General features: G+C 39.9%; 3 protein-coding genes across 4 annotated transcripts; 1 reads left to right on the forward strand and 2 right to left on the reverse strand.

The window, feature by feature from the left end:
- Positions 1-11,143: 11,143 nt before the first annotated feature.
- Positions 11,144-24,482, reverse strand: LOC128356941 (dystroglycan 1-like). Its single transcript, XM_053317130.1, has 3 exons — positions 24,235-24,482; positions 16,252-16,817; positions 11,144-15,030 (listed from the first exon to the last, which is right to left on the reverse strand). The coding sequence occupies exons 2-3, from the start codon at positions 16,672-16,674 to the stop codon at positions 12,721-12,723; spliced, it is 2,733 nt and encodes a 910-aa protein (XP_053173105.1). The 5' UTR covers positions 16,675-16,817; positions 24,235-24,482; the 3' UTR covers positions 11,144-12,720.
- Positions 24,483-37,640: 13,158 nt separating this feature from the next.
- Positions 37,641-72,594, forward strand: pcbp4 (poly(rC) binding protein 4). Of its 2 annotated transcripts, none has more exons than XM_053317138.1 (14): positions 37,641-37,940; positions 49,615-49,804; positions 50,183-50,206; positions 51,594-51,626; positions 53,327-53,443; positions 57,824-57,955; positions 59,692-59,820; positions 61,017-61,091; positions 62,800-62,871; positions 66,597-66,638; positions 66,731-66,806; positions 67,266-67,315; positions 70,682-70,851; positions 71,692-72,594. In XM_053317138.1, exons 2-14 carry the CDS (start codon positions 49,697-49,699, stop codon positions 72,035-72,037), a joined length of 1,374 nt encoding a protein of 457 aa, XP_053173113.1. In that variant the 5' UTR covers positions 37,641-37,940; positions 49,615-49,696; the 3' UTR covers positions 72,038-72,594. The 2 variants fall into 2 exon arrangements, with proteins under 2 accessions (XP_053173113.1, XP_053173115.1); XM_053317140.1 differs by having other exon boundaries at positions 49,620-49,804.
- Positions 72,595-77,706: 5,112 nt separating this feature from the next.
- Positions 77,707-110,210, reverse strand: dock3 (dedicator of cytokinesis 3). Its single transcript, XM_053317976.1, has 51 exons — positions 110,196-110,210; positions 108,642-108,818; positions 107,040-107,188; positions 105,756-105,840; positions 104,361-104,402; positions 102,881-103,035; positions 102,655-102,736; positions 102,497-102,557; positions 102,240-102,387; positions 101,048-101,136; positions 99,211-99,336; positions 98,130-98,254; positions 97,818-97,980; positions 97,563-97,669; positions 96,206-96,377; positions 96,014-96,111; positions 95,499-95,582; positions 95,298-95,398; positions 95,104-95,185; positions 94,657-94,827; positions 93,779-93,971; positions 93,453-93,580; positions 93,104-93,250; positions 92,899-92,997; positions 92,695-92,789; positions 92,422-92,497; positions 92,173-92,273; positions 92,025-92,083; positions 91,738-91,886; positions 91,504-91,589; positions 91,363-91,389; positions 91,156-91,251; positions 90,991-91,051; positions 90,778-90,871; positions 88,114-88,262; positions 85,560-85,646; positions 85,195-85,299; positions 84,717-84,858; positions 84,176-84,342; positions 82,808-82,894; positions 82,403-82,582; positions 82,207-82,290; positions 81,977-82,093; positions 81,696-81,835; positions 80,698-80,833; positions 80,390-80,471; positions 80,015-80,130; positions 79,671-79,755; positions 79,464-79,586; positions 79,173-79,255; positions 77,707-78,360 (listed from the first exon to the last, which is right to left on the reverse strand). The coding sequence occupies exons 1-51, from the start codon at positions 110,208-110,210 to the stop codon at positions 77,746-77,748; spliced, it is 6,141 nt and encodes a 2,046-aa protein (XP_053173951.1). The 3' UTR covers positions 77,707-77,745.
- Positions 110,211-112,604: the final 2,394 nt, after the last annotated feature.

The following is a 112,604-nucleotide window of genomic DNA, read 5'->3' on the forward strand; positions in this document are numbered from 1 at the left end:
CCAATGTATGTCTGTTCTATTTGATGTAAACAAACAAAAAAAGAGAAATAAATTCTGAAAATGACAATGAGCTTCAGCATCCTTCTGCGGTTTGTTTTCTTTATCAGAACTGGACTTCATTAAATTGCAGAATATGGCTTTAATCTGTTGTTGAATTGACAACCCCCCCCCCCCCCCCCACCCTTGTATCTGCAAGCATGTTTGTTTTATATAGTTTCGTACTGGGTATATTATGCCTAATTATAGTGTGGGAAACAAGCAATCATGCAAGTATGTGGTGATGTCTGTCAAATTATGAACATGTAATAAAATAATTTTGTTATCTTTTATACAATGAAACCAGACAGCATAGTTATTTCTGTACATGAGTCTGTTTGTGTGACTGGTTGTGTTTGTGTTTCAGAGCAAGAGAGCATATCTCATGTTTAAACTGATGTATGAATAAGTACCATTAATCACTGTGTTGTTTATGGGTCTCTGTAAACTGATGGAAATGTCATGCGCTCGTTTTACTGTCTCACCCCATGACAGGGCACATTAGCGAGCTTGCCGAGCTGTGCCGCCATGCAGAAGAGATGAGACCCTGCGAGAGGAGAGAATGTCCACTAGCCGACTCTTTTACTCACCCTTTGCTCTTTCTGTCTCATCCGTTGTTTCTCTCTCACTATTGCTCCTTCCAAGTCTCACCGCTGATCCCCCTACATGAATAATATAACATGTCAGATCAATTTGTCCTGCTGATGACCAAATCTTTACGAGCTAACCACTCTTTATTCCTGCTCCTGCCCGCAAGCATAATGTTACTATTTTCATTATTGATTATTATATAAAAACATGAATAGGCCATGCATGAGAGACTTCTGTTTCTTCACATGTTAGGTGTCTCCCTCTAGGGTGTTACATAGCCAAATGATATATGGCCAAGAGATGCTGATACCTCTGTTTTTGTCTGTGTGTGAGAGAGAGAGGGAATGAAAGAGAGGGAATGAGGTCCTTACCCACACAGGTTTGCCGTTGTTTCTCTTTCCATTTGTCTGGCATCTCTCTTAGCTCCTGTGGGACCAGATGGTCTTTACTTTTCATACATACAGTCTGTCATTTTTTGTTGAACACAGCCAAGAAAAATCCCACTTATGCCCAATTAAGACTAGACTCTCCCCCACCAAATTAATTGCCTGTGTCAGGGTCTGTGTATGAGAGGGGCTGAACAGAATAGATCTGCAGCTCAGCAAAAAAGGAGAGAAACAGTGAATAGCACGAGCAATAGCATCTTGGATGGTGATATGCAGCAAATAGAAAAAAGAAAAGAGAGGCAATGTTTGAAATGCAGGAATCATTTCAAAATCTGAACAAGGTGTGTTTGGGAATGGGTTTTTACCTGCTTCATAGTGAGAGGTATGTTCTCCATCTCCAAACTCTCAAGGCTCCTGCGTCACAGCCCACCTGCTCTGCATGCATCTGTTCTGTAGGCAGTAGTTTCCTGGGAGAATCAGGAGGGGGAGACATCAAAGGGAGGAAACTAATCATGGTGGACTGAGAGCAAGGCACACTCCACCACAAGGACTTAAATGTTTCAAACTCTTAGGACTGTCAGTTGAAGAATATAATGTGTGGAACACTTAAAGTTGAAGAGATTTTATAGACTCCTTAAATGTACACTGTGGTGGGCTCGCCACCGGTTCTGACTATTAAGAGCTGTCTAGATGGTTACAAATTGGGTCATGTCTGCATGACCCAATTTGGATGACAAGGTGACGCCACATTTCAGTGCATGCCTCATGTGACATGTAGAGAAGTCACAGCACCAAAGGCTCAGGCGTTCTTTAGTCTGAGTTTTCATGTCACTTTGGTCCAGCATCGCCTTTGAGGAAAGCCTTCCTTATCTTGTCAGAACTCCTGATGCGCTCTTTCACAGACAATTTACTGATGCTGGGTCTAGATTAGCTCTGTTTCATGGCTCCTGGGCCCTGGGCTCTCCTATCTCTCCATAAACGTCCAATTATCCAACTCCAGCCAGAGTGAAACCTTATCTCCTTCCCGTCAGTGACCAACCAAGGCCTGATATAGCATAGGGTGGATAAAGACACTCTTCTTTTTTTGCCCCCACTGCATCTTGTACTCTAAACCTCCTTATGATGCTTGCTGTTTCCCAGCATCTTCCTCGTCCTTGCCTTTCTGGAGAAATCAGGCCAGTACTGTTATCGCATGCACATAAGATTTTATAATTAGTGGTACAGTAAGATAGCCATTGGACAGACATGAATCACTTCACCCTCGTGTCCTCAGAGGCACTAATTACCCTCCACATGAAGATTACCAGTGAATTTTGTGAACATGCGCTGCAGTTGAAATGCTGTGTTTGTTTTTCTACGAGCGATCCAAGAAACAGATACAGCTTTTCTTTTAGTGAATAAATTTGTCTAGGGTCCACAGAGCTACTTTTTGCCTTGCTTAGACTGCATGGTGTGTGTGTATGTATGTCTCTCTCTGTGTGTGTGTGTGTGTGAGAGAGAGAGAGAGAGAGAGAAAGAGAGAGAGAGAGAGAGAGAGCGTACTGCATTTTTAATCAGCGGAAGAGACCAGGCATCATTCTCATCACATTAGTGTCTCCTGGTATTTATTCCTCTCTCTCTCTCTCACCACTTTTACTCCTGGGGGGAGTTGGGTGGGTGGAGAGAATACATCTGAAATTTGCTCATTTGACAGTCGTTAGAGATATGGATTCTGACAGTACACAATTAGCTCAGTCACCTCCTTTATCTTCACTCATGTTTGGCTGGGGGATTTAGTACGTGTTGCCTCCACTGTAATGACTGTTATACCTCTCTCGCTGCCTCCCTCTCTGTCTCTGTCTCTTTCTCTGTCTTCTCCTCCTATCTCATTGATATCAAAACTTCTAATTCCATCTTTCAACCCAGTTAATGATTATATGAAAATTACATATCTGACTTCATGGATTTAATTGACTACTGTGTTATTAAGATGGCTGAGTGAGACGAATGCTCTTCAGAAATCGCAGCTGAGTAGGTACACTAATCTGCCGCTTTCCCCCAATTTCCCCTGTCAGAAAAATACATTCTACAGAGAAAAGTAGTAGAGTGCTGGCATACATCTCATGAATATGTTGCATTCTTGGCATGTTTTCACTACATGAAAAATGCAGCTCAATTTTAGAATCTGGTAGCCTACTTGTAGAAAATAAAGTAGTACATTTTTAACACCGAATTACAGTACAGGTTCACAGTAGATGAAAAAGCCAACCACATTTAAACTAGATCATCTGTGGCTTAAACAGGAGTTGACAAAGATAAGTGCTGGCTGGCAGTGAAATTTAAGAGAGCTCAGCCCTTGATTTCATGGAGCACAACACAAACAAAGTATTTCCACATCCCACACAGATCACTGTTATTTCAAAGAAAAGTAAATTCCCAAAGAGAAACAAAATACTGAAATGGAAATGATTAGTTGGGAAAGTGTGACATAAATCATAAATTCTGAAATTAAATAAATAATCCAGAATTCCACTTTCTTCTTAAAAATTGATCCTAATTCAGGCACATAAATCCTTCATATGAATCCACCTCTAAAGGCTTAAAAGATATGAGTCTTGCTTTAGGCATTTGTGCAGGAACTGTAAAGTCAAATGATTATAAATCAGTTTAAATTGTGAATTATAGTCTTACCTCGCAAACTACATCGCAAAAGATTGTGTGTCTCATTTTTCAGTTGGCGGTGGAGTGTGTAGCGCTCTCCATTTGATTAAACTCTACCCAAAGGCTGCATCAATTATGTATTTTCACAATGGAGTTAATGGACTGCAATAACAGTTGAAGATGACTTGACTAAATTTCCACATGACATGGCAAGAAAAATCTCACTTTGGTAATGTAACACCCTTGAAGAGCTTGTCTGAAATGATAAAATATCAGGTCTGCAGCTGGAGTTTTAAATAAAATCATATTTTCTTTTGTTATCCTCTCTGTTAACCAGTAAAGCATTATGTCCTCTGACAGATCTGTCTAATATGCAACACACGTCTCTGCCTCGCACAAGGCACTGTACATCCTTCAAAATACCTGTGTGGGGTTCATGTGTGCACTGAATGCATATGTGTTTTTGTGAATATGTCAGCTTGCAATCCATCCACCTTATGATTGCAGCCTCTATAACTCTGGTCTCTGGGGTTTCCATCCCATGAGTGGACCTTTGCAGAGAACAGAAGGGGCCCGCCAAGCCCCGACTATACAGTCACTGACCCATCTGGTCATCGGGACAGCAGGGAGCATGCAGGATGCAAAGACCAAAGCTCTGCACAGACATCCTGTGCTAACATGAGACTGGCAGATCACACAATGCCTGTAAAAGGTAGAAATGGTATACCGCAACCACATACTGAGCAATCCTCATGTTTTATTTTGAGATGTTGTGTGTTATCTAGACTGCACATAACGACACAGGGCAAAGAGCTTCCATTTAAACTACTGAGAAGAATGTGCCACATGGTGCGTAAAGCAACAGTGATCCTGCTGTCTTTGGAGCAAAAACTACATGTTGATTCAGCTGCGATCTCTGTATGTCTGGCAGAGGATGGTTCAACATGACATCACAGAGCAGGGGGATTTTGACCTGACCTCCGTGCTGCTGCTGCTTCTCCTCTACACTCAAATGCACAGCCATGTAAATGTTTTCTAATAATCTCTCACATGACAAGTGTCTGCCACTGCCCTGGGCCCTTGCCGGAAGCAAGCCCTCAGCTTAAAATGCTGCTCACACCATTAACGCCAGTGCAAGCAGCCAGTACAAGGCAGCGTCTGTCATGTTTTCTACCCTGCTTGGTTATGAAACCCTCCCCAACTCCTTAGCTTTGTCATGCCTCTTAAAATCCACAGCATCTGAGGCGCAAACGAGTTCCTTCCATGACTGAAGACGAGGATTTCCATCCTCTGGAATGAATCCAATTTATGAGATAAGAACCAAAATGCAATTAGTCTACACTTTCTAAATCTGTGACTGAATTGTGGAGTCTCACACTTGTTCTAACTTATCTCACTTTCTAATTATGAGTGTGACTTATAAGAGTGCCAACACATTTTATTATCAAGGGGAATTAACTGAGGATCACTTCTTTGCTGATGCTGTGTTTAATAAATAGCAAACATTAGCAATACCTTTATAGATTTACGTGTAGCATTACGTTTTTAATTAATGGATTTAAATAAACTCTAATATCATATAATAGGATCTTGTAGCCTGTACACACAGCATCTGATAAATGATAAGTGCAGTTTTGTATTTTGTTTACCACAGCTTAAGGCTACTTGTTATTTGTCTGCAAAAGATATGTTGATCTCATGCAAAGGTTATTAATCATTGCCTTTACAATGGTGTGATGCTACTGCCATCTACTGATGCTGCAGAGATCTGTGTCTTTCTCTCAGTTTGCTTACATGCCTCAGAGCTGTGCATTCTCACTACTCTGTCTCAAAATGTAAGATCTGCACAACCCATGCCGACAGATGACAAAATGGACAACTGAATAGACTTCCTGTTCCGCGCTTAGGGCAAGCAAGACAGCATTGTGTCAGCATTGCAGAGTACTCAAATGAACTTACTTCATTATTTCACTAGATGGCGCTGCAAGCATTGTTGGTGGGAAGATGAGAGGCAGTCTGAGATGAGGTGAGGACTTCATTTCATCATGGTGATTTCAAATGCTTGCAATAGAACATACAATAAACAAATACACCTGCATCGGTTTTTGTCAACAAGGAAATTGAAGCATTACATTAAAACCCTGGACACTGACACTTATTTAACCACCACAACTAATGTTAACCCCAAAATTTACCCTCATCTTAATCTAAAATGTAATTCTTTTTTGCAGTTAAATGTGAACAGGTACAATTGTCCATACAATGTGGTTAATACAAATGTACATCATCATACATTACCACACTTACAATACCACCACCAGACCTGCTGTGCATATTTAAAAATCTAGTTAGTTAGATTAGTTGATTAATCGACAAGTCAGTTGAAAGAAAATGAATAGGCAACTATTTTAAAACATCAATTATTCAGAACAATTATTTTTCATGAAAAAACAAACGTTTTTTTGGTTGCAGCTTTTAAATATTCAGATTTTCTTTTTTATCTTTCTCGTTAATTATGTATCGTTAGGTTTTGATAAGTAAGTCAAAACAAGCAAACTGAAGACATCACAGTGAGCTCTGAGAAATAATCAGTAGATCATTCGATAATGAAAATAATAATTAGTTGCAGCCCAGTTAATTAGATCTAATAATGTGTTATTGTTTCTCAACCCTGAAGCCCACCTTTCACAAGGTTGATTAAACACACTTCAAATAATCAGTGCATTATTAAGAGTAGCTTTCTGGCCAGCTAATTAGTGCAAGGTAGTTTCCTCTCTCAATAAAAAATAATTTAGACAATGTTTCACTGTGACTGGTTCATTACTCGTTCATTATAGTTACACACAAACTTTTATGACACTGATGGTTAATTGGTTGATTAATGTTGAGATGCTATTTAAGCTACTCAGTGAATGAATTTGAATTATTATTATTATTTTTTTGCCTTTGGCTTACTGAGGTTGATTAACAGAACAGCACCACACACACCACACATTAACCTGAAAAATGTCACATTCTTTAGGATTGCATTAGTAAAAGATCATGGAAGTAGCCAAGGTGATGTCGCCCTACAATTTTGAAGCCTCCAGTTTCCATTTTGATCATCACCATCTTGGATTTTTGGAGCCAGAAATGACTAAAGGCTAGCTGCAAGCTTAGTTAGCACAGTTCATTTACAGTCTATGGTTAACTTCGATAATGCTGCTGCTAATTTTCGCTGGCAAAAGTCACACTATTAAAACCATTAAAACCAAAATGTACCAAAAAAAGCAATTTGGAAGTGACACCTAAGAGGGTCGCTGAGTATTACTTTTTTAGGCGACCAAAATGATACAATTTCTTTCACTCTGCTACATAAACATGTTTACTTATGCAATAAAGTTGAACATTTTAACATTGAGGTCTATGGGGATGGACTCAATCTTGGAGCCAGCTTCAAGTGTCCATCTGAGGAGCAGTTTTTGGCACTTCCATGTTGGCTTTATTTCAGCCCAAGGAAACTATAAAAGTTTAAGTTTAAATAGTTTTCTTGTTACAGCTCCAGCAGTTGCCACTTGATATTGTAATATTTTCTATTGCCTTTGAACATAAAGAAATCATTTCGAGTAGGATTTCTATGGCAACAATAAAATAGCTCATTATACAAAATTAAGCTTCCAGCGATGGTACCTCTCATTTATTTTCTGTATCTGATTATGTCTTTGACCTATGTACATAAACAGCAAGTACTGTACTCTAAGTACATTTAAATGTACTTTCACTTTATTTAAGTATTTAATGCCATACTTCTACTTTAACACAATTCATAGGGAAATATTGCACCTCATTTGAGAGCTATTGTTATTGCAGCTTTACACATAATGTGAGTAGTGTAAAAAATATGATGCATTACAGATTAAACTACCCAATAATATTTACAGTAATTAAAAATGACCTTTACTCTCCACCAGCAAAAACACTGCTCAGAAATTAATGCAACTAATATAACAAGTAGTTTTACTATTGATACTTTAAGTACACTTTACTGTAGTATTTTGTTGATAATAGTCTTTTTACCTTTTTATAGATTTCATTTAACTATCAAAATCTGAAATGATATATATACTTAGTACTTCCTTGACAATTATTCCTCATCGTTAGGCTTTTATTATTAATTTTGTTGTTGTTGTTGTTGTTATTATTAGCACCAACGTGTTTCCAGCCTCATGAGAAACAGAGTGCCTTTCTTGAGCTTTGGGCATCTAATGATGCCGTGGTGCTGCCCACCATCATAGCCTTCTGCTATTTCCAATGCTGAGTCGCAGATCACCTTACTGCCTCCTCGAGCACTTGGGTGCATACAAAGACTGATTAGTTTTTTTCTTTTTTAATCAAGAGAAAAGTTTGTGTCAATAATACTGTGCAGCAGAAATAATTACCCTCCTGTTTGCAATGAGAGTTTGGCCTGGCACTGCTATGGGCCTAATTAGAATTTGGTATGACCCCAGGAATTAAATATGCGCTTACAAAACAGCGGTTTTGATTAGTGATCTGCCAGTGTTTGAAATAACAAAGATACAGCAGGTGATGCATCAACACTAAATATGGATAGATATGTAGAAATCTGTGCAGCAATTTCAACCAATTATGAAGGAAATCATTTGAGTTCATCTGTATTTTTTCAAGCACGTTTTCCCCCCAGACATTGACAGTGATGATAAAGGTGCAATGGATGAGATGTGTGGTTCTGTGAGTAGGGCTGCAAAGCATCCACAACAGCAGGTTTTCAAGTGCACTGCATTAAACACATCAATGGCTGAAAGGTCTGTTCCTCCTAAAGGTTTTCATGAGGTTATACATTTTTCATCACATACATTAACTTTCATTCCCAATGCATTATTAATGAGATAGTGTGTGTGTGTGTGTGTGTGTTGGGGGGATAGATTGGCAGGGTATAAAATAGCCTCAACTCCATATTTTGATACAACCTCATTATCTACGACTGACCACTATTATTGATTATCTCAACTCCATTTGTAGATTCATAGTACTCAACTGCTGCAGTAGCAATTAAATGATACCACATGGAGAGTATTAATAGACAGGATATGTCTACATAAAGTAGATGTGCATTGAGAAAAGTACAGTAGGTTGTGTACTTCTGCAGAGAATCGTTACTATGTTTCAAGTCCTATGCAGCCTGTGAAGTTTAGACATTACATAAACTTTCTATTAACAAAGTCCAATTTGAAAAATACTTAAAAAGGTACAGAGTGTTAAACACTTACAGGAAGACATAACAACCTTAAATTAAGTTTGTGTGTATTTTTTCCCTCTTCTCCCAACATAAACCACACAGACCTGCTGTCAACTGCCAGAATAGCAAAATCTTAAAATGCAGCTTCTGTCTCTCAGTGGCCAGAAACATCTTCAGGGACATGTTGTGTCTGTCTCTGTGAGCCAAAGGTGTCAAACAGAAGCTGCCAGAGGCCATCCGTCCTGCAGCTGTTACTGGCTGTTATGTGTTTTTCAGGAACTCCAGAAAATATAATGGCATGAATCAGATAGTCTGCAGCCTTTTTAATGACAACCACCTGGCAGACAAAGATCATACAGTATTTTGTGCAAAAAGGAATAGTAAGTAAAAGTAATCTTCCATCTGTTTAAATTGATAAGCCAAAAGTTATGTGTGAATTGGCTGCATTTTTGAAGAATGATTCTACCTCCTTTTCATCATTTATGTTGCCCTACATCCCTGCCAGTTACCATTGTTTTGTTATTATTTTATTATTTTGTTGCACTCCGCACCATGTAGACATGGTCTCAAGCCTGTAAAAACCTTGAATTGTGTCTTGTTTAAGCAACAAGGGGTGAAATGTCAGCATTCTGTATATTTCTCTGCAGCATTTGCTGAATTTGATCTCACAGTCAGTGTTTGCAGGAAGCAGAGCTTTTAAGTTCGGTATCACTGATAGCTTTTGTAGATGAGTTAGTCGCCCACAGTTAGATTGTTGGTAGCTAATTGATAAATGATTGCAACATTTAATTTGCAACATAACTCACATTATTACCAATTATGTGTTATAATATCTAAGACTAGTAAGACCGAGCAAATGAGAGCAGGGCAGATAACAACTACAGCATTGACAATCAAGAAATGAAAGATTTTGTTTCTCAGATTAATGGACATAGCATATTTTACATAACGCCTTAGAATTGTATGCACAATGAGGTTATAGGTCTTCACCTCATTGCAATACATCATGTTTTAGAAAATCAGTCTGGATATGATCAGTGATTTTGTGGGAGCTGAAAAGGTACAAAACTAAGAACTTGATTAATTAATGATAAAGCACTACTCACCAACATTATTAAAATTACATCAAAAAGCTTTCAGTTAAAGAATTTCGTTTAAGGCAAGAACAAATCAAAATGCCATGTATTTCAATTTGTACTGAAAATGTACATTTGTCAAGGCAGCGTGGGTCTGCAACGTGTCACCAACCAATGAAACTGTTTTTGACCTCTTTTCGAATAAGCCATCATAACACAAGCTCTACACTGAAGATTTTGAGAGCAGATATTAGTCATCGTTATTGATATTTCTCCATGAGATGTAGGAGCAGAGAGCCAAAAAAAGATTAACTGCCCACCTAAATGCCACAGAAAAGGAGCACTTCTCTTAAAATATCACACTGTCTCACCGGGGCTGCCCGCTGTGTATTTGGTTTATTGCAACAAAGAGTGTGTGGCTCACGCTATAAACAAAACCAGCCAACCGTTGGAGGCTATTTCTATAAACTCTGTGGAGAACGTGACAACACACTGTAAAGCAACGCTACAAAATGCCACAGGTTCTATGTAACAGTGTCATGCACTGTAGATTCACACATTTGATGATTAATAAATTTGAAAAGCAATGTGGATTAAGACTTTCAAGCTTGTTTATCAAACCTTCAAAATACTAACCATAATATATTTCACGCTTTGCACTGAACTCTAAAAATGGAGTAAAAAGGTATACATCTGCTGATTACGGTCTTGATTTTTCTATAAAATATCAGATACCATTGAAAAATGCCTGTCCAAAACCTAAGGCGATGTCTTCAAATGTCTTGTTTTGTATGACCAATAGTCCCAAATCCCTAAAATATTTAATATACACTCATTTAAAGCACACAAAACAGCAAATCTTTACATTTGAGAAACTGGAACCAGAAAATATTTTTGTTTAAGGACTTAAATGATTATTCAACCATCACAATAGCTCCCAAATAAATTTCTGTCAATTGACTGACAATTATTCAAATAATTGTTGTAGCACTAATCAATGCCAATAATCATGTAAAGATGGCACAATTTTCTTATATAATGATTATATTTTCATCATCATTTTCGTCTTCTAAAACTCTAGAAAACATACTGGAAGAACCAAAACCCAGTTCCAACTTCCAAAAGAAAAAAAAAAAGAAAAAAGAAAAAACACCATTAAAAAGAGACTTTACACCATCTTTGAGGCTTTACAAATAGTATTACATTTTATTAATATATTTTCATAAAACAAGTTTAAGACTGTATCAAAAACTCAGTAAAAACATTAGATTTTTAACCATTTTTTCTTATGGTGATATCAGGTATGAAATGTACATAATTCACATATTGTAGTGGTTTCTTTGTTGCCCATCATACTGAGATAATGCATTATTATTTTTTGTGATGGGTAGGTAAACGTTCTTTTGTACCCTCGCAAACTATAAAGTTGTTGTTTTTTCATGATTGTGACCATAAATCTAGACATACAATTAAAAAATAAAATTATTTCCCACTCTGGCCCTCCCTTTTCCCTACTAGGTTTACTGATAAAACACTAACATTATGGAGTTCTTTAATTTCACAGGCACACAATTATGTACATCCCCATGTCCCCATGCCTCATTTGAACTGACAACAGGCAGTGCACTAAACATAACAGTGCAACTCTGAGCCCCCCTCCCACCCCTCACACTAACAAAACCAACTGAATATAAGACAGTGGATCCACCTCATTGACTATGTTGCAATTCTCATCCTGCTGTGAACCACAGCATACCACTGGCCTCTTCTTTACGGTTGTAGCAACCGCACAAAATTTGCCTTGTGACCGCTGTCATTACCTTGGCAACAGCTAATCCAGTCATCTCATAGGCAGGTTCAGTGGCACACATGTTTAAAAGAAAAAAAGAAAAGAAGCCATTATTTGTTTTGTAACTTAATTAGGCTACATCTACAACAGGCGTGATCAGTGTAATGTCCTTTGTGATCAAGTACCAGAGGAATCTCAGTTATGTGGCAAGTTCAAGGATACAAAAAGAATATTTTTTTTCCTTCATACTGGACTACCACCTACTGCGTTCAATTCTGTGCAAGACACATAGTGCAAGGTTTAACAAGAATTTGCATAAGTGCAAGGTTTGCATGTTATTGTCAAGAGGGAGCAAAGCATAGAAGAGAACAGGAAAAGATCTAATAAAACAAACAGATTTCTTTGTAAATAAAGTGTTTCATGCTTTCAGTTTGGCTTTTTCTATTTCATTCCCCTCTAGAAATAACAGGTGCAAAATCTTAGTAAACCTAGCCAAAAGACAGATAAGAGTGATATGGAACTCAAAGATTAAGATTGTGAGGGAGAGCCTCAAGTCTGTTGTCATGGTGACATCTACTTAAAGGCCCCGTGGGCGTCAGTCTTTCCTGCGTCTTTATTATTTTCTATACAATAGAAATAGTACGTCATTGAAGATACAACTGACTCTTCTTGGCAAAAAAAGACAAATAAGAATATGCAAGAAGTCAAAAGCAGATCTGAAGGACAACAATTACAAAAAAAAAAAAAAAAAGAGTGCTGGAACTGTTCCCCGTCCATTTGCCCTGTGCCAGTAGTAGAATTGATACAGTGTCTTATCCGTGATGGTCAAATATATGAGTATGGTTGCCTGCTCCTCTACAAAGTCAAAGCCATTTCATTGAACACATGTAAAATTACTCCTGTAGTAGTTTTCAACAAGCATCCCTACATTGCACCTGCTTTCCAAACTGAAAGCACCAGTGAGCGTTAGGGAGGCACATAAGGAGGTGGTGACCTGTATGAGGTCATGTTCTTAGGGCGAGAGCCTTTGCCCTCTATGGGGACAGTAAATGGTGGTGGGGGCTGGTAAGGAGGGGCATTAGGATCATCATCTTGATAAACAGAATACTCCTCCAGCAGATCCTGGTTGAGCAGGGTACTGTGGGGGCCTGCCATGTTAGGGTACTCTGGAGGGGGAAGAGGGGGCTTTTCCTCCTGAAGGATAAGAGGGATGCTGGAGGACGGGGGTGACTTGGAATCATCCAACTCATCTGCAAATATAATGGGGACTCCTTTCTTGATGAAAGTGGCCTGCTCCTCTATGGTCATCTTCCCTTTACGCTTCTTACGGTAACACACCATAGCAATGATCCCTGCTATTAGCAGCAAGGCTGCTACCACCACAGCAGGGATGACTGTGTGTAAGTACACATCATCCTTGGTCCTGCGCCCTGTGCCAGGTGAAGGTGTAACAGTAGGAAGAACAGGCTCTGGCACCTCTCCTGGTGGAATGAAGGTATAGCTTTGACATTTATTTGTGCCACGAATGGATATATTAATAGGTTTGAATTCAGGCTCCATGGCTTTGATGAAAGCCAGTTTAGGCGTGCCTTGGGGGTCAGAGATCTTGTTGCTGAGCATTGTGATCTGGTCCTTTGGACAAGGACTCTGCTGGAGACTGTTATTGGTCCATTCTACCACTATAGAGCCCCTAGTGATGCTTCTTAGGGTTACTGTGCTGCTGTTTCTATCACCAAGGGCATAAGCCAATTTTTTGGTCAAAAGAATCTTTTTATGGACATCATTGCTTAAAGATTTAGGGTCACCATGGAAACGAGCAGCAAATACAACTGATGGTTTGTCATTATTCGACCAGCGGTTGACACGAACCTCAAATGCATCCATGATGCTCCTCCCACCCTTATCAGTGGCTAACATGAAGTACTCATGTTTCCCCTCGTGCTGCTCCTCTGGGAGTCCGTACAACAGCTGGATGGTGCTGTTGAACTGAATCCAAGATGTTTCACTCACTGCTTCTTTGGGGGTCTGCTTCAAAGTCAAACGTAGCTTGTCAGTCGTACCATCCTCTTTGTCAAAGAATGTATCAGGAGGAATCTTAACCTCGAAGTACGTGCCAACCCATGCATTCACCTGATCAATAGCATTTCGGATCTCTGGGTTTTTATTCACGTCTGGAGCCAAAGAGAGAGGAGTGGTGCGTTTGGGTGGTTTAGCTGTGGTTGACTTCGGTTCCCGGGGAGCTGGGGTGGAGGATTTGGGTTTCTTGGGTTTCCTTGTGGCAGAGGGTTTGGGCCTTTTGGTGGTGCTTGGTGGTGTTGGAGAAGCAGTGGCCTCCACAAATGTAGGTCGAGTCATGGTAGGCTGGATGGGGATGGTGCTGGTAGTTCCTAGCACCCTGGTAGGTTGGGGAGGTCCAAAGACAGGTGTGTGGGCTATCTGATCTCTGACCCTCATAGTGGGCTTCACTGGAAGAGGCAAAGGGCCTCGGACAGGGGGTGCAGAGATGTCTGTTGCTGGTGCAATGGAGGGTGAAGTTGGGGTGGGAATAACACGTACAGGGGGCTCTGGGTGAGTAGTTGGAGGAAGCAGGGAGGGCACTGGAGTAGGAGTATTGTACAATTGCCGTCTGACCCGTTTCACTCCATGGGGCTTTTTGTTGACAATGTGCCACCCAACCACAGGGTATCCCAGCCTGGCTGACATGGTCCCATCCTTGGCTGAAGATTGGACGCTGCTAATGTCAGGAATACTACTCTGGTCGAGAGCACATCCAAGTTTCCATGACAGTAGGGCCCCATTTTCCACCACCTTCTTGGCATTGCCTGGCCCCGCCATGAAAGCAGACATGTCAAATAAGCGGTTGTTGACAACAGGGACCACCCTCATGTGCTCTAATGGCACATGTGAGAATTTTCTCATAATGCCCAGTAAGTTGACCCTCTGTTCAGCAACCATCTTTGTCAAGTCAGCATCCAGTATGACTGTGAGGACAGTGACAGTGTCCTCAGAGCCACAGGTGAAAGGTTGGAGGCCGCTGATATCCGACTGTAGGGTGAGTAGGGCTGGTTCAGTGTCTGCCCGCTCTTCTGGGTATACCTCAATAGAAAAGACCGTGCTGGGAAACACTTGGCTGCCAGTCTTCTCAATTATCTCCTCTCCAGACACCAAGATATGATACACACCTTTATCCTGCTCCAGGGCTAAGCCTCTCAGAATGCAGCTATCTTTGTCCCAATATAGCCAGGAGGGTAAAGTGTTCTTTCCCATCTCAGTGAGCTACAGAAGGAAATACAGAACATTAATATTTAATACCATAAGGATACTTCTGAGATATAAGTAGAGTACAAAAAGGCAAACTCATTAGGTATTTCATTAAATAAATCAAAAATAATAACAAATGAGCATGAAACATTTCCAGGACCTAAGTGATATCTAAAAATCACTAAGTATGTATAGGAGCAGTAGCAGTTGTGAAGTTGCAACCAGGAGATTTGGGGTATTCTATTTTGAGAAACTACTTCAACAGTGAATGAATGATCAAATGATCATTCGTCTTTAATTATCTGGTTTAAAATTGAAGTTGCACAAGAAACCGTAACCTTTATAAAACCACTGAAAAACAGGAACCAGAAAAACAAACACAGACCTAGAGTAAAAAACAGAATAGCTTTGACTATCTCTCTAAACCCCATCCCACCCACTCCAATTTCCATTCAGTTTATCAAATCTTGCCAAATATGAACAGGAAGCAGAGTGAGCTTCTATTCATAATAACTATGTGAGTCATCAATCTTCATTGTGAGTTATTACTGTATGATAGGATATCATTCTGCATCCCAACTTGGGCCAATAATAATCTCATCTCATTCATAAGTCTGACTGGAACAAATTGCACCATAGTCAGCTTCAATCAGCAGTTGAAAACTGTTCAAAACTGAAGGATAAATACAATATATTATGTATGTGTACTGAGACAGAACAAATACTTTGGTCAAAGTGGCCACTGTAGTTCCCACTGGTGAAAAAGACTAAAAAAAATAAGAATTAGTTGTTTGAGTAAATATTTTTACAACATTTACAACAGCACACATCTTTAGGTATACCCATTTTTAATTGTTTTCACATTCCTAAACATCTATTACACATTTGTAAATTATAGCTAGGGCAATGATGTTTTCAGTTCAGTTTAGTACACAATTCTGTACACCTAAACATCCTGGTTAAAGAGGAAATGTTTCCTGAGACAGTCTAAGGTGAACCTTTAGTCGTGTACTCACATGATGGACTGAGTGAGGTCCGTGCAAACAAATAAAATGTCTCAGAAGTGCTATTCTCATTGAGTGCTTAATGAGAATAGCATTAATTAAATATCTTTATTCAAGATAAAATAACTTGCAATATAAATAATACTACCAACACTTTTATATTATGTTATGACGGACTACATGGCAAACATTTCCCACATAAAATTTTCAGATTTATGTTTAGTGTACTTACATAAACATTACAGCTTGCATTGGCAGGTCCTGGTGGAACCTTCAGCTGAAACACCTGACCCACGATTGCAGAGGAATCAGGGATGCCAGTGTGCACACCCCCACTCTTTGCAGAGGAATCTGCGATAGCTGTAGGTGGCCCTTCACCAACTGAGGATGCAGCAGCCTGGAGCTCAGAGAGTACAGAGGACTGCATGGATGCCTCTAGTTCCACAGAAATAATCTCCACCAGTGTCTCTTGCTGTTCTGGTGCAGCACCGCGGGCCATGGTCACCAGAAGCCCTATTACCAGGGAGATAGTCCTGCTCGAAAGAAGCCTGCTCCTCCCAGCATTCCCACAGCTCATGTCTCTCCGTTTATAGTGCATAGCAAGAGGCCTTTGGGCTGCCCAAAAGATGTCTATGAACAACTGAAGAGGCCACATGCACTGAAATCAGTCTGATGATATGCTTGTGGGTCAGATTTGCTAGTTATTGGCTATGCTCACAGACGGTGCTTTTTCTTTGTAGTCCCCTGTGATCCATATAGGAGATCTTTGGCAGCCTGTTAGACAGCCATGTCAGGCAGCTACAAGAGGAAAAAAAACAAAAAGAACAAACATGAGCATGACAAAGTGACAAATAGAAAAAAGCATCAGTGCAAACATACAAGTCGTATTACTGCTGAGCAAAAAGCTCCTGCTAGTACAAAGTCATAACACTCTGAGCTCCCCACCCCAATACTAACAACATAGTTTGTATATTACATACTAAAACTGCATAAAATGAATTTAACAGTGCAGCGCCAACGTTTTAAAGACCTGATACTGCAACTTTTTCTGTGTCTAAATTTAATCCTTATTTACTAGAGTACACTTTACTGTCTGCCATTTTATTTGAGTGTCCAAATGTATGTACATTTATGTACAATCTGCTAGCAATCCCACAATGCAATCTACCACATTTATATAAATGAAAATAAATAAGATGGGCGACACAACACACGTCAATGTAAATGTCCAAAAATCCAATTTACTGTTCACAGTACAGTAAACTATTGAGTGTCTATTACATAGGGACTGATAAATGAGTGAAAGAGGGAGTTATTTCACACAGTGTTTGTCTCCCACCATAATTTATAACTGAGGCAATATTTAGAATAAATCAAAGTAGGAAGACCAGCTAAAAACACTCATCTCAAAGACGTATGCAATTTTATCAATGTTGAGATAAATATAGTCTACGACTACTGAAATAAAGTGTGATGAAGTTTTATGGTTATTTGTGCCAGAATCCATTATACACTTGTAGTTTCACAGTAATAAACATCATTAAAAAAGGACATGTTGATCTCCCACTGATCTTCACTTCTCTGTCATGGCATTTTCAGTAATAGCGAATCTCATGAGATGCATTTGTGTCAAAGGTTGTTTGTCTTGGTTGTAAGTTTTAATTAGGTGCCCTGGGGGTTGGGAATTATGAGTCTCTATTGTGCTGACCCAGCCAACCCCAATCCTGTAGCACTCAGAAACAGGCAGAGGAGGGTCAGCCAGTTGCCTGGAATCCTAATGTCTGACTGGCACAAGATTATGACGTCAACTTGTACGCCTCGAAATATTGCCTGTTTCAAACTCCTCCAAATCACAAAGGAGGAGACTTCTTACAGGAGGGTCTAATTAAAATATATGTAATTCATAGCCTCTTAGCTTAGAATCTACACCATGAAATCAATCGATCCGCCTTAAAATATTTTATTCTGTTTAAACTAACGCCTGCAATATCTATATGAATCATAAGAAGTTAGAGGTTTAACGCCACGTAAATTTCATCCCAAACTGTCACGGTATGAATGTTACGGTTCGCTGCATGCAGTCGGACAAAAGAATATGCTCCATGATCCAAACAATTACTGTCACAATAGTTTAAAAATCCACTTAGTCCAACGTGCGGAACAATTATTCTAGGGCACAAGTTCTACCTGGAACCTTCTGGCAGCACGCAACTTATAGCATGCTAATGGGTGTATGCTAGCCAGCTTAGCCAAGGTAGTCTGGCTACCCTGGTTACCCTGTAGTGTTGCTGCTATCAGAATGACTAATGACGAGATGATACCACCACGTATCCCCTTCCCACTCCCCTCTTTGTCATGGTCGTCTTTCAACTCCACCTTTGAGTAAAGCCGTTCAGAATAACAAGGATTACTGACGTGGTCAGACAGCACAATGTAAGAACCCGTTCTGAGAGAGAAAAATGCAGTTTAAAAGTATAAATGTAAAAGATGTGGTTTGGTCCCTGTGACTATTTTTTTTCTTGAACCTAACCTTTATTTAATTAGGAAGCCCCTTGAGATTGAAATCTCTTTTCCGAGGGAGACCCGACCATGACAGCACTTATTCTGAAAAAAAAACCTATAAAAACTATTAAAAGCCACTATATTATGGTCCAATGTCACATAACATGAGAGATATCTCAACAAATTAAATTAAATGTGAAGAATGAACACTCTTATGCGTCAAATAGGGCTGGGCAATATATTGAAATGATACCAATATCGTGATATGAGACTAGATATCGTCTTAGATTTTGGATATCTTAATATCACAATATGTCATCAGAGTCGTCTTTTCCTGGTTTTAAAGCTGCATTATAGTAAAATATATTATTTTATGAACTTCACAGATTGTTCTAGCTGTTCTTTTATGTACCTTTTACCCACTTTGTCATTATATCCACATTACTGATGATTATTTATCAAACATTTCATAGTGTAAATATTTTGTGAAAGCATCAACAGCCAACTCTACAATATTGTTGCAATATGGATAGAGGTATTTGGTCTAAAATATTGTGATATTTGATTTTGTCCATATTTCCCAGCTCTAGCGTCAAATATAATTTCCATTTTTGTATATTCTGGGTCACATTAGAGGAAACTATCACATTTCAGACTAAAAAAGTATTTTTATCTCTCAGATGTAAAAGTGGGTCAAATTTGACCCTGAACAGGTGTTTAAGGTTTAAATAAATACAGGTCAAATTTGTACATTTGTGTATACAAAAATGTGTATCAGCTGCACAAAAATTTAAAAATATGTCCATTTTTGTATACTGTGGGTCACATTAGCAAAAGTCTAGCTAAAAGAAATCTCAAAAAAAAAAAAAAAAAAAAAGATTAGACAGACAATTGGTTACATTTTGTTTAAATCTTGAAAAAACAACATTAAGCAGATTTACCATCTAAATCCAAATCCTGACAATAACATCTGACATTCAAAACATCTGGTTTGCATCTGTTTTTTAAGAAACTTTCATCAACTCATCTGAAAACATTAGGACACAATTTATTACATTTGTATTTACTTTTAGTTCCCATTGTCGGAAAGTTTTTTTTTTTTTTGGTTTACTATTTAATATGGCTTGTTTGAAATTCATGTAGTTAAAAAAGGTGGCTGATAAAACTGTTGGCCAACTGTATTTTCTATGCTGGGTGGTCCTGAAAGATTTTCAGCGGTGAACACTGTTGCAGGTAGGATCCGGTTCTCTGTGGGGAGCGACAGGAACAGTTGGAAACCCTGCAGATGCTGTGCAGACCTCTATTCTGAAGCTCAGACAGGTGTCAAAGATAAAAAGCTGAAATAAAATTGATCAAAATGTCCCTAAACCTTTAAACATAATACCAGAGTGTCAGTGCCCATATCATCTTACATAATCCTTTCAAAAAGATTTCAAAGACATCAGTCGTGGCAATTTTGTCCAACGAGGCTTAAATTTACTGGACTGACAAAAACAGCTCTGAACAACATACCCTGCAGCGGCTGCGTGGTGACTATAATTTCTATAAACCCAAAGCTGAAACATATTGAAAAGATTGGCCATTTTATTCTTATTTTACCAAGGATAAGTATGCCTTTGTATAGGTGTTCTGCACTACTATGAATCGGGCAGTTTAAATAATCGCAAACCTTTTTGACGAATAAATATTCAGCCTTCGATTAACCTGTCAAACTCCTACCCGACAAAATTCAAACAAAGAAGACAAAACTTTGGTTTATATGGATTCAAGTATGATCCCTCTCCTCCACTCCTTTTTACAACAGCTACACACATTCTTCCAATCTGACCATATAACTGTAATGATCCAAAATCTCTTTACTGGTACTCGAGATAGGTCAAATCATTGCTGTTGCATTTAAAGATCTATGATTCATCGTCAGACAAAACCTCCATATAAAAAGGCGGCTTCAAGAGTCAGTAAATTATTTACTATTAGTGGCTAAAACACACAAAACAGAAAACAACTGAAACCATATTGAGTTATCTATGTATAGGACTTTCTGTGTATATGAGGCATTATTATTTACTGCTGTGCCATGGCAGTAACAGAGTGCAGTGTTTCTGGCACAGATGTACACTGTTATGACTAGACTGCCAGCTGGGAAAACTATAACATACAATTGGTTCACATCCACAGAGCTCCTGTTACCCTCCAGCATCCTGAATGCACAGTAAATTGAAATGCTGGATGGACGTTACGAAAAGAAAACATATTTCAAGCATAAAAAAAGGCACACAAAGTCAATCTGGTACATGAGTGAAAAAACATAGTGACAGACTGCTTATCAGTTCTGCTAACTTGACACTCCTACTTGCAAATACACAGACAACTGAGTCATATCCCACCTAACCCATAACATGCACCTTTATCTGGGATTTTTATCTACTGAGTCAGTTGAGTGAGATTTGCTCCCCATGACAGCCACTCCTCCTCTTTCTACCACAGACTGTATAAAAGAAATGGACGTAACATCCGTGACGTCACCCATTGGTTTGTGGACTGCTGCTCGGAAGCCAATAGTTTCAAATCTGGGCAGTGCCATCGAAAATTTTAGGTGCATGCTGGGAAAAATAAAAACACGGATTCTACGAATATGGGTATGAGGCGGGGCCATGGGCGGAGCAATGGGCAGAGCGGGGATGTTGCGATAGGTTGCGAGGGCTGGATCGCAAGGACATTAGGCAATCAATCTGTCAATCACAATGTAGCCACGCCCTAATGCATACCCTGCTTTATCAAATATAAAATCAGGGAGGCCAAAATTTCACAAATGAACATTATACTGTATTGAAAGCTTTAAACTAGCGATTGACACACAAACGTTTACTGAGGTTAGAAATCAAGTGAGAAGTTGGTGAATTCTCCATTGACTTGTAATGAGACGGAAGTCCTTTTGATACCAAAACGGTCGCCCCCTGGTGGCCTTTTGCTAGAAAGCAGTTCTACGTTACTTCCGCGTTGGCCTCATTTCAGAGGACCGGAACTCCCCGCCTGCTTTCTACACACCCTGTGGCTCGAGACAAAAAGCACTAATAGACTTAAAGGCACAAGGCCATGCAAGGATACAGGATCTTCAAAAGACCTAAAAAAAAAAGCAAACTGAGTATGAAGACAAAAACTTATTGCTTGAATAATCTATCCATTTGTGTTTTAATGTAAAACACAAACATTAACATGAAAATAGGTTTTGCCCATAGGCTCAACTTAATTCAGAATGAACACTTACACCTCACCTCAGGCTGTTGCAACACACACAAGAAAAAAAAAAGCAACATCTGAGCATCAAAGTGAGCTCTCCACAATGTGGCCTAGATTCTACCATGATCTCATTTCACAGCGTGTGAGTAATTCAAAAACCCGATTCAAACAACATCTCATTAAGAAATGTAAAACGTTTTAATATGTTGATTTGCAGTCTTCTAACATGGCATTCAAAGGAACAACAAAAGCAATATTAATATAATCCATAATAGTTAAGTGATTGAGATCAGTAAACCTCAACATTTGAAGAAAAGGTCAAAATTTAAAACATGGTTTAAGAAAAGATTAGCAATAGATTAAGCAATATTACCTGTAGTTGAGAGAATTGGCCTTTATATGCTTTGAGTATAGCATGAATAATTTTTACTGTGCCTATAAAATGGTCTAAGAATAGAGCACACATTCGAAGTCTAGTTTAAGAAAAACAAAACCTGCCTTAATCACATTTCACATTCCTCATAGAGGGGATAATTATTCCTTGTTGTTATCCTCCTGACAATTTCTTTACAACAGCATTGGGGCTCAGTTATATAGCACCCTTGCTTGAATATGTAAGAAATACAAGCCCCAGTGCTAAAATAAAGGTTTAAAAAGTGTTACTAACAGGGGGCTGATAATAATACATGGTGTGCATTTTCCAGCTGTGTATACACCAAAACTCGAAACCTCAATTGAAACCTCACTTTCTAGGACAAAACCCTTTTTATTGATCGTCAACAGTACAATGACACAGACCTTAAGTGTGGGAGATTTCTGCCCATTTCACTGAGGTCTGCACTACTGTGGAAGAGGGAGGCAGTTTACAACCATAGTACCCATGCTGTCTGTAATGCTGTCTGTAGTTGAACAGTAGTTAAATCTTGAAAACCATCAAAAATAATTAGGGCACCGATGCACAGTGGCACTCAGGGCCAATTGAATTGACGTACCACATCCAGCAGCCTCTCCATAGTGCATGAGCTGAATAACAAACATATCCACAAGACAAGCTTGCTTTGCAATTGGATGTCTTCCCTTGTGTTGCCCCTCGTATACTATTCAAATAAAAGTAATGAAATATGTGGAGCAAAAAACACAAACTTGTGAACCTGGCATGTTGACCTGATACTGTAGCAACTCGTTTAAAACGCTACAGGAAAACTGGACTACTGTCAAAACCCGGTGCTGGAAGTCAACAAATCACTTCTGTGTATATTTTTATGAACATTTGGTGTAATTTATATCCTGGAGGAAAGGTAAAGTTCGAAGTGTTAAACAATGGTAACGCCAAATCTCAGTAAAGCTCTCCAACAAGTGACACTACAATATGTGAAAATTAGCTGCTGTTGTGATGTATTGTGATGATTTTCACAACCTAACAAGCTAACGATTTATTACTGCTAGCAACACATGTTTAAGTCTTTATATTGCAGTATTTGACACACACCACATGATATTAAAGCAAAGCTACTGGACCTGCTGTAACATTTAAAACAAAAATGCTTTGGAAAATCCACGCTACCTAACACTAATTTAGGCTAAATCCAGCCCTTCCCAAATAATGCCCCTAACCATTACACGGTGGTTTGATGGAAGCAGATGTCGCTTTGTTGCTTTATAAAAAAAACAAAACAAACATCGGTATTGTAATTACAACCATGATGAATAGGATTATCATGAATTTGTGCCAGCCTTTCAGCCCCTATCTTTTAGCTAGCTGGGTGACTAAAACCCCCAGTTAGCATCCGGGCCCGTTTTCAGCTGTGCATGAGGCCTTTTTTTAAATAAACGATATAACGCCACCTTACAACCTTGATAAATCATTTAGCAGCCCACAGTAGATTAACTCTATCTTTATGGTGAGGGGGTATTATTTCTTGGCATTGCGTTTAATATGTTAAAACTACTAATCCTATACAAATATATATAATAAGAGTGCTACCCCGAGCATCTGCCCGTCGCTAGCGCAGAGATGCACCTGTTTTATTCTAGGCGAGCGGCTGCTGCTGCTGCTTGGACAAGCACCACACAACTACCCGTCTCTCTCTATTACCGCTAACGCCAGCTAATCCCGGCAGCATTACTAATACTGTAAATAAAATTTAAAAAAGCTCGCTTCTTGGTGGGTATCCTACAGCAGCGCTACGTGAGCTAATTTACCCCCCCATCACTTTCAAAGTCGACTGGACGGAGCGATGATAGCCGCCGAGTGTGGCTAACTATAACAAGCTAACACCGAAAGAGAGAGAGAAGATGGGGAGAGAGAGAGAGATAGAGAGTGAGTATGCTGATGGCAAACATAGCTTGGTTACCTGTCCTGTCAGGGGACGGGTGCCCGTGCTAATGCTGTTAATGAGCCGAGTAAGCAGGGTAGCGTTTTTTAAGGACGCTACAGGCTAAGACAGCGACACAAGCCAAAACTCAAACTGACCTTGTTAGCGAGCTAACGTTAGCTAACTCGCGCCGTAATGTCTCCTCTTCCACCCGGAGAGCGCCGCGGAGTCTTCTCAAATGCCATTAAACATGCGCTCACCCCTTAACGCCACAGATATGTAGTTGGTAGGGTGTGTGCACAGTGAAGGCAACAGATATATCTCTCCAGTTTGGTCAGTGTACAGATAGTTCTCTCCTCTGTATCATAATTATGTCGGTAACTAACTACTCCTCCCTTGCTGCCTCTGTCCTCCTCGCAGACAGGTCTACAGGTTGAGGCCAGTCGTGTGTGTTTGTGTGTGTGCACCAGTATGACTCCGCCTCCGCCTTTGATTTGGAGACGTGCAGGTGAAACGATGCACTGGTGCACACACTTACATTAGGCTGCGTAAATGCAGTGTGTTGATGGCTGCGTTTAAATCACTTCGCAAGTTATAAAGCGCTGTATTTGATGATCATGATCACGCATCCCCACGCATTTTATTCCAACCTGAGCGAGGCAATTACTTATTCTTGAGCTGACTGTCATGATGATAATTAGTGAAGTGAAAGGTGGGAGCTGGGGTGGCTTTATTCTGCAAAGTTAATACACAGTGAATATTACTGTTCAGTGTGTCTACTTGTCTTCAGGCTCCTACAGCTTACTAGAAGGCTGCATAATAGCTTTGGGATAAACATTCAACACCATTTATTAGTTGTGAATAGTAAAGAGTAATACTTTGTAGGATTATACTTTGCAACATTTTTAGACCTTGAAATCATTGGCATCATATATTCATTTTAAGGATGTAAAGATGTTCAGACTACATTTCTCTTAACACTTTGATAATGAAAAAGCTGCCACAGTTTACTTTGATTTATGCAGGACACAGTGTTGGTCTTATAATCATATTCCGGGGATAAGACAAATAGATAGAAAAAAATGCGTAACATTTAATAGCTTTGCTTCCTCCTCCTGTGACTTTGCTTAGCAACTATCAGCCAACAGTCAAGGCCAGGGCCTTCAGGGCTTTGTCTTCTGTCTTGCATGAAGATAACTTACATGGGAAAAATTCAACTAATTAGTTCTATTTGCTACAACATGTAGTACAAAGACTTACAGACATAATCATAACTTATCACAGCTGAAAATTGAAAGCTTGAACCTAAAAGTTAGATCTACTGTATGTATTGGTCCTTTCATCACATCTGAAATTACTTTACAGAGAACTGGCTTATCTTGATGACAATTTAAAAAAAACACACAGGATAGAATGATGAAATATTATGCAACAAAGAGGATTCAACTAAACATAATAGACACAATAATATTTTGGAATGACATAAATGGCGAAAAGTTATTCCATAAATTAACCGTATAGCCTTTTTGCATCAACGAGGACAGCGAAATGTGAGTGTAATGTGTCCCTTTAAACACCAATTCTTTGACCAGCACTTATCACAGTGGCTTTTCCCTTTTTAAGTACTAACTGTTAAATACATCCTGAAGGGATGTCTCTGTGCTTTATATCATCTCCCACAGGGTTTATTGTAAGAGCAAAATAGTGAAATATATTAATCATAAATAGTGGAAGAAGTAGTCTGTTCAGATCCTTTAATAAAAGTATCAATATAGCGATGTAAAAAATACTCCATTACAAGTAAAAGTCCTGCATGGAAAATCCTACTTAAATAAAAGTTGAGCAGCAAAATGTATAACAGTAAAAGTACTCATTTATATTTTAATTTAAAAATATGGCATAATTTTATTATTAATACTGAAGCATCAGTGTTAGAGCAGCATGTTACTGTTGTAGCTAATGGAGGTGGAACTAGTTTGACCAACTTTATACACAGTTAGCTAGTTTAGTCCAGTGGTTCTCAATCTGGGGGTCAGGCCCCTCCAAAATGGTCACAAGATAAATCTGAGGAGTCGTGAGATGATTAATGTGAGAGGAAAGAAGAAAAAACAAAGTTTTGATACACAAATGTGTTTTCTGGTTTGGACTTTTCTCTGAACCTTTATTGAAATCAAACAACGTCTAGAGGAAAAACGCAATATTTGATTGCGCTGTTATCAACTCATAGACATCTGACATGTGACCCAGACTACACACGGCTACACACAGACATCAAAAACCACAAAGGCTGTAAACCACCAGTTTAATCTTTAACAATGTGTTGTATTTTACAAGCTTATCATATTATCAGTTGTGTTAAATCTTCATTTGAAAATTAACTAAAGCAGGCAAAATAAATGTGGTGGAGTAGAAGTAGTCGCATGAATATGGAAATACTCAAAGTACAAGTACCTCAAAACTATACTTATATACATGAGTAAATGTACTTGGTTACTTTCCAACGCTGGTTGTAAAGCAAACACGTTTATGGCTGCTCCTGTTTTCTTCAGAAAAAGGTAGAGTCATTTAGGGTCTAAAGGTTGAATTTGTTCAAAGAGGGGTGTTGAAATGATTAACAACTGCCACATGTTTTGTTTGTGCAAAAACAAAGAGGTGAAAAATGGCGCCAATGTTTGCACAATCTGATCTTCAAAACACGTCCACATCCTTCCAAAAAAAGATTTTTAAAAGTCTTTATTGATTTTGTTATCTATACACAGAACGTCATGGGTGAAAATCAAAGGAAGCAAACATCAGCTGGATGAGGGAAACTGTGGGAATGTCATTGACAAGGTATGTAGGGCAGGTTAGTACAAAAGGTTATCATACAACCATGTTGCACACAGTTTGCAACAATGTGCATTTGCATCAATGCATTCAGTCTCAGAAAAACACTTGACTGCTGAGTGAAGACATTTGAGTCACAAGATGCCAGCATGTGGTTGTTAAATGATTTAAAAGATCAAGGATGAAGTGTTGTGTTGTCATGTTAAATGTTAATCGTTAAGATATATAGTATGTAGTCATTGTCTGGTCCCTTTTCAAAATCAAAACACATATTAGATCCACTGGGGGGAAAAAACCAACAACTCACAAATGTCTTTTAATACCGTTGCTATTTGTTGATTAAGCAGCCATTGAAATTAAATACTGTTTGACATCTCTTATGAAACTTTATTACTGTTATCTACATACAGTGCAACAGTCATTATTGGTCTTGAAAGAAGTTGCTAGATATGTGGAGCAACCCTTCAAACCACTTCCTGATTTACAGCATTCTGTATTGCAAAAGATTCCTTGAGATTACTTTTCCTCACCTTGACGACTTCTTACTTTCCCCTTTGAAGGTGGAACAAATGCACACAAAGAAGGTGATGTTTCTTTGTTGAGATCTCTGTGAGCTCATGAATGAGAGGTTATATTATCCTGCATTATTATCGGTTTAAATAGGGCACAAGCTCTATTGGGAACAATACTTGAAAGAGGAGGGACAAGTTTATAAAAAGAGTAACAACTCTTAGACTGACAGCCAGCATTGAGGAAGAGGCAAGCAGCACACTACGAAATTTCAAATGAAGCCACAGTCACAGTTGTCATTACGCTGCCAAATAAAACATAGTGGAAATGGCCATTCTTATCATTTACTTTGCTAGCAAATGATTAGATGTCTTTTATTCCACAGAAAATATGTGTGTGAAATGTGTGGTACCATTTATGTGATGCCATCATCATACATTATAAACTGTGTGAATATCTCTTAGCAAAAAGTGACTTGATGTTCATGGCAGCAACGAAAGCACCATCATATACTAATAAAACCCTTTGGCGAGCATGATTAGGATTTTAAGATAGAGAAACAGAGCCTGTCTGTAATAGTTCACAGACCTGTCAATCATCTGAATCCCCCTGACTCTTTGCTCACCCCTGCAAGGCGACAGCATGAAAAGCAGAGCACACACGTAGCATCTGTATGTAGACTTGAGAGAATAAATTGAATATGAGAATTAACATTCTTTTCATAGTAAATATGCACAAGTAATGACATTACTTCATGTATCACATCCAGACTTCTGATAATCTTTTTCTAATCATGTTATATCTTAATTGTCTCTAAATCTAATGAATATATCACCAGTACAGGCATAACATGCAAATTGCATCAATGTCAGTGGAAAAGAAAACATGCATTGTCTAGCAGCTGGTGTTGGCTTTCAATCTATTGTTTACACTTGAAGTATAATATGGATGAGGGATTTCCTTTGCAAATGTATCACCGTGCTTTCAATTTGCCAAAACACACAAACACAAAAACACCTGCAGGTCCACTAGACCATGATAGCCCCACCACACGGGGGCTTTCATGTGATTGCACATATCAATCTGACTCTCGATGTGTGAGCACAGAGCTAGAAAGAGAGCGGATTAGGAATCAGCTGACTCCCCACATTTTCTTCCAAGTGACTTATTAGAAGGGTTATTCTGAGTGGACTGTTGGACCGCTGAGAGGGTTGGCTGAGTAGCGAGACCCTCAATGGAGCCAATCTCCCCTCTCTCACAATCGTAGATTACTTTAGACAGCCCTTCTCGGCTTTACTTAATAACAAACGGAAAGACCCTTTGTACTTTTTATATGTTGTGTTCACAGATTTCTCTTTCACCTTCACGGTTTTTCTTTTTGTCACAATAATGATTTAGAATATCTGCACCATACTACAATACTACACTACTACACCATACTACAATAATTTGCAGGAATGTTTCAGGAACACATTTACCTGTTAAAAAGTTTTGTTTTTGGTTTGCAGTGGGTGTCTGCCTGCTTGCTCCGTTACTTGTTTTGTTGAGATGACAATAGAACAGGAAGAAGGAGGATTTCCTTTCAGCGCAGCGCCTAGACTAGAGCACTATTCCTGTTTGTGCCTGCCCCAGGTTATCTGTTCTCAGTGCTCAGCACAAATAAGGTTTTTCAAGAGGTACCATCATCACTCGTGTATGTTTACACTAAGGTGGATTGTTAGAAAACCCTTACCCAGTGAAAGCATCCTCTTTATGGAAAACGGAATTGCAAATTGGGATTTGTTGTTTCATCTTGTCATATTTACATGTATTTCAGTGTAAATTAATCACAACCGAGTCTTGCAAGAGGCAAGTTAGCAGATAATTTGGAAATTGCACTGCATAATTAATCCACCATCAGAGACTCAGATGGCAATTACAGGCGAATGGTCATTAGCAGTTCTGTATGTTGGACCAGACTCCTCCATTACAGGGTAAACGGCTCTTGAAGAGACCTCTTACTAAATGGAAATCTGAGGAAAAGCCCCTAATGGCCTCTGTGACTGGGGTAATAGTTTTGTTATCGGAGACAAACAGGCCTAATGACTCTGAAACACATCAAGAGGACATCAGCAAATTTAGAAATCAGCGAATGCAATGGCCACAAGATGACCTCAATAAAGAGCAGTAATCACATCAAAACCCGTTGACTGAATACTCCTTCAATAGCCCCTAAATGTGTTTTGCAACACTTAAGCAGTTACCTGAAATACCATTAACCCAATCTAGCAGTGCTTTAGCATGATTACACAGTATTAAGTTTGAAACCTTTTGCACATTATGATACCATATTCACCAACAAGTTCTCATTAACTCCTTATTTTGTGACTATTAGCAGTTCACCTGTTTGATATCTAAAGTGATCAATCACAATCAAACAGGTAAACCTATTTTGTTTGGTGAAATTACCATTGAAGGAATCAATGATTGTCAGCATTAAAATGATAGACTATGAAGTGATGTGAACTAAATATCCTCCTTTTTTATTTCATACAGTCCCTCAACCTTGGATGTGAGACTTATCTAAAGTATGTGGCCTACATACAGTATCTTAGAGAGTCAAGTCCCTCTACGGAGTGACAAGCCTTTGCGGTGTAACCTGACTCCGTGTCCTCTCCTGTTACCCCTATAGTCCAGATAATCATCACCTTGCTGTGTTTTCCATCCTTGGCGGGCTAAGAGATTTATTAACTAGCAAGATCATGTAAGGTCCCAGGAATGTGCTCCAGTTTTGTCCATTGGACCTGACGGTGACTGGCACTCACACTTAACGTGGCAGGCAGCTCTGTCTCAGTAAGTCTGTGTGGCTGGCAAGTGTGTGGAGCTGTACTAGTGCTTTAATATCTGGCTGGGGCCCTGGGTTTGGGGAGGATGAAAATGGGTAGAAGGCGCAGAGAGAACCCGACGTCAGGTCCCAGGTGTGCACTTAACACTACCTATCAATTCCGGCCTGGGATGAGGGACACTACAAGCCAGATCAAATCATGACTCAGAGCTTGAGGATGCATTTCAAGCCTGTCTTATTGCCTGGCTAGTCACATGGTAACAGCACAGACTGTGATGAAATGAGTCAACGGCTACGGGAATCACACCCACACATCCATCCAGGTGATATGTGGGAAAGTGTGAATTGAATTTAGACTCTGGGGTGTATCACTCGTAATCCCATGTTGCAGTCATATATATGATAAGAGCCGTCTAGGAGAAAAAAAAACAAACAGCGTTCAAGGAGAAGGAATGGCAGCATCTGAGGCTGCCTATTATGTGGCTCCCCATATCCACCCACTGCTTGGTCCAAGGCTGTCTGTGCTGCTTAGCTCTTGCACAGGGACTCTCTGTGATACAGCAGAGCTCTCAGCGCAGGGAGTGTGGTGCTGATGCCAAAGTCCTGTTATCCAAATCCGTCGGCACTGTCTCATTTAACAGATAAGAGGCTAATCTACAGGGTGGGCAAGAGATAGACCTACAAATACAAGGCCTCTCTTGTCGCCTGTGCGCCATTCTCCACATTCCTGGAATGTGCATAGGCATGTGCAGACAAACAAAACCTTGAGGATCTTTTTCCGTTATCCCCTCAGGCTCAAGTGAGGGGAAGACATACTCTTTTTCAAAGAAAATCACATTGTATCTGTAGAACAATTTATCTGAATGAATAGTGTTAATATGTCCGTGTGTCAATGGACTTCATGCTTTTTCTCTGCAATATGGTAGGGGGAAAAATACAGAGAAAAACATAGTTCCAATCAGTATCGCAATGCTGGTGTAAATACATTTGTATTCTAAGTTAATCAGTGACCAAAACAAACATTTTTGTGTTGTGTATTTACAGTATGGTCGGAGGCATACATTAAAGACTCCTTGAAGCTCTGACTTGCTGGAAAATAATTTATGCAACCAATGTTTCCTCCATTATCAACATAGTCAGTTTGCTTTTGAGCAATATTCTTTAATCCCCATTCAGGCTGTGTATTGTTTGAAATGTTTTAATACAATTGCTTATACAATACCTGAGTTTCAGTACCATGGTACTGAAACTCGTAAAACTACTGTTATACTGTACTATTGCAATAGTACAGTATAACAATACTTTTTTCAACACCTTATTTAAATAAATGAGTGGGTTTTTTTCTACAAACCCATATTTATCTGAACAAAAAAAGTTCTTCTGTTCTCAGGGACTACCTGATCAAACAACAAGTAAACAAGTCTCAAATCAGCACTCTTTACTTTCAGTTGGTACCAAAAAGAAGAGAATAAAAAGGAATTTGCACTTTGATACCCAGCCCTAATCCCTGCTTCAGCTGTTCAGTTGCCAACAGCATAATATTGTGGCTAAGCTAGTTCACTTCCAGGGTGAATGAATGCAACTGAATGGGTGCACACTGCACAGTTAAACACAGCACTGGACAGAAAAGGGTTAAAACAGACGGATAAACAATAGTTTCAATAATTAAAGCCCAGGGCACAGAAACAGGCAACCAGAAACAGCCACAAATTGGCACACAAACCAGCTCTCTTATAGAATGTCCTTTTGTTGGCTGCTGACGTACAAAAGCTTTGGCTTTCATTCTTCATGTCAGGCCTATATTTGCAGGAATAAAGGCCTGACGTGGGCCAATGTGTTTGTTACATGTTCTCAAGTTAAGGAGAAGCTCAGCAGTCATTGTTGGGCTGTGGATCTGATCATTTTAGCATATTCCTTTCACTATTACTGCACCATGTGTTCTACTAAGTTTCATGACTTATCTGAGTTACAACAAAACTTCTGAATAGTTAGTGTTGCCACAGTATTGTGGTATTTGTAACAGTATTGTGCTGCAGCACAGATATCATTACCTGTTTCTCCAACTCTGTGCACTTTCAAGATCAAAAGCTGTTTGAAGGTGCTCTTCATACCTGATGCATGAGAGTCAGAAGATAGCCGTGTCTCTGAAGTTACAGTCAAGAGCTTTGACAGGTTTCCAGGAAAGGATGTTATCATTACGTTATGTTAAAGGATATGGTTGGCAATTTTCTTTATTTTTCTTATTGTCAACCAATCTCATGTGCAGAGACATACCAAAAATGATTCAGTCCTTTTTACAAGTATTGTGTGTAGCCTGATATATCTTTTTCCTCTGTGCCATAGACCACTGTTAAAAACACATAAATGATTCACAACGCTGCACATGTTCAACCAGAAGATTATGGCCATGTTAGTTTTCTTAGAAATGACTTCAATGACTAACAATAATTAACAAATTGTGCTACATATCACAACCTCCTTGACTGTGTACTATTTCTCAAATTGTTTGGTTGGGCTCTGCTGATTTGTTAGCAATAAGAAAAATACAGAAAACTGCCAGCCTCATCTTTTCAAGGCTGAGTGAAGATTCAAGAGTTACAGCACAAAATGTGCTCCATATTTTGTCTACAGCAATCACATATTCTGCTGTTGCTTTAATAAAGCAGAATTAAAAAGAATACTTTCTCTTTGCATTTCCATTTCTATTTCTGCAGTTTTAAGTTTTCATTCCCTCCTTCCGCAGCCCTTTGAAATCAATGCCAGAACTTCCCACACTTTCAACCATACTTATCTGATCAAGTTCCTGCCTAAAGGCCGTTTCCCACCACAACACTAGAAACCATATAGTCATAATATTGCCTACATTGCATATTTGTGCACCTGTGGATGACACAGTATCCTTTGGCCTGTTCCAGACATAGCCTAGAGGAACATTTCCTTTCACATCTGCCATGATCTCATCTTTGCTTTTTTTAAAACAGACATTGAATTAGGGCTCACATGACCCAGGGCCGAAGCTGTCATCAATCAAATCAACATTAAACCAGTTACACATGCGGTTTTGCTACATGATCATAAAAATGGAGAGCAAGCATGAAATCTCTTCTTTAAAAGTGGTTCAATTAAAACTGGAACACGGATTTGAACAAAGCTAAATGTATCTGGTTGCAATAAGGAGACTCATTATTATTAAATGCCATAATGATCTGTATCTTAAACTATGGAGGGTGATACAGGACATCGCAGTGCTTTTAAAGCTCTATCTCAAAGTTTAAATGAAATGGTATCATATGTAATGTTCAGTTAAGATTCCTGTTTTAAATCTGAGGACAAAGGATGTCTCACCACTACACTCACTCCAATGTTATCGTGTGTATTAGTTAGTGTGTCATTTGTAGGGTTCAGAGACATAAAGCACTAAAACTATTAATGACAAGGTGTGGTATTTATTAAGGAGCAATGTCTATTGGATTAGACTGGTTATATGTCTCTGGTTGCTGGTGCCATACAATTTCATCATTGTAGAAATATGTTTTCTGCATTTTCAGAGTGCAGAGAGTTATAGATACACTTTTACACTGTGCCCATGAGTCTTGAGAGAGCAAGCTTTATTCAAGTACATACTGATGATAGCTGAGAGGTGAGAGTACATTTTAGAGGTCGTTTGCTGGGATTTGACCTTTGACCTTACTGCCTCTTTAACCAGTAGGCCATTATTGCTCCTTAGACATCAGATGATGTAAGGGCTTAAGTAGATTGATTTTCATATTTTTACTCAATCTTAAGTTCTATTGAATTACTGGGCTGTTTCCAGACAAAAGAACAGAGAATTGTAGTGAGGAGGTAAACAAATTTTAGATGTGAAGCAAATTGTTGAGATCACTCTTCCTCTCTAAAATACAATATCAGTTCAATACTACATTACTCGACAGATCAATGTAACAACTGAAGTGTTGATAAGTAAGATAAAATAACAGGCCAATTACACAAATAAATCATGATAGAAAACTTGAAATACTAGGATGAATATCAGATAGCTTTATTAAATAGTGATTTTAGCTTTGATTCATGTATCACAAAGACAACCAATAGTGCCTTTAATCACCTGAAACAGCACCCTGTGGATCTGAGGGACACTTATCACTGGACTTTTTTTTAAAGCTGATTTAAGATTTACCTGCTTTAACCTTGTATCTTGTAGAACTGTCACTTAACTTCTCTTATTTCATTTGATCTTCATTTTCTTGCTTGTTCTTTGTCTCTCACATACATTTGTTCTGCTGCCGTATATTTTATTACTTTTTCCTCATTGCATCTACTGTTGTATTTTAATTTAGTTTTTTTCTCTGTTTGTATGTCCCGCATAATGTAAGGTTGATTAAATGAAATAGAAACCGTGGGTGAAAATCATCTCTTACTTGATGACATTTATACAAAATAAACCGAAATATGGAATCACACAGCACCTTGTTGTTCTCAGATTTTTTTCCCTTTAAGTACATACAAAACAGAAAAACACTTGACAAACATAATCCGTGTTCGGTAAGCTATTCAATACTAAATCTCCTATTAGTATTCCAACTCCAATCCAGACCAATGTCTCCTTTGCCTCCATTGTACAAATTAATACACTTGCTTCAAAGGAAAGCCATACATCTTCAAAGGAGGATATATGGAAATGTGCTTTCCAATATGCATCGCCATTCTGCATCTAAATGCAAATCTTTGTCACAGTGGTACACACTGTATAGGTGTTCACCGTGCATGTGTTTGTGTATGCATTTTATTTGTGGAGCCCTTTCATTCTTTAAACAGGTACAGCGGACACTGACACACCTGTAGCTTCTGTAGTCTTATCATGTAAATTATAAAGGGAGTTATTTTCAAGTTCGCAGAATAAATCTCTTTTATGTTTGATATGTAAACATCAAAAAAAGGAATGCCAAACCATTGCTCCTTGCTTAAGAGTGAATCAAAGACGACTGGAGCTTTCAAGAAGATCAAGCTACTGCAGTAGTTACTTTAATGAAAGGCGAACCTATACTGTGGACTCTGGCATGTGAAGACAAAAAGAGAATATCTTCCGCCCTTCCCCCATATGTCTTCAATCACCATTTGTCAGGAAAAGGCTAAGAGTTTCCATAAAATTCAATGCGGAGAATGTTGGTGAAGACATGTTTGTTTGTGCATGAGAATACTGGAGAGAAGAAGAGAGACATTCCATGGCTGAGTAATTGTCGTTGTTACCCTGGTGTCATCTCTTGTTGTTTCAGTGCCATTTAGTATGAGAGGTATTTGTTAAGCTTGAATGCTCCCAGACAAGCAGGGATGTAATGCATTGTGTTTGAGACAACTAATGGGGGTCTGATTTTAGCAAGCAATGTTTTTTGTGAATTTGACATCGCAATCTAATTTCCAGTCCTGTTATATTTTTGAAAAATTAGGATGTTACAGTGAAAACACATGGAAGCAACTCAGGCTTCAACCAAATCCAATTACAAATTAACTGAATCAGAATGTACAGTATATCAACAGTGTATGATCCAGTCACCGAAAAGTGAGTCCAAACCATAAAATTATACCAAAATTATATTCTAATTTGTGAATGTTTGTGAATTTGTGCCTCTCTAGCAGAGTCAACACATACACTCACACACACACACACACACATCGCAGGGAGAAATTTGTCTGCTTGTAGCTTGATGTAGTTCAGATCTGACAGTGTTTATTATATCCCTGCATTGTATGTGGCAAGTATATCAATTCAATCACAATTCCTTCTCTCAGATGATGGCTGTGTAATATCCACCAGTGCACCTTAGCTTTTTTTAAAGCTACATCACCATGAGTGATGGCTAGCAACAGTCAGACCCACACACCCCTAGTGGTGGTGGGTTTTCTGCTCAATAAGGCACCCTGTCTCTACAAGAGGCATTTGAAATCACACAGCACCTCCTACTGTTTGAGAAACAACATCTCAGTCTGTTACTGGACCAAATGGACCACAAAGATGTTGAGTGAGGCTTTTATACAGTTAACTGCTCGACTCATAGGTTACTATTTTATAGAAATTGTTATAAAGTTGCCTATGCGTGGGTGAAAGACGAAACAGTCTTCTACTGCTTGCTTCAAAGTTATGATTCCCTGTGAAAAGATTGAAGACATACATTACATACATTTCATTTCCTAAGCAACCATTTAAGTGTTTAAAATGTGCTGAAAGCTAGTAGCACACATTTGGGAAATAACCTTTAAAAACAGCGTGAAGGTATCTGCTATAAATCTCTACTTTGTTGCCCACTGCTGGTTTTATTTACCCTCATTAACCTCGCTGCTCTATTTAGTCCCAATCAACATAAAATGTCACCATCAGACACAAAACAAAACAAAATGTAACTGCTCATAGAGACAGTTGTAAAAAAGCCAAGCTGTGATGAGTCTTTTATTTTTCTCTAAACACAAATATGAGTTCACATTTATCCCCTTTTCATTCTTCTGAGAAGCAATTAAGACAATCTGGGAAATAGATAGAGATGTAAAGCTACAATTGTTCCCTCCTTCACACAGGAGCAGTGAGATCACTTAACAGTAGATTTGCTTCAGTGTCTTCAAATGAATGAGTCCTTTCATCAAGTGAAAATGCATCATACTGTAGCTACATTTTACATGTAGCAAAAGAAAAACACTAACTAAAGAAACCTTGACTTTTAGATATAATACGTAATATTATACTTTAAAATCCTGAGTCCTTGCACAGGATAAGCAGGCATAGGAAATTGATGAATGGATGATGAATAGTTTTACTGCTTGAATATGCTCTTTTTGAAGTTGAATAACAAAACAGTTGCAATAGCCAGTTAAATACACTAGATGGTGCCGGATTACTGAAAACATGCTCACCAAAAACTTCAAAGGAAAACACAAGAGCATTTGCGCAACCAACTTTGATCAGGCTAATCAATTATAATATGAACGTATGATATTTTCCCATCACTTTAAATGTTGGTTTTATTATATCAACAGCTCATGCATGTGTGTCTGTATTATAGGCCTATAGCCTGAAAACAAAGACTGTAAAAAACAGTTTGTCAAAGGCGAGCTATTTGACTCTTTCAGCGTTGAATTGATAAGGTTTTCATGAATATAGATGGGATTGAAACTTCTCCAAGGCACTTTGAATGTCGCGAAAGCATCCACGAATAACTGAAACATAGAAATGCCGCAAATGTTTTGAACAATCTGGTTAATTCGGAAAATGTAATTTCCCCTGCCAGGATTTTTAACGTTGCGATGCGACGCACAGGGAGAAGCGCCCTGCGCTCCCGGTAGAGGTCCTGTGGGGACAGGAGTATCACACTACACACCGGCCGAGGCGGATATACATATTGGAGGTTTGAGGGCAGCTGCTGAATTGAGGCAAAGGATTTTTTACCCAGAGAGCACTCGGCTCTCTCCCACGGGCTGCCTCGGTTAATGGTGATCAGGGTGAACGGGGTGGTCGCCGCCTGCATCTCTCTCTGTGTGTGTCTCTCCCCTCCTCAGCGCACAGGCGCCCTGCGCTCCAGTCTGCTGACACACCGGGAGGACAGTCCGCACTACACGTCCGTGTCATTGGACTCTATGTGGATACAAATCCCGAGCAACACAGATCCATGGGGATACTTTAGAGGGAACTGCAGCCTACGACCTTTTACATGAGAACACGTAAGTGACTAAAGATTATTTGAGAAAGGCATATTTTTGAACAGCATGTTCCCAATTCTCCAACTTGAAACAGCTCTTATAATAGATGAAATTCTCGACCACCATCATATTTCATGTATATTATTAGTCGAATTACATCAAACAAATTGCCGCATATTCGAATATAGCCTATAAACTCTTCTTAATGAGCAACCAACGAAATGAAGCCATCCTTTTAAGTGATTTAAATGATAAATTACTACTCTCTGCTGTGTTTTCACTTGGATGCGTTCATATGAGTACAGGATGAAATCCAGATCCACGCATGGAGCTGAATTAATGAAGCCATAAACTGACTGGGCTGTTAAATCCGGCATATGGCAGAAAGTCGCCAGATGAGCAGGGGACACAGTAAGACTGAGGACACAATTGGTCTCTTGTGTGTTGACGGTTTTATGATAATGAAAGTGGAGCCCCTTGGCCAGGCCAGTCCTGAACACAAAGATCATTCTCTACAAGTTCGGTACTGTGGGCGCTCGCTTGGTGCTGAGGCAGCGAGTGTGTGTGACAGCACCATTATTCACCAAGATGCATAATTGCATTAGTCTTACACTGGATAGGAAAACTGTCTTGATAAGCTGACACAAAGAAAAACAAAACTCGCTGCAGATGTGGTTTGGTTGCACATGTTTTCCTAATTTTTAATTCTAATAAATATAAAGATCTCTGGTTACATTTGGCAAAATTGTAGGTTTAGTTTAGTTGTAGTACATTATTACAGTAAGGCATCCTTAAAAGGCTGCTTTGTTTATGTGTCCTCCTGGTCACACAGTTTACAGATGTTTCTAGTCTGTGTGCCAGACACAATTCACAGCCAGTAAATATTATTACTATATAATATACTGTCATTATAATGTATATTGTCAATTAGCATAGAGGGCACAAACAGGCTTGTCAACATCTTAATTAAACAGCGTAATTAATTACAATAGGATTCAGTACAAATAGCTGTAATGAAAATCTGTCATGTGTTCGGTTACCATTTCATTAACACTCACATTTTTGCATGTTTTAGCCTAAATTTGGTCCTTTTAGCACAAGAGGCCCCCGATCATAATCAGACTCTTCTGTAAAATAGAATCAATAGAGCAGCATCTGGAAGCTGGGCTGATTGATTCAGGAAATCATAGTCCTTGCTGCCTGGAGATGCTCATGAATCTTGCATGTGTCCCTTCAGTGTGTATCTGCTCAAACAAAAGTGGAGAGAGAAATAGGGCACAATTGAAAAATTGGACATCACTTGGGGTGGGACTGTAAGCATTTTGTGGGAGAATTCATTTGGATGTAATGTGTTGTATGACTCTTTGCTTTTGTGTTTAGCTATTTTTACTAAAGAAATAGGAGCACGCGATTCAGATTTATCTTCCCAAGCACATAACAGAGATCAATAAGGAATAGAAATGTCGTATGTATGTGTGGTGAATGGGGCGTCTGCTTAGGTGCAAGTGTACACTATTTATTCCTGATAAAAGGAACAGCACATACAATTTGGCTGATGTGAGAGGCACACATATCTTTTAGAGTGACTCCAGGGAAACAAAGACAGACCATCATGTAATGCTGACTCTCTGTCCAAATGCAATTCCTTAATGCACTTTGAGAGTTGGAGATCTAATAAGAAGTGGAAGAGCATCTTCAATAATGAAACCCCACCTGCATCTGTGCTGCAGAGTGAGGGCTGGGGCCGAGAGGCTTCATAAATAACAGAAGACAGACCTGACACGTGCTGCTCCAATGTCTGGGAACTGCCAATAATCCCCCTCATCTACTAAGATGCTGTTCTTGCACACTGAGGGGTTGGGGTTGTGGTGGTGGGGGGACACCTTGCTTAGTTTTAGTTTGTAGTCATCAAATAAATGCAGCCCAGTGCAGCAGCTTTACTCTGTAACAGCCCTTCAGAGAGAGATGGGGGTTATTCAATCACCTTTTACTGACGAGGGGGATACAAGAGGAGCTTTCCTGCATAATTTAGCCATTTAACAACACAGGGGAGGAGAATTGCTTCAGCTGCTGAAGCATATTGAATTGTATGCAGATTTCTTTTTTTACTCCCTTAATTTCTTAACTTAATATCAAGTTAGTCCTTAATTGTTTCTGTATGAAGACTACAAATCTGTAATAACTCGTAATGCTTTTGGACCATGCATTTCATGAGACAAATCCGTATCATCATCTTCACTCAGGCATTAATTTAAGTGTTGTAATCACAGGAGCGTTATTGTGATACAAATTAATTTCCTCTCCAATATTTGAGTTAAGTCCCCTGCAGCAATTAACCTGCATTTGTGTAATTAACCTGTGCTTGTCACTATCTAATAACTACACTATTGAGGCTCAGCTCCCTACTTTTTCTAGCTTTGTTGACTGAAATAGATTTTTGCTATGTGTTCATTATCTCAATGTTTTACCATGAAATGGGTTATCTTGTGCTAAAAAGGCATGAAATCCAGTCACATGAAAACCTATTGATTTGCAATCTGCCAACCTCCATGTAAACAAACAGTGTGTATTCCTTTGTTATGGACCATCTTGTTCTGCTATGAAGAGAGTTTTTCTTTTGAAACAGAATGTGACCCTCACTGCTGTTCTTAAGACTGACCCGGTGGCTGACAGAGCCGCAGGCTGTCCCTGCCATGAAAAGATAGCACTGTGTTGAGCCCCAGCGATTGACCCAGCAAGCCTCATGACTGTCCTGTTTTGTCTCGCAACAAGTCTCATGAGCATGATTTATTTAGTTCAGAAGTTACCCTCAAAGAGCAGCTTTCATGTTGTCTATACTGCTAAGAAAATGACTCAATAAATAAGGATAGGTGTATGCTAAGTGTACAACTCCTGTGAGTAAGTACTGTATATCAGGTGAATAAGCTAAAAGACTGTCTTCGTGACAGTAATCCGCTTCTCTCTACAGTACACTAAATGGAGGTTTTCTTTCAATTGGCCATCTGCATCAGTGTGTGTGTGTCTTTTTGTGTTGCGACCAAGAAGGAGAGAAGCTTTTTATCCCCCCTTCAGCTGCCGAGTGCCTGAAATATTTAACAGGGACTGCACTATTTTTGGGTTTGTGCTCAGTTTGTTGTCGAGCTTATGTAATATCAACGTGCATGGCGCTGTTGTATACCCAACGATACACCATCGACTCGGCTAACTTAAGCGTAGCGATGCCGTAAACAGTATGATTTTGCTGCCATACTGCACAGCACTATCCAGGATACTATACAGCTGAGATTTATGATTAAATCGGAGCAAGGACTCCTGCACCATCTGTGCACTGACGAATTTAACTGCCTTTTTTATACAGTGTCTTGTACCTCAAGGAAGCAGGGCCAGTCCATGTCGTCTCAGGTTACTTGTTTCTCTGAGATATCGATCAACTCTTCTCTCTTCCTCCCAAATGTCCCCATCGCTCCTTCTTTCTCTCTCAATTTGTCTCCCTTCTCTTTTTGCTCTCCTCTCCTCTCCTTTCCGAGGTGTCAGATTCTCTGACTCATGCCCTGGTGTGGAGGATAGGAGGAAAGCAGGGATGAAAGAGAAGAAAGGAAAGTCATTTTGCAGATACAGAGAGTGACCTTCATCCAGTAAGAGGGATGGGATAAAAGCTGGAGTTAATACCCTGCCAAAGTATATTCTCCACCATGCCAAAAAACCATTCAGAATGATATATGGTTCTAATAGAAGCTCTCTAATAAAAAGAAGTGTGCCATTGTAAGTCAAGGCAAGGCAAATTACCAGAAAATTCCAGTGTTGAATCCAGAGGGATAAACACTCTGGAGAAGTCAAACTGCATAATCAAATGAAAACAGCACTGCAGCACATGACATCCAAACCCAGTTAAAGATTTACTTAAATTTAAGAGATCTACAATATGAAACTGTTTCTTCCTTTACCGATTAGTTTTCAGCTGAGATAAGGAGCGCTAAATGACAAGAGTACAGTATATCAGCCTGGGCCATGCTGTCCCCATGCTAACTAAAGCCAGCATAAATAAAGGCTCAGACGGTGCCACTGTGTGTCTGGAACCAGCAGGGAGATAGGAATTGACAGCCCAGAAACACGGCCCTATAAGGTTCATTATCTGTATGTTTGTGTTGTTTTATCTCCACTGGCAATAATGAGAAGGAGGAAGAAACTCGGGTTCACCTAATGAGGAGATGGGATCCTTTGCGGGAACAACTGCATCAACACTTGATCAATGTATGTAGCCATGCTCTTTCAAGGATATATGCTTATAAATAACCATAGACCCGGAACAAACTAAATACTGTGCTAGCCTGACAGTCGTTGAAAATGGACTGCCATAATGGTGTGTCAATTATGCTGCTGTTGCGTTAGCTATTGGATTCACTCATAATTATGCAGATTCTGCCACAAAGGCTGATCTGTGTCTTAGCTGCGTAGACAGATTGACATGATTGTAAGTTGCCGTGACAAGAAAAAGCCCTGAAAGTATCGATTACGCCACTTTAAGATATGACAGACTTTGCAAATGCGATCGTTTCTGGTGTCAATAATTCATACAAATTGTATAGCTCCTGAACTGTCAGCACATTGCTCAAATAGGAGAATGACAGTAACCATAATGTGGGGAAATAATAGGCTTTTGTGTCTAGATAAGAGACTTTTAGTCCTGAATAAAATGTGTTAGGGAAGGGGGGTGTGGGTGGAGGGGAATATTATGATATTTTGTTAGGAGTAGGAAGCTCATTTAATAACAGAACTGACAGTGCTCCAAATTTGTAAAATCAGACAGAAAAAGCTCTACCCACACATTGTTATTGTAAAGGATGCGTGTAATATTCTACATCAGTCATTTTGGATGAGAAACTTTTCAGCAGAGTGGTTTACACTATCTGAAAAAATATTGTGTAATTTTATTCACTCTTTAAAACGCTGCAGATTATAGATCAAAAAAAGGCAGCCTTAGGTTAATCTTATCAGCGTTGGGCCACATTTAGGCACAGGGGCTGCAGCGAACACGGCTGTTGGCTTCCTCTCTGCTGCAGAAGAGCCGAACTGGCTCCAGGAGCAGCAGGCAGCCTGGGGGTCTGATAACCCTCTCTGGGGCCTTGCAGTTGACAGGCGGCTCGCACTGCCGGCTGACATGGCTATGCTTTAACACCAGATGAAGCCAGGGGCTGATAGGAGAGGACAGTCCCCTTTGCGCCAAGGGCTGACCCCTCCCATTATATGTGACAGAGCTAAGACAGACATGCTGAGAGATGAAACACTGCTCTTTAATTTCAAGCCTCTCCTGTTTCACAGTTAAAGCCTTTCTACTTCTGCCTATTTTTTCTCTCTTATCTCAGTGGGAATTGTGAAAGTTCAGCCATGGTGAAGGAACCTTTTCATACTCACATCAAGTGCCTTTAAATCTTAAAGTTGTGAGGTTTTTCTTGTAATAGAACTATAAGATTCATGGACATTGAACATAAATGAGCCTAGTTTACTGTCAGTACATCTGATAGAGCTAATAATTTGATAGTGGACATAAGATATAGTTTCTGTAAGTCTGAGAGGACATTTAAAGAATGCTTCATTTGCACAATATTTTTTGCATGTACAGTTTTCTCTCCACAGCTTGGCTTATAAAGCAATATTACAGTACAGATGAATCTCGGCATAAATGGTGGCTGTGATATGTAAAGCTAATCCAAACATGCAGCCCCTATCTGAATATTTCATTAACATGAAACTGAGTTCATTTAATCAAGGACCATTTGCATAGAGTCATAATTCTGCAACAATTTCAGTTGTTTTAATATGCAGTCGTTTGCTCTGTTAGTTTACCACCTTCCGCTATTTACAACCATACACATTCCCTTCAGTAGAGTCATTCATTGTCAAAGCCTCCAATTGCTAGTGAGGTTTCCTTATATATATGTGTTCTTGTTCTTGTGTGGATGCGTGAACATGTTTGTTCCCTGAGGATCTCATTTAAGTTTGAAAGAGACAACTCTGAGTGACTGACCGCCCCAGATGAGGAGCATAGAGTACTTGTTTTCTTTACCCTATTGTACCGTTTGTGCTTTATTGTCTTGTTCATCATCATTGTCATCTCAGGAGATGATGCTCTCATTGTGTCATCCCATGCACTCAAACATGGAAGTAGTTTGAGTTTGTTTGTGACAGCTCCAGAAAAGTCCTCTTGTGAAACTTCTCAGATCAAAGGCTGTCCGCTCTTGTGTTTCAATCGGACAATTTCTGTGTGTGAATTGTTGGCTCCTTTCATCCCAGCAGCTGTATGAAGGTGTGTGCGCTTTGTTTTAGTGTAGACAGACCTGGGAATGTGTGTGTGTGTGTGTGTTGTGTGTGGGGGGGTTGTGTGAGCATGTGTGTGAATGGTCTCTCACCTCCCACCCTCACCATGCGCGTGTACACACGTTGACACCCTCTCACTTACTGCTACGTATGTGCCCGCCTGGGAGTCATCCTATCCTCTCTGCCTCCGTATGTTTATTGAGCAGACACTCAATCCCCTTGACCCCCTGTATGTACTGTATGCAGAGGGGAACCCTGTTTCCATCTTTCACCATGGAGACCTGGCATGTCCTCATTTCTTCTTCATTTCGCCTAAGCCGGCCCAGAGCCGTCTGTTTGCCGGTTGTGCGAGGGACGTGTTTGTGTCAGAACAGGTGTCCATTCCTCTAGACAAGAGGGTTGTACAACTTCCTTTTCATCTTGGCAGTCTCTGTGGAATGGATGCTCCTGAAAACATGGCAAGAAAAAAAATGTTGCTGGCGGCTGTCAAGGGCTGTATGCTGGTTGCTTTTATCCATGACATCTTTGAAGTAGGCATCATAGAAACTGGACCAAAAACACTTCTAGACTCTTCATAGCTTTACCTTAAAGGATAAATCCAGGTTATTAGATGTTCTGGTAATAAATCACCTGGCCTTAGTTTCACAATTTCTACAATTATAACATTGTAAATTTCATATCTTACAGTATATAGGTTGTGATATTAGTGAGGTTCATATACTGTAATAGTTGTATGTATATTTTGATATTTTGTATTACTTTAGATATCATTAGATATTAGATATTAGATATGATTTCTTTTTTTGGCCTGCTGACCTCTTGCCAATTTTTAGTGCTCCAGTTTATTGTGGCTGTTGCATGTACTCTGACATGTTTGTTTTGGTCATCTTTCTTCTTGTTCTATTTATGGTTTATGGTGGCTGGCAAACTATGAACCGAAGCATTGCTGACTTCAACTGCTAAAGTGTGTCTTTGTTGCCTTTGCTTTCCCTCAGATCTATTGTTTAGACCGTGTTGTATGGGAACACAAATATGACGGCACTCAGGCCACTTAACAAAAATATGCTCTAGTGGCCAAAACAGAAGTTAATAGTGTATAAAATCATGTAATAGTGTATAATACACAATAGAACTGCAAGTCAATAGTGGACAGGTCTGAAATGTAACTTACAGTATTGTTTGAATAAGATTCATCTGCTCTAGTGTTGAAATAAACCCTCACCTCATAGACTTGAACTGCTAAACTGGCTTTATTCACAAGAAAGTTGGAATTTAGTATATTTCAAAAACTGTCAATGTGAGCAAAGTAAGTGGTCATGGTGTATTTTATTTCTCTCTCTTTCTATTTTTCTGTACTTTGTTTTTATTTTTGTTTTTGTATTATTAGTGAGGGGGTTTTGTTTTTAGTTGTATGTTTTAATGTTTCCATGTTTTTACTATTATTGGGTTTTGTTTTTATTTTTAAATTGCATGTTTTTTATTTCCAATTCTTACTGTTAAATGTTTGTTTTATGTAAAACACATTGAGTTGCCGTTGTGTATGAAATGCGATATATAAATAAAGCCTTGAAATCTGGGAGCTCAGTGGCATCCCTTAAAGCAAGCAAGACAAGACAAGATGCACAAACAGTCAGTATTGTAGATTGTTGACAGATCATAGCAATTTCTTTGTTGAGTGCAATGTCATAACTGATAGGAATGATAACCAAATGACTAATTCTGTAATAATTCAAAATGAGCCTTTTGTCTCATATTTTTTCAGCTTAGTTGTGACAGACATGTCCTTTATGGACATTTGCTTTTACGTCAGTCATTTGGTTACACAAAGTCATGCTTAATTCAGTATAAAGATGAATACAAGCACTGACTCATAACAGAAGCTGCTGTTACTGGATTCAGCGAGGCAAAGCAGGACCAAGGTTACACAGTCACAGTCAGTGACAGAGGAACAGGACAGCGGATGGGCTCATGGTGCGACTGTATATTGGCAGCCTGGCGCTGCAGTCTGCACTTTGCTAATTCCCTGTTCTGAGTTACCAGGTCTAATTTAGAACAGAGGGGCTCTGTTCATCATGGAACGCTGCTGCTTGGGATTCTGGAAATGAGGAGTTCAGAGGCTCACCGCCCTCACACAGACACAGAGCACATGCCTTGTTATCAACCCACAGAGCTGCACATAATGATCCCTCCAACCATTAGCTCCTAATGCAATAAAGCACTAACATTTTAGCCATGCCCTTCAGTGCCTAAACATAATGAAGTTAGTCCATGGGTTGCACAAATGTGCTCTGTGATAACATGTGTTCAGGATGCATCGATCTAAGCTTAAATTCATGATTACTTGGCCTGACAGCAAGCAAAATGTTCCATTTTTTGTTTATCTCCAGTCAACCCCCTGGGCTTTGTTTGGTATTTATGGAAATTGTGTGGAGATGGGCTTTTAACTGATCATTTTGTAAGTCAATCCAATGAGCATTTCCATAACAAAAAAGCAGAGGTGCAGTCTAATCCAGCAAAATGACACTTTGCCTCACTTACTACCCCATTTTCACAGACTGGCATGTCAGGGTGTGCCACGGACATGAAGGAAATACATAGCACGTACAGGCAGTCAAGTTCTGTGACATCTTAAGAAGGATATGCGCGAGCATTTGAATGTGTCTTTGTAAGCATCGAGTGCATAAATAAATCAGTGAGGCAGCGGTGGCCTTGTGCACTAAGCAAAAACAATAAACCTGCCTGCAAAAAGTCTCTCAGGATGTTGGATCTCATCTAAAATAATACCCATTTATTAAACATAATCTGCTCCAATAGTTCACCAAATCTACATCCAACATGCAGATTTATGAAAGACACACAAATGTCAGGCATTGTCAGTGAGACTGCAGCAGTAGACTTGTATACATTACCACTGTAGGCTGGTTGGAATGCACTTGGCGGACAAACAAAGAAGAGGGGAAAAATTTTTATTGCGTTGTTACTGAGTATGGACCATAATCCTTTATGATAAAGAGTGAAATAGCAGGAAATGGGAAATACTGACCTGATGATCTAGAGTCAGTGAGGTGGAGAATCTGAAGCTCTTAGTATTTCTAGTTATGTGTTTCTAATGTCTCAGAATGACTCCACTCAACAAAACTAAGATCTTTTAAAATTATATTTAATTTCAGGCATTATTAGCTGATTTGTGGTTGTTTCAGACATGCTGTTTAATTAAAAAACGGTATTACTGTTGGTGAAAAATCCTCCCAAGATCAAATGAAGACATCTGGTCCTTTTCAAAGAAGAACCAAGTTTACAGGAATGTTCCTTAATAAATCCAAACATTCATCTTTGAAATTAGTGGGAGAAATATTTACTATTTAATAGCATGTCTCCCCTTTTCCATGAGTGGATCCAGAGCAGAGTTATTATTACATACATGTCATTAAGTCATGAACAGTATTTAAGAGCTAAAATTAGGCAAAACGTCGAACTCGTTTGTGTGTGACTGTTACACACAATTTTATTTTGAAAGTCCTGTCAGCAGCAGCCTGAACAGAGACACACAGACAGGTGAGCCTTAGCCTCTAAAGTAAGCTCTGATGTCATAGTGAAAGATCTAGTCATAAGTTTGGTATTTGAATCAAAAAATAATACAAATAGAGGTTTTTGAGATGATTTAAAGCATCACTGTGGCTCTGTAATGAGAATCTCAGGTGATGCTTTTATAACATTACTGCAGGTAGTTACAGAACAGCACAATGCCCACAGATTTCTTTACATTAATTGTGACAGTCTATGATTTGTTATTTTTAAATGTTAATTAGTTTTATCTCAGATTTATGGTTAAGTAGTCCATCAATAAAAGAAATTGGAAAAAAAAATCATGTTACAAGTCCAGTTTCAGGCAAGTCAGTAAATGCATATTCAATAAAGTAAACATTTTGCAGAGTCAGGCTATTTATGTGTGAATGTGTGTGAGCACATGTGCCCATGAAAGACAAGAGTGATAGAGAGCAGGCACACACACACACACACACACATACACACAATTATTTTGGCTGTCTGACAAAGAATGTCCCTGCCAAAGTTAAAACCAAGCCCACGCTCTTGGTTTTCAGTGATAGCAAAGTGGTTCTCTTTGAGCTCTGGGCTTTTCAGATTTCACTGTGGATTTCTGAGATATTTTTACGAGGATTTCTTACCCTTCTGTCATTTTATAGACGGACTGATTAATCAATTAATAGAAAAAAAATCAGCAAAGTAATCGTTAAGGGAAAATAATTGTTAGTTTCAGCCTAATGGAAAGAATTCTGAGTGTTTGTCTTAATTCTGGAAATGTAAGTGTCATTGCCTTTTCATTCTGCTAATCATGCTGCATCTCAAACCCACTTATTTATCCATCAAATTGTCCAAACTGACAAATGTAAGGAAATATAACTCAAGAGGAAACATAAGTGATTGTGAACTAATTATACACATTATGCCGAGCTTGCGTGCAGCCAGGTGACTCGCACATTAATCATCATGTGCCGTGTGTCACATAACTGACATGCTGGTAGCTGCTGCCACATTGTCATTCTGAGATCAGTACAGATGCTTCTCATTTGTTATCTGTGTATAAATTCTGCTCTGTCTCAGGACGCTGTTTTGTTGTTTTTTTCTGTGGCTGATTGTGATGGAGATAAAACCATGTCCCCAAAGAAACTCCAAACATATTCAATTTCATGAAAACTGTTTCGAATTGGATTTGATTAACTTTACGTGAATCTCATGCCACGCTCGTATGACAGGATTCTTTTTGTCTATCCAATTTCAAAAATCACTCATCTCGCTGTGAGAGAAACTGCTGGTCAGCTAATGAAGACGCAGATAGTGTATTAGTCATCGACGGCCACCGGCAGTCTGTTAGGACCCCAAAGCTCCAAAGAGATGTAACAACACTGACACTGCTCGTCAAAATTCTGCACACATAATGGTCTTCATTATGACTTTGTTATGAATCACCATCAACATTACAGAAACACAAGCTAATGAAAATAGTCCTCATAGAGATGTCCTCCATTTATCGGAATGCTTTTGATCTAAGGGAATTATCATTCAGTCAACAATGTTCTTAGATACAGTGAAATTATTCAGTTTATGAGAAATGAATAAGAACATGGCCATTACATTTAATAGTGGCACATAATGTTCAGTGAATAATGATACTGAATTAATGTTTCTTGTCGAGAATGTTAAATGTGTGTTTGTGTGTAAGCCTTTAAACACTACATCTTTGGGTGCAAGCAATTGTATTTGTGAGCACATATTGATATGTTTATGACATGAAGTGTTGCATATTTTAGAGCTTTCAGTTATAATTTATTTTAACTTCAGTCCCTCTGTTCTCTCTCAGAGCAGCACTGAAGGACCTTGGAGAGCCAGAGAACAAGTGCTGGCCTTCGTTTGACTGTGTGACCAGCGGATGAGCCTTGTTCATGCGTCTCCCTGCGTGTCACTCCCACATAACTATGAACTGTGAGCAGGACTTTGTAGAAGGGGGCTTGGGAGTGACCCTCACATTACGACTGCTCATGCATGGAAAGGTACAAACCGTCTGCTCACATTGTTTATAAATGACTGTGTATGCTGCACAAAAGTACTCAATGTCCCAGTGCCTCATTTTATACCTGAATTATAGATTTCAAGTATTAACCTTTTTACCTCTTTTAAACTTTAATATATTATAGTTGTATGCATCTTTTTGTCATGTGTTTGTTGTGTGTAAGGAGAGCAGCAAAGGAAGAATTTCATTGCATTGTCTGAACCTCTGTGTTTTTACCATGCATATATGACAATAAACTTCTTGAATCTTGAATCTTGAATTGATAAACAATTAAATGTCACTAAAAGGATGTTTTTGCCTTTTAAAAAAAAAGTATTCATATTAACATTTATCTCCTTATTTTATCTCTGTATTTTAGGAGGTTGGCAGCATCATAGGAAAGGTGAGATTACTATTTTGATTATGCTATACAAACTTCTGCATGTATAAAGGTTTTAATCTTGAAAGAAAATGTCCTTCATCAGATGAGGTAGATGTTTTGAAATGCTATGCCTGTGTCTAATCTTATGTAAATCTATAGTTATTTTCCATCATGCTTAGTCAAAAACCTTATTGACGCCTTCTATTTGGATTCATAATAGGCCTTTGTGGAATAATTTTCCTCTCCATCTTGATTCTGTTTTGAAGTCAACACAGAACACAAAGCCCTCTAAATAAATAATTGTTTTTCTGAATATCCCCATCCTAAATGTAATTGCCTTAAACCAACCCTCTTAAGACCTCACACCCACCCCCCCACCCCCCCTAATGCAGCACAGTAATCCATCAAACAAAAACATTAGTGCATTGACTGCAAGCCTCCTGTTGAAACTGAGCTCCAAAGACATATTGCTGTTGGCCCCTTGTGGGCACTTTTAATGTCTGTTAGGAAGGGCATGGCTGCACTATGTTGCTTCAAGAACTCCTGCTTTAATGCCTTGTAATACAACACCTACATAGGACGTCAATAGAAGGAGGAAGAGGGACAAAAAGAAAAGAAATTAATGCAGAAATAGAAAAGAAAGCTGTCACCATGGATGCTGCGATGTGTTGCAGAAACCAAAACATATCAGAGAAAATAGAGAATGAGAAGGAAGGGAGAGGAAGGGAGACATGAGTTTGGTGCATACTGTGCAGCTCCACAGAGCGAGGCACTTGATCTGCAATACTTGGACTAATAACTTGTCATTCCACCCTACAAGCCTTTTTTCTTTTTTCTGGAAAACATCTCTTAGAAGACTGACACCAGAGTCACAATAGGCTGCAAATAATGTGTTTCCTACAATGTAACATAAAAATAGCATTGGAGGATGATACTGTTTTTGATACTCTTGTAAGAAAATGGTTATCAGTGGATGCATGAAGGTGTGAAACAGAGGTATAACAGCTTGGATGGACTTCAGCCAAAAGAAAACACGGAGAGGAGAAGAAGCAATCTAAAAACCAGCAGAGGATGTGCTGCTATGTGAAGTCTGACAATGTGTTTTTATCCCTGGCAGTATGTCTTCAGAAAAGCTGCATATACAGACATTACTGCAGGTGCACGTACCCTTTAGACAGTCAGATGTGTTCGATTTCATTTTGAGACAGTATGCGGAGGACACCACCACCACCGCGATACATTTCATATTGAAACTCTAGCTGAAATTTGTTCTGCTAAATTCCAGTCAGGCTTACATGGTTTGAAATAGCAAGTTCCATTTAAAGGTTGAGGACGCTGTGATGTAAGTATTTTTCAAACCAAGCACATTTGACTCACTTTAAAGCTGTCCTTATTTTCTCTTTTACAGAAAGGAGAGACTGTGAAACGAATACGAGAAGAGGTACAGTGTCCACGATTTAGAGCTTAAAACCGCAACGTATGCATGAACGTCAGCATGTTTCACTCTTCGCTATGTTTGATTATATTATGCGTTTTCGAATGGTTGGTTGTGTGTGTGCATGCCTCCCATAAAGCAGAAACAAGCACGTTGTTCCCTGTTTCTCTTTTGTTTTTGTTTTTTTGAGCTGACCACATCTCATCATTTTTTATTTTCTGCCCTCTTTGTCTGTGACCACAAGTAGCTACATCTCCAGACCAGAGAAAACATAATTCAATCTCAGAGGGCCTCTAACGCTGGTCAGGCTTTCTTGTATGTATTAATAATAAAGCACAGTGCTCTCTGGCTGTTTGGGAGCTTTGAGTCTGAAAAACGTACAGAGCAGGTCTATTGTCCGAATTGCCTTTTGGGCAATAACGGCACCTTTTCAATTTAAATCCACTCTCTCCATCATTCACTGTCTGTCCTCTAGCTGGCTGCTCACACACCATTTCGCCTTCTCTTTCTTTTCATGTTTAAAACAGCTTCCTTTTTCCTCTGTTTGCACCTCCATTCCCTCTTTATAAATCTCAAGGGTGCAGCTGAACTAATGCCGCTTGGTTAACTCTTTGTATTAGAAAGTAATTAGGCTGTCACTGTGATTCTTTCTCTTGCTGCTAAGGTTTTATGTTTTACTTTATGAGGCAGAAGGATAAACAGAGGAATAGTGGGGTCATGGGACAATGCTACCCCACAGAGCTGCTGGATAAACCACTCACCCATGGTAGTCATCCAACCATTCATCCAGCCAGCCCACTAGTTTTGTCCTTTGTTACTTCCTAACTATATGAGCCTCATCCTGTCAGTCCCTCCCCAGGCTGCACAGCCACAGTGGGAGCGTGACTCACTGGAGTGACTGGAGAAAATATCCCAGAGGTCAGAGCGCTGTCCTGTCTCTGCTCATGTGACTTCAACTCAGAGAAATACAAGGACACAAAATGGAGTGAGATGGGGGCAGGAGATTTATCATCTGAGGGCAACGCCTCGAAGAGAAACTTTATTAGATTGTCAGTCTGTCAAACAGAGATGTGCTGTATAGCTGTTAGTGTCACCTCCTTTGCCTCATGTCACTTGACTTTCATACCCCTGGGTGTGCTGCACTGCATGTCTGTGGCCACTTTAAATCCCTTTGTCAGTTTGAAAACTAACAACATGCGTATTAAAGGAATAGTTACATATTTTTGAAAACACGCTTTCTTTTTTGTCAAGAGTTAGACAGAAGGTAGATATAACTCACATGTCTGTACATTAAATTAATTCATTTAAACTACTGTATAGTCACAGTAGCAGTTAGTCAGTTTAGCTCAGCATGAAGACTGGCTCTGTTGAAAGGTAAAAAAAAAAAGAAAGAAAGAAAATCCACCTACTAGCACCTCCAAGAAGTCAATGCTCCTGACCTAGAAATTGTCCAGATAACTTTTCTGGAAAAACTCAAATTGTCATTTTTATACTATGTTTTTTTTGTACAGATTAAACAATGATTGAGCCTCACTGTTTCTGGTAGGAGGATTTTTGTTACTGTAAGACAGAGCACAGCTAGCTGTCTGCCCCTGTTTCCAGTAAATGCTAAGCTAAGCTAACCAGCTTCTAACCGGCTGTTGGTTAGTGCTTCATATTTCTTTGATGTTGACCTTTAAGTGACCCACTGACCTCTATTCTCACAGAGCACCGCTCGAGTCAACATCTCAGAGGGCTCTTGTCCAGAGAGGATAATCACCATCACTGGCTCCACAGACAGCGTCTTCAGAGCCTTCACTATGATCACATACAAACTGGAGGAGGTAACTATAATGCACAGCCATCTTGATTCATCTCATTCAAGTGAATGGGAAGGTGTGTTCAAATGTTTGACTGGTACTGTACAAGTGAAACCAGCACATGATAAATTTTTTCCAAACAACCAACAACTTTTAAGTTAGTTTTTTATAGAGAACTCTGATCTGGGTGCAATCAGCTATATGTAGAACGCTTTTTGAAGTTGTCTGGGAGAGGTGAAAAAAATGCAAAAAGCTATTTCATCATTCCACAAGAAATCATTTCCTGAGTTTCATCCCAACAGTACCACTAATGTGCTTTTATCGCTATCGATTGTACTCTAAAATGAAGTGATGGAAGCAATAAATATAGCCGTACTTTGTGGCATTTGATGTGCCTTCAGATAAGTTTATACTGCAGATTAAATATTTCTGATAAATTGATGTGGCTGCTGATGCAAACCATTTTGACTTCTTAAAGAAGAACAGTGTGATCTGTGTTGTACAGAAAATTGCTCGTTCTCGTTTGTTATTTGTTGGGCCATTTTACATAAATGCTTTTAAAATTTTACTTGGCAACACTATCTGGAGAAAGAGTTTACCCCATGAAGATGCTAATTTGTACCTAGTAATGAGAAGAATTTGTTTATCTTCTAATGAGTTAAAGATGACAGGTTCCTCATGCTATTAATCCCCATGGTGACTGTCCATCACTGCACTAATTAATATGGTGGAATCAGAGCTGTCTTCGCTGATTTAGCATCACAGCAGACTCCAGCAAGGAAACAGGTGCTCCCTGCTCAGGTCGGCAGCCCTCAGTAAACACGCACTAGCTGGGAGCACAGTGCAGTATTCATTAAAGATCTTCTACACTCACCTCTTTTCAACCCTGTGTTCATGCTGAAACTCCTGAGTTTCCATGGTAACACGTTGGCTGACCCACTGTGCACCTCTTCTACCATAGTTGAGTTATTGTATGTCTGACACCTTTAATTAAAAGCAAATGGGAATAATCTGCTTTTTGGCCACTGACTATCAGACTTGATGTTTCCGTCACAATAGTTTATGATCACACAGGAGCACAGACTCACTCAACAGTGTGTGTGGTGTGTGTCCTAACCCTAACCCCAACTGCTGTCCTCTGAGGGCCAAAAGACACATTTATCCAAGTAAAGTGATTTAAAAATAGGAAGAAAAAAACACCTCACCATCATCACAGTATCAAACAGTATTCTAATAACACACGATATGCACTACAGTATCATACATGTTTTTCTTAGGTGTTATAACACAGCATGCATAAAAGCCACATAATCTTTAAGCATTGGAGTTTTTATCCCACCTGCAACACAATATGCTTTGGGGATTAAGCCCACCGACTCTTTGTGTGAGCAGTGCTTGCGTAACGCGCTGTCTTATTTCTGCCAATTCGCTTTGAGAGTCTCTTAATGCGAGGATGGCACCGGGAAGTATCAGAACGTTCACAGTTGTTAAGATGTGGTTCATATTTTTAGATCAAATCAAGAAAATGACGCCCAGAGTCTTGTGATTGTACAGATGAGCTGCGTGCTCCTTTTCTAATGAGACAAGACGTCAGAGAGCCCTATCTGCCTTGCTAAATATAGACACGGAACAGAGTAGCATAAGAGCCATATCAGGATATGCTTTTCAATCTTTAAGTTCATAGTTACTGGAAACATAATGTTTTCCTTTCATAAGTAAAATCCATTAAGGTTACACATCCACACTGTCCAATCTTAAGTCAGACTCTTGCTGATTTTATTGCAAAATGGCCTCAACACAACCCACTGAGAAGCAAGCAGCATGCTTTGCATTCTGTCAAACATTTGTTGTGGGTTGAACTCTGATGGGAAGGGAGACAGCGGTGCGTATTTACATTTCAAAGGTTCACAGAGACACACTGTTCATTAATTAAAAGCTCAATCTCCACCCACAGCAGAAGAGAGACAGGATGTTTGCTACCTGCACTGTAAAACTATTAATCAAATCGACATGGTTGATGGCTCCAAATATTATCATACGGAAAACGCTGAAAGTGGATACTGAAACATGCTTTGCACACATTCTTTTTGGGCTGTTATTATCTTGTGAAACTTTGGGTGTACATGTATACATTTTAACTGTAGATGTAAATGGAGTTGTAAACAAACACGGCCGTGTTGGACTTACTAAAACCAGCGTTTTTTGCTCTCAAGTACAACTTTTCATCACAAAACTTCGAAGGTAAGACAGAATATCTGTTAGTCGCTGTAAATAAGTGGTTGTTTACCTTTGTATTCTTTGACTGCTGGTTCACTGAGTTTTTAGCGCAATAATAGTGGTACTGTTGAACTCGCCAGGGTCTTAGCTTTCATATGAGATGCTATTTGTTTGTGTACCATGAAGTATCAAAACGGTAGCAATGGAAATGTGGAGAGTGGGTTGACTTTCTGACGCTATTCGGATTTTGATATTTGATCATTAACCTCTTAACGCACGCTGTTCCGTTCACGGGACGGGACGGATGTTAGGAGGTAGCCACACGGTCTTCTGAATGTTTTAAACACCAACCCTTAAACATATGTACTCATGCCGTACATTGTTGTAAAGCTTAGATTGTTCTGATTCATTCAAGACCACTCACGACTTATATGGTTGCTCACAGCCGTAATAGTATTACCGATTAGCTCGGCTAGCCACTCAGCTAAGTGAGAAAAGCTATAATGCCTACATACCTTCAAAGTCTTCCCTTTATCCACAACGATCATCTTATGACTCAGGACTTTCTGTACAGCTCGCCAAGTATCCATTCTTGTGAAATATGAAATCCGTTTTCATAAAACCGGAATATTTTCCTCAATATGTCCATGTATTTAGTCCAACACGTAATGTAATAACACAAATAACAAACCATATAGGGTCTGTTTACGTCATTTCCTGACCTGCGCGTCCATCTCAGAGTACACGTGACTAGATGTTTACGACCGTGAGCCTCTTCTGCTTCTGACGACACCACACACAAGCCAATCGGTGTTTAGGATCAGGCAGTACATGCAGAGACATTGCTGCTACTCCCACTGGCGTTACAATGTAATGTACCTCGGCGGTTTCAAGCATCAAGTCAGTTACAGCGAGGGTATGTTCGCTTCCTGTTTTCAAAATAAAAGCACCAACTCTATCGTTATGGTTTTCTTAATAATAAAAGGCAACGGGTGTTTTATTTTGTGAAAATGACCGGAAGTGCGTTACTCGCTACGGCTAACTTGAGTGGCTCCGAATTCGCAGGAACAAAACTTTAAGCAGATGTTATTTGGACAAATTAGCGTCACATTGTGGATCTAAAGGGCTACTTTCTCGCCTAAAAAGGTTAGACATGTGGATAAAGTGGTATATTTACAGAGTTAGAGCTAAAATAAAATCCGGCACCGGACCTGGCAACCCGACTGCTGGAATTACTTTTTGGTTGTTACGACTACGATCTCGAGACATTAGATGGCGTTGTTCTGCTCATTCTACATATTCTACCTTTAAATACTATTATGAAAAGACATATTCCATTTAAATCTGTTCGTTTGGTTCTATTCAAAATATTTTGAGAAGTAAAGCCCAAGGTGACGAGGCTCAGGTGGTACAGTGGGAAGGACATGTGGACATTGTGTTCTGCCTCGGTTTCTTGCCGCAGAGTGAAAAGCTCAAAGCACAACTTGCACAGCACCGGTGGTGCAATTAACGTTTCCCCTTTCATGTAGCATTCAGCAGTCCATATAAATGATTAAACAGTCTTTCCAGAATGCACGCTGGACTGGACTCCATACAGTACATGCTGTCCAGACTCCTGTAGGTTTATCTCTATGCACATATAGAAACATACAGATACAGAGGCAGAGGGTATACATGCAGATGGTCTATGCACTCTTTGCCCCCCATCCATATCTACATCTGCCACTTATACTGTGGAACCCATTGCCTTTTCCTGCTGTTGGGTTGATGTAGTACAGACTGGGCTTGGCTGTGTTGTAATTGGATGGGCCAAAATCATGAGTGCCTGCTTTGGCTTTGACTGTTGGCTCATCAAGGGATGGCATAATTGGGGGGTGGGGGGGTAATTTTACTTAGTTTTTATGTTTGATTTGACACATCCAGTATTCAAAACATTTAGCCAAGTTAATTAATGAGAAAGTGTTTGATGAAACTGAAAATGAAAATTTGTTTAGTTAAAGCTGGATCTCCGATTCAATGCCCATACAGGGCTAATTGATGGAGTTAATACTCTCAAGTGACTTATCTCTCCCTCCTTTTCCACCTTGACCCCTGGTGTCTGATCTTTTCCTCTGGGGGTGCCTCTCTCTCTATTTTGTGTTTCCTTTTGACTCTCACCACATTTTCTTTGCCCATATCTCCCTCCAGGACCTCACTGCACTGGTGGCCAATGGCACCATCAGCTTCAAGCCACCAGTCACCCTGCGGCTGGTCATCCCTGCCAGCCAGTGTGGCTCTCTCATCGGCAAAGGAGGGGCCAAGATAAAGGAGATCAGAGAGGTGAGCAGCCAGAACACAAATCTACTCCATCCTCCCTGTCCTCGTTGCACAGGCTGGTCATACATAGAAATATGAAGAGAACAAATCTGCTCCTGGAAATGAGGAGAAAGGCTGCAGCTGGAAGAGAGAGATATTTAATTCTCCACAATGCTGCTGTTTCTACCCTGGTGTGTACAGTAATTGCTCTGATACATTCTAGGTGTATACTAGATGTTTTTATTCAGAATCACTACAATTATAGTTCAAGTATAATATAGTTCCAGCTGGAAAGCCAGTGATCAAGTTTGTATACAGCAAGAAAATGGCATGAAATAATGAATGTATGAATAATTTGTCCAAAAAAACAGAAAAGGAACAAATATGCAAAGACAAGCATTATGAGTATGTCAGTTTTGTGAATAGAAATATAACTTTACCAACTTCACAATTTACGAAGTATGCAACATTTTAGACAACAGGACTAGGAGTCTTGCTCTGTGAGGCTGCACAGCCTTGTTTTAAGCTAAATGCTATTGTTTGCTAATAACTTCATGCCAATCCATCCAATAGCTGCTAAAATATGTCAGTCTTGACAAAAGTGGTGTACTGACTGTCACACTGAGATTGTGACTAAAAATATACACAAATCATTCAACATTTTCGATTAAAAAAACAATGGTTGTTACATATCATTTTATATGCACTTAGGTTGGCACATGGCTAGAATTGAATTTAGCCCATTGAGTCAGGAAATTAGTGAGACAATTCTGTCCAGATAGATCACTTTACACAACATACAGTATGACTCAGCAGTGGCAATGTTCAAGGGGAAAACTCATGATGACATTTTAGGCCCAGTTGAAACATTAGGATTAAATTTATCTGATCTCTTGCCAGAGACGTCAGACACTTTAACTTTAGCTCTGTACTGCTCTACAAATAGAGTCTCTGTCCCATTGCCATTTTAGCCCTTTACCTTCACCAGCAATGGCATCCAGTTGATTTTCTGAGGTCAGACAGGTCATTAGCTACAGATTAAAGGGGATCTGTCATGCTCATCCTTAATTTAAGTCATATAATATTAAAAGTTAGAAGTACTCAAGTAATGAGGTAAGTGTATGTAGTAGCTCTGGTAGTAAAGTGAGAAATTTGTTTCACTCACTTCACAACAAAAGTCTCCCATTATTTAGTAATTTAAAAGCTTTTATATTTAAGCTGTAACACAGAAAAAGTTGGGTTTGCATCAGCAGTAACTTAACACAACTCTAATACATAAAGCTAGTCAATCAGAACAGAGTGGGCTTATAGGGAAGGGTGCCTTAAAGAGACAGCAGCTACAACAGCCTGTTAAAAGACAGACATTGAACATAAATGATGAATAAAGGTTATAATTTAAGATATTTATCATACATAAAATCTAAGATAAATAAATAATAAATTAGTTTATTGAGCTGCAAATTATGAAAAACTACTCTAGTGGAGTCCAAAAACAAAAATATAGAGCTCATGAGTATTTATGTTTAAACTTACACTTGCCTGCATACATGCTTTATTTGGGATGTATCAGGTAAACCATACGATCTTCTGATTAATTACTTCATTTATCTCTAATCTGACAGGACATGATGTTAAACTTTAAGGTCAGCAAAACCAGGAGGGGGGCACGGAAAGAAGGCATAGCAGAGTAATCACAACTTGTGTTATCATCAGAATCACACTGATCTTTTTTCTTTTTCTTAAAACCCTATTATTTTCAGAGCACCGGAGCTCAGATACAGGTGGCAGGAGATTTGCTGCCTAACTCTACTGAGCGAGGGGTGACGATATCTGGGAATCAGGATTCTGTAATCCAGTGTGTCAAGCTCATCTGCACAGTAATCTTGGAGGTAGGAAGTGAACTATTCCTGTCTTTACTGTACCTAGCCGACATTTTGTCAGAGCTCTTCTGCCACAGCTACACAAAGGAAATAACTGGCATTGATATGCATGTTTTCATTTCACCAGTATATGTAGTTATTGTCTTTTCCACTTCAGCAGAAGTTATTGCATTATTAGTAGGTTGCCTTAGTCTTCTTTGTTTGACAGTGACAGTGTTGCCTGGAAGTTGACTAGATTCAGAGTGTTGCTGAACATCTAGAACATGTGAAATACCAAGAAATGATGCAGTTTCTTTATTCTTTGGACCTTATATATTGTAATCTGCCAGACAAGACATTGGATAGAGTCAAAAGGTGCATCTCAAAGGTCAAAGCTCAGTATTGTTGGAGAGGACAGTAAGCTGCTAACAGAAAACAAACTGGCCTGCAGCGAAATCTGTCCACCTTTAGACAACAGCTCTCTTGAGAAAACTGAGGAGGAGATGAGAGAAAAACAACCGCAAGCACAGTTTCTCCCTGTGTGTTCATGGAAGTGCACAAGTCCTTTTTGTTTTAGCATTGCAGCTGGACCTGACTGACTAATTGCTAGTTTGATCCAGTTTTCCAGGGCTTTCTTCAAAGCAAGTTTCATTAGGATTCTGTACCAGCGGCTTCTTGCTTTTGGCTCCAAGATTTAAATTATGCAAAGCTATACAAAGAATTTGCTGTGACTGCTCCCGCAGAAAAGATGCTCTACATTTTAAACCCAAAAAACAGTATCCCCAACACTGCAGTTATTTGATAAGATATACAGTGTCATGTACACTGCATAAGCTCCTTTACTTACTGGTGTTTGAAGAATTTTATCTCCCTGTCAGTGGATGCTCCATTTATCCAGAGGGCAAACCACTGCAGAGCCCAGAGCCCAGATGCAAACTCAAGCACAGAGCTATTATCCACAAAGAGCTCTCACTACACTACTTCAATTATTCAATGAATTACTAATATCATCAAAAGAAAAACAAGGGAGGGAATAATGTCAGTGTCACTAGCAGTTTAGAACATCATTAACAGTTACTGTATGATAATGTACCAGAGAGTTCAATGCCTTTTGCTCTTAGGGCTGCACTCGTTGACAGAAATGCTATGTAGAGATTATTCACGTTTGTGTGGGATTTTTCTATTTTGCAACCTCTGAACCCTCGTCCTGTTTTTTGAATCCTAAGTCTCCTCCAAAGGGTGCCACCATCCCTTATCGACCGAGCCCCTCACCAGCTGCCCTCCTAATCGCAGGAAACCAGGTGAGAGAGTGGGATTTTACCAGACAAGAGTGCTTCTCAAACTGTGGGGTGAACCCCCTTCTAGGAGCATGCTGGCTTAATTTACAGGGGATTAGAGTTAGACTTGGGGGGGGGGGGTGGAAATGTGGATTTTGAATGAGCGGAAGTTGAATAAATCTGTTTGATGTAGGAACAATAAAAGTGCTTTCAAGCTAGCGAAGCTATCACAGTTCAGATTAACAGTGAGATTAATTCAAACAGTAAAACCTAATGTTGAGCGCAAGATGAAAAGATTTTTAGTGGAGAGAATAGATAAATGTAGAATATTCACTGGTGATTTCGCTGAAATTTACGCCTTTAGTGTAATTTAATTCAAAGAGCAAAGTTTAATTTGTATATTTCATTAACACAACATAATCTGATGTAAAGGTGAAAGGAAATGTGCCGTTCATGGTTTTGTTTGGTTTCGTCTAATTTTGTTACTAATTTCCTATATACTGTTACTATTATTAAAAATGACATGGGCATAGAGAACATAAAAACAGTTTAGTCATCTGATAATCCCAATTTCCCAGTTTACATTACTGCCAGTTTACTAGACTATTTTGACCATCTTGATGCTTCTTTATTCGTATTAAGTCCATAGCCAGTCCAATATTTTTGTGTTTCCATACAAAATAATATGTTCATATTTCATTATAAAATAGGAAAATGTCATTTCTGACTACTACTCTGATTACTTAGAAATACAGCCCCAACTTGAAATTTTTTTTTTATTATTGTACAGCAGACAAAGTGTTTTTTTCATCCAGACAGTTAGAAGAAATAGTCTTTGAGGATTCTGGGAATACCTTCAGAACAGTGATACATGTTGTTAAATGACCTTCTGGGTTTTTCAGTGATTGGCAGGTAGAGTTTATCTGCTGGAGAATCAGATGTTCTCAACTGTGATAACGACAAGACATGAGAAGCACAAACTGGGACCAGGCTCACCCAAGACTTGTGTGCAGGCTCCTTGGTGGGGGAAAGGGTGTGTGTGTGTGTGTGTGTGTGTGTGTGTGAGGGTTGGTTGACTGGCTGTGTATAGATGTTGCTGTTCGGCAAGGGACAGATATCCACCCTCCCATGGAGCAAGTCACAAGATTAGCAAGTGAGACTGGAGACCTGCCGTCTCCTCTGGCTACAGCAGCAACCAGATATTCTGCATAGCTGTCAGCAGTTGTGACACAGTTTGTGTTGCCTCAGACTCTGGTCAATTTGTGGAATGGCTTTGTGTTTTTGATATTCCTCATAATAAGCTATCAAATTAAACCCGGGGCGAGGTTCTGGTCACCAGGACATGGCTATAATGAAGGCTGCACAGTGATAAAGGATGTTTGTATAATTTGTCAGAGGAGAAAATGAAGTGAAGTGGGAAAGGGTCTGCGGATGAGTCATAGCCTATAAGCCTGTTAGGTGTGTTAAAGTGTCAGAAATGCTGCCTCGAGAACTCAACTCAGACCAAATTTAATGTGTAGCAAAAGCCCAAGAAAAAAATGACATTGGACATTTTCACTCAGTATTGGAGTCAAATTTACTGTGAAAGGTTTCAACTAGCTGGTGTATATTTGCTCTCGCTAATCATTCTTCCCAATGCAAAAATAATGACTGTCTTTGAATGTCTGAACTTTGAAGATATGTTAGTAATGAGGTACATATTTCCATTTCTGTGCTTTGCTGTGTGTTGTAGGTGTTTGAGGCATCCGAATATGCACCCCACCCTATGTACTCAGTTGCCCAGGGTGGCTTGGACCTCCAGCAGGTAGGGATCATCTTAACAGGAGAATCATTCACATGAATATAAACATGTCTCTTAAATTCAGCTCATATATTTTTCAAATGTTGCACAAGGATATGAGCGATGGTTGAGCGCAGGGGTTATGTGTGGTATGTCCAAATTTACACAGTCCATCATCTGGCATGAGGCATTAAAAACAACAGCTGAACCTAAGCTGCAGCTATTGTTCCAGGCTGTCATAAGAGCTATAACCCCTCCTGAAACATGATACCATCACACACCATACAGCCACAGCTCCTCTGCCGTCTCTTTTTTAGTCCTGCCTCACTCTGCACCAGAAACATTTTAGCTTTAGGATTATTCCTCCCATGACAGCAATAGCAGATACTGTCACAATGGCAAATCAATTTTAGGGGCAAAAAAGAACATTTAATTTAGGGTAATGAAGTATAAAGAGTTAACGATTGAGATCACTCATGGTGTAAATGACAGGATTATTGCTACTAAATTTTGGTGTTTTTTTTGCTTTGCTGTATAAACACAGCTCTAATGTACTGATGCATTTTAAGGGGCGAGATCTCTTCTCCAGTTTATGACCATATAGGATGGACTGGTAATGGTAGCCAGACTGCTGGCGTCAGTCAGAATTGAGTTAAGCTAAGTGCTGTCTGGTCTGACCATAACTATAATGAGGGAGGGCTGCACAGACACCACCCTCACTAATTACAGGACGGAGTGAGGTGCTGCATATAGATAGAAAGATAGATAAGTTGAGTATCAGCATGTGGAGAGACAAAAGGGTGTTAACATATGTGAGCGTGCATTATTTAAGACAATGGGGGGGGGGGGGGGGGAGAGGGAGATACTGCAGGTAGAGATGAGGATGATGTGAGAAATTAAAATAAATGAGAAATAAAATAGAAAAGACATAAAATTAAAGACTTGGCCTTGCATAAGTAAAATATTAAAGGTCAGTTTGGGTTTAAAGCATTGCTCTTACTCTTTCAAAATGTAATGATGGCAAATATTTCAAAAGGTACAGTAGCATTCCTTGGAAAGCAGAGTGTATATACTGTGATTTTTGGACTCAACCCCTGGACATGAAAGATGCGTGTGTGTGTGTTCTGCACACTGATTATATGTTAGTATTTAACATAAATAAATCCTAACCATGTTAGATCAGCAGCCTCCACACTCAAATTTACACTGCTGCATGCCAACAGGCACAGAAAATGTTTTGCAGCACAAAAAAGGAACTAAGAAAAATTAAGAGATATATACTGTAGTGCTTACTCAGTTTTACATGCAGCAAGCCCAGGAAACCTTAAGGTGTTTTTGAAGATAAAAAGGTCTGGATCTATTTGCAAGTAATAAATGCTAAAAAAAAATCCCAAAAATATTTTCACTCACATGTAGTATCATGGTATCAATCCATGCAGATAGTTCTGCCTTTATTTGCTCTGGTTTTTATATATTTGAGCTTCGAAGTACACTTCTCCAGTCCTCAAACATCTCATCACTTTCCAAGACTGTGTCCACTGCCATCCTTCCTAAACTCATGTGGAGCCATCTTTTCACTTCAACATCTTCATAGCTGCCCTCCCCTCCTCCTTGCCAATCCACTGCACTTCCTGATTCACTATACCCACATCAGCTAACCCTCTCTCTCTCTTTCTCTCTCTCTCTCTCTCTCTCTCTCTCTCTCTCTCTCTCTCTCCAGTCAGCTTTTCACTACCACCCAGTGCCTTGTCTTAACTCCTCCCTGAACTCCACCCAACTGTCTTCCTTCTTCAGCTTCCACCATTTGATCTTTGACTCTGCCTTCATCCTTTTCCTCTTCTTGGTCTTCAAAGTCATTCTATAGACCAGCATCTAACACTACCTAGCTACGTTGTCCCCTGCCAACACTTTGCAGTTTCCAATCTCTGTCAGATTGCACCTCTTGTATAATACATAGTCCACCTGTGTGCACCTTCCTCTACTCTTAATCACAACCCTGTGCTCCTTGCTCTTCTTGAAATACATATTCAGCCATCTTGCAAAATCCACCACAATCTGTCCTTCCACATTCCTCTCCTTTACACCATACCTGTCCATCACCTCCTCATCATGTCTTTTCCCTTCACTAACATGCCCATTGACATCTGCTCCAATTAACCCTCTCTCCTCTTTGGGTACACTCTCCACCATTTCATCCAACTCACTACAGAATTCTTCTTTCTTTTCCATCTCACACCCAACATTCACCATCACACCTTTCATTCCCAGCTTCACACTTATCACTCTATCCAACACTCTTTTTTACCTCCAACCCACTGTGGACACACTTTTCCTTCAGGATTACTCCCACCCCATTTCTCCTCCATCATCACCATGGTAGAACCGTTTAAACCCAGCTCTAATGCTCATGGCTTAAGTCCACCTCCACCTGGTCTCTTGCATATACAGTATATTTACCTTCCTTCTCTCCATCATATCAACCAGCTCTCTCCCATTACCAATTATAGTGCCGACATAGAAAGTTCTGACTCTCACCTCCACACTCCTACTCTTCCTCCTCTCCTGCTGCCTCCTGACATGCCTTTTCCCTCTTTTTCTCCCTTTCCCAGCAGTAGCATTTTGTCCACTGGCAAGTTACTGGTCATCAGCACTGGTGGTAACCCAGGCCTCAACCAATCCAATATAGAAAACTGATTTGTGATCCACATACATGATTTGGCACAGGTTTAATGCCTGATGCCCTTCCTTACACAGCCCTCCCCATTTATCATTTGGGACCAGCACTAAGAATGCGCTGGCATGTGCATCCCCAGTGGCTGGGTTCCCAGCTGTAAAACATAATTAATTAAAATAGATTTTCATTTGCTCCATATATGTGATTGGTGTTGGCAGCACTTTTTTACTCCGCACTACCCCTCACAAATCTCATATAATGTATTTGGATTTCTGCTACTGGAGTTTTACAGTTTCTCTAACAGTTTGTTATAAAAACCCCACATAAGAAACATATGGTCTATGAATGACTGTATGTCAAACAAATGAGTGTTTGCTCAAGCACAGCCCATGTAACATATGAAACATACATATAACCCATATTTTATTACTTTCATCAATTATGCATGCCCAGTTTATGGCAAAGGGAAGGCTTACCACTTCAGTACACTTCGACATATTTGGTTTCAATATGGTGCAAAGGAAAAAAAGGACAATTAGTGGATTTTTCAATTCTTTTTTTTTATTTCTATGTATACATAATTGGAGTCTGATAGTATAGCTGATGCCAATATAACACAAATCCAACAGCCACATGTATTTTGTATCAACAAAATAGTCCCCATAAAAACAGTCATATTGAGGTCACTGTGTCTGGACAGAAATGTTCCAGCTGAATTTTTTATATATCATTTTTAATGGTGTGAGACTGCAAAATTGAATTCACCTCCACTCCATTGGGTGGAGGCAGAAATCTCAGAGACGGATATTTCAAAACCTCTACAAATAAAGCCAAAACTATTAGTATCATTTCTGGATAAGGCAAGAGACAAGTTAGAAAATATATTTTTCCTGTTCAACGGCTCTCTTCTGTACAGGCATAAAGTTCAGAACTTAACTATAAACATGCATTTCACTTATACTGAAAATAGGCATGTATTGACAGTGAAGCACTTCCATTAAGAGGCTGCAGATTTATTGCCAGTGTGTGAAGTTTTATTGCTGTAATTTACCTAATGCAGGATGCTCTCTTTCAGGCCTACACTTTGCAAAACCAATATGGCATTCCACACTCAGAGGTACGTCCATTTATGGAAATAATTTAATATAACATGAGCAGATCTCAGGGTTTAGTGCATACTGCATCACAATCTTCCTCTCTGCATTTCAGCTGGCCAAGCTACATCAGCTGTCAATGCAGCAAGGCCTGAGTCCAATTGCCCAGCCTGCTTCGACTATCATGCCTGGTATGTACAGTGTAACAGTAATTACACAAGTACACAATTTCCGTTAAATAAAATCAGCAGCTTGTAGAGTCTTGTGTTTGCATCGCTCCTCCATCTGTAACTTGTCAGATTTTCAACCTGCCATTAGTCGTGATAGGTATAGTCTGGATGTCATTAGCTGCACTGATTATGTGCTTGTGTCAGAGCAGAAGGAGGAGAAGAGGCTTTACAGCTCTCATATCTCCCAGTCTGAGCGAAAAACTATTATGTGAAATGATATGTTCAGCAGAGTTAGAGAACTCGGAGAAAGAAAAGAATGAGGGCCATGTTAAACATCAGTCCATTAAAATGGAAATTGTATTAATGCTTTACTATAGCTTGCAGCTCTATACTGAAAGGGCTATTCCAGCAGGTGAATGAATGCTAAAATGTCTGATGTGTCAATTATATTCTGTTGATGCCTGTGTTCTCTTTCATCAGGGATGGACTCAAACTCTCAGACATCTCAGGAGCTGCTTATTCCCAATGATGTAAGTAGAGGCAACTCATAACTTCTTATTCTTTATGTTGTTCGAATTTTCCCATCTGAACAGCAAGAAAAACAACAGGAAGTCAGTACTCGTCTCACATGTACACAGCTCCGGAGCAGGTGACTTTAGATGTGGTAGCTCCAACAGCAAAGACGTCTGGTGTAACTTCAAAAGAGATGGGAGATATGTTGGCAACTTACTAATTATCCTCATTATTCTAACCTCAGACTAACCCAAGGTTAAAGGGATTTTCAGCTGATATGGATCCTTTCGCATTATTGTCTGGGCTGCAGTTGCAGTGTCTTAGAGTGACTCCCGTGAGTGCGCAGTAAATCCTCTCATGTTCCCTGACCTACTTAGACACTGTCTGCTGTCAAAACAGCCAATAAGGAAAGAGACAAAGATCCTTTCCCTCTTCACTTAGCTTCTGCGAGGGTTTGATGAAATGTCTCTCCAATCTCAGTGTAGAAATCACAATGCTGAGATTCTCCTTTCAGTTGATCACTTTAGTAATGGGCTTTGATGGTTTCGTCAGAGAACTTTTGGCTGTGAGCTCTGGTTATTAATGGTAGTAATTAGCTTATTTTTGAATCTCATTTAAACAAAAAAAGAGAGAAAGAGAGCTAATTTCTAAAGTAAAATTCGTAATGAAGCCATTTATAAATTACAATCTCATTTTCAGCTTTTATATCTAGTACCACGGTCATTCAAAAGAATTAAATGTTGCTTAGAAGATTAAAGCACGAGGCTGGTGATTTTCTACTTTTTTAAAATTGTCAATTAATCTTATGAAAAAGCCAAAATCAACATTGCACTGGTACAACTCTCAATATTTCCGGACATTTTGAATGCTGTCTGTGGCTCTCAGTCTAGAGCTCATTCAATCGTACTGAAGACATAAATCTTTGAAAAGTGGGTCACAGATTTATAGTTTCAGTTTAAAAAAAGGCAAAGACAGCTGGGCACTGCACTTTTTAGCAAACGTTGCTAAAATTGTGCATTTGCCATGGACTATTTTCACAGTCAACTTAATATGTGCTAGTCAGTATTTAAAACAGCAGGATTGTGCATGTGTGATTGACTCAAAATTACAGTGCCCATGTTCTTGGTAATGAAGGAAAATGTCACCCTGTGCAACGCTGTGGCTCACTGATGTGTTTTAAATTGTTTTTTGGACAGAAATGGGGCTGTATTGCACTGGAATGTATTATATCAAGCTTTGGCTACACCGGCAGTACTTGTTAGCAGTTGGTTTTAGTCTCTTCGAGGTATTTGTTAACAATAGTAAACATTGCCACCCTTATCATTTTAAATGGTTTAGGAATTCTAGTCTAAACCATGATAGATCTAAAATACCCTTTACTGTCAAATTTGCAGTACAAAAAAACCCTTTAATTATCCCTCAAGTATAATCAAAGAAAAAGCAGCAATTTTCAGACAATAAAAGACATTTTCAGTCTGTCACTACTGTCTTTGGTGTACAATAAAAAGAAGACAAACAAGAATTAGATCCAAGGTTGCACTGTACTGTACAGGATATAGTCGCAACCCTTCAGCAACATTTCTAAAATGCCTGAAGGCTTTTCCTCCCCTCAAGTAAACCCCCACATGTCGAGCAGTACAATTCATCAGAGGAATGAGGGAGTCCAGTGCTATACGTGACAGGGACAGCTGTAAGCTCCAGCCATTGTTCCAGAAGAGAGGACTTATAGCCATGACTGAGCCTCAGCCCTACACCCCCCCACCCCCAGGGCTGGCCACACTCCGGCCATACAATCCCACTCTGTGCTCACATACTGCACACTGAAGGAGACTTGTGCACACATACACACAAAGATGGATTCAGAAACTGCTTACACACCAGTCAGCAGTATACTATACTCCAGCACAAGGAAGATTTAGCCAGAAGAAAAATGGCTGCATCCTCACCATCCCATCCCTCCCTGTCCTTTTAAATGACTGCCTCAGCAGGAAGTCAACAATATATAGGCCACTTACAGCTGAGGACCAAGAACACTGTGCAACATTATCATGTTGTATGAATGCTTTGTAAAAAAATAACCACTACAGTGAGCATACCTGTGCTGTCTCCTGTGTCATTTATTTAGCTTGCGTTTGCTTAGTTGCATTTTTCAGGGTTTTTTTAAGGTTGTTCACACAGGAATGCCTGTCTGAGGTCATGCACACCAAAGCGGGTGAGCTGTTGACAGCTGGTATCTATTGACAGCTGGTGTAAAAGGCCAGAGTCCAGTGGAGATTCTTAGTCTCAGTGGGGGAGCGACGTTATCTATGATTTGAGGTCTGTAGTGGTCATTGTCTCTAGAGTTGTTCTTTTTAGGCTGGCTGTGCTCTGTGTGTCTGCCCCCCTGAATAAACTTCTGAGCCAATAATAGCCAGACAGACCAACCAGGTCGCTGTGTGACGAATCAGACATTGTAGAACAGGCTGCTTACTTCTCAGGAAAGGAATGTGAAATGCATGTGAACAAACACTGTTGCGTGTGTTTGTGTATTTCTACCTGTGCGTCAGCTGCTGCTAAGCAGCCAGCACACACACATACTACAAGTACTTCATCACCGTCTGTCGCCCTCACTATATATCTGGCAGCATAACCCTGTCGTTGAGCCCTGACACCCTGCACTTGAGTTGATACGCAGCCCCAAATTCTGGGTCTGTTAAATATATATTGTGGCTAATAGGCAGGAGTCCGGGTTGAGTAATGAAAACCGAACAAGTGATAATGTATTTTGTAATGCAATAAAACTCACGTCATTGTCTAATCTACTCTCAACAGAACCAACATTCAAACTGAAGGGACTGTACATTATATATTTGAGTTATTTTTCCATTATGTTTTCCATTAGCACAGAGATGCATCTTGTTGGCATGTGTTTGGGAAGTGATTTGTTTGGGAAGTCATCACCACTCTGAGAAATCAATAACCTTTTAGCCACTCAGATTAATGAGACGCAAATGTGCCTTCTCTCGTCTCTTTTACCGGTGCACAAGCAGTAGCAATTAAGGGAGACTCAGAGAAAAAAAAGTGCTTTTGACATGCATGATGGATGACCAATCCACTGAAGACAAACAATGTAATTGCAATATTTGAAGTGGTCCACATTAGGTCAGCTCAACAGAACCGCACAGGATTTTTTTTGTGTTTTGCTTTTGCCCTTTTCGAATCGCTTTCATCAGCATAACATATCCAACAATGAGATATCCAACATATCCAACAACTGCTCGCAGTCCAATGATTTATTGAACCTTTTCCTTATAAAGCATGTCCACTGTTTTTTTTTAGTAAATCTACACAGTCATTCATCTTTCAAATCAATTGACCAATGTATCTTGTCTCTATTCTTGCAGCTGATAGGCTCAATCATCGGCCGCCAGGGCACTAAGATCAATGAGATCAGGCAGGTATCAGGAGCCCAAATCAAGATCGGCAGCCAGCTAGACGGGACCAGTGACCGTCATGTTACCATCACAGGAACACCAGTCAGCATCAACTTGGCCCAGTACCTCATTACCTCCTGGTAAGAGCTAAGAGCTGGTGGTATATGGTCAGCCATCTAATGCATCGCTACAAATGCAAGCCTAGGGGAAAAGCATTGCTTTAAAAGGGTCAAAGGTTATGCTATAGAGTGATAAGTGATAATGAGGTATGTCCTTGTGCTGGTGGTAATTGGCCTCAAGGGAATGAATAAAAGCAGGGTTGTAGTGTACTACATATAGTAGCAGTGTCTTGTTGGATGATGATAATTCATTATGATAATTCAGCACAAGAGTTCAACTTCCACTAAATAGTAACAGAACAAATGTGTGCACATAAAAACAGGTCATACAAAATAAATTAATAGAATTAGAATACTCATTATGTTTCTTTCTTTATATAAACTATAAAATGAGACCATACTTCATAAGAAAAGAGGCAACGTCCATCATTAATTTGACTTATTCACCAAAGTCAGTTTTTGTCTGACTCCTCCAGTGTGGGAGAACAATCATTAAAGCACTAGTAAGACCTGTTAGTGTTAGTCCAAAGTCTTGTTTGTTTATACCTGGTTTAAACACAGTTGGAGTGAGTCTGACAGTAGCTTAGCAGCCACTCTTCAATGCTTTTGATTAGTTGTTCTAAAATGGAGAAACAGAAGAACAATCCTACATTCAGTTAGGAAAAGTACCTACTTCATTTTTATACTTCCGACACTGCATGAGCCCTGTTATAGTTTCACTGATATATATCTCTGGCATCTTTTTAATCATTTTCAGAAACGTCAACCAGTGTTGCAGCAACAATATAATCCTCTAATCTTCATTCCCTGTCCTCTCTCCATGTCTCCCTCTCCTCCCTCCTCCTATCTTTGCCCTCATAGTTTAGAGACAGCCAAATCCACGGCACAGGCAGCCACCATGGCAACTCCGGTCGACCTCAACATGGCCTTCGCCCAGCAGGCCTCCCCAGCTGCCTCCCCTGCACCCACCCTGGCCACCATGGGCGCCCTGACTCCAGCTCATATGCTGGGTGCCCCATATGGTGCCATGCCCCTCTCCGGCCTGCTAGGGGTGAAGTCCGTCCCCTTTCTGACTCTGTCCAGCCCAGGTCCCACCGTAGCCGTCTCTGCAGCGCCCTCCCATACCACTCTGGCTGCCTACACTGCCAAAATCTCCTCAGCCAACTGCATCAAAAAGCCAGAGAGACAGAAGTTCGCTCCCTACTGATGCAGCCTCTGCATCTCCATGTCCGGAGAGTCAGATGAAGGACAGCTGTGCCGTGTTCTTCCACAAATGCCTGATGTAGCCATATCCGCTGGCAGAGATGCTCTTGACTTTTATTCTATGATGCACCAACAGAGAAGAGACCAATGGAGATGTGGACAAAGCAGTTAGAATTATTTACGGTTATAGATAATTTTTGAGTTTCCCATGAATTGATGGGTCGCTTTCATTGTCACCTCATCACTGTTATTGATCCCTGAAAAAAGGGGCTGGAACCTCACCTGAGAGACACATGTTTAAGTGATAGTTTATACATGTGTATCTCAAGTTGGAGATCAGCTACAAGTATTTATCCTTCAATAAATTTGTAAATTATACTCAGATGACAAATGCTCTACTGTATGATGCTTTTATACAATGTCTACGTTTGGCTCTTGAAGTTTTTAAGAAAATTTGTAAATGTCTGGGGGGTATTTTGATTTTTTTAATAATCTGTGCTATGGTACTGTACTTTACTGTTCAGTGTTATGTTCATTTTGTTGGATTTTATTTTGATTGTGCACTCGTTTAATCTTTATTTATTAGTATTGTTTCATTTATTAAAAGTCTTTGTTTCCTGACATGGCTGATGTTTTTTGTGCCTTAGCTCTTATTCTCCCCCTCCCATATGTTTTCCAAGAGAAGCAGCATTTGAACCAAATCAGTGTCAAACTATTGCAGCGGCACAGGAACACACATTCAGGAATAAACAGTGCACAGGCAGAGACGTGTTGCCAGATCCAGGTTATTTTTGTTTACTTCCAAACAATGGGTAGGTGGCGGCTTGTCATTCCAGCTGCCAGAGTTTATGAGAGATGCTTTTCACATCATTGTGCTCTTGTGCCCCAAACAATAACTGCAAAATGAGATAGCACAACCCCAGAAGAGAAAGGAGCCATGTCTGCGTGGCAAACAGCGCACTGACATACATGCAGGTATTCACAAAAAAAAAGACAGACACAGAATCACGCACTGCATCATATGGAAATCTCATTATTACACTGATAACGCTCACTCCAAGTCCCATAAGACAACACAGTTCAAGACAGAGGAGTTTAAAGGGCACAATGAAAGACAACTGGAAAAAATTGAGTGGAGCCACGGTGATGCTGTAAAGAATAAAATTCAGTATCTGCATCAGCATGCACTGCAGCATCATCATCCTCTGGAGAGGCAGCTAGGATCCTTTCATCTTAACTCTTCTATTTTTTTGTGAGTGACTGCGTCATGGGTATGTGAGTCCTCATTGTTACCAAAGACATTCACTTTCAAACAGACACAACCCACGTCTGCGGCTTCAGTGTTATTCAGCTGAGTGGCAAGGCTGGAAAATAATACAGAGGAGCCTTGAGCATTTTATTTTATTTTGTGGTGCATGGAAGGCCTTTTCTTTTTCTATCAATCAATTTATCTATCCCTCCATTCATCTATCTATCCATCTATCTATCTATCTATCTATCTATCTATCTATCTATCTATCTATCCATCTATCCATCTTTAAAAACCTGAATTTATTGTAACGTCATACATTTTTAGATTTTTGCACCATTCTTTTTATCCTCTTCTTTTTACACTACATGAATCATCATCTACTAAATCCAACAATAAGCGGGACTTTAAACACTGAATAAAGGAAAATAAACAGATGGTCCATGTATGTCATATTTTCAAACAGGGCAGATATTACCAACTAGCCTTGAAAGTATCATCATAGGACTTACAGTGATACTACAAGTCTCAATCAGTCACTTGTGCCACCTTTAGTAGGCCACACATCATTACTTATTACTGGGAAGTTGTTTTAAATCTGTTTCTTGATTTTAGGCTGCCAACTCATAACTGATGAAAACAAGCCTTTGGGCTAATTCTGGAATATTTACAGATATGTTTATTAATATTCACTGTCCCTGGCAAATAAACTAAATAAAATAAAATAAATAAAAATAAATTGACTTTTTATGGTTAAAAAAGATTCATGTTGATGAAACTTGCAGAAATGTTCTCTTATGCCACCTGCATACATTTGTTATTTGTTGCTTCATGCAAACAAATAATGCTTGCCTTAAACGCTGTCTGCATTACCAATTCAGCATCAAACAAAAAAATATGTTGAATTTGAATATCAAAGAAATGTGTTGGTGACAGAGTGAAGCTTGAGCTGGAGAGAGCAGGGACCTTAGCTGTCACTGCAACTGACAAGTTTGTCTTTTTGCATTTGTGGTGGACCCAGGGGCTGTGTGAAACGCTGCTATCCACACACAAAAGGCACAAGCACAAGTGTGCAATCGGCTGCAGCAAATAATTATTTTCATTATCGATTAATCATTTTCTCAGTGAAATGAAAAAAAAAAAGCCTTTTATCATTTCCTAGTGTGCTAAATAGCATTTAGAGCCCATAGTGCTGTCTTCAATTTTCTCATTTTGTCCAACAAACAGTCTTGAATCTTAAGATATTCAATTGACTGTTATATACAGACGGGTGACAAAGTAAAGAAAATGCCAACATAAAATGTTTTAGTAAAGTGTTGGGCAACCATGTGCTGCTAGAATAGCTTCAAAGCACCTTGACATTGATTCTACAGTCCCTGAACTCTACAGGAGGGATGAACGCCATTCTTCCAAAAGAATATTCCCTCATTTATTGTTTTGATAATGGTGATGGAGAGAGGTATTCAATTGGGGTGAGCTCTTGTGATTGCGAAGGCCATAGCATATGATTGAGTTCATTTTAATTTTCATCAAACCATTTAGTTACCCTTTGTGGCTTATGGATGGGGGCATTGTGATCCTGGAAGAGACCACTCCCATCAGGATAGAAATGTTTCATCATAGGATAAAGATGATTACTCAGAACAACCTTGGGAATGATTTGCAGTGACCCTTCCCTCTTAGGGGACAAGTGGACCCAACTATAGCAGCAAAATGCCTCCCAAACAAAGCCACTTGATCTCCTCTCTGCAGAGGTCAAGCATTCAGGCCTGTACAGGTTTTTCCTATAATTTGTCACCCATCTCTATGTTGAAGAAAAACAGAACATTTTGTATTAAAGAAGCTGGAACAAGAGCATTTTTGGTAATTTTACAAATTAGCTGTTGATTAATTTTCTGTCAGTCAGCTTATCATTGCAGCTGTAGATGTCTTCTCTCAGACTAGTGCAAATAGAGCAAGAACTGTCTGCATACAGTATCACCACTTTGATGTCTTGAGTCTGATATTTTCATGACAAAGGTTGCCCTCTACTGTCGACTCCATATACTACTCCACCAATCACAGCAAAGCAAAGCAAAAGGTAAGCAGGAACAGTTAGAGCTGATAAAAGATTGTCTTTAATGTTTGGCATTGTTAACGAATTCCATACCACAGCAGTTATGGGAGTAGGAAAACCACTTTTACAACCAAACACTGTTTGATCATGCTAACACCATATGTACAGGAAAGCACATTGAAAAGTGTATAAAGTATTTATATGAGAAGACTCAAAGTCAAGAACGGTGGAGACGGCCACAGTCTAATGAATTCTTCCTTTTTCAAACACTGATTATAGATATTTATCAATTACATTGATCTCTGGAGTACATGTATATACACAAAACAACAATAAACCTTTTTGGGGTGTCTGCAATAATTCTCAAAAATATTTCACAATACTGCTGTATGTACAATAACAGAATTTACATTGAAAAATTCTATTGTACCTATATTTTGGGTATCACTTCAGTCACCAGTTATCTTCAGTGCCATCAAACTCACAATAGATACACACATACTGTATATATCTAAGATCAGGTTCATCTCCATACAAAGTACAGCAGCCTATGCAGTACCTGGACCTTCTGTCTCGGTACGGTTTCTGAAATATGTTCACACAACTGATGATCTCACATACAAAAATAGATGTTGTCTAGTCAGCTGACAACTTGATGTACAGTAACACAAAGCATTCACCTGCAAAAAAACAACCAGGAAAACAAGTAATTGTTAAAATATTAGCTATATCCTTCCAACCCACTACATTGCAGCAGACAGCGCTGTTCTTCTGCTCCACAAAAAGCAAACCTCTCTCTCAGTCAGCGTTCTTCTGAAACACATCATTAGTTTTCACATAACAGAAGGTGATTGAGAAAGAGCCGCAGGCAGAATAAGAAATATTAGCGCTACAAACCAAACAACAATCTGAAACCAAAGCAGGACGAAACCATACAAAAACATCAATAAGTAGATATCTTTTTCCTTCAGGGAGCGTATAGTGAACAGAATGAAAAGGAGAGCTTTTCAGTCCAGAATGAGAGGTCAAACTGCATTTGAGTGCACTTAAGGCAGGTAGGCAATTCCAAACTGGTCTGAGTGGGCTTCTACACTGGCCACTCAGTGGGCGCGGGGGGGTTGAGGGGGGGGGGGGGGGGGGGGGGGGGGGGGGGTTGGACAGTGTCATCAGATGCAACGCAATGCCACTGCAGCTGTCCAGGTTCAGCCCTCACGGCTTAACATGGTCTGACAACCAAACAGAAGAAAAAAGATGGAGGGAGAAAGATAAGAGAGCAAGAATGGTATTGGTGTTAGTTTTCAGTGTACAGCAAGTGGTTGAGGTGTGAAGTGGAGAGTCCTGGTTCCATCCCTCCTTCATTCACCATGTCATGAAACATGACAGGTTTTAGGAGCTGTCTGTTAAAAGTTGCCTGTCATTGTCCTCAGTTTCCCTTCACCAATCTCCTCAGTCTGCCGAATGCTCTCATTCCTCTCGAGATATCTTTGTCAAACAGAAGAGACAAATAGAGACTTCTTCAACATAGACTGAACTTAAAGCACTTAAACAAAAACCGGGTTTGCAACTTGTGCAATACAAATAGAACATCTCATCTGAATACATTCACGTAGGTTTCCATACACTTGGTATGGATGGGAAATTGTCAGTGACTGAAGTTCATGTCCCTTGAGATGCCGGTCCAAAAGGAGAGCTGCAAGTCCACCCTTAAAGACCTGCCATTTATGACTGCCCGGCAGCAACCTGTATTAGAGTGCGTCATTTGATATGATTCACTATTAAGGAGCACTTAACAGTGTTTTGAAAAACATAATGGACATAAGCTTTTGAAAACACTATAATGTAGCAAATTTATCAAAATAAGGATTCATATATATGAAGCATTGAAAGCAGAGAAGTCACTTCACTGTGAATAATAACCTTCTGTAGTTGCCTTGTGTTGTGAAAATGACCAAGCAAAATTAAGGGAGTTCAGAGCTTATACTGCACCTGGGATCATATCAGTTATGGTCATGGTTGTCATATTTCACAAAACTGTTGTTGTATTATTCTCAAAATGAAAAAACATGCTCACAGACGAGTTGTACAATTGTGTACAATCAATATCAATTTTTGAACAAAGTTAATGTTATCTGTTTTAATGTTCAACAGATAATTTTCTTTTAATAATATCTAAGAAGTCACACAGAGCAGTGACGGAACATTGTGCCTCGTGCTGAAGATTCATCAAGGTTCACTCCTTCTTTTCTTCTCTTCATGTGCACTGAAATTAAAAAAACAGAGCGAGAAGGGTCACTTCAGCCGCTTCGTATTGGACCATTTCCGTTACTGCAACTTTAACTCAGTGCAAATGAAGGGAAGAAGACAAGGGGAAGAAAGCTCTAACTGAAACACAGCCGGAGACTCCTCATCACTGTGCCTCCTCGTGCTCCTCACTGATGCACTGCTCCCAGGCGTGCTTAGCCTGGTCCTCCCTGTGGCCGTGAGGGGAGTGGAAGATCCTGCGGGGCAGTGGAATGGGCTGAGGCTGCAGCTCCTCCTCAGGAATGCAGCCCTCTCTCAGGTAGGGTTTAGGTGGGACGGCTGGAGGCTGAGGCCTGCGATAGGGGATGTGATGAGGACCGTGGGTGGGTGCATGGTGATGAGGCGGCGGCCCGTGGGAGTGGCTGTCCATCCCGGGGTGGGCGTGAGCATGAGGGTGCGGGTGGGTGTGTGGGTGCGGATGTGAAGTGGGGCTGCGGTAGTGGAAGGGGCGGACCGGGTCCATGGAGTCAATTTCTGTTCCGCCGTAGTGGATGTGTAGGTAGGGAGAGGCCAGGTACTCCTCAGGAGGGGACCACAGGTGACTAGGAAGAGGCTCCAAGGCATCGTTCCTGATTGGGCCGGGATCTGGATACTGGCCTCCAAAGTTGCTCTCACTTAGGGAGGAAACACCACTGCTGGCGCTGCCTGACAGGGTGGAGTTACTGCCCCCCAAAGCTGACTGAGGACTGGTGGGAGAGCCGGGAATCGGGTGGAGGGGAGACTAGAGAGAGAGAGACAGAGAGAGACAGTTGGTTTCATGGGTATATTTCTCTTTACCTACAGTGAGTAAAGTACAGTCTTTTCACAATAACCCAGAATTTCAACACTACTTACCAAGCCCACACATGCTGCCAGAAGAGTCAACAACTACGTCATCATCATGACATATTTCAAACACTGAGGCACTTGAATACGAGGGCTTTGTAATTATGACTTGACAACTGGAGTTAAAAAAACAGCATCTCCACTCAGTCATTAGGCGTTTGACTTGCACTAGTGAATATTTAATGAACTGACTCTGAGTGAAGACAGTGTGTCTGAGATAACAATTTGGAAAACAGGAACTTCTGATTAGCATGTGAATGCAGAGTTAGCACATTGATGGACTGGAAATTTAATTTTGAAAATTCAAAATGTGTTTTCCAAAGCTAATATGAGCCTTAGCATTACACCATCATGAATGTATTTGTGTAAATTTAAATAAAGAGGAACACAGAAAAGAGAAGGAGGAACTGGGAGGAGTAAAAGACAGGGGTACAGTTTGATTTTTCAACTATGGACTGCAGCAGTCAGTGCAAAACTCAGTGTAACACAGTAAAAATAATGGCACATAACTAGTCCAATCCAAAACAAATTGATAAAACAGGTTCCAGGACTAAATCTATTCTACTTCCTGTACAAAATTAACACATAATATATTAAAACCCAAAAGCTGTTAAAAAGCTGTTTGTGTCTAGCATTTGATCTTATCAGTCATGAAGTCAAACGTTTGGTATTTGACTACAAAAAATGATGTTACTGTGATGCCTGTACCTTTCGAAGTGAACGAACGGGCAGGGCAGGGGGAGGGTCGCTGTTCTGGTGGTGATACGCATCACAGTGCATCAGAAAGTGTCCTACAAAGAAAAGAAGTGAAATTCATATGAGGAGATAATTAATTCAATCAAATAAAGATTTTAAACAGCCTTGAAAATCTAGCCTGTATCTTACAAGAATCTGATTTTGGATAACATCTCTAAGAGTCAACAGAGCTGGAAGCCAGACTAATTAGTGAGATACCAATTTCAAGTTGAAAACAAAAACCAACTGTGCAGGCAGAAGTACCTGGTGGGAAGGACCTGGGTGGGACAGGGGGCATGATTACCCCTCCAGTGGAAGCTGGCATGTAGGCCACCTGCTCCCTGTTCTCTCCATCCAGACTCCAGCTACTAGGAGCATTAGGAAAGACTGGAAGAGATAAATGAACATGTCAACACACTGCAAACATATCATGTACCTAATTTTGTACATTTCACCTTGTTTGCGTGTTACCTTTCTCTGGTAGATTCATGTGAGGATCAGCACACGGCTTACAGGGGCTAACTTGTTGAAGTAAGGCACGCTGCATGTGGTTGTTCTGTAAAAACAACAATAAAATATAAAATTACAAATCAGTAGGTTGTGTTTTTTAATGAGAAACTCTACAGAAAGCACAGTCTTCAAACAGTGAGGTTGATTATATAATGTTTTTGTCCTCAGATTTCAGAGAAAATTAAAATTAAAATCCCGTAACCAACATTTAACCTCCGATAATTTAAATCTAAATGTATAAACTATTTAACATCTGGTATTTTCTGCACATTGACAAACATTACAGTTGATCTGTCATACAGTACCTGTCCATTCTCTGCCATGTTGTAGTACATGGAGTTGTTGGCCCTCTCACGATGAGACGGCAACAGTATCATCACCTCCCGGTTGTGTTTGGCCTTGTCAGGTAAGGACGGAGAGCCTGGACATCAAAGAGACATACACAATTCAATACTCAACATTTCTACGTGCAGCAACTTCTTTATATGTAACAGAGATGACCCAATATTTTCTACATTCAATGCTTTATGAGATATGTAAGACAGATGGTTTCTATAAGCATGTCATGAATAGAAATTCCAAATGCTCATATAATATTCACAGGTGTATAAATGTGAGGGTAGGCTAGTGTGATTATCATTTCAGTCTCAGGTGTGATTTTCTGCAGCTGCGTTACTTACCTCTGGCACTCGAGGGAGCAGAGTTGATAATCTGGGAAGAGTTGGAGCGTATTGAGCTCAGGCTGGAGGAGGAGGGGCTTGGCTGCAAAACAAAATATATTTTAAATACACCAAAAACTATTAAAACACTGATAAGGTATGGCAAACACCTTCAATGTATTTGGTGTATCTTACTTTTATATTTTATTGAATAGATGGAAAACTCAAAATACCAGTTTTCATGTGAGTTGCAGTTCATTATGAGAGAGATACCAATTCATATCATTTCCACGACATCCCTGCAAGTGTGTTTTTATCTCAGGCCTTACCTGCATGTGTATTGCCTCCTCAGGGTGCTCCCCCATCAAGCCATCGGTCATTATGACGAGGTTTCCTGCCTCACTCGATGTGTGAGAGGATAGGGAAGAGGACGAGTGACGGATCGAACCCTGCAGATTCAGAGGACTGCAGGACAGAGAGAGTATTCGTGAAAAGAGAAAACATTTATTTCTCTTTTCATAAGTGCGTGGTGTACACTGGGGCTGCATCAGTCAAGAAACCCCTGAGTTGTTAGACAAATTGCTGCCTTTTGTTTTCTAGTCACATCATTATACACAGAGTAACGGAGGGTGTAAACATGACACGCTGTAAGCTTTTACAGATTATTGTCTCTTAATGACCTAAACACTTAACTGTGATGGAAACAGAGAGAGATGATGGAAGCAGAGGACAGCATGACACAGATAAACTGTGTTTTCTGCTCTAAGCGCTCAACTCCAGTCAGCTAAACTGTTTAAACAGTGTAGCGTCTCTATTTTCTCTTCCTCTACTGTCCAGTGTGATTTTGTAACTGATTTTATAACTGAACTAATATCTGGATGCACACTTATTTCTCTGATTGTGAGGATCTGGCATTTTCACATCACACATGATGAACAGCAGCATTAAAACATCAGTCTTAAAGCTAAAACCGGACACTCTCCATTTGAGTAAATGCAAATTCTGAGTCTGGGACATTGCTAGTGTTTACAAGTAGAACCAATGCAGAAAAATGTCATCTTCTACTAGAGGATATTTTGACAAATCCCACTTTTAAATAAAGGTTGTGTTATAGTTTTTGCTGTATTTCAGATTCAAACAAACTCTAAATTGGGTGATTGAAGCGTTAGACTGAAATATATTGATTAAAGTAGCCGTGTATAATAGTCATCTTATAAATCTGGATCACCAGGGGAGACTGCAACTTGTACAAAAGAAATTCAAGTGTGATGGTGTTTTCTGTGTAAGCTCTGTGAAAGGTCAGCGATCTCACATGTGTGTGACGGACCTGTGTCTGTGTATGAGCCGAACACTCTCTGGACTCATGTGGCTGTGAGAGGAGAGGATGCCTCTGGGGGAGTTGACTCCTGGACAGCCTGCAGGTCCAAAACGGTCCACACCGGGAACCTGCTGGGTCCCAACCATATACTGCTCTGAATATTTACACTGCTCATTAAAACATTTGCACATAAACATACTGCAACATCCTCTGCACAAGTGCCTGTGTGTCAGCAAAAATAACACTGAAACAGAAACATGAAACATTGAGCCACATGTAGGACCACTCACATGGTGTAAACCTGTCCTCATCATGTGGAACTGGTCCACGAGCTTTTTGTGCAGGGGACGCATCTCTGGATGCACCAGCTTCTCATGAACAGCCAGCCCCACTCCAAGGATGTGCACCTGTTGCAAGAAATCAGAAGAAAAAGCACAAAAGAGAACATTTCCTGCATTATAATGTCTCCATTCAACTTGCAGTTCCACAGCTTATAATGGACTTCAAAGCTCAGTCTGACCTGTTCCTGCATCAGATCCTTCAGATGTGTGATCCTCTCCGTATCCTCTGGGTGACTGCTGATGTAATCCTTATCAAAGAACGCCTGTTGTCGAGGAGGATGAGTCAAAAGGTGATGATCTCAAACACCAGTTCAATTCATACATCCACACAAATACAACATATCCATATCAAATTTTCTCCCTGTCCTTCTCTACCTCTTGATATCTAGCGATGCCTCCGTTCACAGCAGCATCTATGACCCCATTGAGGCACATGCTGAGCGGGTTGATGTTGCCATGATGCTGTCTGTGTTGGTATTGGCTTATCAGAGTCCGAAGTTCCTGGGTCTTATTCTCCACAACATAAATGGCATTCTCCAGGGGGCTGACCTCCATCTGGAAATAAACAGAAATCCACCCTGAGCCATGATAAAAGTGATGGAGGTATGTAAACAACAAGATTACACCACTTAATGTTATCAACTCAACACACTCCCTGAGAAACATGGATACTTCATGGCTTCAGATTATTTGTGAAAGAGAAAACTGTCTAGCAAACATCTCTCAGGGGGCCGTATGTGCAATATGAGATGATGAAAAAATGATATCTGAGGTTCTCACCACTTCTCTCCTTTCCACCTCCGCCCAGCGGGAGATCCCAGGGAGGGGACGGGAGAGGATCAGGGTTGTTCTCTCTATCCACAGGCTCTGTTAAACATGCAGACAGAGGACAGGGGCTTTGCAGTCTCCTATCAACTATATCTGGTACCATAGTGAAGGTATGTGCAACACAAAGGACACAATAGTGCAGCATGTAGGTCAGTTCAGTAAGAGTAAACATGAAAAACTCTAACATGGTTTGGTTTCAAATTTAGGTTACTGTGTCAGAGGAAATTACAGTATCATGTCTGGTCCTGCTGTTGTCTCTAAAGCCCTGCAGGTTGTAGGATAGTTTTAACACCTTTAACTGTAGCTGAATCAATTACTCAATAAATCCATTTGTTGATCAACAGAAAATGAATCATCAACAATTTTAAGTCAATTTCTCAAGGAAAATTCATTTCATTATTTCCTGCTCCTCAAAAAGTGAAAATGTGTTGCTTTATTGTTTTATCGCTCACTGCAAATTAAATGTAAGTTATAAACTGCTGTCCTGATAAAAGAAGTTATTTGAAGTTAGTGGAAGTTTCCATTGACATATTTTCTGACGATTATAATTTATTGCTGCCCTCAATAGAGACCAAATTCCTGGGGTGAAGTAGCTATGGCTCATTTTTGAAAAAGTTTTATTATTTTAACTTTGCTATGTTAATAAGCAAATATCTGTATTGTTCAAGGGCAGAATTTTCCATCTCTGGCTTATGTCGTCATCATTTTTGAAACTTCTTGTCATATTACATCATTTTGCAGTGTTCATGACTAATATGAACACAGTTCGGTCAAGGGTAAGTTACAGTCACCAAAGCTGCTGCACAAGTGAGTCATACTTGGACAAATACTTAACATCACGATCTGAATTTTTAGCCTTCAACTCAACAGGAGGCAAGATCAAATGTCCCGAGCAGAAATGTTTCAGAAATCACATCAGCAGCCAATGTGTTGTGGAGTATCTGTGTTTGTTTCACCCCTCTGCTGTGTATTTGTCAGTATACTAACATAATAGCATAATAGCTAGAGACTTGACAAGTATATGACCTATCTAACCTAAAAATACTTTGATTGTTGCTGCTCTAGTCATGAGTTTTCGGGGCTTTTGAAGATTATTGCCCAAAAGCTATAGGCCCTCCATTGTGACCACCAGGGGGTGTTACACATGCTTACATCACATGAAAGACCATTTTTATCTACAAAAAAAATCCCTCCATGATTCAACTGCAGTTTCCACAGAGCTGGATCCATTTCATGTTTTTAACTGGTTTTACATCTATATTCAGTATTTGTACTGTAAGACAGGAATGGACAGAGAGTGGCACTGCTGGCTCACCGTACCCTGAACTCATTCTCGCGGTCTTTAGGCCCCTTGTGGAAAGGCCTGTCATAGTGGAAGCGGCTGACGTTGTTTATGCGGTAGAAGCTCTTGATCCTCTCAGGCACTCGCTCCAGCTGAGGCACATCAGAGATGTCTGACACCGGAGTCACGGCATAGATCTGCAAGTCTAGAAGCCAAATGTCAAGGAAGTGACAGACAGACAGACAGACAAACGGATGGACATTTATATCCACAGAGGAGGAAGAGCAGGAGGGACAGAAATGCTTACAAAGAGTCTGACTCTGGAAATCAAACTCAACATATTTTGTGTTCGGGTTTGATTGGTCATAATTTCTATACATACATAATCATTACATACTGGATACTGTAATGCTAAAAGAAATTAATTGGTTAGTCAATGAAAAAGAAATTAATTGTCCACAATAGTAATAACTGATTAAATAAAGTCATTTTTTTCTGATCATCAGTACTAACAGTCTTAAAGTAACTACACATCAGTTGAAAATAATTGTAACTCCACTATAAAGCATAGTAGGATACACTGAGCGTCACTCTGCAGGATGGTGTCATCAGGTTGGTTGGGATGCTGCATGGCGATGGCTTGCGGAAATTCTCCCAGCATCCTCTGCTGGAAGTCCTCAAGCCGTTCGTAGTCGTAACCTCGACAGACAAACTCCTTGTTCTGCAGGGAGGGGAAGACAAAAGCTGAGGCTAGTCAAGACTCACCAGGATAGGCAGAACTGGTAGACAAAATGGTTCAACATATATGAAATATTGGTAAATATGAATTGGACAAGTTAACAATGAATGGATTCAGAATCATTTCATGGTTAAATTGCGATTTTTTGTTTTTTTTAGTATTAATATAATTCAACATCCATTCTTTCTGTCTTGTGGAAGCTACTGTAACTGACATAATCTCCTACTGAAGCATGAAGGAACAGTGTAGCTGCCTACATCAGCAGAATCATAACTGTGTCAGGACCGACAGGATGAGACTAGATTTGGAAAGTCATACCCTGAGGAAGAAAGGAAATTTCCTGCCAAAGAAGCCCATTCGGAAGAACTCAGGTTCAATTCTCTGCTGTTCAATAATGTTGTCATAGTACGCCGCCTCCATTTTCTGTCACAGAACATAAAGATGTAAAAGAGTCATGATGAATAATGGTTTAATCACACACATTACTGCATCCTCTGCAATCGCTGATGAGTGTGGGTGCGCACAGGTAATTAGGACATTGTGTCCGACGCTATACACAATTCACACTACATAACAGAGTATGACAATGAGAGAGGGAGCTGAGAATCTTGCCTCCCAGCATTACAGAGGATGCATGTTTAATAATAAGAGTAGAAACAGGAGGCAAGCATAACTTTACTTACCCGTATCCAGCTGAGACTCTGATAATCATATAAAGTCTCATACTGGAAAGCCAGCTCCCGGCAGAGAGAGATGCCATATTCCCAACACTGCAAAGTGATGATATATGAATGAGATTCAGGAGGATGTTCTTTAAGTTTCACTTATAATGGATAAAATATATAAAAACATAAAGCTGTCATATATACACATTTATACTGTGATGTAGGAAGAAACACCAAGCATCATCGACCCCATGAAAAGAATATATCTGAGCCAAAGAGGTTCCATCATTTGAAAGTAGGGAAAACCTTCAGTCTTGTTTACTGAATTGTATTTATATTCCAAAGGTCAAAACTAAAAGCAACAATATCATATTTGGAATTCAGTATAGTTTCAAAATGTCTGTGATCACTGCAAAGAGGCCGATCTAATGTCAGTAACACACACTTCCTTTCTTTCCTTTTGTTTATTTCCAGAATGGCATTTACATGGATCTCTGTTCACTTTAAATTCCAGTGACAGTGCAACCTTAAAACGGCCTTAAAAAGAAACTTGCAGGATGAATTTCTTGCTGAACTACTATACTTTAAGTTTCATGGAAACCATTATCATTTGAAAAGGTCATGTATATTGTATGCTTTATAAGACATGAGGACAGAAATCCAAAGGGAAGAGGAAGTCAGCTGACTATGGTGATAACTATGCATCCCAGCATCATCCCATCTCCATGCATGAGTGGCCTAACTGCACAATGTTGCCTTGAGGTAACAAATGAAAAAACACTGTTTTAGTGTGTAAATATAATCAAAATATGACTTTAAACAATCAAATACACTTCTTTACATATTCATGCATGTGTGTATATTTTTATACAGATATTTGAATTTAAACATGTTAAAAAGTGGTATATATCTTACTAATTGCTGGCACTGTGTTGCATGTGACTCTGCTTACTGTAAGAACTGCTCCACTCCCAGACAAAAGGTCAAACCCACTTAAGCCCCTCATTTCACTGGACACAGACATGTCTTGTGATATAATTTTAAAACGTATTGGACACAGACATGTCTTGTGATATAATAAGGTCCAAAAAGTTGGTTTGTTGCCTTCAGGGAACACTATGCCGTAGAGAGGGGGTCAGTTTCCCTGATCCTGCTACAATGCTCTGTGAGGTAGCAGGTGGGTGTGAAGTGTGAGCAGTTGTGACCTTTAATGGATCAACCTTTTTTTCACTAGTTTTACTTTGCATTTTTCATCTTGGGGAATTATTATGTCAACATCAGCTTCTGGTCCAACTTTAATGGACACCTCTGGGGTGGGTCATATGCATATGAGTTCATATGAGATCTTTTTATCTCTTTATATTCTGAGTCTCAAAACTAGCATTGGGATCCCTATTCACTCATTTATTGTTGTCCAATTTCTCAATTTTGAAGTGGACATAAAAACTGCCAGGTGTCACTGTAGTTTTTTTCCAGTCCAGTCCAGTTTCTACATCACCTCCCCACCCATTTATTCACTGGGGTCACCAACATGCAAGTTGCTCTTTAAGCTCATAGATTTCTAATCGCCCTGGGTGAATCTAACCATTTATAGAGGCAGGGGATTCCACAAGTACAGCTTTTTAAAATATATATAGAAAACTGGCGAGAAAAACCAGAGATGACAAAGAGTTAATGAAAGGGGGTACTTTTATTTCTTTCTCACTGCTCCCTGAGTCCAGAGGGCTTTGTCCTCTCCAAAGCACAGACACCGGTCAACTAATTTAATTTTGTGGATGAATACCAGCCAGGGAGGAGTGATTCAGGGAAGCAAATCACATTTGAGCAGACATCTGACCCTTATTGAGTATTATGGTATCTGCAAACGCTACACGTTTGAATTTATAGCATGATAGTCAAGGTTTGCTTTAGTACAGAACTGCATCAGGAAATAACAGAGAGTGTGTGAGAAACAGATTAAAATAAGATGATTCTGTTGTTGTTGACAGTCTACAGTCCTGGTTTTGTACTCATCACTACAGACAGACTATTGCTTTAGCTATAAATGTAGTTCAATTGCCAGAAAGTGCTCTATAGAGTGTAAAATGATGACAATAACAGATATACATATCATACTATACAATTACTTGGGGTTGACAAAACTTTAATATAGATAAAACTTTGAGGAAAAACTATACAAGGTTTTGTATTTCTCACAATGTTAATGAGGACAAAATTGAATTATGTCTAGGAACAGCTGCACTGCAGATGAAAGCCAACAGCCTCTTAAAAATAAAAAGCTATAAAAATGAATGTGTTCTTAGCTAGGTGAAGAGAGTAACTGAACTGAAGCATGACTGTGGCGATGCAGGGGGCGGGGCCTCACATGCGTTACACAGATCATCTGCCTTATAGGCGTGAATAGAGGTTTCTTCAGTCAGGACTATGGTCAGGACACGCGGGGGCGTGATATCCCATACTATATGTGTTGTACCCTTCTTGTATACAGTCTATGGTTGTACCGAGTGAATCGACTGAAGGGGAACAGTCAAAACAGGAGTAAGAGTTTAAGCTATGAATAATGTTCACTTGCCTTGCCCTTGTTGAAGTAGTGGAGGATTTTACGACTCAAATTCTCTTTGCGTTGCCACTCGCTCTGACAGGGGTAGTGGAGGAAATCCCTTAGGGGCCTGTCCTCCCACTGCAGCAGCTCCCAGTACAGCAGCAGCGTGAATGCAGCCTCTGTTGATGAGGGAATATCGGTCAAAGGTCAGCAGAAAAAAATTGCATCATGATGCCTGCTATCTCATGAAGCTACAGATGTTGCACAGTGTGGCAACAGTGATGAACTGATACCTTCCAGACATTTTAGGCTCTGTTTTTGTGTACAGACGACATGTGACACAGTTAGTGGCACAAAGCACAAGTTTCCCAGAGCAATGTGAGTATTTTGGTATGTTGGTGGCCAGAGGTGTTAGAGTCAGTCCCCTCTGCAGCACTGCAACTACATGCTGGCTGGCACACATGCTGTTGAGATCAATTAAGCCCCGTCTCCATATTTTCCAAAGTTTTACATGTTGTTTATATGTTTTTTGGGTTGTTTTTGCTTTACAGCTGACAGTGATTCATACAATAACCAGATGTGCAATCACAGCTAACTCTGTAGAACACTAAAATGTGTTTTAATTATCTTACCAGCTGCCTGTTGTTTGTTTTATGTAACTGAATAAGGTTGCTCTCAATTATATTTATTAGTCATATTTGGCTAGATTTACACACACACACACAATAAAGCCACCGCTGCCAATAATGTGAGCAAAGCAAGAACACTTAAGCCATTTACAGGATTATATTAACTGGCAATGTCCCCTGATTTCCTGTTTACATGACTGAAATTGGCAGTACCAGACTTAATTAACATTTACAGTTACCTCCAAAATAACTCATTTTGCCTTTTCTAATATAGAAAGGACAAATACGAGAAATAATAACAAACCCAGAATCATAAGACAGAAAAAAGGCTGGTGCTAGGAATTCTGACCCCCCACAGACCATGAGGCACTCAAATTAGTCCTGTCCCTTTAGGAAAGTTCTCCTAATCTCAACTCGTTCTCATAGAAGAAACCTGTCACAGAATCAATCTCTTCCATTCAAACCTCTCCACCACCATGGGCAAGACCAAAGAGCTGTCAAAGGACGTCAGGGACAAGATTGTATACTTGCACATGGGTGGAATGGGCTACAGGACCATCAGCAAGAAGCTTGATGAGAAAGAGACCACTGTTGGCGCCATAATTCAAAAATGGAAGAAATACAAGATAACAGTCAATCACCCTCGCTCTGGAGCTCCATGGAAGATCTCACCTCGTGGGGTAAAGATGATTCTGAGAAAGGTGAGGGATCAGCCCAGAATTACATGGGAGGAGCTTGTTAATGCTCTCAAAGGAGCTGGGACCACAGTTACTAAGTAAACCATTGGTAACACACTTTGCCGTAATGGATTGAGATCCTGCAGTGTCCACAAGCAGGGGGACCCCCTGCTCAAGAAGGAACATGTACAGGCCCGTTTGAAGTTTGCCAATGAACACCTGAATGATTCAGAGAAGGCTTGGGAGGATGTGATCTGGCCAGATGAGACCAAAATTTAGCTCTTTGGCATCAACTTGACTCGCCATGTTTGGAGGCAGAAAAATGCAGAGTATGACCCCAAGAACACCATCCTCACTGTCAAATTCTGCCTTGGGGCTGTTTCTCTGCTAAGGGTACAGGAAGACTTCACCACATTGAAGGGCAGATGAATGGGGCCATGTACCGTAGAATCTTGGATGAGAACCTCCTGTCCTCAGCCAGAACACTGAAGATGGGTCGTGGATGGGTTTTCCAGCATGACAATCACCCAAAACATATGGCCAGAGCAACAAAGGAGTGGCTCAAGAAGAAGCACATTAAGATCCTGGAGTGGCCTAGCCAGTCTCCGGACCTTAATCCCATAAAAAATCTGTCGAGGGAGCTGAAACTTCTAGTTGCTAAGCGACAGCTTCGAAACCTTCAGGATTTGGAGAGTATCTGTAAAGAGGAGTGGACCAAAATCCCTCCTGAGATGTGTGCAAACCTGGTGACCAACTACAAGAAACATCTGACCTTGCCAACAAGAGTTTCTCCACCAAGTAGTAGTCACGTTTTGCTTGAGGATCAAATACTTATGTCACTCAATCAACTACAAATTAACTTATAACCTTTATTTATTTATTTTTTCTGGATTTTTTGTTGATATTCTGTCTTTCTCTGTTAAAATAAACCTACCATAAAAATTATGGACTGTTCATGTCTTTGTAAGGGGGTAAACTGACAAAATCAGTAGGGGATCAAATAATTATTTTCTCCACTATATCTCTAGTGATATGGCTTTTGATTTGTATTATTTGATCAAAAATCACTGATATCCACCTGCAACTACCACCAAAAGAATGGAGCCATGATTCTGCTCTATGTATTGCGTTTACCACTGCAGCCATTAGTCTTTCTCTACTGCATCTACAGGTGCCTTTGCTGGTAAAGCCATATGAAAGGAGGAAGAAAACACATGCAGAGAAATGAGGCAGAGGTGAGGACAAAACCTGCAGCCTCTCAGTGACAACCCAAAATTTTGTTGTAGCTACAAAACCTGTGTTCACCCAATAAAAATACCACTTTGCTGGTATAAAACCTCTGACATAAACCGCACACCATCACAGAAAAGTATGAGTGTCTCTGTTACCTGTGAAGTCTTCTGCTTGGAGATGCAGGTCACAGAGCTTGTGAATGTAACGGATGTACATGTCCTCCTTGTTGACCTCTGATTTGTAGAAGTTCTGAGGTTGAATAAAAAGAGGAACGGAAATGAAAATGAATGTGTGTAAATATTCATATATTTGTGTTTAAGTATTCATATATGTGTCCAACTGCTCAAAAATGTAGACTAAAAGCTTACCATAAGGTTGACAGAACCGCCAATTTTCTTGTTCTCCATCTCATCTCCTTTCATGCAGTCCCTAAACATAAAAAATAGATATTTTTTCTCGTTGTTCTGCAATTTCATAACATAGACCTATAGTGCAACTTAAAGTATACATTCAGTGTACAGGAATATATATACCTGTAATCCAGTAATCGTTCAACAAGTCTTGTGACTGATGTGACGAATGAGATCCCCGTCTCCCTCCAGGTCTCCTGCTCTATCTTCTCCAGCAGGCTGCACAGAAAATACAGTAAGATAATCTCACAAAAAATGACGAGCACAGAAAGTTAAGAGATATGAATCAAAATATCTCTTGGATTTGGCTGTGAAGGCAAGACAACTCACCTGGGATAAGGACCAAATAACTGTGTCCTGGGGTGTGAGAACCAAACAACAAAGGAAAGTACGTTATAAGGAAGTACTAGGAGAGCAGCATTATTCTGAGTATCACTCGACAGGTTCGCTAAACACAGGTTTGATGCTTACAAAAGACTGAAAAGCTCTCTGTGATTATCATCGCCTTTCCCATCCGACACCATGCTGTCCAGCTTATCCATCAGCTCTGCTTCCACCTACACACACACATACACACACACACACAAACACACACATTCGGCCAAAAAAAGATGTGGGTTTGTTATGTGAGAAAAAAAGTCAATTTTTATCACAGTTGCTGAACCACACATCCTGTATTTCATTATATAACAATATCATAATGACCTGTTTGAAGTTGCCATTTTTCCTTTGCTCCCAGTTCATCATGTCATGGAAAATTGGAATCATTATATTTCGAACTTCAGTTTGAGGAACCAAGGTGACTCCCAGGAAGGGACCCATCATTCCTGGGATGAAGTGGGGCTTGTTGTCACCTGGATTACATAGATTGACATAGACAGAAGTCATTGTTTTCATTGCTTTCATTAGGATCTAAATGTAGGTGCTTCACTGTATGAGGGGGATGATGAAAAGTTGGGATGTCTGAGTGTGAAGAAAGGATGATGCCATACCTAATTTTTGCCACATGCTGAAGAGTTCATATGCCATCATCACTCTCATATCTCCATATCTACAAAGACAAGAGTGGAAAGTTAGGTTTATAAAGTGAGATAAACAATAAACTTATATGCACACAATGCATATAAGATAGTTTCTTACTTGTCGAGCACTTTCTTTCTCTTACTGGGACCTAGTGATTCCAGCTGCAGACTGGGCTGGTTAATGTACAGTACAGTGAGGCTGAAAAAGGAGTTCCACACCTAACACACACAATCAGACACAAACAAAAATATAAATGTCACATTGAAATAATTACACACGTTTTAAAAATGTAATCAGAGAAAAGCATCAAATGGCTTCATGGTGTCATGGATTTCCTTTCCCCACCCCTGCAGGTCAGACACACACCTTGAAATCAAAATCTGCCTCTGAGAAGTTCTTGTGCAGTGCCGGAGATAGAAACTGTGTTGTCACTACGATGATACTGCAGAAAGGACAGCAAACATTACACTGTCAGTTTACAAAACAAGGTAGCTGCCAAAAATAGATGAAAAAATCTGCAACACAAGCGTCACCTTCAGAGCAGGATTATTTGAAGAGAGTCTGATCTAATGGTTGGCTGTATTCCCTTACCATCTCTGGGACAAAGGCTGCATGACAGAAATGTAAAAGCAGACTCACTGACTAGTTAGAAGCCTCATGACACTCCAGTCTCGGGGGAAGATAGTTAGTTTCATCAGATTGCGGAACACGCAGAAGATCTTCAACAGGAACTCCTGCAGAGGAATACATTAACAAAGTGTCAAGTGCAGTGTAGATATGTGGTAAGCAGGCTGTGGAGAAATACTATAACTTTGATCATCTTTGTAACTGAGAGTTTCTCACCTTCAGCTCCTCCTTGCTGTGGAAGTTATTGAGTAGATGGTGAAAATGGATCTCTGTCATCTGTCTGAGCAGGGAGAGAAGACAGGAAACATACTCTCCCTGTACAAGAAAAAGTGACAGACAAGGACACACATATTTATAAAATTGAATCAACGGTAAATATTCACTGAATTCTACTTGTTTCATTGTGTATCAAAGTTATAACCGTTATCTCGGCAGTGCACTGGGGACAGCGTTGTCCTCTGGATGTCTCCACAGAGTGAGACTTGCTCATAATGGACAGCAGAGTCTGCAACAGAACGTCCAGAAGGCTCTCAACCATCATTTCCACTTCCTCTTGAACAGAAGACTCCTGAGACACAGACATCAAGTAGAGGAAAGCAGAACAACAGAGTCAACAATTTAGATGCAAACTTGCTGCTTAATAGTAATGTCTTTCTGCAAGATACAAGATCAATTATATTTAACAAAGAAATAGGTATGTTTATATTATATTTTCCTATTGCATAATGATTAAATGGGGGTAGCATATCTCTCTATATTATGCACTGTACCATGGAGCTAGTCTTGATTATTGAAAAGATGCTGCTCAGGATCCCAGAACAGATGAGCAGCTCCCTCTGCTGGCGTAAATGCAGGTGGATGTGATGCAGAACCACCGGCAGCAAAATACTACGAGACTCTGAAAGAAGAAACGAAAGGAAAGGGAAGGAGAATGAGCAAGGACGAAACCGAAAACCACTGTAGGCATTGCATTAGGTTTACACATATGGATTTATGTGGTACTATACAGTAGCATTATGTTTAGATATGTTTGTTTATTTATCTTCAGTCAAAGAAACACTTTGAGTCGAAGCATAAACCTTCACATTTGTCTCACCGGGGAAGAAGAAGAGGCGGCTCTCAACCGTACGAGCAATGGACTGCAGTTTGACTACATCCATAGACTGGCCAATGTCAACTGTGCTGGGCATGCTCCCAAGGGTGCCCCTAACATATTCGGCCACCTCCTGAACGGTGAACATCTGCAGCAGCTCATCAAATATATCAGGGAAACTGTTCAACAATGCTGCCTGAGGGGGAAAACAAAGAAAGCAGAGAAGGACATTTGCTACACTTTCATGTATAAAACATCACAAAAACACCCCATACAACAAAAATGTCTCTTTTCAGTGTGACACTGACAAAAAACAAAAAAGCTCAAAATTAAGCTTGCTATTAATATACCAAAAGGAGCACAATCAAGACATCAATGTTTTTGCACTATTTATTTGTTCAGACATAATGTCAGTATTTCCTTATTACTGCCAAATCAAAAACACTGTCTGCATATCAGTTACTGAGGAAAGTATCCTGTTTTAGCAGGCTGGTCTCTGCTGTATTGTGGAACCAACACAGGGGGCGCTGTGACTTACTGAGATGGATGAGAGCCCTGGAGCTTTACCACAGACAGGCATGCTGCTGATCACATCCCTAAACTGTCCAAGATCAAGCCAAAGAAGGGGCAACAGTAGGGTGGGGGGGGACGGGGGGACGAGGGATTTCATCCCCAATCACAGAATGCACAGAGTGAAGAGTGAAGCAAGGATGAAATGTGAAAAAGTTAACAAACAAAAATCAATCAATGAAATATGAATACAAATTAAGAGGATGAATAAAACAATAAGTAAAAGCAATTACAACCAAAGATTAATAAACCAGCCGTGCAGATGATGAAGGCGAGGAGATGGTGAAAAAGTGAGGTGTAAGCTATCTGACCTGTGTGAACACCAGGTTCTCTGAGCTGCGACTGTCCAGGCTCAGAACAAAGCGGATTGACTGGAAGAGCTCTTGGATGCTGGCTCTGAACTGCTCCTCCTCCATACCACAGGTGGCTCTCGAATATAGGATGCGTGACTGGACGATGAACTTGAACAGGTACTCCAGAGCCTGAGGGGGTTGTTGGCAGGATGCAAATTGAGACCTTACAGTCAGCCGAAGAAGTAAACGTCATATCACATATATCAGTTCCCTAGCAAAGCACTGAATGGATTTGTACACTTCCTGAGGGCTCATATGACGTCACATTACTCCTTATCAGCTCTGTTTGACCATTTCCTCATGCGTTATTAATTCATTCCTGCTTAAGGAGCCAGGACAGACTTGTTTTATTCTGCTTTTTTATTCTGTGAAACTGAACCACAGGAAATGTGTTTGATACTTTACCCTCATGGCTTCCTGGATGTGGTCTTGTCGGACGACCTCAGCCGAGCGGTCCATGTACCACTTCAGACATCGAATCAGCTCTCTGCAGACACATTGTTTGAAACCATGTGAGTCAGCATCGAGTGTCACTTTGCAGAACTCTTAATGCAAATAAATATGTCTGTTTCACACGAGTTCAGTAAACTTTGTTATACTTGTATGCCAAAGCTCCAGCAAAGTGGTTTTGGATGTAGGAGTCCATGACAGGTCTGAAGTGGTAGAAACGGCTGTCCCTGAGCAGGTTAATGATAAACACCTGAACACACACATATATACAGATATGTTAGTTGTGCCTCCTTCATCTTCTTAGAGGAAAAATACATCATTTATGAGCTGTGCTGCTTTAATTTTCCTACCAATGACTGGAAAACCAGCGGTCCATATTTATCAGTGTTGTCATCTAAAAGACAGAAGAGGGTATCCAGGACGTCTCGCAAGAACTGTGAGAAAAAAAAGGAACACTCAGCACAACCATCACATCAAAGACATGGCTAAAAAGAATAGAAAATAGAAACAAAGGAAGCCCCTTCACCAAAAACATGGCAGTAATTTTTTTCATTCTGAAAGGAAAATGTGATGCCCAAACAGTCTGAAATGTATTTTACACAGTAAATGAACATTAAAAAACTCACTGTGTATTCTGAACAATTTAAAGCTGTAAATGGCTATTACTGAATCTGAGTATAATTACATAAAAACAATGATATTATGACCTATAATCAATGAAGTCACACTTTAAGTATTATCTTCACCTAAATAATAAGAGATTTAATTCTTGCTGAAGCTAAATATAAGTCAAGGAAACTGAGTCAAGGACTCACTACAGCATACAGTTACACAGGAGCCAAATATCATATATCTGATGACTGACCTTGACAATCTCCTCTCCGCTGATCTGACGCAATCGACCGAGGATGTCCAACACCCTGTCCGGATGGGCCTTCCAATTCAGAAGAGCAAGCAGGTCCACTGAAAAGAGAGTAGAATCGAATCAAATTGAGTCAAATCTAATAGAATATGAAGTGAAGGTATCATTTTAAAAACATGTAGGGTGTTTGGTTACCATTTTGTGTGAGTTTGGTGGAGCAGAGTATCGTGGAGACCCAGAAGGTCTCTTTAGGGCTTCTCTGGAAGGGCAGGTTAGCTGGCAGGTTGGGGCAACTGTTGAAGTCCTCCTTACAGCAGGGCAGACTCAGGTACAGGCCCTGGTTACTGAAGGTAGCGTTCTCGTCACACTACAGTAGACGGATACAGGCAGGATAGAAAAGATTCATTAATGATTGGAGATGAGAAGGCTGGGGCTCAACTCAATAACTGGTCTCATTATAGCTGCAGTGAGTTGCTCCCATGATGGCGACAAAAAATCCTGTGTTTGTTTGTTATTACACTTCTAATTTTAGTATACTAAAGTGTTGAAGTAAGTGTTCTTCAATACACCATTTTGAGAGGGAGGGTTCCCACACTGGGTCTTGAACCCCAGCCTGTTCTCTCTCAGACCACAGAAATCTGTGCTGACCACTCAATAAACTTCAGCTCCACCAGAGAGATCTGCAGCTATTAATACATCCATGACACAGAGACAGACAGTGATGTAACCTCGCTATGCTGCGAGCCCCAACCTACGTGCTGTTATTTGACTTTTTTTTTAAATTATTATAAATATTTTTCTTTTCTGAATATATTCATATTCAAATTGGGCTCCACCCATAATGCGTATTACTTTAAGTGGCTTTCGAGGGTCATAGCATATTCACATAATGTTACAAAAGTGCTAAAACATTTGTATGTTAGACTGACATGAATAGACTACTGTATATACTGTAGCACAAAGCTTCTCGATCCTAAATGTTGCTCTACATGTACATTGGGTCACTGGAGGTTTCTAATATTAATATATTTATACTTATACTTTTATATAATGATAATTAATTCCCTTTACTAATTAACAGCTATTAAATACCATACATTATCATTTCCATCTTTTGGGAGGCCCTTAATGCTCTTGAAAACAGAACATTAATTATATTATACTTTCATTTACTCAAATATCACCTGGGGTAAGATTTGTTGGTGACAGAGAGCAGGTAATGAGTGGTGTATTTCTTTACATGCTGTCAGAGTCACACTAGAGCAGGAACACTGAAACTGCTGAAAAATAGCAATAAAGACATACAGAGACGCAGGAGGGGACGCCCCACCAAGACTAGGCCTCTTTAATAAAATCTACATCTAATTTAAAAGTTAAAGTCACAAAGTTCACAGTTTAATACCCAAAATGTGTCTTGTGAACACTCATATCATCAGTTACACATTCTTAAAAGTGTAATTTCTGTATTAAACAATAGCCACTGGTTGATAATTATTATATATGGGTTGTTGTTCAACAGTGTGTTTAAAATGTGTGTTAGACTTGCTCATACCTTGTACACATATAGCTCATGGCTCTCATCTGACAGAGTGGTCCCATCTTCTCTCATCAGAGGAGTGAAGGCAAAACCAAAGAGTTTTTTCTCTCCTTTGTCTTTAGCTGAAAGTGAGTACATCATAACATCATGCATCATATACCTACATTGCACAAAGCATATTTGTATAATTCATGTATAACGTGATCCAATCTGTCCCAATAAACTCATGATTTGAGGGATGGCTGCTACTGGGCTGCATTATTGACTCACTGGAGCAGTGTCTGAACTCAAAGCGTAGGTGGGAACCTCTGAAGCGATCTATGGGAATGGGCAACTTGACCATTTCACTCCAGCGAGGACTGTTGTTGTGGTAAAGAACAAAAGAGCGATATTCGCTGGTGTTGGGCTCCCCACTACCCAAACTGATGCAGTCCTGAAAAGAAAAGGAACCAGGGAGATTGTTTTAGTGACGTATACAGTAAGATAATGTGTGGATGTACTGTATGGGAGGAAAGTTACACTCATCATGAATCATGGATGGATGATATGGTACAAAATGTGTCATTTATATATGTGTCATACTTTGAGAGTGTCCCCGTCGGCATAGAGGACATACAGCGTCACTTCAATGTTCTTCTGAACGCTCTTGCCACCCCTCTCAAACTCTCCCCGCTCCAGGGTCAGATACAGGTCATTGCGAGTGTCACCTAGAACAATTACACCAGAGAAACTTTAATTAAGCTTGGAAGTCATGTCTCAAAACCCCCTCTCTACAGGTTTGAAGTTACCCACAACAGCAAGACAAAGACATGTGCAGAAATTCCCAAACAATGATGACAAACATGTCTCCTGCCTTGTCGACATTAATAAGTTATAATGTTCATGTCATCCTCTGCTCCACAGAGCGGTCAACATAAATTAAGGCGCCGCACAGATACCACATGGGGCTGCTAAGATGTGCACCACACGTCATTGTTCTTGTCAATGAGAAATGACCCACACTGAGTTGTAATACACTGTAGCTCATGACTGCCTCAGCACCTTCTTGTGAGGTCAGTGTTTAATGGAATAAATATCAGTGGCAACAGTGGAGGAAGATATTGCAGTTATTTATAAAATCAGATTATAGTTATTTATATCCAAGTCATTTCCTTGGGGACAGATGAGTCACAAGGAGTGTATTTCAGGCTAACGCTAGAGGAGAGGAGAGGAGAGGAGAGGAGAGGAGAGGAGAGGAGAGGAGAGGAGAGGAGAGGAGAGGAGAGGAGATCATACATTCTCAGTAGGCACAAAGCAGAGCAATGTTAGCTGATGAAATATACCGAAATAAACACACCTCTCTTTCCTCTCTCTTTGAGTTATCTTTGAAGGCCTCTGCTCTTTATGATTTGTGCAGCACCTGACCTAAATGCCGATCTCAGGCAAATTTAATGTGAAACCAACTTACATGGCTCACTCTACTCTCTCCTACATCCTTCTAAAGCAGTTTTATGTTTCTGTTTCTACATCCTTCTTGTCCTGTCCTTGTCCTCTGTTTTTTTCATCCTCTGAATCTGTGACCATCCCCTCTTTTTTATTCCTCCAAGCCATCTGGCCTCTGGTCTCCACCTCCTCACTGAACCTCTCTGTACCCATTACCGCCTGCTGCTCTTTGCCTCCTTACCTGGCAGGATTACATCTGGGAAACCCAGTTTGCGTGTGAGTGCCAGGGCCCTGTTGAACACAGCCTGGTTCTCCCGTCTGATCTGCTCGAGCTCACCCCTCAGCAGCTGCAGAGAAATGATGAGACCTGGAAGCAGGGGGTGATGGGGGCAGGATGGGCATATGGGAGTGTGTGTGTAAATAGGGAGGAAAGGGCAAATGAAGAGGTGTGGGTTTGTGGGAGGAAAGTGGAATTTAAAGAAGGAAAAAGGGATAAAGAAGAAGGGAGACAGGAGAAGGGAGGGACAGAGGGGTATTTAAGGGACATTAGTCACAATGTGGGGGAGGAGAAGACAGTCAGGAGAGTGGATGGAGAGACGTCATCACAGGGAGAAGATAAGGAGGAGGGAGAAATGGAGTTGAGAAATATAGCAAGGAAAAATATGAGTAGTGCACAAATGTAGTGACAGATTTTTGTAATGTATGAGTCATATATTAAACTGTGAGATGCTCATAAAAAGCAGCTAATAGTGAATTAAAAGCGTTCAATCTTACAGCCAGGTCATTTTCAAAATTACACACAGCAAGAAATAATGTAGTTTTATCAATTGATCTGGATCCTCCTCATTATTGATATACATATCAGAGTATAGAACTTTAATTATAAAATAATAACATTATAATGTCTGTTTTTGGCTTATCCAACAAATTAACATTTTAGGAAATATGCTGATTTATTCCCTAGAGCTGATTGGTCAATTAATTGATTAGTCACTCAACATAAAAACAATTTTGATTGATTTATTTTGATTGATTGAGTCATAAAAAAGCCTAAAGTTGGCTCCAGTTTCAGCTTCTCCAGTGTGGATGAATATCTTTGGGTTTTGGACTGTTTGTTGGACAAATTAGTAATTTGAAGAGCCTCTGGGAACTTTTTCACTATTTTCTGACATTTCATGGCTCAAATAATTCATCAAAAAGTCCTCTGAGGCTCTTTTTGCCTTCTTGCCAAGAGTTAGAGGAGAATATCAATGCTACTTTCATACTTGTACTTTAAATATGGACGGTTGGTTAGTTTAACATAAGACTGTAATAATTATATTATACTTTTGATATCAGATTAAAGAAACAAGCTATAATGTGGTAATAAGTGAGCTTTAGCGATGCTGGTGGGCAGATTCTGCACTGGCCTTAATCCATTGTTTCCAATCTTTGTGCTAAGCTAACCAACTGCTGGCTTTAGCTGAATATTTACCACACACACATGAAAGTGGTATCAATCTTCTAATTCAACTGTTATTGTAAATTGTATTTCCCGAGAAAAAACTTATCATTAAGGATGTCCAACCATGTTGGTTATTTACATTTTATTATTTTGAATTTTATTCCGATTAACATTAGTCTTTCCAAAAACAATGTCCTGGTTCCTATTATCCATGGACTTCCCTGTGCACAGTGCTCTTTGAAACAATAGGTACTTTCTACCAAGAGTATAGTTCCTATAAAAACTGTTGATAGCGTGTTTTACAGAGTGATTGGGACTCTAGAAAGAGATATTGTTGTTGAATATGTTGTAATTGTTTTGATACTTCAAGCACCACAAACACAATTCCATTCATCTCTAAAGTTTTGGGTTGAAGGCAGAAACCTATGAAGCAGGACATCTCAGAATCTGGGCAAAATACAACCAAAACTATTTGTTTGACTAGATACCAAAACATGATGATGGCACATACTGCTATATCAGAATTATCCAACAGCATCTTTATTGGCAGTGTTCTTGAAGAACACCTAAACTCAATCACTAAGTTGCTCTTATCTAAAAACTCTCACAATATCTGTAGAAATGATATATTTACCATAGTTGGTGCTGGGAGCTGAGTACTTGGTGTTGGACTTGCGGATGATGTTCTCGTGGACCTGATACCACTCATTCTCATTGTTACATCTGGAGAGAAAAACAGGCGGGTAAGACTGTTAACAACGCACCCATTAGTGGGCCCAGATGGAGGAGTAAGGGATTGTGTGCATGGGGACTATATGAACAGCATGTGTCCCAGAGCTGATTTCCTCCTGGAGAAAAGGTAGCAGCAGGGGGAGGTGCTATCAAGCAGCACATTAGCCCAAATGCACAGCACACTAAGCAAACCTGACAGCCAGCTCTCTACCAGCCTTTTTCATTACTGTGGGCCCGTAGGCCCCTGGGAAAGGCATGGGGAAATGCACAGACTGGAGCGTTATAGGAGCCGACAGTTTGGAGGCAGCTCAGCACTGATTCACTGCTTGCTTTTTAAAGGGAAGAGCTCTTCGCTCAGCAGAGAAATCCAATAAAGGCGACAGCTTTCTATTCTAGAAATCTTTATTTTCCACAAGCTGTATAGTTATCCTGAAGCTACCACTCAAGAAAAATGCCATACAATAGGATGGTAAAGTGTATGAATGACCTCTGACCCAGAGCGAAGGCAGAGAAGGACAGTGCAGACACAAGGTGGCATTCTCACTGTTGACTGACTGAAAAATGCTGAGCTTGGTGTTATTTTTCTTCGTCCTCTAACTTTGCTCAATTATCTCTCTGTCATCTGTCCCTCTCGGCTTCTTTCCCTCTCCTTCTCTGCCTCTCTTTGCTTCATTGGGTTGGCCAGTGTACAGGAGTGGCTCTCTGTGGCAAAGTCTAACAGAAGCAGGCAGATTCACAACATGCCAAGTGCCCTATCTCAGGCCCAGGGTGAGCAGCTATTGATTTTCTGGAGGACACTTCATTATCATTCTGGTCCAAACACACCAGACATCAACACTGAAGCACTAGGTTGTCATGCACGACATTTGCACATATTCCCGCCTTACTGCATAAGCTCTTCAGCTCTGTTTCCAAAAGTACTGAAGCCATGCCACTACCGAGTAATTACACTGACAGGTACAAAGAGAGCTCAGAACAGTTTTATGATAATGATCTGTTTCACACTTTAAATTGCCAGCGGAATTTCTTTTTCGTTCCACATTATTAATAATTAAAGTGCAAAAGAAGAACAGCTTCACAGAAGCAATACTCACGTATAAACTTTAAGTACAAAGTCCTTCTCTTCTTTGAGGTCTGTGATGGTGTGGAAAACGTCACTCATGGCAAGAACAGCACAGCCATAAGGTCTTCTGTACTGAACATGAGGAGGGCCTTTCTTTGAGTCGTTGAGCAGCATACGACCTGGACACAAAAGGGGGAAGGACATACTAAGTTGACAAAATGATAGATTTTTAAAAAACTGTCATGACCATGAAGAAAATATTGTTTTTACACACTGTACTTTATTTACCAGTTCTTACGACATGGGCAACAATATACAGGTCTCTCTTCAAGTCTTTACTGCTCAGGTCCTGAAGAGAAGTGGGGGGCAAAATCTCAGTATAGTCTGATAAATATCGTTGAAATGCAGATTATTTACATTCATGGCTAGAAGGAAGAAGACGTTACCGTGAAGAGAGCACATAGACGATCAACCTTCTCTGGATTCTTTGGTCCCCCATTTTTGTTCAGTTTCACCATGAACTTCTCACTGCAAAGGAGGCCAGTTTACAGTTTCAGAGTGTGTCAAAGAAGAAGAAGAAGATGAAGGAAGTGTGTGTGTGTCTGCTCTTGCATACACACAGTCTGAATCATAGGACCATTTGGGACTGTTTGTGCAATGAGATTCCTGTACCTGATCTGTTTGGCCTCACGAGTGTCATACAGAGAGAAGAAGACGTCTGCATCCTCGCTGATGCTGTTATAAGTGAAGCTCTTCAGATTGATGAAGAGGTGGTGTGACACCGGGACACGGCAACCGTCACCATGGCGCTGTCTCACGCTGTCACCCTGGGAACCAAGGAAGAAAGTGACCGCTAACAAGATGACAGTCGAGGTCAAGTACAGTACCTGTCATTCTGTATATAAATAAGCTTATGTGACAAATCAGTGGGGGTATTATAAAGGGTGAATAATTCATCGATATATGCTGTAGGTGTATTTCATGCTGTCGCTAGGCATACATGTCGTCTAAATAAAGAAATGTATTAATGAATAATGGTCAAAAACGAATATATTACAAGATGTATGACAGCTATAACTATCTTGAACACAACAGCTTTATCGTAGACTTCATAGTATGCTCACTGGCTTTCTTGCCAACAGTTTGATGAGAAGATTGATACCGCCCAGCTTAGTTTAGCTTAGCTTAACAAAAAGACTGGAAGCAGCAGGAATAAGCTATAGCCTGGCTCTGTTTGACAGTAACAAAATCTACCTACTAGCATCTCTAAGGCTCAATAATTAACAAGTCTTGTTTGTTTAATCCGTACAAAAATGGAAGTATAAAAATGTCAGCTTGTGGTTTGTAAAGAATATTTCTTGGCTGGGAGCAGTGACTACCTGTTGGTATTGTTTTTATCTGTAGACAGAGCCAGGCTAGTGGTTTCACACTGTTTCCAGTCTTTATGCTAAACTTAGCTAACCGGCTGCTGGCTGTAGCTTCATATGTAGCAAACAGAAATGAGAGTGTCTGAGAGTATCTCATCATCTAACTCACAGCCAACAAAGTGATTCAGTTTATTCCCCAAAATGTCTTCTTCTTCTCTTTTTTCTTTTTTAAGTGGGTGTTAAGTTGCTGTTTGTTTATGCCTTCTCCCAGTAAATATAAGCTCAATTTAGCCTTTATGAGAGATATAGGACCTTGATGCTAAACTACCAGAAATTACAAATTTGAGTCAAAATGCAACAATACTTTAAAATGATGTTTCTACACAAATGTAATTTAGAGGATACTTCAATCAAGCAAGTGCTACAATTTGTGCATACATCTCAGGGCATATGTGGCCCCAGTAGGAATCAACCCTCACATCCTGGCAGCACTGGTGTCAGGGGGTGGGGTAGTGTAGTGTGGTAATGGAGCATGGTAGTAACACCTTGTAATGTCAAAGGTTTTTAACCCCACATACTCTTATGAGAGGAATGAGAGGAAAACAATGAGAGGAATTCCTAGAACATCAGAATTACAAGCAACCACTAGTACAAACTCTAAAGAGCAAAGCTACAGTTTGACATTTGATCCAGAGTTTTTGGAAAAATAAACTTAAAAATGAGAGTTGAAAAGATGGACACAGTATGAAAGGTTCTGATGACTTTATAGCTTTACAAGAGTGTACCTGGTTTGTGCTTTGTTGACCACAGTGTCTGCTGGATACATGCTAAAAAAAGAGCAAAGTTCAAAACATAGATGTCAGATCGGTCAGTTCATTCTTTACACTTCCCACACAACATTGAACTTATTTACCTTATAGCAGCTTCAGACACACACTACCTGAGCAACACCTTGATGCTTCAAATCTGACAAAATTTCACCTACGTACATTGCAAAGCTGCTATACTACTGTTCCTGCAGCGCTAAAAGAAGCCCACATGAGGCAAAACGTGAGCATGTGGGAGAAGAGAGGACAAAGCCAGTATCGCCCACACACCCCTCTGCTCAGCAGCCTAAAAGAACTCCTCTACTCCCCTACCTGAAGAGGTGCCAAGGCCTTGTGCCCTGCCAAAAACAAGCTCACTTTCATCGACAGAGTCAGGAGATTTTTTGGCAAGGGAGAGCTACGCTGTTGTTTCTGGACAGGGCATTTAGTGCACAAACATTCAGTGTGCAAATCTGAGAAACATGGCAATGGGATAATGGGAGACTGCAGGGTAGTTGGAGAGTGTTTTGATCAGCATATGGAGCTTCAAGGACTGACCAGACAGGATCCCCCCTATCTCCTAGATAACGGTCTCCAGCAGTATTAGATTAGATTTTATAACATCTGTGTTCGGTGATCACATATTTCTAAAATTGGATCTGCTTCAGTAAGTCTCATCTCTTTTCAGTGTGTATAGATTTGGGAGTCCCACATCACTACAGACATAATACATTTAAGACATTATTCATTTATGGACATATGTCTCTAGCCTGATTGGTGGTTTTAAGAAACCAAGAAAACAATATGTCTTTCTTTTTTCTTTTTCTTTTTTTAAATAACGATGAAACATTTATTTATATGTATTTTCCCACAGCCTCACCTGGGCCTGTCAGTTTGCATTATGTCTGCATTGCTAGCTAGCAATCATGCTTGTGAGAGTCACGTGCATGTAAGGGAAGGGACACACTCAATATGGCGGTAAGATAAGCATAAAGAACAGGTCACATGAGGCTGCACCAACAGCTGAATCGTGCTCTCTCTTGTGAGTCACCTTCTTATGGATGATTTGATAATCGGTATATTCACACATCCTTACACATTCAAAAACACATTCTTATATGTAAAACCAGGGCTGTGCATCTAAAATAATGGCACACAGCGAATAAAAAAAAAAAAGAAGCTCAGAGTGTGTAAAGATGACATCTTTTGAGTCATTGCTACAGATATAATGTATGCATGCTGCAGGGATATATTTAATTCCGTTTTTATAATTTAAAGAACACAAATTCCTTTTATTAATTTATGGCATTTAATAATTCAAGGGACAGATTTGCACAGCATGCACTGGTTCAAGAATAATCCCACCCAACATACCAGTTTGTATAGCTCTGATACGCTGATCTGATCTGGATCCACCATTTCAAACTCTTTCCTGGGAACAAGGTCTATGCCAAGGTGCCTGGTGAAAGAGGGATTAATGGGTGAGTAAAAAAGAAATAATTCAACAACTAATCAATTAATTGACTCATTGTTGCATGTCCAAATTACATCATATATCAAGTATAGCATTCCCTCTGAAATGTGGAGTAAAAATATAATATAACAAAAATGGAAATACACAAGAAAAGTTCCTGTACTTCACCACTTGAACTGCTCATATAAACTGTATACATGTATCAGTTTGCTTGAGTTACAATTTAATATGTCAACTGATACTAAATGAAATATTCAAACAGAAGACTCCATTTTTAATTATAGTCCCATCGCACCCAAAGGCCAATTTTAGATGTCTTGTGTATCTTTGAAAAACATTGGAATCTTGTAGTGTGATAAGGACATACATGTTTAAAGAGTACTTGGCCACTCAACAAGATTTTGTTATAAAGAGACCCACCAAAGGGTCTGAATGAATACAGATGTTACTGTAAGTACTCCAGGACTCCAGGACTGTACTCTGCTCTGGTTTATGTGGTGTTATATCATAACTTAAATAGAACATAACCTCAAATTACGTAGCACTATCAGTGCTACTGTGACCTCTTGACCATGAAATTAGATCACTACAGCTCTCAGGTCAGTGTGCACTACAGACCACTGACCTAAACACGCATGGTGAACAAAATACAGTGGTGTTTCAGGCTCCACTTCTGAATGCTTTTTTACATTAATATGTAGTATTCAGGCATTACACATGCCCTAATGTTCACCAATCCAGTGATGTAGTTCAAAGTGAATATATGTGTATTTTCATGTGCAATTAATACTTTATTACACTGACAGATGTGACCTCCAAATAAAGCTCTTTCTTAGCTGAGCTGGAGCGCTCACATCTTTATCTTTGTTTCTGGATGCCTGTCACTGCTCAGTTGGATGGAGTTTGAAACCGGCAAACAGAAAGAATATGGCTTTACAGTTACTCCAGGGGGATGCACATTGACTTTAAGCTGCTTGAGATTCACTCATCTGCTAAATGACCATAAAATTACATCATGGAGGATGCTATTACGCACCCACTCACACAGTGTTGTAGATCATCTCTCCAGTGCCAAAGAAATACTGTATTCTTTGGCGGCCAACAGTTAAAAACAAATGAATGTAGTAGAGCATCACCTTCAATCCACCACTTAGTATAATGCACTTTGTATAAGAGTAACTCACTCATTGCCCCAGTCAAGTCGTACAGTGATGTGCCGCTTGATCTCACGAGTCTGGTCCTGGGCGAGATGGCCCTGGATCAGCTGCCGACGCAAGTCGATGAGTTCATTCATCACATGACGGAGCTTATGGAACAGATCCACCTTGTGTTTCTGTTAAAACAGTCAAAAACGACTCAGTTAGGATATGTGACCTCCGCTGCAACATCTGCTGCAGCATTCATGTAAAGACTCAACAAAACTCTTCCCAGAATTTACTTCATATTACACCCCTAGTGTCCAGCTTTGTATATTGAGGTCTCAGAACAATATGTGTTGCTACTGAGGTTTAAGCTAAGATATTTGCTGTGTGTGCAAGTCTGCTTTGACCTGCTCATGGTACCGAATTTCATCACTGTTTCTCATAGACCAAGGACAATACTTTTAATTCAGGCATTCTCTGTTCTCCCTAATGGTATGACAAGCCCACATTACCACTCAGGTTTGTTTACATAAATGCAAAGATTAAGCATTGCCACAATGCCCATGTAAATTTAATGAGGATAAACACTACATGTTCTCAAAGGCTAGTAGCTGCTGAAAAACAGATTTTTGTCAGGGTTGATGAGCCCTTTCGGACGTCTATTCTGCAGTGCTAATTATGTACATTATAACAGATACACAGTTATGCTTAGGCCATTGCTCCCTTAAGTAATACAATGAATTCTAATTGGCAACAATAAGGTAAAACGTATCAACATTGAGCCAATGATACATCCTATTATTATGGATGCAACTGTGGCAACATGGCCCATATCACACAGGGGGTGAGCACCAAAACGAGCACTGTTAAATCAGTGGTTCACATTAGTCGAGCTTCAGAGGAAGTTACATCACCACACCAATGCCTCAGGCTTCTTAGTTGCTCAGAGCATGAGCAGTCCTCAGTGAGAGGTTATGTAAAAACTCACTGCCAGCTCCGCAACGTATCCACTCAGCTCAGAGCCTACCAACCACTTCTGCCTGCCCCCCTTGACACTTAGCAGGATTAAGGATGCTTTAGGTTTCCAGTAATCACTTTTGCCCGGCAAGTAAAGGCCCACTGAAGGTGGTGAGCAGTGCTGGATCTTAAGATGATGCAGAAATTAAGAGGGGCAGTCCAAGATCAATCAATGGTTGAATGACACAGCATGAAATTGGGTATGACAGGTCTGTAGGCCATTATCTGTGTCCAACGACCATTCCTGTTTCTACATAGATAGTATAAGAAAATGTAGGGTGACAGTCAGAACGACATGCTATGGGGAAATATTTAAAGAAGCTGTCAGTGTATGTTTAGACTACATCTCACGATATTCACCACTCTTGCTCGCAGACCTGGTTATACTAGGTGTTGAATTAGGTGAAAGGGGGAAAAACATTTGCCATACTGGAAAAAAAACCTATTCCATCAAACCCCTAAGGACAATTCAAATGAAACAACAAAAGATGTAATTACTTCTTGCAAGAGCTGTTTTTCTCCCAACTCCCTTGTAGGTCTTGCTCGTGCTAGATCTAGTCTCACATTTATTGCTTGGGTGTTTTGTTTTGATATGAGTGAGATGTACTGTAACATAGTGCTACTGACCACATAGAGCTGCTTCCACAAGATGCCCCATTCCTGCAGCGTGGAGGTGGTCTCTGTGATAATAGGGTCCTCGAGGGGCACCACCGTCTCGCACAGCCTAGAGCCAAGAACATGTACATGAATGGGAGTGCACACAGAGACAAGTATACACAAATACACAAACACACACAAACAAAACTACATACATGAAGGATAGTGCCTCAAGGCAGGTTTTTAGGGATGAAACAGCTTTGAGATGTTAAAGACATAATATCACAAGGAGTAATGAGGTTTTCTTAAGCTGCAATTAGTAACCAGGGTTAAGCACTCCAGTTAAACCAAAACACACATCCTTCCTGTGTATCCACAGTCAAAAAGAAACATTAAACCTAAAGTTGTATCTCTTGTGACACTTTGCAATTTGTTTTCTAAACTCTGGCCTATGCTGTAAAGAATTAACTCTGATACTGTATCATTGTTTTTGCAGTAAGGGAAGCTTTTCCACCCATGAGTCAGGGTGATTGTTTCTGCTGGTGACGCTTTGGGAGACCTACAGAGATGCAGTAGGTGTGTCACCTCATTAACTCCATGAGACAGCAAAGCAGATTTCCCAAAGTGCAACTCCTGGAGCGAGAAGTATAATAAATGCCAAATTCCAAGTCTGCACTTTTAATTGTTTGAGCGCAAACGAGAGTCCTCCTGCTATGTGGTAGCCCAACTGCAGGGTGGTGATATAAGAGCCAATTCCCAGTCCATGCTGAACCACAGATCCCAGCCTGCAGATTTAACATCCATGAGTTCAGGCTGATAAAGAGCTCTGCTGCCTGTCTTTGTCTTTGCCTTTTTTTTGGCCGTCTATTGTGATGGGAACTGTAGATGGCCGCTCTGTGTATGCGACTGTGTGTGCGTGCATGTATGTATGTGTGTGTGTGTGTGTGTGTGTATGCGTGCATCTCAGCAGCCGTCTGGTGGTAATTCTCTTGAAGAATGGACCCTCACAAATCAGTGGTAGGTTAAATTAGATGACAAAGGAGGGAGGGATACACATGCTCTGACACTGATCAGCTGATAGAGCTGTATTACAACCCCCTGTGTAATGAGCGAAGGAGAGCTCTGTAAACTCCATAGGAGCCAGTAGTTCTGACCAGTATAGAACAAACAGAATTGTCTTTTACTGTCACAGCTCATATTGTCGTCCTACATCACTCAGTAAAAGTTCTGGTGTGATGGATCTGTAGCAGCCAACAGAGAAACCACAGGTCTTCAGTATTGTGAGATGCACTCGCCTCCTAAATAAAATGCTATGTGCTGCAATAAATTTAAGAGGCTGTTCTTACTATATGTGTCTGCTTAATAATAGACACTATTAAAGTCAATGACACGGATTATGTAAAGCTTTGTATGCACAAGGTTCTCCCTAAATCTAATCTTAGTGTGGGTGTTGTGTTTGGGCATAGTAGTGAGTGAGATGGAGAACATTTTCGTTCATGGTATGTGTGATTTCATACTGTGTTTTTGATGTATATATCGTGATGTAGTCAGTTTTCATAAGTGTTCACAGACATATCTTAATACCTCATCGTCAATCATTTTGATGAGAAAATCGTGTAAAGAAACAGTATGCAACACTGCCCAGAGTGGCCCAATACTACCAAACATATTAAAGGGATCACTATATTACCATAGTGTCCAACCCAGGCTGTTACTTCTGATATTTATATTCACACTAAGTCACTGAGACATGCTTTTCTCTCTCATAGCTTTGTACTGTATTTTAAAGGATTTGGCTAGTGATCTTCAATATTTTATTACTGTCAACAAATCTCATGTGCAGAGCCAAATCAACAATGAACAAATCCTACTTATCCTACTTGTATCCAAAGCTTTATATATATATATAACGTTATTAAAAACATATCAGCTATTCAGTTGTTCCTTCACCACAAAGAGTTTGGGCATGTTAGTTTGTTTAGAAGCAGTTCTTAAGACTAATGGCAGCAACCATGTTTTAAGTAACTCGGCTGAAGTTATTTGAGAAATGTATAATGTATAATATAGCACAAGTCAAGAGGTTACGATATGTAGCACAACAAGCTAGCGAAGCTCTGTTAATGTAACTATGTTCCTGTACATGTGCAGTGGCCTCTGACTTACACAGAACTACTCTCCAGAGACTGAAAACATGATTGCTGTTATTAGTCATTGGAGGCATTTTCTACACTAACATGGCCATACTTTTTGTGGCTCACTGACTGTGTTTATAGTAGTTTCTGGACAACAACAGGGGCTACAGGGTCATTGTTGGGTCAGCAGTGCACATGGGATTTGTTGATGGTAAGAAAAATATAGAATATCACCAGCTGACATGGTACATTTTTTATTTAACAGTAATTGCACATTTGAAAAATAACGTGTAAATTCTATTGGCTCCATTGACCGCTAAGTATGAATCAATGAAGCTGAACAAAGATCTTTCCAACGTCACCAAATACATGCAAAGGTCATTATGAATGCGGTTTTAAGCCTCCAAATATTTCTCTGTGGTTCATTTGTGAAGCTTTGATGCTATTATGATCCTGCACATGCTCAAATAAAAACACTTAGTCATGCAACTTACCCTCTGTTGGTCACTGTAGATTTCTTCAAGTGGACATAGCTGACTGGGAAAATACCCTGCGGACAGAGGAAGGAGAAGAGATGTTACAGAGAGTGACAGGATTACATTCTTAATTCATCTGCATCACATAACCAAAATGTACAGTACTGTGTTATATTTGTGTTATTAGATAGAATGACTTAAACCCAAGTGCTACAATCATTCAAAAAAGAGATCTTACAATTCTGCTGGCAACAACATACAGTAGATATTGAAGGAAATGCAAGACCACACTTCCTTTATGTGTATTTTGACAATTTCTGCTTTTGCTGTGTGCTAACATTTTCTGCCATACAAAAAAAAGATGATGTGAGGCCCCTATTGTTTGCACACACAGAGACGAGAGGCAGAGCAACGTGCAGGAGCCCTATTGTGACTTGGCTTAGCAGGGGAAGGGCATGAGAGACCGAGTGGTGCCAACTGCCACCCTTGCAGTTCATCTTTCTAATCTGCCAGATGTGAAGAATTGGCCACAGTGAGCACAGCTAATTCTCTCAGCACAGAGAGAGTATGGGGGCGAATGAATGTGGGCAGGAGAGTACATAACAAAATGGAGGGGTGTTAGTAAGAACTGTAAATAGCTGATGGGAGTAGAGAAGGACAGCATGTAGCCACTAACACCTACATTTATCAGGACTGGACAGCTTTTGTGCTTTCTTTAAAACATTACTGCAGCATCACATAACACCTTACCTTCCGACATATCAGTTTGAAGCAGATTAGAAATCCAGAATAGCAAAAATTACCGGCAACCCTCATGCTTCTAACCTGTTTCAGATTACACCACTGTTTGTATTGCGGATATTCAAACATTGTATAATCACTTCCTGGACTGCTCTGCTACAGGTTATGAGGACTGGAGTCTGCCATAAACATTCTTTACTGAATCTATGAGAAACACATGTGTCCATCATATATGATAAACATTTACTGCAGTGTGGTGCATTGATCTCTGTCAGCAGTGATGGTGCTGTGTTTGACTTCTGCATCTATGGTCTCCTCTTAGTAATCATTGTGCAGATGATTTCTCATTATGACATTGCATGAAAAGACCCTCTATAGGGAACTGAGAGGTTTGAATTAAATCCCTCCACTCTGCCTCCTATGTGAACTTTCTTTCTGCTTTGATACACCACAAGTGCTCTGCATCTGTCACTCAACAAAACAATTGTTATGGATTAAAGAAAAAGGCATAAAAAAATAGTTTGTTTTGGTATAATGCATGATTTTCAGATTACTAATTGCACCATCTGCTGGCTAAATGGAAAACCAAATTTAGATTTTTCCTAATAATTCTGCTTCGAAGGGAAAACAGCACAGCAGTACAG

The sequence above is a fragment of the Scomber japonicus genome, chromosome 4 (genome assembly GCF_027409825.1).
Source record: "Scomber japonicus isolate fScoJap1 chromosome 4, fScoJap1.pri, whole genome shotgun sequence".
NCBI classification, from domain to species: Eukaryota; Metazoa; Chordata; class Actinopteri; order Scombriformes; family Scombridae; genus Scomber; species Scomber japonicus.

Coding starts and splice junctions, on each gene's coding strand:
- LOC128356941 (XM_053317130.1), bottom strand. CDS start 16,674: ATGTGGCCTCTTCAGTTGTTCATAGACATCTTTTGGGCAGCCCAAAGG. Junction 15,031..16,251: donor ATGCAAGCTGTAATGTTTAT/GTAAGTACACTA, acceptor TTCCTTCTGTAG/CTCACTGAGATGGGAAAGAA.
- pcbp4 (XM_053317138.1), top strand. CDS start 49,697: ATGCGTCTCCCTGCGTGTCACTCCCACATAACTATGAACTGTGAGCAG. Junction 57,956..59,691: donor AGATAAAGGAGATCAGAGAG/GTGAGCAGCCAG, acceptor TATTATTTTCAG/AGCACCGGAGCTCAGATACA. Junction 59,821..61,016: donor TCTGCACAGTAATCTTGGAG/GTAGGAAGTGAA, acceptor TTGAATCCTAAG/TCTCCTCCAAAGGGTGCCAC.
- dock3 (XM_053317976.1), bottom strand. Junction 103,036..104,360: donor GTCAACAAAGCACAAACCAG/GTACACTCTTGT, acceptor CTTGGTTCCCAG/GGTGACAGCGTGAGACAGCG. Junction 84,859..85,194: donor AATTTCCTTTCTTCCTCAGG/GTATGACTTTCC, acceptor CCCTCCCTGCAG/AACAAGGAGTTTGTCTGTCG.